The 124,438-nt window shown below is 39.9% G+C and overlaps 1 protein-coding gene across 25 annotated transcripts; it reads left to right on the top strand.

Annotated features, from left to right (window-relative positions):
• The first annotated feature begins 12,229 nt into the window (after positions 1-12,229).
• epb41l3a (erythrocyte membrane protein band 4.1-like 3a) lies at positions 12,230-120,122 on the top strand. 25 transcript variants are annotated; one of them, XM_015353551.2, is made up of 27 exons: positions 12,230-12,315; positions 69,065-69,207; positions 72,015-72,206; positions 80,069-80,173; positions 81,092-81,134; positions 82,634-82,709; positions 83,382-83,600; positions 85,943-86,030; positions 88,328-88,480; positions 89,796-89,893; positions 91,576-91,751; positions 93,150-93,415; positions 95,361-95,927; positions 97,875-97,928; positions 102,290-102,325; positions 102,881-102,946; positions 103,507-103,698; positions 109,665-109,739; positions 110,644-110,742; positions 111,161-111,826; positions 113,013-113,129; positions 113,989-114,090; positions 114,809-114,937; positions 115,386-115,484; positions 115,942-116,022; positions 116,314-116,430; positions 119,003-120,122. In XM_015353551.2, exons 3-26 carry the CDS (start codon positions 72,153-72,155, stop codon positions 116,422-116,424), a joined length of 3,672 nt encoding a protein of 1,223 aa, XP_015209037.2. In that variant the 5' UTR covers positions 12,230-12,315; positions 69,065-69,207; positions 72,015-72,152; the 3' UTR covers positions 116,425-116,430; positions 119,003-120,122. The 25 variants fall into 25 exon arrangements, with proteins under 25 accessions (XP_015209037.2, XP_069047695.1, XP_015209035.2 ...); XM_015353544.2 differs by lacking the exon at positions 12,230-12,315 and adding an exon at positions 45,145-45,262 and having other exon boundaries at positions 69,032-69,207; XM_015353547.2 differs by lacking the exon at positions 12,230-12,315 and adding an exon at positions 45,147-45,262 and having other exon boundaries at positions 69,032-69,207; positions 93,204-93,415.
• The last annotated feature ends 4,316 nt before the right edge of the window (positions 120,123-124,438 follow it).

The raw sequence follows: 124,438 nt of genomic DNA, 5'->3' as shown, positions 1-124,438 counted from the left end.
TTCATGTGTTACTACAATTCATAATGTTGTGTTTTTTCTCACTGTCAAGATGTGTAAAATTATGTATTGAAATAAACACATACGTCTTTTTCATAGCTAGCCTTTTCAAAGTCAGTGTTTCCCTCACTTGTAGATGCTACTTGCACATAATCTATACTTAACAGGTCTTGAATGCTGAAGAATACATTTCATAACAAAAGACCAACATTTACGTAAATTCTTACCTTACATCGTGTTTACAATATTTTCTCAAGCACTTAATAGTTTGGATTCATCTGGGAAGTTTTTTATGGACTTAGGTCAAAACACACATCTGAGACATATGAGCACAAGGCCTCAAAATAGTCAGCACTCTGTTTTGCATTGAATTCCTGCTTTGTCTCAAGTATTCTCTCAACGCTAAGACAGAACATCTCTAAAATAATCAAGTATCCAGGATTACACTCTAATTGTGTTTCAGTTGTTTTTCTAATTGTGTTTCAGTGGTCATTGTGTTTTACCTTTTGTGTGACTTCACACAAAAGTCATTGGAAGAAGAGAAGAGACATCTCTGCTAAATGTTTTAATACTCTAAAGTCAAATTACACTTAACACTTCAGTTATGTCGTTAAGGTAGACCACATAATGAACACTTTTCAGTGTACAAATATTCATAAGGCTACTTGTCCTGATAATATAAGTGCATTTATTTTGAAGTTCTTTGCCAGAGAATTACTGCAGCTCCAATGTGGCTAGCAATTTTCCAGATGTCTGTAGACACGCATTCTATTCTTATAGTATGGAAAACCTCCAAATACTGTATTTGGTCCACGTTGAGACCAAATGTGCCCAGGAAAGCACAATGAGTTTGGTCCCATTTGTCACGATTGTAGTCCCTCCCCCTCTGGCGCTCTGGCTCGTTCACTTTTGAGTTGATTTTGTGCACCTGCCCCCTGTTCCTGCCTCCCTATAAGAGCCAGACACTCACTCTGTTCCCGTCTCTGCACTGGTTCCCGTACCAAGCGAGTACGGGACCTGTAGCGTCTGGTCCCGTTCCCCCCTTGTTCCCCCCGACCCTCCACCGGATCCCGCTTCGGTCTTTAATCCTGTTTGTCTTCGTCTCGGATGGACCGCCCGACTCTGGACATTTGCCTCATCTTGGATTTCCCTTTGGACTTCCTTTTGGACAGTTTGCCTTGGATTCATCCCCAGAACACCTGCGCACCATGGACACACCCCCTGTTTTTCATTCCCGACTCCTGCATGCTTTTTTCCCTGTCTTTTCCTCACTCATCCCCAGATTGTGTCGTCTGCATAGGGTCCGGAAAGAGTGCTTCGATTACACAATTGCTCTCGTGTCAATATTGATTCAATTGTTGGAGAGGATCTTGGTTCAGAACCCCAGTCGGTCAGAAAGTGGGAAACCTGATCCATATAATTTTGCTTATAAACAAGGGCAAAGCACAGAAGATGCAGACATTATCCTCACTCACCTTATTTCAGAGCATCTGCACAAATGCAAAACCTACTGTATGCTAGGGTACCTTTCCCAGTTTGTAAAACAATCTGACTTCTGTTATAAAAAAAAAGATTCAATTTAAAATCAATCCATATCTGAAATTTTAGTTCAATTGATTTCTTACAAGCAGATTGCAGCAGGTTAAAGATAATAATACACTTCAGTTCAAGGAAATAATAAACTGTGCAGCACCCTGGGGACGTGTGAGTTCACCACTGCTCTTAACTCTTTATACGAATAATCGTGTTGCCAATGGTCCAAACCAATTCCTAATCACATTTTCCGACGATTCCACTTTACTTTCTCTGATGAATGATAATGACGACCCCAAATTGTACCAGAACACTGTATTCAGTGTGGTTGCATGGTGTGACGAGAATATCTTTGATTTTAAAAGGTAGAAAAACAGAAGAGATTGTTTTTTTTTGTCTTTTTACCAAAGTCCTTGCCCAGTCATAACTTATAATGAGTCCACTAAACAAGTTACATCTTAGTAATATCTGGGAATATAGTTAGATGCTAATCTGTCTTGGAAGGCGCATGTTAACTTTATTTGAGCTAGTAGTCAGATTCTGTTCATGTTTTGTTCAGTTCTGTGGTACAAAGTGTCATGCAGTATGGAATAACCGTCTGGTGTAACAGTCTAACAGTGCAACAAAAGCCAAGATGTCCAGACTCCTGAGAAATGTGTTTTAAGATAGCGGGCAGCATCCTGGGCAGAACCTTCAATCTGCTTACATTAAGAGTGTGGAGACCAGCCGTTAAAACCTCCACTGATCCTCTGCTTGTTCTGCATGAAGAATAGGAATGCATGCCTTCAAACAGATGTTTTAGAAACCCCCCAGTGCAGATTTACAAAATGAGGATTTTTTTCATAGAGCACTCTATCAAATTACTCAATCAACAATTGAGTATTGATTATGGGCAATAATGTACAATAGGACATAGTGGTTACATGCAAAATGAGGTTTATTGTGCAATTATAGGGTCTAGGGCTGACTGTGGGGGCGTTAACAGGTTCTGGTGTAGGTCTGTGGATTGCTGCAGGAAGGATCTATAATTACTATTGTAGATGTATTGTACTGTATGATGTATGGGTTGATGTCTTTTATGTAATGTTATATTTATTTTTAATGTAATGCTTATTCGCATTGTTTATATATTTTATAAGACTTTCTGTGTGTAAAAAATTTCTGCTTGGATGCAAATTTCGTTCCAACAAATCAGACAATATCGTATCATATTGTAAAGGTTCCACAATTTGTCAGCAAATACTTAGAATTTTGAAACATTTTAATAACCTCTAGAGAAACAGTATATTGCCGTCTTTAACAATGACATAACCGAGTTTTATTTTGATGAAGAAACCAGAATTTCTATGCTTGCTCTCTTTGAGTCACTGTAATGTTACTGTGGAAAAGCCAAAGAAGGCTGAGTTGTGTCTATACTTACACGGGGCACAGTAGAACTCCCATTTCAAGAGAACTGCTACTGGGGTCGAACAATCAATAAAAATAATAGTTGCCTTTAATATAGTTAGTTATACTAATCTGTCCTAGATTATTTTTAGGTTGGAAAAAATGTGTTTAACTCACCTCTGAGATTAATTCACACATAAGGTAAAAGCAGTGATAAAATAGTAGCCTACAGTATCTTTAGGTAGACCAGAATGAGTGTTCGTGACATATTATGATGATGAGGATTATATTAATAATAATAATAATAATAATAATAATAATATTATTATTAATACTACTACTACTAATAATAATAATAATACCAGTTTAAAGCACATAGCATGCTTTTTATTAAAAAAAAAACTTCAAATTAATTCAGTTTCGGTTTATGAAAATAATTGTAACATTAAAATATCCAATTTTTAATATCCCAATTCATTTCAATCCGGGGCCCAGTTCACCTCATATTTTTCAGCTTTGTGTTTGTGCTAGCACCATGTTAATTTAAAGGATGAGCAATTTATATTATCACACATTTTATAATTAAAAGATGCTTTAAACTGAATAGGAAAAGATGTTTTAATCTTCACGGCAGAAGTGCATAATAGACACATTCGATAAAGTCCTAATTAGGGAAGTCTTGTCTAAGCTCTTGTGTAGTTTTTAATGCTGAACCCCTTTGAAATACATTTTGCTGAAACACCACAATGGAATTTGCTGAGAAAAACAGTTCTAATCAGAAACTGTAGCATCCTAATTCCTTGCTCGGTTTTGTATCGCATTCACAGGCTGGCATGGGCTGTAGCCTAGGGGCCCTGATTGGCCAGAATAATTGTTTTGATTATTTTTGTAGCGGACCAGTGGGCCCCCACCGGTCCATACAAACGTTGAATAATCTGCGAATCGATGATCAGTTAGATGCAACGGGCTCGCAGTTCAGATTTATTTTAGATCACTATTGTGTCACTCCGTTGGGTCACCTCTGGTGCACGTTTACGGCGGCTCGCATCAACACGTGTGATAGAAAATATCGTAGTGAGTTCGGGTTCTCGCGCTTGTGCCCTCGCCCCACTTCGTCCCTCACCGCTTGGGCTCGAACCCGGGTCTCCGGCATTGCTCAACAGGGCGTCTTGCTGGCTGAGCTACAGAAGACCTTCCTCAGCCTGGCCGGCCAACATCCCTGTTATGCGCAAGGGAGTAGAGGGCGGTGCCATCACCGCGCTCCAACCGGCTCGTACAACCGGTTTGTCCGCCGCATTCGTTACGATATGACAGCGGGGCGCGAAAACGAAAAGCACAGCAGTTAAAAGAGCAGCGTGAGCAGGATCTACTGAAGAAATCCCCAGACCGAGTGGTTGTTTCAAGCCTGCTGGATCGTCACCCAGTCAGCCTGAGCCAGACCCCGACCCCGAGTTAACGGCTAACGTTGCTGCCAGCGCCACAACAACCGCGGTGGATGGGTTAGCCGCAGCCAGCTCCAGCTTGGGCGCAGACCGTATCGACGCCGATCACGATGACGAGCCAGCTCGCAGACTGGCTGTGAATCTGGTTTATTGGTTGCATTGCTCTACTAGCATTACAGGCTACAGTACTGTGTGTGTATCTGGGCTCCCTGTGTACGTGTGTGTTCCCTGCTGGTGCTGCGTTACATTCTGTTTGAATCGGCGGTCGCAGCTCTTACTCCGAAGGCATCACTGAATTATTACAGTATTTTCTCTCGCTTTTTCTGGTAATGGGCTGGGTGGGGGATGGGGTGGGGGGCCTACACAATGTGTAGCCTAGGGGCCTCTGATCACCTTTATCCGCCACTGTTTGGATGTTTTTATACTATACTGTACATACTGTATATTGAGAAAAATCTTACAAGGCAACTGTTGACAATTTGCTATATATTTTGGACTTGTCATTGTTATTCAGCTTTTTATCTTTTACAAAACTGAACAGAAATCATTATGTTGTTGTTGTCCGTACAAGTGAGAGAGGAAGACATCACATATATCCAATTATCCATAGCAATCTGCTGTAAGTGAAGATGACATTTGTGTTTGAATTCTCACAGATTATGAATGTTTTAAAACATACTTGGACCTAACCATACAAAACGGAACAAAATCATCCGAGTTTTTGTGAGTAAAAAACCCAAAATGTCATTGTGTCATTGGCAAAGTAAACCAAATGAGCGATTGGAAACTATGCGGAGCTGCATTTAAATCTGAGAAAAGATGGCAGAGGATTGTGGGAGTTTGGAACTGTTACGCTGGTAAACAGCCAATAGCAAAGGGATGGACCCTATGTGGGTGACGAGATCTCGAGGAACCCGAAAACAATATAACCAAAGAAATCCGAAGTCGAGGTCTGTAGACTAGCAAAAGGTCAAAAGGCCAAAAAGGAGACAGAGCATTAGATATCAAGACGAAATCCAGAAAACAAGGTCAATTGAAACAAGCCAAAAGTCCAAAAACCAAGAACTCCAGGGAGAGTATCTCGGATGAGTACACACGAAGCTCACAAGGTAAACACACAATACTGAGCAAAGTTGGAACACAGAGCAGGGTTTACGTAGGCTGGGGAGGGGAGGAGTGGTGATGTAAGAGGATAGCAATTGGTTAACAAAGTCTGGTAGATCTACGCCTCCCCTGAGTAGTTGAGGTAGTCATGAAATTGAGATTCTGTAATTGCTTATGAAATGTTGTATTTCACATATGTCTCAGTGTCTGTTAATTTTGACAAAACGTACGAACGTCGTTATTTTCAGAGTATTACAAGGCATTCTGCAAGATACACTCAAAAAATTATAGTGTTTTAAAAGTATTCACCCCCTTCCAATGAGGTCCCATTGTGTTGGATTACAAATGATGTACACACATTATTTAAAGTTAATGTGTTTAAACAAAGCTTCAGTACTTAAACTGAACACTTTTCTCCTGTAGATGGAAGAAGTTAAATTTCAGTGAAACTGCATAGAAAACTGCACAAGATGTTAATTGCATCATTATTCACCCTTTGAGTCAATCCCTTTTGGAAGCATCTGTGGCAGCAGTTACAGCCGTGAATCTTTTTGGAAATGTCTGGACACTTCCTGCACTGCGATGGGCAATATCTGCCCGTTAGTCTTTGCAAACTTGCTTAAGCTCAAGGTGGTTGTAGATGGTTCACAAACAGCAGTTTTCAAGTCTTGCCACCGATGTTCTATGGGACTCCAGTCAGGGCTTTGACTGCGCCAGTCAAGAATATCACCAACAAAAAGCAAGTTCATGAACATATTGATTCTGTGTAACTTTGAAAAAACAATTTGTTCAATTGAAATATCGTTTCATGGCTATAGCTTACAAATAACAGGCGCATAGACCTGTTACAGGGTGGAGAAAAACGAAGTGGAACCATAATGGTATTAAAATGTTTAGCAATTTGAATTGATTTAAGTTTTAAAGAGCGTCATTTATAACCTCCCATATTCTTCAATCTTCTTTTACATTTTGCCCCAGAAGTCTTCTTCCCCTTCATGTAACTCACTTTTGTGAGACTTAGTCCACTTTTCTAAGATAGGGGACATTTTAACTTCAAATTAAACTTTGAGCCTGGTCAGTACCTGGATGGGAGACCTTCTGGGAAAAACTCAGGTTGCTGCTGGAAGAGGTATTAGTGGGACCAGCAGTCTGTGTGGGTCCTAATGCCCCAGTATAGTGGAGGGGACATTATACTGTAGTGGGCGTTGTCTTTCACATCAGACATTAAACCGTGGTCATTAAAGATCCCCGGGCATTTCTCGAGAAGAGTAGGGAGTTATCCCGGTGTCCGGGCCAAATGTCCCCCCTCTGCCTTTACCGTGACCTCCAGTTTGTCCCCATGCATGATAGGCTTGCACTGGCCCTGCAAAAGACTGGTGCCCCATCCAGGGTGTGCCCTGCCTTGCGCTCGCTGCTCGCCAGGTAGGCTCCGGCTTCCCGCGACACCGTGTGGTATAAAGCGGTTTGGTAAATGACAACTGAAACTGTATAAATACATTGCTGAACAAGGAATATTTTTGGTGAAAGATTCAGCATTTTTTTCCAGCCTACCTATCCACAAACCTTTAAGTGAAAGTCTAACATGGCCTACAAATGGTGTGAATCTGTATATCTGGATATATACAGATGGAGATTTTCTTTTTGGCTTTTATATTGGTAGGCTAGGCTCCAAGCCTTATTATTCTGACCAAGAATTCAGTTGATAGTGCTGTAGCACAAATGCATTTTGTCCCAAGCTATGATGTGTTTTATTTGAGCCATAAAGCTGGGGAATTATGCTGCTGCATGAATTTTGCAAACCATCATTCCATTATGGCTTTTCTTCTTTTTTGCAAGACATTATTATTTCACCTTCTTTACTGGAATGAAGTACTCCTTTAAAGATAAAAAAGGGTGCGGGTCCGTTTACTGATTTTGCTTTTGTACTATTGTCTGTTGAAAAGAAATTATACATGATCACTGACTAGCTTACTTGTACAAAAGAAAAAAATCCATTGCTTGAACAGGGAACCTGAGCCCTTATATTTGTTCCATGCAAAACGTTATGTTTCTCCCCATTTCATCCTCATTTCATCATGTTTAAATGATATTTCACAGCACAGGGTCAATAAAGTAAATACAACTCTGGTTGAATCAAAGTCAGAATTGCCTATCCCTGTCTAGTGAAAAATAGGGTACAATCAATGGGGTACAATCAAATTGTTCCTTTTATTGAATTTAGTTCATACCCAAGCAGCTTAAAAAAATCTGTATTTTGTATTCTTAAATTTTAACTGCATTTTAAGAAAGAAACATTGTTGTATACATTTCATCTGACAGAAGGTATACTGTAGCTAACTACATGTGAAGCTGTTCTTGGATGCCTCAATCCACCTTACTTAATATCACTTGTCGATATCAAAATAGGATGGTGGTACATGCATAGAAAAAGGAATAGAGCACTATTAAATCTTCTGGTGGAACAATAAATTCTCGGAAATTCCTTGATGAACATATTTTTATAGCACTAACGAATGTGTTCACCAATGAAGCCTCATTTCAGGAGTAGGAGCCACATATTGTCCACACAGAAGTGTTATTATACAGTATATTGACTAGTCCGTCTGCAATGAATTCAGAAGACTGTATATTTGACCTGCTTAACTGCAAGGAAGCCATCATTTTCTGCATTGTTTTTCTGGAGACTTTCAATCTTACTTAGCTGTTGTTACTTACGCTGATCAAATCTGACAGCTTGGCAGCCTAACTAGATGCTGTTTCACGCATTCCTTGCTCAATTGTTAACGAAAGATCACTTTACAATTGATCTAAGGCAGATACAAAAGAAAAGATGAACGATTGCATGACTTAATATCTTAAAATAAAAATGGGATTTTCCATTTTGACTTTATTTTTCCATTCAGTGTGCATTACTTAGCATGTTAGATTCCTTTGCACACTATGTTTTTCTTGTTTACAAAATAATGAGCAGTGTTATAAATGATGTTTGGTTGATCCCAGAAATTAAGTGAATGAAGAAGTGATGCAGGAGCAATTTATATTTAAAAAGTAAGGAAGCATGCAACAACAACAAAAACAAATCTGTTTTTTATTACCTTAAAAAGATGTTTGTGTTATATGACAGTTTTTCTAAATTTTTTCAAAGTGACATGCTGCAATTACATAAATTATCTAAATTAATAAATTATTATAATATAATCATCATTAACAGAGTGGATATGTTTAACATGATGTATAATGTTTGAATGTTACAGTTCAGCAAACTGAAAATGGAAATGACAAAATGCCATTTGAACAAAAAGATAGTGTTGAAATATGAAAATGCTTTGACTGCAACATTTGATCCCCTAAAAGGACTAATCTCAATGCAACTTATTTCTCATGACTTCTTACAGAATGTACTTTCTATAGCAAAGTAAGTTGCATGATGATCACTTTTCACTGTTTTTAATTCCAATCATTCATCTATTTTCTAACCACTTTATCTAATACTTGGGGGAAGTTGTAGCCTGTCCCAGACAGCAATGGGCACAAGGTGGGATACACCCTGGATTAGACACGAGTCCATCACGGGGCACACACACTCGCACCAGGGATAATTTTCCCAGATCCCCATTAACCTACATGCATGCCTTTGGACTGTGGGTGGAAACCAGAGCACCCCAAGGAAGCCCACACAAACAGTGAGAGCATGCAAACTCCACACAGACAGCACCCCAGGAATTGAACCCAGGGCCCCAGTGCTGTGAGGCATCAATGCTAATCACTGTGCCACTGTGCTGTCTCGTTCAAATCATATTCATGATAATATTTTAGCAGCACTGAATCTACAGTAGGAAACTTCAAACAAAATCTCTCTCACCACCAGTGGGAGCTCAGCCAATTAATTCAGAGGGCATAATTAGTCTTAAATTAGATTCGATCAGTCTTCCTTCACTGACACATTTCTCATTTCTGTCTTATTAGTTCCCTGAATTATACCCAGGTCTAATATCAGAAAAAAGGGTCCCCTTTTACAACTGAAGGTTAATATATTATCCCAGTAGTTCCCACCCTTGGTCCTGGAAAACCAGAGTGTCTTCTGGTTTCTGTTCCAGTCAAATTCTTCATAACAGGCTGGCTGATTTTACTTTTCTCTTTGGGGTAAATCTGTAAGTTTGCTTTCATCTCATAAAAGGACAAATGAGTTTCACAACTGCCCTCATTCAGCTGTGGTGCCTGAAATGTGATCAACTGAACCTCTGCTTTAGGAATAAACACTCATTGTAGGACTGTCTGATACAGTGTCATTCCCACCTGTCTGTACATCATCGACTGAGCTGTTTTGTTCGTCAGACATAACAGCAAAGACGTTGAGGTGAAAAGTATGGATAAAGTTCTGTGTGCTGAAGTTGTTGGAAACAGTACTGTTGAAGCAGGGTATTTTCTACCCTACGCAAAGAACAAATTCGATCAAAATCTAAACAAGTGGGCGGATCAATGAAGTCATCAATTAGCGCTGGAGATGTAGAGCTCAGATGGAATGGAAGCCTGCAGAGAGTGTTTCCCCCAGGACGAGAACTGGGCATCACTGAGTTTTTTGTCACATATTGTCAGTATAGCAACAGACAGAATTATTATAATTGCTACATTGTTATTGGTTTTATCCAATATGTGGTTTTATCCACAAAGCAGTAATACCACAATGTATTAAATTCTGCATAGAAAAAGTACATATTTGGGATTTTGTTTTGCAATCGGGAAGGGGCCAGTGGCACGAAGCTACCATCTGTGGGATTATGACTGAACGCCTCTAAGTCAGAATCCCCCCTGACAGACACAATCATTTATTTGATATAGTACGTTTCAAAACACAGTACACACAGGCAGCCATACCACCACTGGCAGCCCCCTGAAGCTCAGCAGGTGTGAGCCTGTCAGTACCCAGATGAGAGACCTCCTAGGAAAAACTAAGGTTGCTGCTGGAAGAGGTGTTAGTGGGGCCAGCAGGGGGTGCTCACCCTGCGGTCCGTGTGGGTCCTAATGCCACAGTATAGAGACGGGGACACTATATTGTAAATTCTGATGAGAAGTAAAACCGAGGTCTTGACTCCCGGTTATTAAAAATCCCTGGGTGTTTCTCGAAAAGAGTAGGGGTGTAACCCTGGTGTCCTGGCTAAATTTCCCCCTGGCCTTTTCCAATCCTAATAATCCCCATCTCTGAACTGGCCTCATCACTCTGTTCTCCTCCCCACTGAGAGCTGGTGTGTGGGGAGTGTACTGCCACACTCTGGCTGCTGTTGCATCATCCAGGTGGGGCTGCACACTGGTGGTGGTGGAGGGGATCCCCATGACCTGTGAAGCATTATATGCTTTATTATAGTTCTTTGTGCAAAGAACTGTGGGAGTCTGGAACAAGCTACAGCTACCCAGCAATGTTTGGAAGCCCCAGGCCTCGACTTCCTTCAGGACATGGCTGGGAGAGACCCTTGGATCAATTCGCTACCGACTACAATTTGCTACCGGAGATGGGCCTCCTGTTTGTAACCTTACTCATGTTCTAAAACAACTTACAGTTTACTGGCTGCAGGCTAACGCCCTTCACTCACAGAATTCCTCCAAGAAACTAGGGAGGAGAGAAAAGTGAGGCTGTTCGGCAGAAAGGGTCATCTTTAAAACCTGATCTGCACTGACTGCAAGGTGATGGCAGGGACCTACAGCACCATACAACCCTGGCAGACATAATTACTGACAGCTGCCCCTGGGTTCCGTTTGGAATCACCCCCAAGGCAACATATTAAAGTCTACCCTTTTCATGCAGTATTTAATTAAACAGGATAATGTCTACGGCTGCAACAGATGGCGACTTGCGGTTTTGCTTAAACACTATTTGTGCCACTTTCACGGTGGTGTGTTTTAACCCTCTCTGTGTAGCACAGGGGGCTGTGTGTGCCCCGATCGGGTGGCGCACAGAAATAAACCCTCTTGTAGCAGCAAGGTTTCAGTTTCCGGGGGGACACAACTACTTTGGCGGGAAGATGAGTTCAAGATTTATACAGACTAAATCGCAAACTCATGTTCAGCCATTAATCGTGCACACTGCTGTGATGCATTATGGAAAGTGTTATTCCAACAAAGTGTTGATTGTACTGATTTAATGTAAAGTAACAAATGTATCGCTTAACGTCCATTGAAAATTACACCTTAATTTCCCTATTAACTTGAAACTTAAGGCTAGTTGTTTTAAAAAAGAGCGATAAAATCCCGTCGAACACTTCTATTAAAGTCCGCGCGTAACCTTTTAATCAGTCAATTAGTCACGTATAATGTGACATGGAGCGTTTTCTGTCACCGTGCTGACCTAAGCGTTTTTGCCGGCCAAGGTTGAGGAAGAAATCCGATCGTATGCGCGAATAATTCAGCTCGGGGAAAAAAAGCAGGGCTCTCAACACGAGCAAACCTTGCGCAATTCTCCGGCCCAGATTCTGCACAGGGTCTTGTTACTGACAGCTCCGGGGCCCTATAAGGTGGGACCTACCCAGTTATGGAAGCGGATCTGGGCCTTTGGGGGGCGGCTGGGTGTGCCTCGCAGAGCCTGGGGATGGGTTGTAACCAATTGCGTGAGGCGAGAGGCGGAGAGCTCGTCTCTCGGGCAGGTTGGGTTGCGGCGCGCCGTGTTTTCCCGGAATGAAGGTGGACTGTGCTGCAGGTGTGAAGTTCTTTTCACTTCTTTCCCTGCAAGGCAGTCGGCTGTCGCTGCTTGCTGGACTCGGCGGTTGCTGAAGCAATGCTTCCCAGCTGCTGACATTATCTGGTGGACTGTTACAGGGGGCTTTCCTCCCCGATACCGCAAAGAAGAGTCCAGTCCAGTCAGGTAGGAGACAAACTATTCATTGTGTGCAACAATGTATTTTTGTCGGGAAGTGGGGAGAGAGAAATTGACAGCTGCGTGATTTTATTTTGTAACTGGTGTGTAGAGGTGCGGGATCAAGACTTTAACTGTACTGTCCCGGCGTTGTTTTGCAGTCGGTCCCCGTAGTTAACCACGCAACACAAAATTGAACCATTTTAAATTTACGACTTCTTGCACTTTTACTGGAATTTTTGCCACGAGGGAGTGACGATCACTTCTGTGGTGAAACTGTAGTTTCAGGAGACTCATGAAAAATAAAACACCCGGCTTAAAAAGAAATGTAATCTATTCGTGTCGTGTTATTGAAATTAAAAAAATAAATAAATAAACGCAGATAACGAAGACATTGGGAACGAAACTAACGAACTCAATTTTCCATATTTAAGGCATCAAACGCTTTTGTTTCAAATCAGAAACAAAGTAAAAAAGGCACTTGCAGCTGTGCTTGTTTCCTGTAACAACCTGGACGACTTCGGTTCATCCACAGAAGCCGCACAGGAATTTTGACCCGTGACTGATAGTGCTTTCTTTAATCCTGTTGTACTTGCTTCCTGCGTTGTCATGCAAAAACAGGCTTTCTGCAACAGCATAGTATTACTAGTATTGTGGTGAATGTATCAGCGTCGGGGAAGAGGATTAACGCGGTGAGGAAAGGTTTAAACACGTAGGTATGGCGAAAATAATTGGTTTCGAGGGAGGTGCTAGTGAATCGGAACGTAAAAATCTCGGACGAATAGCCTTTTCAATCTTGAATGAATCTCTAGTTTTTGTCAAAAGAGAGATCAGTCGCGGCAGAACATTTCACGTCAGGCTGTCCTCCCTTCTCTCTGTGGTGGCAGCTGAGTGTGTCCGGTCCACTGCAGCGGTGCTGCCATTAACAATATAGGCACGTTCCCGAGTTCAGTGCACTTCATTTGAACGTAAATTCACAGAGATGATACCAGCCCTTAGTCAATACCCGGCAATTTCATTGCGTGCAGTCCAGGCTGCGTTTAAGGCGGAATGCGTCTTTTCTTTTTAGAAAAACCTGGAATGAGAGGATAGGTCTGATCAACTGAAATCGACCGATATCAGAAAGCCTCAAGGGAATTAATATGCACTGTTTGTGGGAAGTTATCATTTGGTAACAAAAAAAAATGACTGAAAGCAAATAATCTCTTTACACGTATGCAGTTCTGTGAAAAATTAACTCTGAAAAGTGCCTGTGCGTTGAATAGGAGGTATCGGCTGCAGTGTTTGTGAATAGTTTTCCTACAGGAAAACGATAAACTCTCTAATTGTCCAAACCTTATCACGCTAAAGTGCTTACAGTGCGGCTGGGAACGATTTCAGATTTTTGTGAAGTGTGTTTTTATAGGTTTTATCAGCATCGACACGTTTTCCCAGCTAATTGCGCATTAAGCCACTTTCTAAGTGAAAGAAACAATACTGTATTTCCTGATTGCATTTTATTATTCCCCATCGACTGCTGTCAGTATATTGTTACTAAATGAATTTCATCTCCTAACGGTTCTTTCAATGTCAGTGTTTCAATTTGTATGGCACCCGAAACAATATGAAACATAAAGAAAACAATTTGCTGATTAGAGCTAAGCTAGAGCATTTTTGGTGTTCGGCGTCCGTGAATTTAAATATGAACACTATGTATTTTAGAACAAAGGTTCCTCAGAGATGCATATCTTTGCAGTACATTGATATTAAATGTTTAAACCACGTTATGGAGATGCAGAAATGGCAGATGGCAAAAAACAGATTTTACAATTTGATAGTTATCGATCATCGCACAGTCAATGATTGAACAATTATTGGTTCAGAAGATGCACCTCTCATTCTTCCTGAAGCCCATTCTGCCTTGATGACAAAATTAACCAATTTTGGTTACTTTTGACACAAACAGGACTGGAAAAAATCTATTTAACTGTGGTGTATGGTGTTTCTGATGCTTGGCTGGAGTAAACCATCTACAGTACAAGTCATATTGATCCAAGATCCTAATGGCATTGTAATGGAAACTGAGGTATTTTCAGGTTTCAATGGGGGTATCACTTACATTCAAACCCAGAAGTCAATGCCACTGGGTTTGAAGCCCTAATGAAGGGTTTATGAAATACAATACTACATTTCTTATAATCAAAATTACTGGCTGTTAACAAAACAGCACATTGTTCAGATCGGGTGAGAATAGCTTAGTTTGATAATATTTGTGAAGGTCTTCCAAGTTGCAGACATTGGTACTGTCAGGCAGCACTTCATGCACATTTTGTCTGAATCTTATTTCCGGAATGAGAAAATCTGGATTTATACAAAACCCACTTTAAGAACTGTTTGCACTAGGGTAGGCTTTTCATCCAGGGGTAACTTTTCACCTTCGATTACAGTAAGTAGTAGTAGTTCTACACTTTTTCTTTTCATTTTCCAAAAAGTCATAGTATCCTTATCTGGAGCAGTCATGGACCGAGGTCGGGCTTCATGTTTACTGCTGTGATTGTTCTAGAGAGAGTTTAATGGCAAGGATTACCACTGGCAGGCAAGGTGGGAAACACCAGGATTAGACAGCCTCTAAAACCGGGAAAAGTAATACAAGCCCTTTATGTGCAAACAAGTCATTGTGAGTTCATTGTCTATTGTCAGTTGGTCTTGTTTGATGTTTACATGTGTTCCTTAAATGAGCAAAAAAACAAAACGAGCATTTGATCATTATGCTTCACCGGTTTAACTGCAGTGTTTGCTTTGTCTTGTTTTCTCATTTCGTCTTGTTTTTATGCCACGATGGAATGGCTTTCCTTATTCTCAACGACCCGAAAATCCCCCTACACGTGGCATTTGGGAATCCCTTGGTGAGTACACTGTTTCCTAAAACTTCAGGCTTTATTTACTGCATGTTGGGGGGCGGGGCGGGGGAGCTAATTGCTTTCCTAAAGGAGTTGGAGTGCTGTCACACTGATCCAGAAGTAGTCTGGGGCTTTTAGATGTCACTTAACTGTTTGGAGTGGACATGGTGTGCTTTGCAAGACATAATTAGAAATCTGAATGATTTTAGCGGCAAAGTTACTAAACTAGAGCTTGCGACACTTGTCAGAATTAAAGTGGTTTATATAATATACTTAAAGTGATTATATCTGTTTTTGAAGAATAAAGTTAATTAATAAAGACGGTTTATGTTTGGGAAGTACAAGTACAATACATTTGTGCTCTCCGTATGTTTTTAGAGGACTTCAGGTTTCGAAAAACAAAAAGTGAAAGAAAAACAAAAGGGAAAACACTGCTTTTGTTGTTTACACCAGTCCTGAAGGTTCCTTGTCACTCCTTACTTCTCTGGTTTCGTGCTGCTGTGCTTTTCCGAGGCTGACGCTGCTGTCATCGAAAGTTATTTTTCTATAATCTTCGTACAATACTCCAGATTGTTCCAATACTTAAACGAGATTTGGTGTGTACAGTAGATACAGTAACGAATAATTGCAGAAATTGGTCATTTTATAAGTTGTCTTGAAAATTAAGGCCATTATTTGGAGTGTATTATCTTAGGCTTTGACAGACTAGTGTAACTGTATATTTTAATTGAAATGTTAAATATACCAGTGGCAAAAAAATAAAAACCTCATTCACGGCCTAGTAAGCACATTTGTCAAGGGCCATCTGTACATTAGAGATTGAGGTCATGTTTGTTTTGCTCCACTTCCCAATTTCTTTGAATAGGTTTGTTACCCGGTTTCCAAAGTATTGTTGCTTAGCCTCAGACTTGTCTGCTGTACTTCATCTTTTAGGTTTCTGTAGGTGGTTGTGTGTGTTTTGTTTTCTTGGATACAGGCACTGTTAAGAACACCTGCAAAAGCAAGTGCAATCTGTTGGAACTGCTTTGGACTGTATAGTCTCAGGCCTCAAGAGGAAAATATTTTTAACTAAATGCATTTGGTATAAGTGCAATTTCATGAAGCATTCTTTTTGCATTTTTCTTGTGGCTTAAATGGTGATGAATACAATTTGCATATTTATTAAATATGTAGAATGACTGTTTCGATAATTTAGTTTGTTGTTAAAGTATTTTGTTCCATAACAGAAGTGCCTTTTCTGAGACGCCTTCTGGATTGGGAAATCGGTAAATCAGAAGACATGCCTTACCTGAAATCGGCTAAACGCTTCTTGTTTATCAGTAATTCCTGTGTGGTGTGTCAGTGCAGTCATGCTGGGGAGCTGTGCTGTGATCGTGGTGCTGTTTCATAAAGGATCAAGCCCATCTGGCGTGGCACCATCTGTTCTGCAGTCACGGTTAAATATCACCCAGCACTTATTCAGAATGAGCTGTGCTCTGGTCAAGCTGCCCTCGGTGATCTCCCATGAGACACCCTGCTCCCTTGCCTGGGCATTAAAGGTGGCCCTTTTTGCAGAGTAGTGGTAGCCTGCCTAATGGCTTGTCTGGGAATGTACTGTGCTGTTGCAGTTTTTAAGGATGAGTACCCTGGCAGTTGCTCCAGTGAAGAGTCCAGTTTGCATTAACTCCATAGTCCCATTAACCTCTACCAATGCAGGAGTGAGGGCTGATTTTTTTAAGCTCTTAAAATGTCTCAGTTAGCGTTTCAGAGAGCGAAAATAGGATCACAAAATAAAACCGTTAAGAATATGGTTCAGTGGGAATTAATGGCATTGATGGGAATTAATGGCATTTGTACTGTTGAAACGAGTATTTTGTTTATTTTATTCAAGTGTGCTGTTCGTGCCATTGTCTTTTGTTACTTTAAAAGTATATTGATTTTCCTGTAAGCTGAAGCTCCAGACTTAACGCACAGGTCAGAGGCAGTATTTACAGTATTTGTAAGGGCTGAAGAGCTACATTATGCTCCTCCAGATGGGTTTGGATTTAAAAGCCTTCTGTCTGGTTTTGAGCTTGCGAATTCTGCAGCTGTTGATGAATTACAGAATGTGTCTTCTTGGTCTTACCTGAACTAAAATTATCTATGGGTTGTAAAATACAGGTGATTAAACTATCGTGCTGCTATTTTAGAGCCACCCAGCATCTAGGCTTTACTGTACATGGTCATATGGGAATATTAAAGGCTAGTGGATAGATAGACATTGTTTTGCTATGGTTTGTTGAATTAAACAGGGCATTAGTGTGTCATTTTTTGCAATTTGCAACACATTTTCCAGCAACTCATCTCACAATTGATACGACTAAGTACGTTTTGACTAAAGATTAATCATGGTCTCTTTTTACATCCATCAAACCTCATTATTTACCTTAGTGATCAAACGAGGAATAAAACTTGAAACAGGGGTCAAAATGAAATGGTATTTACGTTGTAAAAAAAATGTTTACAGTGTAAACATTGGTTGAAATAGACCATTTATTATCCGTCTTTGGCTTAGCCTCATTATTGGCTAAAACACTAAAGCAAAAAGGGAAATTAGATCAGTCCTTTCAAATGCAGTTTCTTTAAAGTTTTGAGCCACTTAAAAGCATTTAATCAGATCCATAATAACGATTTTGGGAAAAAAAAAGAAATTTTTCTGCATGGTAAAAAGGAGTTGTCTGATATGAAGCTGAGATTTAGTCTTACTGAGGCTTTTAGCTTTATGCTTTTATTTCTTCAAGTACTAATTTTCTAGTAAAATTAATCTGTGCTAATGTGCTCTATCACATTACATTATGTATTATGGAAAAAAATATGTATGGTAATATTTCATTAAACGTGGTGTACTACACATGAAAAAGTGTGTTCCACTTGCATATATTTTTTTCAGTGGCATATATATATATACTGTATAATGAAGTACATTTTATCACTAACACTTACAGAATTCCAGGAAAAAGTTACTGTATGTCCATTACAATTGATTGAAGTAAAACATTTAAAATTAACATCTATCTCATTAAGAGACCTTGAACATGCAGCTAACAGGGTGCATATACTGTACAGTAGGTTTAAGGAAAATACTTATTTTATCTCATTTCCCTTGGGTTCTACTGGTAAAGGTAATACAGAAACTTAATAAAACCTCTAATACACTACTTTGGAAAGGGTTAGTGATATCCTAATGCTCAGTGCTGTTTAGGTGATTTTATTTTGTTGAGAGTGCTTTATTTGAGGTGTGTATCAGTTTATAGGTTGCTTGAAGTTCTGCTGTGTGGTTTAATGTATCTAATGAAAGCCTTTCCTTTTCCAGGTTCCAGTTGTCCTAGTCCAGAACTGTTATTGGAGAAAATAATTTGGAACAGTTCGGAAGGGTTACATTCTTGTTTTTGTAAAGGCAGCTCTGGAACATGAGCTCAGCAAAGGAAAAAAAAAATGGTTATTGATCCATGAACATCAATAGTGTACTCCTCATTCCAGTAAGCTATAAACTCTTCCACTGCTGGGATGATTTATGATTGCTGTCTGCGATCTTTTCTCCTGCTGATTAGCCTTAAGTTAGTGTAATGGAGGCGGTCGGTTTGTAGTGCTGTGGCTGGGCAGGAATGAATGTTCGAGCCCAAAATAAAACCACACCTCATGTAATAAATGTATTTCTGCACAGAGTTTCATGTACAGTACTTGTTTTATCCCATCAAGCCTGCATCAGGTGTAAGATGGCTCAGGCAGTACAGTGTTTAAGTGAAACGCACGTGTGCTGCACACTGATCAGATTTTACACTGTATGTATCCAAAGAGCTCATTAAATGCATTAGAAAGATGCCAGTCTCAATGCTTCTGAATCCAACAAGAAAGTAGTCAAACATCTTTTAACATTTAATATTAATGCAAAATTGTCCTAATCTTCAAAAACATATAAAATACCAGCCCACACTGATAGGAATACCTTTCAGTCAGTATGCGGTACTGTACTATTATTTGTTACTTGTGGTATTTTATTATACTCCATTTAATCTAACATTTTAAGTTATGGGGGAATTCATCTTCCTTAATGTTACTTAAGTCCTATGGCAAAGGGAAAACTGTGTACAGTATGTACAGTAATTGACTTAAGCAGAAGTTTATTATCCATTTGCATGGAATATTTAACAGTATCTATTTAATCCAAACTTGCTCCCAGAAAATTGTTGTTCCCTGTGATAGAGTATACCTTCTCTTATCAGTCAGAAGGCAACAAACAGATTTCAAACCCAGAGCTACCTCACAACCATGTAACAACTTGGATGGAGATAACCGTCAATTTCTTTGAAGTGGGAAGCTGGAAGGAGGGTATACAGGTGGAGTATTGAAAGAAGACAAGTACACAGTTGCTGAATCGCTGAGGCTACTAGGAAGGATGTCAAATCTAGTTATCTTTATATCCATAATTACCTTCCATATAGGAGACTGCTTTGTGGGGCACTTTTAAAAAGAGTCAATGTTTTACATAATGGAGAGCAAATCAAAACTGATAGTCAAAAAAGACCTATTGTAGATATGCAAAACAAAATCTGGAATAAATCAAACTGACTCAAAGAGAAAGAAGTCTGTCTATTCAGATACTGTAATTTTCTCTCTCCAAACAGGAAAGACATTGTCAAGACTGGTGCATGAAGGACAGAGCTTTGATAGTGTCAAATAAGGATACTACCATTTAATACCTGACGCAGACATCGAGCATAAAGAAAAACTAGATCAAGGATCAATAGTGTCTGCTTGAACAAATCTATGATGGAAACCTTTAGAATACCTTTCCAGTGCTAAATTAAAGGAGATAATGGTTTGCAAAAAAAAACAACTCTTAAGCCTAAATTAAAGTTCACTCCTTAGCTGTTACATCAGGCTGTTAAATACAGTAAGATGTGTATAGAAAGAGATCTCCTGCATCCTGAATTTGGTTAAACTGTGGTCGGTCACCAGCTGATTTGTAAACGGTATAAATTGTAAATGCATGCTCTCTCAGTTCAGTTATGTAGATATTCATTTCTGTGATGTACTGTATATCTAATTTACATTTTCATGAGAGAACAACGCAGATTGATCTCTCTCTGCTTCCTGCTGCTAGCACAGGGTTTAGGCATCAACATTAATCCTAACGTATATGTAAAACGTGTGGGTGTTTTAAGATCTGAAAGAGTTTGATGTTAACAAAGGCTTATCTAATCTAAATCGATGCAAACCTAAACAATCTAATGCTGTATCTTTGGATTTTACATTTGAAAATCTTCTAAATTATACTGTATGTGAAAACAATCTCTTGGGAGATTTTTTAATTTAAATATGCAACAGAGGAAATCTTATCCTCAGAAAAGCTGTCATAACATACGCTTCTCATGAAACTCGGGAACATCCCATTCTGTTATAGTGGCTAAAGAAATTCAAAGATGTTCGATTTTTGTGTGAATTCCTCATATCCAGTAAGATGATAGGGTTTACTTTTCTCCTCTGTGACTAAGGTTTTCATGGCTAGCCTGCTGAACTGTAAATGTTTATAAGTTGCTTTGGACTGGCCTAAAAACACAGAGCACATTTCTAAAAGAATATCAGTCAATTCTCGCCATGATGCCTGAGTAATATGTCCTGAGTATTCTGTGGTGATGATTTTGTGGAGTCACAGTGATGACTCTAAATCTGCAGAGGCCAACCTTAAATAATTCAAGTCAGGAAAAAGGACATAATATTGCTGTGATCCCTTTCTCATTACCTGACTAACCCTCTTGAAGTGTTGCTAGATGAACATGACTGGAGAGTGTAATGCTGACACTAGTTTAAATACATTCTTGGAAAGGTCTAGGACAAAACACACAAAAATAGACCATGATACTGCTTAAGTTGCCTGATAAAATACCTTTGATCTCTAATGGAGAGGGTATTGAAAGTACATGAAATGTATTCTGTCATACATTCCTTTGAGAAGGTTAAATTTTAAAGGAAACCAATAGTTTATGCGCATTTCTCCGTCTTTAAATATTTTTTGAATGGTATCCTGATTTCCCTGTAGTTTTGGTAAGTGTTTATTCTGTATGCATTGGAGCTCATAGTGGTCCATAGATGACAGGGTTGTGGTACTTCCTTTTAAAATGGCATGAATAGAACTGGTAGACAATTGTGGAATGATAATACAGATATTTACTTTACAGGTTTTCTTTACACTGTAAATATGAAAGCTTTCAGCCATCAAAACTTGTCTTGCATACAGTATAGCCATTCTGCTATGACTGATATGCAAGTATAGCATGTAAAAAGATCATGAGTGTATTTTTTTAAAGAATGGGTGTGTGGTATGCATGATGCTAATGTTGGTCAAGAAACCATATCGCATCCAAAATGAAGAGAGGAGACACTAGAGCACTTCAGATTGGATTGGCATATCTATGGAAGGATCCGCTGTACAGCCACACAGCGAAATATCTGACAATCGGTCCAAACAACACCGGGAGTGTCTGATTGACCTCCTTCTGGATATCCGAGATGTGTCATCTGCCATCAGGATTGAGTACACACTGAAGCTGCGTGACAGGTTGCGGAGTTTCTCATCCTTGTGCTGCGTTCTGCAACAAGCTGCAGTAGTTCAGGTCCCACAGAAACCGTGAGCAATCGACTGCACACCTTGAGTCTGAGAGCAAGGTCATGTACGAGCTACCCTCTGCGCACCTTTCTTTTGTTGCTTTGGATGTGGCGTGAATGGCAGATACTGCTTCAAATTAAAAGCTTTAGGAATGTCCCAGGTGCTGTGGATGGTGACTGCAGAACTCTACAGGATGTGGGTGTGTGCTTGTAAGAGGTTCATCTGCGGGTTTCGGCACTGCTAGGCTGATTTATTGGTAGGATGAGATGTGGCTACCGAAGCTCTCCTGCTGTGAGCAGAGAACTGCCCGTTATTGATTGAGTGGGGATAAATGACTTGTTACCTAATGTGAAAAACTGATACTTGTGATGTTTCCAGTCCCTATAACTACAGTACATGATTTGATATGATTTGTAGCTGGATTTTGCAGTCTTAACTCGAAATCACCAGTTTTGGTTAGCAGTGCATTAAGTGGTGATGAAGTGAACAGAAGTTCATTTTTGTGTGCACTGTGTTTGAAGCTGCTGTGTGGAAAGTCTGCTTGACTTCCTGTCTTTTATGTTCATACAGTGGTCAGTAATAATCTATATACAGTATGTCCAGTTTAAAGCTCAATTTGATTTTTTTCATTTATTAAAAAGATTAATTACTGTTTTAATATTACATGCAGAATTTCAAAAATATTTTTTTATTAATTTTCAATGCATATAACAATTTCTTAATTAAGACTCAAGCTGCAGATGACAAAAATCAAATGGCTACCCGATATATAGATGTTATTTATAAAGCATTTTTAACACATGCATTTACTGTATAAGAGTGAATCCAAGTTTGATGTCTGTTTTCCTGGTGTGGTGTTGCGTTGTGCGACTTCTTGCTTGCTTAGAAAACATAAAAACGGTTAAAAATGTAAGGGAGGCATTCAGAACCCTTAGCTCATTTTGGTTTTTCAAGTAGCTAATTGATTCAAGGATCTCATCCAACTGTTTCATGAAAGAAACCAGAGTATCTGCTTCAACAGCACGGCTGGACCCAGGGTCCCAGGGTCTTTCAGGATATCCATTTATACTGGGTCTCCTTGTAGTCTTCTCTGTTCAGGAAAAGTGAGGTTCGCTTTTTTCTGTCTGGTCAGGACCATTATTTGAGCCCATAAATGTTTGTACTAATCGCAGAGCTTCCATAACCTTTTTCTACCTTAGTCATAAAAAAACATGCATTGAATTGTACCTGAGGCCTGACTTAAGGGATTTCATGTCTATAAGATAACAATAAGGTCTGTATATAGACCTACTGTGTATACAGCCTTTTTCATACAGTAAGTAGGCTCTTAAAGGTCAGTTGTTCCCATTTTGTATTTGTGGTTTTTGCACATTCTTTTTCACTTCTTAATTGAGTTATTTTTGTTTGGGCCATTGCTGGCCTTGATTATGGAATGAATCTACTTGGAGTTATACGCAGAATACATTTTAAGTTGTTGCTGTCCGTTTTCTTCTGATGCTTTATCCCATCCCATTCCATTCTACTTCTGTGAAATGTGGTCTCATTCCTCCAGTTTTGGCTTTCCTGAACTTGTAAAAGAGGAGAAAAGTACTATTTCTGGGGTATACTCGATACAAATTTTGTTGGTTATTTTAATATCTCTGCGAGTACTGCTTCCATTATGGATTTCATGACACTGAGTGAAGCACAGAGGTTTTCCAGATGCAGCAGATTGTTATGATGAGGGTTTATTAATTAGAGACCGAATTAAAGATCATTCAGTCTTTTCTGAGACAAGTGTCGCGGTGTGGCAGACCCTGTTTAATACGCGTTTTTTGTGACACTGAAGAAGAGGCAGGAACTGCCATGCTTATTTTATCTGACAGGAAAAGATGGCTTATAATGAGTAAAATCTTTAGCATGCTGTCCTTTGAAACTGAGGTCAGAAGTGAACCAGATAGGTGTGTTTTGTTCTGCTGGCAGGAATTACTCAAGACCTAACACTCTGTAGCTCAAAGGTTAAAGCAACACTCAACATTTCAATGATGTCAGCAGGACTGATGATTTTTTTTTCCGGAACGCATTGTAAAATCTGTTGGAGGTTTATTGCTGAATGACTTGGTGGTGGTGATTAAAAGGTTCGTCAGCAGAAAAATATAAGACTGGAGCATGGTTCTGAGCATGGCATTTTGCCCTGTACGTCTCCTGTGCGGTCAGGTTTTAAAGACATGTGAAGGTAGTGCTTTGGTAGCAAAATGTCTGAGCAGTGTGAGATAAGACTCTAGTTTCATCTGGTACTGCAGAGTGATAGCCATGCTGTGTGTTGCACATTATCACTTTGGAGGGGGTCTGGGAGTTTTAAACTTTCCTTTTAAAGAGGTGGTGCTTGTATTCTCACTGTGTTATCTGAAGCTATTTATAGTTGAAACGAAGCCGTTGACCCTCTTTGACTATGATTTCGTGAAAAAGCTTTCCAGAAGTGCATTGTTGAAATTATTAGATTTTCCCAGTAAGGCCTAGTTTCTTCCCCCCTAGACTTTTAGCATTTGATGTGCAGTGGATATCAAAAGTCTCTGCGCCCTTAAATTAAAATGTTGGCTGAAATGATGACAAATAATGCCTGGTCTTTTTTTCCCCACCTTTAATAAGATCTTGTTACCAACGATATTTAAGTGAAAAACAAATGGATTGTTTTTAGGAAAAATGATTTAAAAATAAAAAAACTATTAACGCCTTGGTTGCACAAGTGTGAACACCCTTTATAATGGGGGTTGTAACTGTGTTCAGATTTGTAATTTTCCTTCACTTGACAGCAGTAAGTATGAATGAGTATGAGTACTTCAGCGTAAGAATGTTTAAAGCTGGGAAGGAAAACTGAAGATAAATCTGTTTGCTGTGACCAGTGCATTTGTTTTGTAAAACATTTATACTGTACCTTAACATGAGAGTAGATGTTCAGATTATTTGGATTTATTAATGTACAGTAGATCTTGTTTTGGATAGATATGTAGAAACTTAAACCTTTCTTGTGGATAAGCTCAAATTATTGGTCACAAGCAGTAGGAATGCATGTATTATGTAGGGAGGAGCTTTTCTGGCAGTAATTGCTTTTATTGATGCTGCTATTTTCTTTTAGGATGATTTCAGCAAAACTAAATATGAGCATTTATACACAACTAGGACAAACATTTAGGTTTTTCACAGCAGGCAACTGAATGAGGAATGAAACAGACATTTAATACACAAAAGGTTTCCTTTTGGTAATTTGATGGTTGGTGTTTTCATCATCTCTGCTTCACTTTTAAACATAATCAATAGTTATTAAATGTTTTATTCAAGAGAAACCATTTCAGTAATGATGGTGTTGTTGTTGTTTTTTTGTGTGTTCTTACAAATCCTGTAGGTTTGAAATAATGACTTCTAATTAAAGTCCCCGTACTAGGCTGTATTCTGTGTTCGGTTTAACTGTAATGAAAATCCGGAAGGGTAACGCACTAGAAACTGAATTGGGGAAGTACACGGCTAAAATACAAGTTTCAGTACCAGCAGGGATGAAAAATCAAAGCTGTTTGTCAGCTCTTTTTTTGATTTAAAGCAGAGACATGGGGTCAGTAAGTCGCCAGCTGTCTTGTTTTGTATTTACTAGCTTATTAATGAGCAGTTTCTGTCCTGAATAGGACACAGTATGCGATATCTACAAAAAACAAGTCCAAGTTAAACCGTTTTTAAATTCCATGTTAAACATTGTAATTCTATTATTACAGGGGATACAAATAAATTTGCTAATTGTTTAAAAGTCTTATGCTCCCCAACCCCCAAAACTAAATTTCATTTCTTTCCTTCCATATTGTTTCTGTGATTTACAGCTTCACTTTGATAGATACACAGCCATGCAAGGTTTTTGCCTTAACTGTAACCTGTTTGTGTCCGCCAAAGATAGGTGGGTCATTCTGCTTCTTCTCATTGGTCACCTTTGCAATTGCTCTGGTACCTTTGCAATTTTTTCTGGTTTTCTGCCATGTTCTCTCAGTTGTTCTGTATTTTGTCATGCATACAGTATTTCGGACAGATCTATAAATTACTCAAAGCACGAGCTGTGGATACAATAGTGAAAAAAACAACATTAATCCTTGTGAATTGCTAAAGAAATTCAGATCTACTGAATGTATGGCCTTACAGCGTCTCCTATTAAATAAGAAAAGCCTAGAGTAATATCGCAGGACTAGGAGGAGCGAATTATAAGCATATTATATAGCTGACAAACAGTTACAACTTCAGTTACAATTCAGGATTATCAGTGGAAACGGGGAGCATGTCTAAAATCGCTTTAATCTGAAAACGATATTGTTTGGTAGAGTAAATAGGAGAGTCACTGTTTCTTAAATCCTAATTTACTGATACATTGACAGAAGCCTGGATTTGTCGGGAGAATATTGTCGACTGCGTTGAGGCTTATAAGAGTAAACCTAGATAGAGCGTTAACGTGTCAAGGCAAGATAGTCCAGCAGTTTCACAGTGTGGAACAATTCTAAGTGACCTTAAAGTGACCTTGAAAAGCTCCCATACATTTTCAATCCTGTGCCTTCCATAAAGAGATATCACCGACTCTGCAGAAGGTCTGCTAAAGTCCAGCTGCGCGTTTGTACAGAGTCATGGGGATCAGAGCTCTGCCTACGCATGTCTTCAAGGTTAAACTCCTACAGCAGGTTTTACTGCATGTCCTTGGTGATTAAGTGAGGGTGAAGGTCAAACCGTACATGTTCAGTTTCAGCATGTACTGTACAGTATGTTTTTGTACAGCTATACTTCTAGAGAGGTAAATACTGTTTCTTTTTCAAAACTGACCTGAAATAATAAACAACTCAAATACACAGAAATAAGGATTATTAAAAAAAAAAGATCTTGCGGAAGCATTGGTATATGTACGTCTTGGAAACCTAAAAGTAACTTCTGCCTTTATGGGCCACAATATTAAGTGGTCTTGCACCTTGTGCTTTTGAAGGAAGTTGTGCACACTGGAAATGTCTGGAATGAGGCATTCTAAAACGGGTTGGCCCAGTCAATTTGATGTGCCTCCATTGCTAACATATCAGGTGTTTTGAAATGTGGCATTATGATATGTGAGATATCATGAGCAGCGTCTGTTTGACATTCAGATGTACTGCCCCCTGGTGGCTAAAGGATCAAAAGGCACTCAGGCACTTACTGTACAGGTAATATAGAAGTCATTTTAGAATAGCATCTTGTCTTCTTAAGACATAGTTTTCTACATCTGCCTGTACTTAAAGTTTTAGTTGGCATGAAACTTGTCTATTTATTGCTGTCTAAGGTTCAGAAGAACTGTTTTTTGGCAGTGCACCTGGATCAGTTCTGCAATATTTTGAAAATGACCTAAAAAAGCTCTAAGATAAGGCTTTCTGCTGTAGTACACACGGTTAATTTCTTTGACATTTTAGCTTTTTTACAAAACAGGGCATAGATGTAGATGAAAGCAGAATAGGAAAAAATGATGTATAATGTGTAAAGATTTCTTTTGGTTAAACAAATCCATATCAGAAAATGGTAATAGCTGTGAAACGAGTCTGTTCTGAAAGTCTTTTAGCATTCCTATCATGAAACACACAAAGTGTCAGATTAGTATATATAGAAATTAGACTGTATTATTTAATTTGTTATTTCACCTAACTGTCCTTTATCATTAGTATATTTTAACAAATAATCCTGAAGTAATACATTTTGTGGCCGCGTTCCAGTTTGGTCAGACCACAAAACATTTTGGCAGAATCCCTTTAGTGATTAATTGTTGCTGTTTTTTTCGCAATGGCTTCCATCATGTCCAGCTACCACACAGGCCAGGTCTCACCAGCACATGCACACCTTGACCAGCCTTGACCATAAAGTTCAAAGTTGCTGTTGCCCTCTGATCAGTCTCCTTCTTGCTTGGTCACCCGGTTCAGATCTAGGCAGGGTCCTGTTGGTGCCGTAAACCGAGAGGTTTTGTAATACCTCTTTTTCGCCAATCGTTGACATATTCATTGAGATGCACTAGCCAGAAGAGGAGACCTACAGTAGCAGCTGATTTTACTCTGAAGTAATCAGAATCACTACAGTACAGCAGAGGTGGGGAGTAATTGTGTGATTTAGAAGGCGTCTGGTCATACCAGAGCTAATTTACAGTTGCTGGTACAGAGAGGTGTATACTCTTATCCAGCTGATTTACCTGGTTGTCCTTGAGCATTTGTTTTTCACTTGCAGCTTGTGTGCTAAAATGGGTAAATAAAGATCAAATAAATTCTGATTTAACATGTCTGGATTTCAGGCTGTTAGACCATAAAATGTGTTACTCTGCAAAGGGTGTGTAGACTTTCTATTGGCCCTGTGTGTTACTACTGTTGAGGTGAATCGTTTTTCACTCTGTATATGTTCGCGAGTCTAACTTGTTTGTTCATCCAGCGTCAATACACCGTGCAGTGCTATACTGAAAATGATTAATAAGGTAATACTTTATTATAATGAAAGACATGCTTCATTAATTTTCATTAAGCAACAAGTAAGCAAAGTTCAAAGAGTTGACAGTCTCTGAATTTGGGATGTGCAGCATTAGAGATGCAAAGAACAGCACCAGGCCACATTTTAATTATACTTATTATATTAGAGTGGAAGAACTCGCTAATCCTGAGCTGCAGCTCCTGCTTTCCTTTTTTAGCCTGAGACTAATGTAATTTAGATGACATGATAACGGTGCTCTACATTCTCTGGAGGAAGACAACAGGGGAAGCCGCCCTCAAGGCAGACGGCTTCAACAGCTGTTTGCCAGCCAGATTTTTCTCTTCCACATTCGTACGTTAAAGAATAGTAGCAAGATACTTAAATTCTGTGATTAATGGTTTGATATTTATTGATTGGAATGAAGTTTTCCAAGTAATAACCATTACATTGACATCCTGTACAAAACTGCATAATCCCAAAACATCGATTAATTCAAGACATTTTGAAAATGCTTTTTTCCAGATCATTGTTTTCTCCTAATTTACCATGCTTTTATGGCAGATGTTGCAAGACAGCTTTAATCTTAGACTTTGAAATACATCCCCTTCCTATTCTTAAAATTACCTCAGTGTTCCTACTAAACTGCTTTTCCTTTCAGCTCATCTGGTGCTTTATTTTCTCTTTCACTTCTTTAAAAGAAGACCGTTTTAAACACGAATAGGCAGTTACACTAATAATCATAGTGAAACGAAGCTGTTTTTTCTGAAGGCTATTTTGCGACACAGTTCATTTCTCATTTTGCAAATTATAGTTTTTGTGTCATAAAGGAAGGGAAATCTAATCAACAGTAATTGTTTATCATGTACTAAAATGACTTTATTTCAAATTCCTTCTGAAGATGACTAAGAAAATACAACCACTGTGGGCTTTTTATTCAGCACTGGATCAGGACTACAAAGGGAAATCATCATATAAACGCAGCCGTTTTGTTTTCTGTGACTGTATTGGGTGAAACTCACAAAATGCTATTATGACATTTACTTCATGATTGTAGAGAATCTGTCAATTTTATACTATAAAACATGTGCTATGCACTATTACACAAGCTCTAACATAACGGACAGCTTGAGTATTTTATTTTGTGAGCCAAAGGCGATATGGAGTCGGAATGATGTGTAAATTAAAAGGTGTAGGGTATTTAATTGAATGGTATTCCAAGGCTTACACATACAAATTAACATGAGGGTTGTTGATTCATAAGTCACTTGCCTACTGTTGAGGCAGCATGAGTATTGTAATCTGTTTTCCTTCTCTAATATCACCCCAGGCTATGTCTGCACAACATTAGGAGCACACCACATGTGATTCATTACTAGAAAAATCAATGTCCTCTTACTTGTTGGCGTATAGTTTTCTTGGTGTTGGGATCATACAAACTGTGAAAGATGCAGTGCTCTGTCCAGATTATTTTGTCAAGTCAAGAAACAATATTTTATTTTTGAGTATTTCCGTGCATGCATTTAATCATATTAGAACAAAAACTTCTGGGATATTTACTTTAAGAAAACTAAGCCTCTATGCGTTGGTAACTCAGAATGCATTCACTTAAAAAAAAAAAATTGTAAAGGTTAGTATGTGAAGTCTGCGACCCATTGAGTTCACCAAATTCTTTTGATGGGCTCTGACCATCCTGTTCTGTATCCACTTCGTCTATTCTTGTGTTACTCAGGCTTGAGCTTTTCTTCATCAGTTTCTTCATCTGTCAAATCCATTTGTCAGTTGTTCGAGATCTGGGCTTGGCCAGTCACAGTTTTTTCCTGTTCCTCTCCTGATGAACTCCTCAAGTGCATTGACTGCGAGCTTTGGGTCATCGTCCAGCTGCAAGGTGAAGCCCTGCCTTATACAGGAAGTATGGCGGCATTTTCTTCTCCATAAGCAGGCCAAATGTTTCTGTGAACTTCAGAATTCTTTCTGCTGCTGCTGCTGTCTGTTACATCTTCAATGAAGAGCAGTGAAGCAGTTCCAGAGTCAGCCAGGCCTGCCCAGGCCTGCCCAGGCCATGATGTTACCTCAAGCACGCTTGACACATGAGGTGTGATCTTGGGAGCATCTGCAGGTTTTTTCTTTCTCCCCACTTTAACCTTTCCTTCACTTTGGGGGAAATGCATCTCTTGGTCTCATCTGTCTATGAAACTTTATTGTGAAACTTTCCCGGCTCATCCTAGTCCTTCGGAGCCTATTTTGAAAAACTTGGTGGAGTTAAAATCGGGGTGTGGGCATCCAAGAAATACTTTTCCTTGCAATCAGATGACTTTTTTTTCCATCAGTAAATTGAGAATCTTAAATGCATAGGAATACATTTGAGTTTCTGGTACACTGTAGATTTTTTTTCTCCCGTTTCTGAAAGCTGAAAGAATATAGTTTCTTTTCTTGATGGACGTTATTGACGTAACTGCTGAAGTTTGTCGTGCAATTCAAAGCTAAGTAACAGAGGCCAAAAAACTTTTATGTTGATAAAAAATGTTTTATTTTGCTGATAAAAACAACAGGCAGTTTTGAAAAATATCAGCACCTGTAAATGTAAATTTTATTGTTTAAGGTGTCTAGTAATGACTTGAGCTTGGTTCACAGACCTATGAGTTAATGATGTGTAACTTAAAGGGCAAGAGGAACTTCTGCTGTTCAGTGCGTCTCATTAATATAAAAAAATCTTTGTGTTTGGAGTATTTTGAAGAATAAGTCACATGATAAAACATCCTAACTGACCTGTGGATAATCATAACATTCTTGCTCCCCAAACCATGTACTGCTGGCAGTAGTTTTCTTTCCTCATTTATCACTGAACCTGGGTAACCAATGAGTATAAGAAGTTCACAGTAACTTTATAGTTTGCTTCATTTTAGGTAAACATCCCCCCATTCTCTAACCATCTGACACATCTGACACAGGGTCACAGTGGAGCTGGAGCCTATCCCAGCAGTCAGTGAGCATAAGGCAAGGTACACTGGACGGGACGCCAGCCCATCACAGGGCAAACACACAGACACACACTCGCACCAGGAGCAGTTTTCTCAGAAGCCAGTTAAACTACCAGCATGTTTTTGGAGGTCCAGAGTTGAGCCCAGGATCCCAGTGCTGTAAGGCAGCAATGCTAACTACTGTACCACCATACCACCCTAATGTAAAATAAACATTTAAACTGTAAACACTTTTTTTGTTTTATGGGAAACACTTCTTGGTTATATCTCATCCTTGTTAACTCATACAGGAGCTTTAACTCCACTGGAAAGAACAAAAACTGCTTCTAAATTGTGACTGGTACAGGTTTTTACAGGCTGACACATTTCTTTCTCCTCTTACAAATAATGGATTTAGAATCACCCAGACCAATTATTATTCTGATGATGATGATGATTATTATTATTCAAAACTTTTTAAATTTAAAGAAGGATAGATACTATTACCGCAATATAGATTTTCCTCGTCGGTTCACATTTGTTCAATGTCTTTTGAACTTCTTACTCAAAATGGTCCTTAGTAAATAATTAAAAAGAACTGTTTTAATGGGAACCTCGGGGGCTCTCTGTGACCAAACCAGCTTCGATTCCCTGTGTTTTACATGGGCTAAGCTGCACTGCAGCAGGAGCAGCAATATCAAACCCTTTGCACACAGACCTGTTCTCATTGAATGTTGGGATTCACAGTGATTTATTAGGGGTGTTCTTATGAAATAAGACTCTTGACATCGGCTTGATGGGGAAAATGCAATATGTTATGCAGCAGCACGGAGTTTCTGTTAAAATATTTATGCTGAGGACAAAGGAGGGATTTTAAAGAGCCAAATCTTGGATGCTTGGTTATGGACTTCATTGTCATTAAATAGTCTATTTATGATTCTCTGTGTTACTAGCGTTACAGTGTGCTAGAAAAAGATGCTACTGATATCCGCGCTGGAGCCAGTGGGGAAGACTCGCATCACACCTCTGGGGAATATGCTCGGGTGATGTTGGAGACCGGGGTTATCAGCTGAGGCATAGAGGCTAAAAAAATAAGTAGAATGTCATTTTAATTTGCTACACTGTCATCTTGTCGTTTTCTTGGAGCATGCATCTTTAAGAGATGTGCATCTCTTGGACCCTATTCACTCTTTTGTCTTTTAGCAAAATGAGTTTTAATTCTAGGCAGTACATGTGAACACCTTCCTTAACGCAAGAATTAAAATCTCACATCAATACATCAATTCTGACCATCGCTACTTGAAGACTGTTATCACATTTGTAGCGGAAGGTTATTGCGAGTAATGATTTAGAAGAGTCGCAGACATGAGCTTGCACATCCCATACAGAACAAGAGGCATGCAAGATTATTTTGTAAAATTAACAAATGAAAACAGACGTGTGATGTGAGTTAATTTTGTGTACATAAGTATTTCTATTGATATTCATTGAACTGCATTCCCTTGATTGGTATTGTATGTAAAACAACGTCTTCATTTGATTACTTGTAAAACAAGTATCTTGTAAAATCTTGTATGACATCTTGTAAAACAACGTCTACTGTATTTACTGTATTTTTTTGCATTATTGCAGTGACTATAAAACTATTAGCCCATGGATGTATGGAAACAGTAGGCCACATGATTTGTTGTTACCATAGTTGCCTTTGAAAGTTTTAGCACGTGTGTGTGTATATATATACAGTATATATCCGTGACCCTCTTTTTGTATCATTCTAATAATCCGTTATGATAAAACAAGCTGGGCGTGTCATTAACCTTTCAACTTGTGTGGCTTTTGGGGATATAAGAACTGCTCAATTGACCTTGGAGAAGTATATTTCCTACATTTCTTTTCCAGTGACTTAACTTTGATTTAAATAAAAAAAAACCTATACATACCACATGTGCAAAATAAGACTATAAACCTTGTCAAAATGTTGCTTTCTTGTTCAAGATCTGTATATTAAGTTTGTAAGCCTAGGGTATTACTGTAACTACTGGTTTTGTTGTGTTCCCCTAGTAAATTTTAATATTTAATGAAGTATTATAATATTACAGAAATGATATCAAATAAGTTTAATAGTTTGACTTTATGGTTTAATGTTTGAAAGGCCACAGTAAATAAGCATCCAAACTGTGAAAGCAATCAGTGACATACAGTACTGACAAACCCATCGCTCTCATATAAAGGTGTGTCCTATGTCATCAGTTCTGAATTGCAGCTCTGCCATGACCTCTGGTACACTTTTGCCCAGAAGTCAAGGTTCTGTTTAGGATTTGAAGGCCTTAGTAGTTTTCCCAAGACCTTATTTTTTCTCCATTAGGAAATGCAGTTTCTTTAAATTTGTTGGTACAGAAGAAAATAAGCTGTGTTATGGAACTATAAATCAACTAGGGAGTCATGAAATGTAAGCTTAAGAGCATGTAAATAGATGTTTACGACGGGGTAAATTGCAAAACAAGTCTTCTTCAAAGTATCTCAATATTGACGTATTGAGCTGCCAAGAGTCTGCACTGAGAAACTAGAAATATGAGATGACTGGTTCTTTCTTATTAAACTAGCAGAATCCATTGGAATGAAATGTATGTGACGTTTATGAATTGATTGAAATGCTGTATTTGTGTGTTCTGTGTGTTAAAGGTTTGCAGTTTGTCCTCATTTATTAGATAACCTTGTTTTTCCTCTTGTTTTGAGAGGTTTTTAAATTGACTGCCTTAAATGCCTCTCTCATGCCTGGTTTTATATACTCCTGGAAATATATTCTAAAGTGTTCTGCACCATTTTTTTATTCTTCCACAAATCCAGTATTTCTCTCACTGGTATCACTTTTGAAAATTATATACTGTAGGGGTTTGGAAAAAGTGCAATTTAGATCTTATGTTGTACACGTAAATTCTTGTGTGGCTTGAGCTTTGTCCTGAATTCATGTCCTGCCATTAATCATGCGTGTTTGGACTTGGTACTAATTAAAAAAGGACAAGTACAATTCTGAATGCTGTGTTAAAACAAAATAGCTTTATTCAGCTTCCATCTCACAAGTTGATAATATAAATTACAATAATAATTTTACAAACCACTTTCCTAACAAGGAGTAACATTTGCTGCTCTTGTTATTTTTAATTGATTTAATATTCTTATGCAGTAGTTGATTTGAGTTACAGTACATATCACAAGAGGAAGCAAGGACAAGACGGTCTTTTCATTCAAATCCGGTGCTGTCACAGTTCTGTTCCAGATGATGGATTAGAGTGCCACCTGTGTTTTAACATGGTCAGCTTTGGATCACACTGTTTTTTTATGAGACAGGGGACAGGTGTTCTGTGAGGTTTGCTACAATCCCGTCTGTCAGTTTCCATTCTATACAGTCCTCTTTAAATGGGGTCAAATAATCAGAAGTGGAATTTAAAAAAACAAACGATCCTCTCTAGTACTTGACAACTGGTAATGAAGTCCAAATCATTTGAAGACAATATTTGAGTGCTGGGGTTTTCAACCCATGGCCGCAGGAATTCAATTACTGTTTCTTATACATGAAATTGTGCGCTTCAAGGTATTCACAAAATCTAACATGGTGGACCATAATATTTTACCCCTAAAGCAAATATCATACTAGCCTTTTCAGGTATGGTAATTGTATGTGTCACTTCTTGTGGTAATGCACAGGATTTTAGATGAGAGGTGCATAAGCTTATAAATGTCTCTGTTACTTGGCTCATATTGTATGCAGCAAGAGAAAAAATCAATAATGGCCTGGGAGAGACGAAGAATCCATCCTTCGTGATGTCCTTGCTTGTCTCAAATAGTACAGTAGCTCTGGAAAGCGAACAACAGAGCTGTGGTGCCGACTGGAGGAAGACCACTGCCCTAATTACTAGGAGCCCCACGGGCAGCTGATCAGAAAGGGGTAGTACTTGTGCATGACTGGGTAAAGATTCCTCAGACAAACCTATCCTGGAAATCCTGGCAACAATTAGCCAGTTATATTATGCAGCTGGAAAGTCCCGGCAGCTGATGGTAAATGGGAGTGAATTGGGCCAGTCCCCTCCCCCAAGCTATAGGCTCATTCTCTCCAAGCAAGGCCCAGTGGGGAATACTTTAGGAAAATTAATAAAAAAATACATCTATTTTAGTACACAGTATTTAGCAAGTGGAAAACACCATTTCGAATCATCATCAGTTTTAATAGTCCCCTGGGTTGTATATTGTAATTTCCCTTGTATTTGTGCTGTGAGGAACTGTTAAAAGACAAAATGCAGTAAGAAGACGCAAAAAGTCACAAAAGTCATGAATTTAATGTTCCTTTGTTCATATTAAAATGGTCAAAAGATTTATGTTCAGGGGTGTCTTGGAGATTAATTGGTCAGAGTATTTGATACATAATGTGTTTCATCGGCGAGCTGCTGGATGATGAGATTGTATTAAAAGCGGTACAGTAGGGTCTCACCATTTGTCCATTCTCAGCACGGCATTCGTCCCCTTATTTACCTATAGGAAAAATAATTAAATGCCTAACTAGCGTGAAATTTGAAATTTGTGAATGACCTCATAGCTTATAATGACCCCTTATTTAGTCTTCTAATGAGTAAACTTATTATTACACTTAAAATGTTTAAAACATTTCGAGAAGCCCCATTCTGTCCATCTCATCAAGTTGACGGGGAGGAGGTATCGGCGGATCACATTGCCGCAGAAGAGTTTCCCAGGAAGCCGACGGGGCTTGGCAGATGGAAAGGAGACAGGCTGGACCAGGTCCTCAACGCAGGTGAAACAGCCTTGTTCTGGAAGGAAGTGCCCAGGCAGACGTGCATCTTGAAGGCGGAGAGGCAAGCGCCAAGATCATGATGCGGCCGAAGACCAGGTGACTCTGCGCGCGCGTGCGTCCGGTCAGGTGGTCAAGACATACTGGCTGCACCCGTCTGTGAATCCCGGGCTTGACGTGTCAAGAATGAGAAGCTCTAGCCTGTCTGTTGGCAGCCGGGTAGGAAGGTCTGGTTTCAGAAGTGAGTTGTACTCGTGGGTAGGATGAGGCCTGCTCACCAGCCCGAAGACTCAGTTAACGTGGTGTGTGGAATTTGAAATTCGCCTCCCAGTCCGGCAAAAGTTCTTGCTCACATCGCAACCCAACAATGTCCAAATGTGACCCTCACTCGCCACTAATCCCCGTGATAAGAAAACGTTTGTGAACCTCTTAGGATTTTCTCACATTTCATATTTTTTAAATAGAATAGATTAAGATCTAATAATAACTACTAACAGTGGATAAAGTTAATTTGAGGAAACAAATGGAACAAAACAGGATACTCTCTCAAAATGTATTTATCCTCAAACGATGCACCATTCAATATGAACCTTTAGATTCAGTAACTGGTGGCACCCCCTTGAGCTGCAATGACTGCAGCTAGATGTTTTCTGTAGTAGTTTCTGGCTTCCTATGCTTCCACGAACACCACTCTTTCTCGGTTGTTTTCTGATGGTTGAGTCATGAACAGTCACCTCAGCCAAGGCGAGAGTGGGGTGCAGTTCCCTGGATGTTACTCTGGAGTTCTTTGTTACTTCCTTGATGATTTTCTGGCTTGAGATTTGGGTAGGAAGACCGTTTCTGGGTAGAGTGATGGTTGTCTTGAACATTCTGCATTTGTAGACTGGCAGTAAATAAGTGGAGCCCCAAATCCTTAAAAGAAATGCTTTTATAACCCTTTCTGGACTGATGAGCTCCAGTAGCTTTTTCCGAAGCCCTCGGGGATTTGGTGAGATTGTGGTGTGACTTGCGTCTAAACACCATACTCACAACGTCTCGGGTATTTACATAGGGTTCAGAAATTCAGCTCCAAGATCTACCTCATTATTTATAATCACATCACTTTATTAACCTATTACAATTTCTTGCATTAGGAATGATCTTTTCGCAAACCCCAGCTTGCTCTCCATGAGACACACAGATGGGGAGAGAAGCTGGGGGTCAGAGTGCAGGGTCAGCCATTTATACAGCACCCCTGGAGCAGTTGGGGTTAAGGGCCTTGCTCAGGGGCCCAACGGAGTAGGATTCCTCTGCCGGCTGCGGGATTTGAACCGGCAACCTTCCAGCCACAGGCGCAGATCCTCAGCCCCAGAGCCACTGCTCTGCCCCCCAGTTAAACACCTGTTTCTGATATTTCTTTGACTTGGAAAATGAAATGAGAGATTCACTTGCTTTTTTACATCCCCTGCACCTTAATTACACATTGTTTGTCTAATCCATACATGAATGCGTTTCAAGAAACAAGGAATTGGTTACTTTAATTCCTATTGGATATTGACATAATGTCTGGTTTTAATTCTAAAAGGCTATCTATGTAAGGCTATGACATTTTCATATTTATCTTTGGAGCTCACAAGCTTTTTTGTCTGCACTGTGTATGCTTTTACTTTAAGTTAAAAAAAACAATGCAAGTGATTAAATGATCTTTAGAGAGAAGTCCTTAGAGAAGGCTCTGAATCAGGAGCTCTGACTTATCGGTTGCAGGGATGTGTTAAATACTGTACAACTGTTCTGTCTGATTTTTTGCTGAATGAGTTGCACACTGAGTTTTGGAGTATACAAAAAAACTTAAATCAATATAAGCAGAGCTCATTGTGTGTCTGTGGGATATGTCTCCTGTGATGGATATTTTAGGAATCTGGTGTTCTAAATTTTTTTCAGAATTGCACTGCCAAGCCCTGCATATGTTAGAAAAATGTTTTCTTACGGAATGCCACAGCCATGAAACTCCTGCTGATTTAATGCTCAGTGCTCTATTTTGAACATGGAGTATTTAAATGGCTGTACTGCTCTCTTTAAAAGGCAAGAGGTCTGTTAACATATCAGGATATTAAAAGGCCTTCAATAATTAATAAGGAAGGGAATGTGACCTAGTTTCATTAACAGTATTTGTACAATACTCAGGCCCCTAATTAGATGAGTGGTGGAATTTACCTGTTGTGCAATTCGGTTGGTTTCTTCCAGTTTGTTTTTGCTCGTTTCACTTATTGGCCAGTAACTGATCTAAATGTGATAGCATTTCAATGTATTCAGCATCTCTTAATAAGAAAACTAGAATAGTCTAGAAGGAATGTAAGAGGGATCGCAGTGTAGCAGTGTTTCACAGTGAACAGGAGCCACTCCTTTGCACAAAGTGTCAGAGTCTGTGATAAGCTACCTCGCCATATTGTTGAAGCCAATAACTTGACTTCTTTCAAGAAAGAGGTATTAGATTGATAAAGCAATTGATCTATTAGATCAATGACTAGGAACCAAAAACTAAATGAGTTAGATTGCCCAGATGGCTTCATTTTTTTTTTTTCATGTATGACTTATGGCAAACTATTCCAAGCACCAAGCATTGATCACTCTAAAAATATTCTTTTACATGGGCTAAAGCTTCTCCAAATAAGTTTCCATTCATTTCCAGGGTCAAGTCCTAATTGGAGGTTAGTCGAATTCTACTGCACTGTAACTTCCTTCCCCTGATTCTTGCACATACTGTACTACCACGCGTGTGCAACTGTGAAAAAGAAACGTGATGTTTCACAATCAGAAAGAAAACTAGACACAACCTTAAATACATTTAGTGCTGCCTCTTGGTTCTCCTGCCTTAAGGTGGCAGATTCAGAGAGCATATTTCCCTAACTTTGTCACTTTGAGCATTCCATGACAGTCACATTAAACTTTTTTCCATCAACATGTATGCATTGCCAAGAGATGGAACAGGCAGAATGAGTTTTTCCGTTACATTGCGACTGTTGTTCTCATATGGATGTTTCTTGTTTTCTACTTATCTTGTCCATGTATTGCAGCTGTGATCATGTTGTAAATGAACCCTTCAATGTAGTTCGTTACTATGGTGTTTTCCTGCAGCACTCCGTCAAAAGATTGCTTCAGCTCGCAAAGTCAGTTTTAAGTGTAAACTCATTTTGTTGGTTGTCTCTTTGTTTGTATTTTCCTGGAAGAATAATTGGATTTGACATTATGTCAATGGAGCTGTCATGACAATTAGTAGTAGTTTGAAAGATTTTACAGGAGTTAACGGTGAGCTGAAATCCTTTTGAGTTGTTGTTTTTTTTTAATTGATAGAACGAAGAAAACATAAGACCTCAACAATTTCATTGATAAATTAAATCTGTAACATTCACGTTTCCCAATATGGGAATGCGTTATGAGATGTAAAGATGAAAAGATTCCTGAGGAAGTTTATTATTTCTTTTTTATTTTATTTACATCCAGGTACTAAGTCAGGAATTTATTAAAGACAAGCCACCAGGCTGGATGGGTCAGAAACACTGCAATATCACTTTATTTCAGCAAACGACCTACACGTATATTAAGACATATGAGATTCACTGAAAAGAGTTCAGATTAATAAATGGATTTGGATTTAACTTTAGTCTAATTTAGTTGAGCACTCATTTTTAAAAAAGCCTCAATTAAAAATTGTAAATGCAAACGTTATAATCTTCGTTTGTTTATGTGATGTACTGTAGATCTTTGTTTACTTTACAGCAGATCGTTGTTAACACGAGGAGAATTTTCCATACAAAAGTCAGCTTTTAGATGTGCACAAAGGCCTTACAGTCATTACAATATCAAAGCGTAATGGTACTCCAGACGCCGTCTTAATTTTATGTTAAAACAGCATCCGTCTAATTAAGGTACAGTATTCTTAATAGCAAGTGATACCTATACTGTATAGTTGACTATTTTATCTGTATTTATTTTGAAACAAATATTGTATACTATTTAAATACATTAGAATTACAAGTATAGATAAAATAAGTATCAGATTTCAGTCATTTATTAGTCTGATAAAGCTTTAAATATACAATCCATGTGTGTTAACGTGTGTTTCAGTAGAACATTGTATTATATGCTGTATTGTGTATACTTTGTGGTGTTGTAAAACTTTTGTAAAATACTGTGAAGGTTTCATTTCTGTTGTTTCGTCGGTCATGGCAGTTTGTTCTCATTGATCCTTTCTGATCGCACAAGTGCTTGATGACAGCCTTTGTGCTGCTCAGACAGTCTTAATGTCTCTAAAGAGGACTGTCTGGTGACACTTGAAAAGCGTGGTAGACGACCTCTGGATCATTAAGTCTGCTCCAAAGAAAATTAAAAAAAAAACATATGGGGTGCTTATAAATTCTGTCAACTGAAGCAAACAAATTTCTTATGCAGACAAATGGACCTCTGTGTGTCATATTCACATAGATAATGAGAGCAGACTGATATCACCCTTTTTCATCCAAAGGATGTGCAGTGCCTTCCTAAAGTTGAAACATCTCCAGTACATGGTGATACTAATGCTGACAGTGGGGAAAATGTTACTCATATGCTCATTTTTCAATATAGCATTTGACAGCTATACATAGTTGTTAGTTTTTAAAGTACTTTTGAGAACACTTAAGGTTGCAGTTGTATACTAATTCTGAATTAACTTTTGATTTTCCTTTTCTTCCATTGATTATTTTTTGTCTGCCTTGCTTTCCGTGCTAAACATTGCGAAATTCACTCAGATGTGTTCTTTTTCTTATAAGAAAGGGTGTAAATGGATGCAAATCCTACAAATGTACACAAGCTGGTAAAATTAGAAAACTGGTACGAAAATATGTTTTCTGATATGTACAGTTGTATAATAATAGTCAAAATGATCCTTACAATTTGATTTTTTACACTTTTCTGGATAATCCCCTCAAAATCGCTTTACAGATAATGAGGACTCTCCTCCACCACCTGGAAGATGTGACGGCAGTCAAAGTGCACCAGTACACTCATCACACACCAGCTCTCGGTGGGGAGGAGAACAGAGTGATGAAGTTTATTGATCAAAGGGGATTATTAGGAGGGCATGATTGGTATAGGCTGGGGGGCAATTTGGGCTGGACAGGGGGGTAACACCCCTAATCTTTTTGAGAAATGTCCTGGTTTTCAATGACCACGGAGAGTCAGGACCTCGGTTTTACATCTCATCCGAAGGACGGTACCTTTTTACAGTAACACCTCTTCAAGCAGCAGCCTTAGTTTCTCCCAGGAGGTCTCCCCTCCAGGTACTGACCAGGCTCACACCTGCTGAGCTCCTGTGGGCTGCCAGCTGTGAGTTGCAGGGTGATTATAGCTGTTCGAAAAACAATTGAACATTTTATGTTAACACATTTTTTAACCCTTATTTTGACAACTTTTAAACAAATGTTTTCCAGCCTTTCCCCTAATTTGTAGAGAATGTTTTTAATATGGCATAAATGATACTAGTGCCGAAATTGTCACGTTGTCACCATCTTACTGTAATTGCCTATGAGAGGAACAAACCTACTTTTCTGAATTGCACCAACTTAGAGCAAATGAATCTCTTATACTGAAGTATGCTCCAAGCATTAAGAATGTTGGGACCTTCCAAACCAGATGGATTTTGCTAAGACCTCGATTTGTAATGTGGTGATTTTTTTGTGGGTCTTTTTAGGGACCGCAGCAGCTGACTCATAGCTTTAACATCTGAAAGAGCAGGTCAGCTCTTTGAGCTCCAAACCAAATATTTTAATGTTTTTCTGTTTTTTTGAGAAATTAAAAAAGAAAATCAATTAACGTCCTCCATTTCATTTCTTCACTTCAGGATCCCAGTGACATTTGCTACATTGTGGCAGTAACGGCTTGTTTCGTTGGTGCTGGTTTTGAATCGTTTAAAAACATGAAGCTTCATTACACTTTTTCTGCATGACTTAAATAAACACTCAATAAGAATTTTAATGATCATTTTCCCTAGATGATTCCAATGTGGGCAGCTATTGAAATGATCTGACTACCCCTGAAAGCTGTGTATTAGTCATTTTCAAAGTCACTTTATTTCCAGAGTGAGTTATTTGTCCTAGATTTGATTCCAGACCAGGGCACTATCTGTACTGCGTTTTCCACGTGCCTGTGTGATTTTTATTTTTTTTTAGGTGCTCTGGTTTCTTTGCTCTTTCCTAAAACATGCTGCCTTACTGTAAGTGTTGTCTCTACACTTTCCCTGTGCACACGCAAGTTTGCCCTGCTGTGGGCTGGTGCTCTGTCCTGGAGCAGTCCTGCCTTATGCCACCTCTGAGAAGTTCCCCTCCTCCAGACACCATGGTGTTTCTGCTGGGCAGCTTGTTTTATTTTTCCTTACCAAGGGATAGGCACTTTTCTGGTATGGAATGGGTGTGAACTGATCTAAAGAGTATGATGGGGGGGCAAAACAAGCAAGTTTGGTAAACCTATAGCAGTTTTTCAGATTGCTTAACGTGCATCTTAAACTGAGCATGGATCTTTATAGCTTACACCCCTGTGTAAGGAAAAGTGCCCCTGTTCTGTTGTAAACGCACTTCCCTTCAGTTGTCACTTTTCGCCCCCGGTTCATGATTCAGTGTTGATTCTGAAGATGTCCAGCTGGTTGACTTTGTCATCGACTTCAATTACTTTAATCATTTTCAGTACTTGAATTGGACCCCTTGTGATCTTTGTTCAAGACTAAAAAGGTTCAGTTCTTATAGCCCGAGGAAGACATTCTTTTGTGATCAGAAATGTACATGTACTGTATGGGGCATCACTCCTCTGGACTGATTTCAGAATAGCAGTGTGTTGCAGAGTTTCTGGTGTAAAATAAAATTATCGTGGTGATTTCAGTCTTCTGCTTCCTCCAGAATGTTCCAGCCCCCTGAAGGAGAGGAGCAGTATTTTATTGTAATACAATGGCACTTGTCTGGGCTGTGTGGGTCAGGACCTCAGAGGTCCGCCTAAGAATGTGGTTTGAATCCAGAAGTATATGGTGTTATCCATAGAGATAATGTGTGCATTTTTCTTGCTATTAAATTACCCATACTTCCCCTTGGTTTAAAAAAATGTTTAGTTTAGGAGATACACAAGTCTTTCTTATAGTGCTTTAACATAGAAACCTTCAAGAGCAACTTTTTTTCTTCCTTAAAAAGTCATTTAAGGATATTTCTGTTTTGCACTGTAGTTTACAGAGTGCTACAGAACATGATTTGTACTTGCATAGGGAGTAATTACTGGTTTTAAGTGACCGCACAAGAGTAAGAAGGATACCAGCACTGAGTGCAACACTGAAGTCCATAATGCAGGCTTTCTTGATGAACACCATCCACCCAATATCACTGTAAAAGCTTTGCTGGGAAGGCAGGATGGCTGTGAATGACTTACTGTACAGTATATATTGAAGTGCATTTTATTTTGCCTCCAACACATGCTCAGACTTAACCTTGAAGTTACCCTCTTGTTGAGGGTCACAGTAGCGAACACCAGGTCTGAAAAAGCATAGCAATCTGTCGTCGTGTGGCGTGTGTGATCTGGACCACAGCTGGCAGCTTGTGTAGCACCTGTAATGTCTCACCAGTAAATAAAAGTTCTCAGGTGCCTTCTAACCCCTATCGCCATGGTCATGGTTCTGGAAGATGGTACCTCAGCAGGTGTGGTTGTGTGGTGTGCTTGAGCACTCGATGCATAAAATATCACAGTACATGTGCTTCTCAAGACGGGGCCATAAAGACGTGTTCTACCTGGAATGGACTGCTGGCTTTCGGACTGGGATTTGGTCATCTTGTCCTCATGATGGCCTGTCCACACTGTGTGACTGTAGCAGGTGCTGCAGTGGAAGACGAGGGTGTCACTTTCATGTCATTCCCTAGCTTTCTCGAGTATTTGAATGATCTCCACTGTAGGGGTGTAGGCCTTTTGGTACTGGATGTAGCATTTATCTTGGCTGTGTAGGTCAGGCACTTGAAAGTACGTGAGACAGCAGCTAGGATTTGGGATTCAACCCCACACACTACATTAATGCCATGCCTTGGACCTGTGGATAGGCAAGAGCCTATCAGTTTCTAAGCTTGCTGCGGGTTTTGGCGAGAGGGAGTTTGACAGGTCCTGCTGTGTAAGATGAGGCTGTCATAGTGATGTCGCAGTCATGGTGTTCACATAATTTCACTGTAACAGGCCCCCTGTACTCTATGAACCCTGTTATACACACAAAAAAATCTCACATTATATTTAATGAATTCTTAATGATGCCTAATTATTTATAAATTGAATACAATGTAATGCATGCAGGATAATGGAAAAAATGCAAGTAGAATGTACTGTATGCTGCGATACTGAATACATGGTATGGTTCGTCAAGACTCAGAACCCAGAAAGGAATTTTTGTCAGTTAAGCAGCTCTTTGCCTTTGCCAGGGTTCATTTAGAATTTGTGAAGACTAAATGTGTGCAATTAGTTACAAGAGTTTAATTATACATGAATGAACACTGCAGCTGGCGGGTGCTGTTAAAATAACATATGTCCTTTTAACCCATCGTGGCCAGGAACACAGTGCAGGAAACTGACCCAGGGACACTTTTTTCAAAAGCTGTTAAAGCTTATTAAGCGAATTTAAATTCAAACGTTCAGCGTGTTCCAAAATATATACCTTTGCTGCCCTGAATTACAAAAAAAGGACTCCGAAAATCTGTTCAAGAACATCTTTATTTTTGAAAGAAGATCATGTCCAATTTCAGACGTTCAGTTCTCGGAAATTTCACCAAAAAAAAAAACCCGAGTTAAACTGCTTATTTGGCCCAGCAAGATAATTCTGCTCGGGAGAAGTGGGCATCCCAAGTTCCACTCGAGACCGTCTACGTGTATTTTCAGTCGAACGGGGTTTGCTCTGCTTCGGCGCCGTGTTCGTTTTGGGGTGACTTCGGTGGCCATCCCTCGCCCCGCTAGGTCCTGCAACACGCGTGTGGGTCGCCCGTACCGGCCGTGACTCATCCCGGAGGTGGGCTCTCATTCGCTCCCGCATCTTCTGCTAGAATAAGCGGAGGGTGCGCTGGCTGTCCTCGTGTATCCCAGAATGCCGCGCTGTCCCGTATCTCCTGCTCAGCCCGCTGGCGCTGGCGGTGACACAGCTGGCGAGCAGAGAGCGGACTGAGCTGCAGCCTCATCAGCCGAGCGGGGGGACACGGGATACCCGGTAAAAAGCTAGCAACTTATCGTATGCAAAAAAAAAAGGGGGATCTGCGGGCTCACGTTGTGTTGCATCGAAAGTGTCAAAGCGAAAACGAGAATTTTTGTAGCTGTGTTTGCAGGAATGAGGTAGGGAAGGGGGCACACTGTACATTTCCTGGGCATGCATCGCCCTGATACTGTATACAGTATGCGCGTCCTGTTTTTTTTTCTCCCCACAAAATAAATCTCTTCGGGCAAATCAGTGCGATTCCTTTTAGATGTGCCAGATTGTGTGTGTGTGTGTTTGCGTGTGCGTTTTTTTTTGTGTGTGCCTGCGTTAACGTCTACGGTGGCTATTTAAATACATCCGTGCACTCGAGGTTGTCGCCGCAGGAAGAAAAATCTGTGGTTGATACTTTGATACATTTAGAAGCTGTGAAGTAGCTGCAGGGAATTCATTTTGCGGAAAAAAGAGACTCCGGTCACTGAGTTTATTTCAATGCGGAGCACTTGAAAAAGTTTTTCTTGTATCCGTTAGGAAAAAAAAATGAAGACGATGTTTTAGCTAATAACGGCAAGGGTTTATAGCTCGTTTGCTCGCTTCAGTATTTTAGTGGCTGAAGTACGCGAGTCGCCGCCTCGGATGTCCAGTGCGACTCTCCTGCTTTCGGTCACTTCAGACCTGACACGACACCCCAGCGGTGCTCTGTGTGTTAGTTCTGCAATGCGGTGGGTGTGGTTTGGATGTAGTAACCGGGAGATGTGAACCTCTGCAGTCACAGCACACTCCACCGCCCCCCCGTCTGACTTGGCATTTTTTGCATCAAACAGAAATACACACCTATATTCTCTGTACGTGTGTGAAAAACGCTCAGTCGTGACAGCCCGTGACCCCCCCACGGCCACTAATACTCCATGCTACCAGTGTACGGTGAAAAAACAAGGGAGCAGTCTGGACGAAATAGCCGGTTATTGGTAAGTCTCCGGGAAACCAGATGGTTTTCATCAAATGAGGGGAAAATCGGCGGAGAGACGGGCGATATTGTAAGTCGCGCTTTGATTAATTTTCCAGCCTCGGCAATACAGTATACTCGTTTGCTTTGATGGAAATGGTTTTTCTGTGTGTTACTCAGCGTTTCACGTAACTAACCTTGGTGTTGCGATTTTATACGGACTTTTTTGTGACTTTTTAACATGCACATTCAAAATCCCTACTGGTTGCTTTGGAAGAATTTTTATTAATTGTATTGCATCGATAACTATTTCATCCTCTTAATTTTTCTAACGCTGGAGTGGATTGCTTGGAAACTAGCGATCAATTACCCGAGATGTGTTTTTTTTTTTAATGAAGGGGAGACTAGAAAAGTGTTAACCTTCAACTGCTAAGTACAGAATATATACAGTGCATTCTGATTTTACTGCAATGATGAGCCTGGCTTCAGGTTAAGAAGGTGAAGTACCTCCTACAACGCAAACCAGAGCGAATAGAGGTCTTCTTTCTGCGAAGTCATTCACAAAACATTTAAATTTTTTGGTTAATGTTTTGTGCAAAAAAAAAAATCGACACGCTTGAACCCAGAAGTTATCTTTACGCCGGAAGCAATGCTGCATTCGATAAAGGAGATGAAATATTTTAAAGTGTTTCTTGTTGTGGATGTCTCTCTTATCTAAGCAGCAAGGGTCTCTTGATCCTGAGGGTCTGGCTAATATTTGTCCTCCTGACAGCTTGCCATTTTGACTTATGGTTTTCCTCCTTTCTTCTCGGGCCCACCCTGAGGCTCGGCAGAAACAACGTGAACTCGCACGTCTGCTCACTAATGACCGTAGACTGTGCCACTGGGCACGGTGGCTGTTCTCCCATGTACTGTCAATTATAAAACATTTCAACTCATCTGAAGTAAGTGGCCATCATAACTACATACGGTGTTGCTAGTGGTCCTCCTCCCGAGAAATGAAGCTATGCCTGTTATATTTATCACAGAGAGAAAGGTCTGAGTGTATTCATCAAATGTACTTTTACAGCACCTAAGCAGGCTGACAGAATGCCCCTGACAAATGTGTTCACAAGGGAGACAAAAACGGCATTAAAAATTAACGGGGCCAGTCTGTGTTGCTGTGGAATTAGATCAAAGACCTTATCTGATTTTTTTTTTCCAGGTATACAGGAAAGAAAAAAATCCAATATCCGGATGGACTTTTATCTTTATAGAAAAAGCCGTAGCGTACTATTAACATGTAATATTAATATCCCATTTTTTTTCCTTTTACTTCGGTTCGTCTAAAAAAAAAATAATTTCCATATCAAGTCCTGCTAAATTGACTATTCTGTAGACCTGCCTATAAATAAATAGGTATTTCAGATCTGTAAGAAATGTTCTACTCATTTACTTAGTATTTCAGGTCTCACCTATTTTTAAGTGCTGCTGTGTTTATTTTCCGTTATAATACGTTTCATTTTGACCTAAATGCTGATGTCACATGGCGGGTATTTCCACAGTCCTTGAACGCTGTGGCAACACAGATGAGAGTAAGTAGTCGAAGGGATAGGGAGAAAAAAAATGAAAAGGCTGAGATCATTAACGAAGAGGGGAATTGCACGGTCAGTTTATTTTTTGGTTTCTTAATCGTTTGCCTTGAACAGATGAAAATGTAAAATGTTCTAAGAATGGGGAAGCTGGAATTTCTGGTGCTTCCCATAGTGCAAAGCTTATAATACAGACTGTAGCACACAGCAAGTCTGGCAAGTCACCGTCACAGACAAGCTTACCGTAGGTGTCAACAAGAATGGGGAAGGTACCTGACTTAATGGACTATTCTGGAATCAGCTCTTAAAAAGGTTCAAATCATCTGCTTTAGATTAAATCAAGATTAAAACATTGTAATTTTAGATCTTATTAGCTAAAGAACACAATTATTTCTAACCAAATATAAGCTAGCACAGCTCTGTTTTTAATTATATTTGTGGCGTATTACAGGATGCTCTCAATAAATCCTGATATAAGAAGGCTGAGTTCTTATATTTAGAATTTAATAAGTAGTTAGAGATGCACGCTGCATCCTGTCAGTTAAGGTTTAGGTTAAAATGTTGCAATCCGACTGGTCGACCATACCAGTGCTGGCCGGGCCCAGCCTTGCTCAGCCTCCGAGATCTAATGAGATCAGGTTACAGAGCGGTAAGGCTGCTGTCTGTCTTCTTTCTTTTGATGATATCATAAATGGAGAAGTTTTAAAACAGCTTTATTGGTTACAATTTAGATTCTCAAAAGCTTAATTAAAGGTGCAGAATGTTTCCACTATTCGTATAATTTTATAGCGTACTGTACATCGGTGTTACATCCTGCATGCTTCTCTGTGTGTGCTCCTAGCAGGTAAAGCAGAAGCAGGAGACTGCAAATTGAGCTGATTGTATTTTAGGAATACTGATGTCGTTCAAACCCTTTAGTTACGGAGCAAGGCTGCATAATAACAAAATTGATGAATAATTACTGTAGGTAAGCTGTAGATCAGAGAGATTTGTCTACAATGTTGTGCTCAGTGTTAATACTGCTAGCTAACTACTTCAGGAAATAGAATTTAATTCCTTGAAAAGGTTTAGTTTACCTTTTCCACCAGGAAGGCATATCTGTGGACAGCATGTGTATGAGAATATGTCTCTTTTAATGTCATCCATTGGCTTCCAAGTGACATTTTAACATTTGGTCGAGTAAACAGAGAACAGGGCTGTTTAATGACTTAAAACCTGCATGCGCATCCATCGTTTTTGTAGTTTGAACAAAAATTGCATGATTTGGTATTAAATTGAATTTTCGTTCGTAACAATTAATGCTTTAAAAGCTTTCTGACAAGACATTTTCTGGCCTGTGTCTCTCACGGCTCTGCATTTTCTCAGGATTTTCTATCAGTGGGTTAAAAGGTTTCAAAATTGAGTGGTGGCAGTTATTTGACATTTTTAATAGTCCTTCTTTTCATATTTATCTGCCAGTTCAAATGCATGTATTTTTAGATGAACGTCTGTCATCGTAATGGGAACTTAATGAAACATTTATTGCCTTACATGTATTTTAACATCCTCCTGACCTTATTTGCCTACTCAGTTATTAATGTTAACGTTGATAAAACTACATAACGTTCCTTTGAATTCGCGTGCGCAGATGGGTTAATGCTCTCGTCCTGCCTCTTAGTTTCACTAAAATAAATGTGACTGTTTCTCTTTTGCATAAAGTTGACTGCATCAGTAACTTCTCAAGAGGTGTTTAAAGAGTTAACCCGGTGAACCCTGTAAAAGCAATGGTAAAACAGTGATAGCCCGGTGAATAATAAACCATTGAAGGTAAACCTCATCCATCATGAAAATGCAAAAGTTGCACAGGAAAAAGACAATTCTGAAGACAAACTTCACATCCACAAATCTGGGTCTGGGACCTCCGATTGGAAAGTTAAACTTGCTACACGAGGACGCATTCTGGGGTTGTAGATTGCACTAGACAGAACCTTTCACTCGGGGTTTCAGGGATTTCTTAAAGGGACAGAGCATATGAAAAGGACAGGTAAGAAAAAAGAGAAATATGGATACAAATAAATTAAACAGGACTCGGTTATTTTTAACAAACTTTGTGGGATTGCCTCCTAGTGTAACAGGAAATACATTTAGCAATTTTTATTAAATGTATCTTTTTTTTTTTTTTAATCCTGTACAAATGATTCAGTGAAGAATCATGCAGGCAAGAAATCGGAAATTAGCTGTTAGGGTTCTTTGAACAAGCAAGGTCAGTAATGGACACACACAAAGCATTCACTATGGAGAACTTTTTCAGACGTCTTTTAAAAGACTTGATTCTCATTACAGGTGGAAAACATTCAGAGGAATGTGTGTAATAAGATTAAGAACTGGCTTATGATGTTAAAGAGTACTTATAAGAGGTATATACGCAAATTATTTCAAGTAGGTAGCTGCCTCAGCATGACTTTCCTCTCTTTCTCAGACCCGAAGAAGGCTCTACAGCCGAAATGTTTCTTTTCTTCTCTTTTCAGCATGGAGTAAACCTTTACTAATATGCAAATTAGGGTGCCATAATTAGCGGTGTACCACAGGGATCTATACTAGGACCGCTGCTGTTCATAATTGATATGAATCATTAAGATTTGGGTATAGGTACTGTAGTAACCTTGTCAAGTGATGCCAAATTAGGAGGATTCAATACTTTTTAAATGAAATTAAAAAATGTTTAGATAAAATTCAAGAGTTGGCAAACACCTGGCGAATGCCCTTTAATACAGGCAGGGTTTTGCAGAAAGTAGTTAAAACGTAAAATGCGAATCGCTCAGCTAGAAGAAGCCCCTTATGAAAAACATTTGGGTGCTTATGATGAGAAGTGTTTAATGTACATCTTTCAGGTGATGTGGGGAAGAGATAGAGACAAAATGTTAAAATGTGTAGTCAAAAGTGTAGAATTCAAATCAAGGGATGTTGCGTGAAAATTGTATAATATACTAGTAAGACTTTATTTCGAATGTTTTGTATGTTTTTGGCCATCATGTTATGTAAAAAAGATGCTGCTCTGGGATCAGTCTGGACAAGAGCAACCAGATGGAGTCAAGGAAGAGATAAGATAAGATAACTTTATTAGCCATATAGCTGAGATGGTTGCATGGGAACACTCCTGGTTTTTGTTACTGAAGATACTACAGCCTTGGATCTCCACACGTGGCTCAGAGATGTTTGAAGGTAGCACAGGAACAACTAACTAACCTCAGTGAGGTAAAATAAGATCACTTCATTGGCCAAATACAGTTCCTTGCATTAGGAATTTGTCTTTTCACAGACCCCAGATTGCTCTCCATGAGACACAGACACACATACAGGTCAGAGCGCAGGGTCAGCCATTGTACAGCGCCCCTGGAGCAGTTGGGGTTAAGGGCCTTGCTCAGGGGCCCAACGGAGTAGGATTCCTCTGCCAGCCGTGGGATTTGAACCAGCAACCTTCCAGCCACAGGCGCAGATCCTGAGCCACAGAGCCACCGCTCTGCCTGCAGATACAGATGTCTGTGCCATCAGTATGTTGATGCTAAACTTAAGGTAGACTCATGGTTTGTGTAGACCTCTCTGACAGATGTGCGTGTAGAGCAGAGTAATGCAGTGTACAACAGAGCAAACAGCAAGGAGATTCAGTGGGTGGGAATGTGCCGTTGCTACGTACTTCGTTTATAGTGATGCATGGCAGTTAGGTTGCGTGGCCCTGCAATTACCTCACCTCCTTCCATACCTGTGAGCACATCCTGATGTGGCAGCATTCTACATAGTGCCATTCTTGTGATAATGAGAGAGAGAGAGATGTCATCTCTATCTGCGAGTTCAGAATGTGACAGCTATGCTATTCATGCTTTATTCACCTGATTTGAGTCCTGTGGAACATTTGTTGGGTGAACTGGGATGAGGTGTGGCAGCTGGAGCTCATGCTTGTTCAGGCTCTACAAGAGAAAGGAGACAGATTCCCAACAGAGAGTATCTGCCGTCTACTGTAAAGCATGCCTCACACAAATTGCTTCCAGAGGTGGCTAATCATGCTACTAACCAGGGAACCATGCATAAATGGTTCTTTGCTTCATGGGGAGCGTGTGGGTTTTCTCAACTCTCTGTGGACCAGTAGTTCTGGTCACATATCATGCATCGGGGGGTTTATTGTCTTGTTGCTGAAAGGTGTACTGTATCTTCACCTCTATTGCGAACAAGGGGAAAGAAGATTAAAAAGTGAAGAATATTATAATTTCTTACACAGTGATATTTAGTAGAGGGTGTAATGTTTCATTGTTGTATTTCAGTGAGGTCCATCTGGTTTATTGCAAGTGAAATAGGAATTTTTCAAGTATTCAAGGACCACACAATTAAGGAACTTTTCAATCCTTTTAAAAAAACCATAGTAACATGTTTCAAACTCTTCTGAAATGCAGCTGTTTGTTGAACTTTGTGTTCAGGGAATCATGGAGTTCTCTGGGAAGTCTTCAGTTCAGTGAGGCATGTGCAGGGTCTTACTTGTATACTGTAAACTCCATGTTCAGCACAGTGGACTCCTGCAACTGAGGCCCTCTAATACAGGCACGTAATGGAGATGGATGATTTTCCAGGGGAGTACTGTACCTCTGATTGAATTATGAATTTTTGCTACAGCAAAGCCAGTAAATGTATACCTAATTTAATCACCCTATAAACAGCATTTTTCGCTACAGAGAATGATACTTCTTCATAGGCAGCAAAGTTACCATATGTGAGGAATTTGTGCAGAGGCTGGGATTCTAGGGAGGTGAATCCAACTTTGTAGGCCTTTGTCCCACTGTTTTTGACCTGTTTACATGGGTCTCGCTGTGTTGTGGAGTGCACCTGTTCTCTTCATAGTTTATTTTATTGTGCATTGCCTGTGAAATCGGTCTCTACTGTGGGTCCGAAATGGGAGAGAATATCTCAGGTGGTGCTGAGAAAACAAAGAATTCACAAAAAGCAATAACCATGGCCCAGAAAATTGAAAATGATTAAGCGGTTTGATGAGGGTCAGCTTCAACAGTTCATACAATTTTTCTGCAAGCTCAAGATAAAGAGGATTGTATGATCTAGAAAATTCACAGAGATAGAAAAGTGAGATAATTGTTCTTTCTTTTAAACAGTCTTAGTCATTAGACTGTTGATGTCTGAGGTTGTTAACTGGTTGTTGAAGACCTGATTGGTTTGATAAAATGTTAGAGTATTCTGTGGTTACAAATTGAAGAGTAAGTTATAATTATTGAAATATTTTGTTTTTCAAACTTTTTACTAATCTGCAAGCAAGTTTAATGACCTAAATAGGATCCCTTTGTTGAATTTAGGGGATGTTTGAGGATATTCACAGATTAACTTCTATTTTCATTAAGTTACCCTTCAGCATAAAGTGAATGCTTAAGGTGTCTACATCCAGTTTGTGGCAGAACATTTTCTTGATACAGTGTGCATTTTGCTGTTCATCTGGATCAATCATTTTACAACTCAGTTCTTGACAAAATCATCAGGCCATTTCAGTTCATTGTGTACATTGTTTTTTCAGGGGCGGTTTTAAGATGATGCAAGTGGGATTTGTTAACTGGAGATATGAAATCAGCTCTATTAAGTGCATTAAAGATCTAGTATGGAGGTTTAGGGTGTGCATTTTTCACTGATTCAGGCCGAGGCCCATGTGAGATGGGTTTTACTACTCCTCTCGGTCCCCTGGGGATGTGGTACCACTCTCTCTCCTGGCCTCTGGTCCGTGAGTCTTCATTAAAGTCTGAGTTTAAAGAGGCTCAGCTGTGTTCTTGGGAAGGGTAATTGGCTTGCATGCTAATGGAAGTATCCTGTGTCCTGTCTTTTGTAACTCTCCAATATAACAACAGGGAAAGTGAGGTAGAAGGATGTGAAATTCAGATTAATGAGCAGGCTTTGCTATTTTTTAGAGCACTGGTGCTTTAAGACAGGAGATTCAGACATCAGTCACCCTGGGTGGTGTCCTTTTAGCTCTGTTTTCAGGGGCTGAGGTGCAGGATTTATTTTTTTAAATAATAGATTGGCTTCTTTCTGGGGAATTAACAGAAATGTCAGCTGTATGGGACAGCTGTATGCACTTAGGCATTGCAAAGGACATTTTATTGGGTTGTCCTGGAAGATTTGCAGCCTGAGAAAATGGCTGTGAAGCTCCCTGTTCTGTGATAGATGACGTATGTGTAGTTTCATAAGGCTGCCGCCTGTTTCATAGAGGGTGGATGGGCATTTTTGTACTTAATTTTCCACATTTCTAGTTTAGAGGGATTCCCTGGTTTAATAGCTCAAACTATTATGGGACATGGCTATGTCAAGTTTTAAAGTATGATTGCTGTAGCAGGTACTCATGACTGTATACATATGTGCTGCTAACAAATCCTTTCCATTAACACAATATGCACTTCCCAGTGCAGCCAAGGAAAAGGATACTTTCTTTGCAGGCAGGTAAAAGACATACAGTAACTCAAGCCATGACACATGACACATAGCACATGGCAACATGGATGCATTAAGCAATAAAAAACATACATGTTCACGGTGAAGGAAATAAAAAAAAACAGCTTGGAAACTTTACGTAATCCTCACAGTGTAGAGATTGGGTCGCCCTGTGAGATAGGTACAAGCCACTGTTGTTGGCGTTTTGTGCAGTTCGTTCTGTGTCTCTGTCGGATGTGTCATTTAGTCAAATCGTTGGTATTTGTAGACGGTTAGAGCAGGAGAAAGACAGCAGCTTCAGTGTATTGCCCAGTAATGTGTGATGTCCTGATGCTAGGCAAGATCAGCATTAATTCATGCTGGAAGGTCTCCGAGCAAACCTCGGGTGCTACTGGAAGTGGTGGATGGGTCAGTAGGTTGAACGCTCTTCCCAGTAGGCCTGGCCAGCGCCCCGATGTGGAGACTGAGGACATCCTTCTGATGACACATTGCTCTAGGTTCTGATTGCCTGGCCATTAGAATTCTCATGGCATTGCTTGGAAGAGTCAGGATGGTAATCCTAGTGTCCAGGCTAAAATCTACTTTGGGTTTGCACAATCTGTTTATCTTCAAATTACTAGTTATTTAATTTAAGTAATTTCTCACTTTTTCTCCACATCATAGAGCTTTTGGCGCAAAATGGCTTTTGTGCATTACCCAAGTACAGTTGTGAGAAAGTGAACCCTTAGGAATTATCTGGATTTCTGCATGAATGGCTGCTAAAATGTGATCTGATCTTCATCTAAGTCATATTAATAAATAAAGACAGTCTTATTTAATGAACAATCAAGGTCATTGATGGAAAATGTATGTGAACCCTTATGTTTAGTAACTAGTGGAACCTCCGTTATTGGCAATAACCTCAATCAAACACTTTCTGTAGCTGCTGATCAGACCTGTGCAGTGGTTAGGAGGTATTTTGGCCCATTCCTCTACACAAAACTGTTTCAGTTTATGAATATTTTTGGGATGTCTTGTTTGAACGGCCTGCTTCAGATCACGCCACAGCATTTCAATGGGATTGAGGTCAGGGCTCTGACTTGGCCATTCTAAAATACAGAATTTCTCTGTTTGAGCCACTCTTGTTGATTTACTGCATGACCCAACTTCTTTTGAGTTTTAGATCACAGACAGACTCCCTGACATCCTGCTGTAGAATTTCCTGATATAACTTGGAATTCATTGGTCCCTCAATGATTGCAAGCCACCCAGGCCCTGAGGCAGCAAAGCAGGCCCACACCATTATACTGTACTCCCTCCACCATGCCTCATAGTTGGGATGAGGTCTTGGTGTTGGTATGCAGTGTTTCGTTTTCTCCAAACATAACACTGTGTACATTTACCAAAAAGTTCAACTTTTGTCTCATCAGTCCACAGAACATCGTTCCAGTAGTGCTGTGGAACACCCAGGTGGTCTTGAGCAAACTTGAGACGGGCAGGAATGATGTTTTTTTTGGAGAGCAGTGGTTTCCTCCGTGGTAACCTCCCATGAACACCACTCTTGCTCAGTGTTTTTCATATGGTAGACTCATGAACACAGACGTTATCAAGTGCAAGAGATGCCTGCAGATCCTTAGCTGTTACCCTAGGGTTCTTTGTCACCTGTTTGAGGACTGTACAGCGTGTCCTTGCACTGATCTTTGTAGGACACCCACTCCTAGGGAGAGTAGCAATGGTGCTGAATGTCTTCCATCTGTAAACTATCTGCCTGACTGTGGACTGAAGGAGGCCCAAGTCTTTAGAAATCCTTTTGTAACCCTTTCCAGTCTTATGAGCTTCAACTACATTTTTTCAGAGGTCCTCTGAAATCTCTTTTGATCGGGCCATATTGCGCTTCAACAGAATTCTGCTGTGAAGAGCAGGTAACCAGAATTGTGTGATTTTTTATACGGCAGGGTAGGTCAGACCCACACCTGACTCCAGTTACCCTCTTTTCAAGATGTCATTATCCCAGAGGTTCACATACTTTTTCCATCAATGACCTTGATTGTTTAAGCCATTTGTTCAATAAAGATATGGCAATGTAAAATGTTATGAGTGTTGTTTGTTAATAAAGACTGTCTTTATTTATTATTAGATGAAGATCAGATCACATTTTATGGGCCATTCATGCAGAAATCCAGATAATTCCAAACTTCTTCTCACAACTGTAGGTGCTGCTTTTCAGTGGTTTAAGTGAGGCTTCTCCTATACTTAAATCCCTTTAGAATTTAGGATGAAAACTACAATACAAATGCAAACATTTTTGTTATGTACTGTCATCACTACTGCTGCTACTACTACCGATTGTAAGACTCTAAGAAAATAATCAAGTATTTCATAGTTGCCTCTGCCTTGTGTGTTACGTTTAATTTGCCTTTCCTTGTTTTGTAATTTTCTTTTGTAATACTGTATTTTTTGGGGGGCATCACTTCCTAGCCAGAGCAATATGCCTAAATGTTTAGATGTTAGGCATATTGGAGTTTTACAAGCAGCCTTAACTTAAAAGGCTGATTTTTTTTTTGGAACATCCTATTGTTTAATGGAAAAATAGACAATGCTGATTTAGGCAGGGTGTGACTAGCTTAACAAAAAAGCGCTTAAAACCACATAAGACAGATTAAATTTTCTTGAATATTGATGTATGCGTTTGGCGAAGTACTTTTCACGTGTCGTCGTGGCACTCAGTGTATTGAAGTCCAGATACACAAAAAATGAGTCATTTCTTACTGTGTTTATTTCTGGTGGCGTTTCTAGCAGCCCTAGTTTTTTTGTAAGTACAGTTACAGACACTAGGTTTGACACCCCCCACAGACCTCCTTATAGTTACAGAAATAGGCATGCACACTGTGTCTCAAATTAGTTACGTCACTCGGAAATCTTATCTGCCATTTGAATGTTAAACTTAGTAGTGGTATTGCTGTCCAATAAGTATAGCTTCACAAGCAATATTTAGGAAAAAATAGTGTTTTTTGGGGACTGCAGAGTGCTGATATTTGTGTTTTGTAACTGTTTGGTCTTTCTTTGTTTCTAGAGCTAAGATTCCAGGGCGTTTTGAAAGTAGGGTGTGAAAAACATGAGTGCCTATTATTCGTGTTTTTAAGAGGAAATATTTATCAAATAGGTTTTCATTCCACAAAAACGTAAAGCTCTCATGAAGATCTCATGGCTTTTTTCCGATTACCACTTCAAATAGTACAAAATGCTTTTTAATTTTTTTTAATATACATGAACTGTCATTATGATAGGTGTCATTAACCAGTTGAGCTTATTTTTGTCAAACTAGGTGATTAATGTGTTTGACATTTGATTTCAGTCATTCACTGATTAGAGCAAACATTTGTACATCCATTGTCTTTTTCTTGGCTTTCAATCATTAAGTTGTCTTTGTTACTAATTTTAACCATGACTTGCATTCTGTGGCTTATGGTTTTGGGTTGTAAAATTCTTCAGCATAAAATTTTATAAACCTCAGAATAGTTTGTTTTAGCATTTATTTGTACATATTTTGTACATTGTTAGTTGAATAAGGATTTCCATGTGTATATATAGACCAGAGAATGTGCCAATATGTATGAACCAAAGTAACCTTTGTGTTGTGTTCATCCTAAAGAGTGTACTCTACACCGTGTGTGCAACATGCTGCTCTTGTCACTGTTCCTGTCTCCGAAGTGGTCATGTGTGCGTTAGTCATGTTTCACAGCACTGCCTTGGTTGTCATTTACAGAACTGAATCAGAGTGGAGAGGAAGTGCTCGCCTGCTCCTGCCAGTCCAGACGCATGTGGTTTTCATTTTTCATAAAAGTTGATGACTATTTTGAATATGGAAATATGCTGCATTGAGGTGTTTGTGAAAGCTGATGATTAATTTGGAAAACTGACTGCCGATCTTTATTTTTGAGGGCAGTAAATTGCTAGTTTTTTACTTATTTCTTGTATAATCGCGACCTCATGTTTTGTCATTTACAGCAGGTGGTACCCACTAAATATAAACACCCCTTTGTGACAGTTTATATTCAATTTATATGTCACTAAGTTATGCCAATATTAATCACTGAGTCTGTTCCACAGAAGGCTTCGATGGACACTGCATTTGTTAGTCTGGTGCTCCTGCTGTTCTTTGTAGTTGTGTGTTAGTGCAGCTGGTTATCTTAAGACTAGGTTTAAGTGGATAAAGCCATGATTTCCTCAGAAAGTCCCAGCAGTTACCCCAGTGTGTAGTGTGTTTGATTCATTCGTGTCTTTCTTTTGTAAATGAGCATTTGTAAACGGTGGTGTGAGTCAGTTGTACAAGACTAGGTCATATGGTGTCAGATAGCATTTGTAAGTAATTCAGATCCTAACTCACGGTATAAAAAACGACTGAAAGTGTAAAGATTAATGTTATCCACAGTAGTGAGGTATTATTGAAGAAAGCACGTGTGTCTTTTATTTAATTATTATCTAGGCACAGTTGGATGATAATAGAGTAAGAAAGATTTATTTGTCTGATTTAGGAGGAGTTAAATTTCTCAAGGGCAGTTCTTGTGAGGAAGGTGATGGTGATGATGTTCCTTCTCCCTGTCCTTGGTCTAAAGTCTGAGTTTCTGTATTTATCCTGTGGTCCTGTGGCTTAAATGTCTTCACTAGGAATGCAAAGGAACAAGTAAAGGTTTATTCCATGCTGAAAGAAAGGAAACAACGTTTTGGCTGTGGAGCCTTCTTCAGATATCATGCCTGAAGATGCTCTACAGTCGAAACGTTGTTTCCCCTTTCTTCTCTTTCCAGCATGGAATAAACCTTTACTTGTTCCTTTGCAGCCTACGCATGCTGAAGCAGCTGCCTGCTTGAACAACTCACCAGGAATGGCCTTAACTAAGAACTAAGAGACAGATTTGTGGTTCAGCTTCCTATAAACGTTGGTTTTAATTATTTGTTCAAGATGTTTTTTGTTACTGCTGCAACCAATATTTCTGGTATTATTCCTGGTGTTTGTATTATTTAGATGTCCTTACAATGTAGATAACTTTGATAGTACAAGCATGGCTATCTTTTCTTAATTGGAAGGTAGATTACAAGAATCATACATTGGGTAAGACATCAGTTTGCTTATGTTACTCTGTTATTCTGACTGTGAGTACTTTGTAAAATGCTATGCATCTATGAATCTTCATTGTGTAACCATGTAAAATGTAAAACAATGTCATACTTTTCTGGGCAAGGTCTTAATATTGAATATTGAAACTCTTTTTACAAGATTACCCTGTTTGACATGGCAGACCTTATTCACACTGTGCTCTGACATATTAGTTGTTTCAGGAAGTTATACCATCAGATAATTCAGGATTTTCCTAGTTTTAAATTTCAACTGTGAAAGCCTTCATTTACTGTAGTAAGCCAACATTACTGACTATCATCCTTCCTTGCAAAATAAATAATCAGGTACAGGGAATGAGGTTAGTGGATGTAATACGAGACTGCAGTTCATAGCTGTAAAGCCACATCTTAGAAAGTGTTGTAGATTTTGGAGACTTTAGGACATGTCTCACTTTGTTGCCTAGCAACTGTTAGATTCTTATATGCACTGTTTTCTTTGCCTTGGGACAATCATCTCCACATCTAAAATTGCTTCTTCCTTTGTGCCTGTGAGAGGTGACCTTCTTTGTATCTTAAATTGCCTTTTCTCACATATATTCTGTTGGTCTATATAGTATCCGTTTGGCTATGGTGTTTTTTTTTAACATCTGTCAGAAGACACCCCAGTAACTGCCTGGTGGGATAAATCTTTGCTAAGGTACTGGGTTGAAAAAGGGGGTTTGCTTTTCTCCTTTTAATGTCAAAATTGAGTCCCTTTTCGGATTCTGCACAATGTTAGTTTAGCAGCGTGGTCTGTGGGGTTTCACTAGGGTTCAATACGTGCCTTTGAGTTTTTGTGTTTATTATAAATGGAGCCTAGATGGCCCAGTTTTGATGTTTCTGATGCAATAAACTGAAACATTTGTAAAAGATTGATTTTATAACCGTTTGCCTAGATTTAATAAAGTTCACCGTGGCAGGACATAGAGGAACAGCTTAGGTATGTTTGTGGGTAATATCGACACTGGCCATATTCATGCATTGTCAGTCCAAGAACTGAGTCATTACTGATACTGAAATGTTTTTTTTTAAGCTTTAAGATTCTCTCAAGTGGGTCAGCAAACAGAAGACATTTCAGAACTTGCTTTGAGCCCTGGCAGGGCCAGTGCCAGGGGAAAAATCTGTAGGAGGGCATCTCACAATTCTGGGGGGGGCGGTGATATTTCAATTAAAACGGAGCCGTTCCAACTACCCAAGTGAAATCTCGTAACCATGCCACTGATTAGTGCTTCATGATAGAAGATACTGATGAGCAATCGGGTATTTAGCGATGAAGTACAATAAGCACTCTCGCGATTATTATTGCCTGGAGCGACAAAGTACCACACGCGTTAATTTTTGCAGCTACATCAACAGTAACGAGGTTCTGAATCATTAAGAAAAAATAGGTGTAAAACCAACAGAAAGCACAACCTTCTACAACTCCAGTCCTAGTTATATAACGATTGTAAATATAAGGATAAACTACTGCAAGGAACCGGTCCGCCTGAGCAAACATGACTGTAATAATGTTGACACCCAGTAACGCAGACACTGTTATATGTGCCGGTCCTGGGCGGATAGCCCTCCTGCACATCAAACAGTCCGATGTAGTAACTGGGAATTCGGGGTTAGTGTAGTTATCTGACCATTGACAAAGTACAACTAATTTTTAGGGTGCAGGTTAAGGAAGCGAAAGTGTTCAAAAATCCTTTTGTCCAAAACTGAGGGGGGCGGGACAGTTCGGTTGAGGGGGCGATGCCCCCTTTAGCCCCCCACAATGCCACTGTGCATTGTGCTTCACGTGCCATTGAAGTGAGTTGGGCTTGATCTGCCCAGACCCGCGGTGTGTCTGTGGCCTATTAATAAATGTAACATTGATGTAACATACAAGCTTGTAGTAATGCTGATGGCAAGACCTGCACAGCTTGAGCAGTTGCCTCTGACAGTTTGCATTTTGGAGAATTAAGTTTCTCAGCCTTCCTCCCTCCTGTCTTGCCAGGAGAGGCGGGATTGTTTGACAATTGGCAATTCCACACTCAGTGGGGATGGAGGAGTTAGGGATAATGACAAGTGATTCCGAACTTGGGGGGGAATTTAGCGTGTGTAGATATTGGTAGTTTCCCGGCTGATGAAGAGGTATGCAGTTATATTTGCTGGGGCTTGTTTGTGGAATATCATGTGTAAGACCTGCATAAACATTAATCAAGGCTGCTTCTGGTCCGTCACTTAATTCTTGTGTTTGAGTCAACAGTATGTGAGGGGAGATAACGATTGGACAGCTTTCATTGATCTGTAAACAAATATTAGAATTTCCATATCCAAACACCAGCGGAGAGCTTCAGGGAGTGAAGTATTCAAAATTAAGAGAGGCAGTTCTGACATTTTTTGTTTGACAGCAGCAGGAAGCCCATCACAACCCATCATCTCCTTTGCTCTAGCCAGGGAGTCGCCCACACATGTTTGTCCCTCTGTGCTTGGAGTGACTGAAGCGCTTGGATGTGGCTTGTGAGATGTGCTGGAAATCAGCCTTGATTGGCCCATTAATGAAGACTAGGCAAGGATCCGTTCACTGTGTGTTCTCTGGCACCTGGTAGGGCATTAGGTGAGGATATTGTTTGCTGCATCTGTTAGTTCTATGAAAATCTGTTATTTTCTATTTTGAATTTAATTTGTGAATTGTATGAGATGTGTTACTGTGCTAAATATTAACTTACAGCAGCACCGATTTGGTTTGTGATTGTTCTTGGTATCTGAAGCATTTTTGTTGTTTTTTGAGGCCACTGCAGGTGGTGTGGCAATTAAAGTATGGTGCAGCACTTTTGCCTTTGGCAGACTGGTCTGAAGCAAGATACGGATTTATTCTGCCACTTCATAAAAAATGAAATAAAGGACAGACTGGTTTCCTATGTGTTTTTTGAGAACGTGTGTGAATATTATGCCAAATGTTTGCTTGTTTTTTTTAAGAACAGAATATGGCCAAATCAAATCAGTGCTATATCAACAATACAGGACATGTCAGTTCTTTATTGCATGAAATCACTTCACAGTTTGCTCATTGTAATTCTTAAAAGTCAGAAAAAAGACAAAAGAGAAGTTCATTTGAGTTAAGTCACTGGAGGATTTAATAGCACTAAATAAAGAAGACAAAATTAAATTCTGCAGTGTGTTAACATAAGAAAGGTTACCACGGAGTAAAATATACACATATCTCAGTTCTGATTGAACGTTCGTTGTGTAACCTTTCATCTTTATCCAGACACTGTGTGTGTGTTGGTGGGATGACCGAGAGGACAGCAGAGGTGCCATCTGACTGCGGTCGGGACAATGGCATGTTACTGGGTAGGACACTGAGGATGACAGCGGACTGGGGTCAAGGCACATGTAGGGCGCCTGCGAATGTTTGAAAAATTGTGGCCTGAATTGTGCTTCACGTTAGACAAGAGCAGAGCACGCGAGTGGCGGAAGCAGGAGCTTCACACTTTCTCACACTGCCTCTTAAAGACCAGCGGTGACGGCGACCAGTGTCCAGCTCAGCCTGAGGAGGAGTACCTTCATCAAATCAAAGATGCATCACTTCCCTGATCGTGATTAGAAAGAACCTCGAAATGTAGTGCCTTTGCCAGAAGGCGTTTCAAGAAATAAAGTGTCAGATGAGGATTGCTGTGTTAAAATCAGGAAACCCCGAATTATGTTTAGCAGTCACTTGTTTACAGGATGTAACGCTATCATTAAATTATAGATCTTGTAAAGTTATGATTCCGTTCCTATCTAAGAAAGCTTTTAGGCTTCAGATTTGATTCCGCTCTAAGGTAGTAACCAGTGTCAGAGGTGTTGTGGGCTGGCCTCGTCTTTTTTTTTCCAATTCAGTTCTCGGCTCCTATTCTTAGCTGCCAGTAATTCTTAGCTAGCATGCATGTTGAAATCTATGATTTACTCTCGAGAGGCGAATGGGGGACTTGCGAAGCTTTGCCAAGCTCCAATGAATGATATACATTTCATACTCTGTATTCCCCCCATATTTGTGCTTCTGCAGTAGACTAAAAGGTGTGCTTGTCATTATCCTCACTCAATCGTTTTCCGTGTGGGTCACTTGAGGTGTTCATGGGTGTGCAGGCTGCACTTTCACTGAAAGGCAGTATTTGCCAGTTGGCAGCAGGGAACAATTCTGTACTTGCAAGAGGATTAAGAGGACATTTTAAAAGACCAGATGTTTTACGATAAAGATTTTTGGTTTTAATTCTAACATGTTTTGGATGTCTGGAGGGATGTTTGTGTTTTTATAAGCTGCTGTACATCACATTTTACCAAACGTTATCAGTGTACATTAGATAGCAACATACCTAATGGGTATGTGGGGGGGGAAGGAATTTACTCTGCAGGACAATGCTGTACCTTTTAAATATGAAAAACTGTCCAAGGTGATTATTTATAATATGATAATGTACATTGTCACATCAGTATACGATTCTTATTTCACACATGACACCAATTTATTGTAATCTGTACTTTTTATTGTTGTAGTACCCAAATGTCCAAGGGAATGTGCCCTAGAATAATGTGCTACATAGCAAATCGGTAGAGAACCATACCCCTGAGGAGTAATGTTAAAGAGCCTGGGACTCAGAAATAGTCTACACACTTATGTAAGAAGTATTTTGGTACATTTATTCTTTTCCTTCATACAGTTACAGTACAACAGCTGAATGAAAATAGTTCTTAAATAAATTCATCCAGTATAAGAATACAAAATGATGTACATACTAATCTTTTTTTTGTTACTTTAGATTTATTTTAATGGTGGGGTTTCTGTCGATTTTATCTTTGATGCTTCATGCAAAATATTAATAGCATTGTACTATAAATAAATTCGGTATTTACTGTACATTGCATGTTTGAAATTGTAGCGCATAGCACTACATAGTGCATTAGAGTATTGGGTAAAATGCTGTGTTTACAATGCAAAGTCAAGTAGTTCCATGATCATCTGCTGTCTTGATAACTTGGCTGAAGTTTCAGGAAACGGAAAGTAAATTTTGGTATATAGCATCAGCTTATTTGTGAAAAACTTTTACCACAGAATAATCAATGTATAGTGGAGTGTACCTGTGCTTTATCTCCTGCCTTTTAACTTACTTTCAGGCTTTGCTACATATCTTGTAATCCTACAGTATGACATGATAAAGTGCAGTCCGCGCTATAGTCTCTCATTTCCAATCAAGCTCATAGGTTTCACACTGATGGTTAATGTGCGTGGGATATTCGTGAATTTCTTTCTTAGTAACTGCAGAAAGAAAGCGTGGATGTTATAAAGCTTTCTTCACTATTTGACTGTGGCAGTGTATTTGTGACCAGTTGGTTTTCTGCCAGTTAGACACCCCTCCCCTCCTTTCAGTTAGACATCTGCTTTCCGGCAGGAATCGCACAGCTTCCCCTCAGATTAAGCCAGGAAACAGTGGACAAAGGAGTAGTCAATGAATCCAGGTGAATTGATGATTATGAACTATCTTGTAGTAGTGATTCTGAGCCTAGTGTGCAGTGGAGCACTGCAGGATTGTAGTGAGTCCAGAGGGCTCCCGACCCACTCAGCTGTCAGTATATTAATCAGCAGGCAGGCAGTTAGACACTGCACTGCAAAAACTGAAGTACACTCTCTTGAGCAGAGGTGCTCAAGAGAGTTTGCATCCGAAAACAGTTTCTTTTTCCACTCTGTATAGTAGACACTGTACACATAGACACAACACTCCAGTTCTGTATAGCAGGCTACTGCTTGTTATTACGATTTTGTTTCTTTCAGATAATCAGAGTCTAAATTTAAAGGGAAGCTTGCAGGCTGCAATGAGCAACGCATACATTTGTGGGTAAAAGGTTGATTTTGCCCAAGGAGACTGGGCTGTTGCTGTGGAGCGTCACGCAGTATTCGGGATGAATGAGCGTTGAAAAGTCATGAGGGACTGGGAACGATGTTCTGTGCAGCAAGGAAGTACTGTTGCATTTGATTGCTACATATCTGGGCCACACGAAGCATAGCATACGTAAAATGTAAGGAACTGAAACTTGCTTTTTCATGGACATGTAATGAGAGGGGCTGAAACTCAGCTGACCTTTTGTCAGTGCCTTACCATCACTTTTGTCAAATTCACCTTTTTTTTGCCAGCCCTGGCATTTTGTTGTAATTGCGGTGGTTAAGTGACGTTTTCCATTCTGTAGCTGTGTAGGAAGTGAAGTCAACTGTTCAGCAGAAGACTGACTGTTACTTCCTAAGCAAACATAATGTGATAATATGAACCACAGCACCTTCATGAGGTGGGCTCACAGACTTATCTCTGGGGCGTTGGTGGATTGAAACGCTTCAGAGAAACGTTGCCGTGGCATGATTGGCAAGACGCTGGAGGTATAAGACGTGTTGTGATACAGGTGATGAAATTCACCAACCTGTTTCCCCCTGGAAAGGTTTCTAACGCAAACACCCATTTTTGTTGTTGTGTTGAGCTCTGTTTTCCATCCTCTTTCCGCTAATCGTGTAACATGATTCGTTTCATTTTTGTGGATCCTTGCTGGGGACTTTATGGTCTTGGCCTCATACACAGTGCACATACTCAGTGATCAAGTTCGGCCAGGCAGTAGAAATCTCTCGATAGTTTGACTGTCTGAAAGGAGCAAAAAAGATATAGAGGTTGTCTAGGAAGTTTGCTCTTGTTGGAGTCTGCGGTACTTTGTGACCTATATGAGATAGTCTGGAAACTGCTCCCTGGTTAATCTAAAACTGTTACACTGTTTTCTTGAGTGAAGACATATTGCAGTGCATTGTTAGCTGAAATACTCCAGTGTGCATTGACATTTACTGCAGCAGCGATGATAAAACATTATTTATAAAAGGCGATTTCTCGAAGAAGTCCACCTATCCGTGATAGAAATGTAAAAAAACAGATTTTCGTAATTTCAGTTTCTTGCCAATATAGAAAATGGTGCAATAGCATCACTTTGAAAAGTAAAAAAACTTTCTCGTTTTATCATAATGTAGACAGCATGTTGATTGGAGTATTTAAGTTTTGAGTATTTCTTTGAGATTTCTTTATCTGTTTATTTGTTCTCAATTTCTCTGATTTTCTCTTACAACAAGTCAGGATCAATGTGCTTATAGTGAATTGCTATTAATCTTAGTCTCAATGGTCATGTGCCATTACTTTTAATGGACAAAAGCTTCTAAGGAAGTATTTTATATCGTATCTATTTATATTTTACTGGCTCCTCTGTCCGATCAACCCCTGCCAATATCCCTAACACTGGAGAGCCAAGTAATTCTGTTCTCATATTCACTGTGTGTCGCAGCTCAGACTCTGGCTGCTCCGTTTATATGAAAAAAAGAAATTAATGATCATAATAATGACAAGACCACCGCCCACTGTTTTGTGAGTGCCTTGGGCTAATTTTTTAATATGTGGCGTGAAGTGCACTGTAATTCTTTGCCTAAGCTGCTTGACATGAATAAACTTAATTAAAGCGGCTGATTTCAGCTGTGGACCCCCTTTGTTTCGCTTGTCAGACCTCTGGGATTTATAGCCAGTAGTCTTTCCGGCTGGGACTCTGCCCGGCACCACAAACAGATTCTCCGCGCCACCTCAGAGGTTGTTGTAGCTCAGAGCGTGGATATTGGATTAATGGCTGTGTTGGATCAGCAGGGAAGCATCAGTGACAGATAGGTGTGGCCCTCCTTTTGCGCCACAGACGCTTATGCTCTCGCAGTGGTTGACCTCATCGCTGTGTGGCCGCTTCGTGTTTACAAGTTTTGTCATTTCGCATCTCTGCATTCTGCTTTTTGGATATTCTAATGGAGAAGCTGTTGCCGTAGCCTCAGCTCCTAGGCGATTTTGTTCAAATCCCACCATCTTCCAAAATCAGTAACCCACGGAAGGAAATCATGTTTGTGCGGAAGCTTGAATATTTTAGCATTTGTTTTAAATTGCGGCCCCATGCCGTTTCAGCAGTGCGGTATCGTGATTCGAACGCTTTGCTTACATCTCTTCATCTGTGTCTACACAGCGTCTTCAGCGTTCTTCAGGGTCCTTCATCTTACAATAATACTTCAGCAAAATTGCAGCCAGAGCCTTATCGTAAACCAGAGTGAGAGCGCCTGGTTTGAACTCTGTTTGCAGAGTCCAGGGTAAACAGATTGCTAAAAATAGTCAACAGCGATCCAAAGGGCAGAGTGGGGATAGACAGCTGTCTTGAAAAAACTCCTAATTACATGTCAGTGTGGTACACATAGTTTAGCTACACGAAAATAAGGCTGAAGACGGAAAGATCCTCTTGTCCTATCTCAAATATGCACTCGGGAAATGTTGAGGTAACCATGGTTATCCTGTTGAAAAGCCCATTGTTTTCCTGTACGGACTGAGTCTTTTCTGAAAAGATGGGTCATTGATTGGAAGTATGAAAAATGGGTTGTTCTCGGCAACTGCTCAGACATTTAGTGCTTTTCGGGTGCGTGCAATGCAGCAAGTGAATAATTGCTATTTTGAAATAGCACGCTTAATGTCTAGTACATTACCACAGAAGTATTAAGAATTTTTAAATATTTCCTTGTGTTCAGCTATAAATTCATCTTTGGCAAGCTTCGATAAAAGCATAATGGATTGTAAATAGGTCAAACCTATATTCACTTCTTCAAATTACTGTATGTTATGTTTTTTTCCTGAGCTGGGTGATCTTGCTCCGTGTTGGAATATTAATACCTTGATTTTTTGGGGAGATTTTCTCACTCTGTCCTCATGTGAAACCATATTTTGTCACTGATTAAGAAACGTTTTTTTTCTGAGCTAATAACAGTTGATTTGTCTCTATGTTCTTACTACAAGAAGAACTGAAAATGATGCTTTACAGAAAAATGTGCTTTTCTAATATATGTTGCACAAGTGTGAAATTGTCACTGTATAGATTCCTGGCCTTGCCTCATTAAGGAGAATTGTTCAGTTTGCCTAACAGTTCTGTTCTCCCCATTTCATTCAGGGTTTGCAATGATATGATTTCACTTTCAGCCTCGTCACCATGAGGCAGATTAATCAGGCATAGTCTCGTTATCTAAATCTTTGAGTAGTTCATCTATTATTTCCAAGTACTGTACGGCATCATGAAGCCTTACTCAGCCATAATGTTCTAATCGGGGGTGGGGTTGGGGGGCTTTTTTTCCCCACTTTAATGCTTTTTACAATGTGGATTTGTGTCTGATACATAAAAGAAACGTCAAGGGGCCTCCCGATTGGCTCAGTCAGTAAAGACGCTCGGGTTCATGCCCGAGTCATTTGAGTAGCTGATGTGACCAGATTTCCCTCAGGTGGTGTCAGACTAGTGGCGGAGTGAAACCCAGGTTAGGACGGGACTAGTTATCCAGGGTTCTGCAACACGGTGACCCCTGCAGGCTCCTGTTAAAAGATGTGGCTCAGAGGCGGGCGGGTGGGTGGAGTCTGCCCCCACTTCCTCCCTCTCCCGTGTGCGATTGCGTGGTTCATCCCCGCGAGCCAAGGCGTGAAAAAAGTGTGTGTGTGTTTGTGGGGGGGGGGAAACGCACAACTGGCTGTTCCCAGTTGGGTGTCTTTAACAGTTAAGAATTGGCAAGTCGCATTTTTAAAAAGGCCCACAGACAAGGAAGGGATTCTGTGACGGTGTCTTCAGAGCGTTGGTTAAATGCGGCCCGTTTTTCTCTTGCAGAATAATACGCCATGACAACCGAATCGGGATCAGACTCGGAGTCCAAGCAGGATCGGGAGCAGGAGCCGCAGGAAGGCGCCGGAGCAGGCCAGCCGCCCCCAGCCCAGAACCAGCAGCCCGACGGAGAGCCCTTCCCGGCCGCCGCGGCACACAGCACTCCTGTCAGGAAGGAGCAGGCGAGTCCCCGGCACGAGCCTTAGACCCGTCTAGGACGAGAGCGCAGCTTCTGTATCCAAGAGACACGCTTGGGTTTCTTCCACCTCGCAGCACGCAGATGTGCTGATTGAGCTGTTGGAGCCGCATCTTGGCGTTCAGTGCGAAGCGCGATGGCACGGCACCAGAAAGAGGAGATAGCTGGTGCCACTGGCTGCTCTCCTGCTTCCTTCTCAGTGCCTGCTTCCTCTTTGCCATCAGAATCGCTTGCACATCCTTGCAGCTTCGGTTACTTCGCGTTTAATTATTATTTTTTCCAGTTTAAGTTTTTTAGTATTGATTTTATACACTATGAATTATTATTTACACCCTCTTAATCTTAATATTAAGATTTTGGGCACTCTGCAGTGCATGTGGCAAAGGCTTGAATTAAATATTCTTTGCAAGTCAAATATAAGGCTATAAATGTTATGAAAGCTGTAAAATGTAGTCTTTGATTTAAAACATTCCAGATGCTGTCCATGCCTTACTTTTTTACTTTAATATATATATTGTGATGAACCTGGTAAAGATTCTACTCTTAGATGTGAAATTTGCATATGCAGAATTAATCCATGTGGTGGGAGTATTCCTTTTAAACACTTTACATTTTTTTCAGTTTTATTTTTTCCAACATGTAAAATCTTCTACATTACAGTTGTTCTACATTCGATTTTCTGTGCAGTTGCTTAGATGGCATATTATGATTATGCATTGCATTGAGAATTTTGAGAACACCTCTTAAAGTTACTAGGAAGGCGGTTTAAAAGGAAGAATGAAAGCTATGATTCGGACCTTCAGAAAACTTTTTGGTTTCTCTTGTTTTACAACGGATGCGCGTCTCATGCCATTTCCTCTCTTTCAGTCTCCGATTACTGCTTTACAGTAAATTAGGTTTATAAGTGATTTCTTTGCAAACTAGAAGAATGCAGACGGTGCAGACAACTCCTATGAAGATCACAAATGTGTCTGGCAGTAACGTCTCTTTTCTGCCAGCGATCTCATGTTCAACCAGTTGGCAAACCAGGAATAGTCTGAAAATGGAATGGAATGAGTTGATTCCTAAGAATAATTTAGGGCAATGAGATGGTAAACATCAGTTGTTTTTAATCTCTACTGGTTTTAACTAGGACGCTAAAGAACTCAGACACATAGACACATTTCATGGCTTTTTTCATGTGGTCATAGATTACACTGGCCCTCTGTCTGATTTCTTTTGAATGTCTGTTTCTTTTAAGGCATGGAAACCTCTGCACTATACTGTGGCATTTGCCCTAAGGATCACAAGGGCATTTCATAGCAACTGCTTTTCTTTAAGCGCTTGCCAAGACTGTCTGCGCTTGCTATACACAGTTTATTCATAATCACGAGGCAAAGCTATTACGACAGCAGTTCAGTGTTTTGTGTTTTAACTGCTGTGGTAATGATTTAGTTCCCAAATCCAATTACGGCGCTCTGGTTTGTGGGAGACATCTGCCTCATGTTCAGAAAGATTAGAATATAAGAGAGAAACGAAACCACACAAAAAACTGATGCACTTCTTTAGATGCATGGAAGGCACAGGCAGAAAATCATTTTAGAAAAAAAAACAACTGGCCTTTACAGATGGTTTCCTTCAGTTTAGTGTTATGAGACTGGTATAGTCTTTTCATCAGCATTAGCAAAGCTATGTGGATCAAGTATGATTTTTTAAATATAAAACTCATTACAATAAATTACTGTTCACATTAACAATCCTATCAGTTTACATTTCTTTTAAATGTATCGCTACATACAGTGCCTATTTTTGCTTTACCATCAAGTTGTTTGTGTATGCAATCAGGAGAGTATGAATAATAGGAGCAATAGGTTTTATTTTTTTATCATCTGTGGTGTTCCAGTTCTTTTGCGAGTGTGCAGTATAGTCAGGTAGCTTTATAAAATGTAAGAAAGGAAGAAGTGTAATTGTTTCTGTAAAAACAGGTGAGATGCCACAATTTTATTTTAAAATGACCTTTTCGTGAAATTTCATTCATAGTGTGATGAATTCCCTGCAATTCCTGCATGAGTTATTCAGCGTTTAAAAATATTTCTCATTGGCAGGATATAGATGTCATTTTGCCTGCCTTCCCTGAGTCATGATGAAAACAAATCTAAGCTGTAACAGGCAGGGTAATTCACATGAAATTACAGTGAAAGCACCTTCAGCTAGTTCTTTTCAGGACATTTTACATTTCAAGATAGGTCCCATGCATCCTAAGGCGTAAAGATGGTTAACTTACAGGTATACCTCTTAGAGCAAAGCTCTGCATTTCTGAAGGGTGAAGAATTCTTAATCTGGAAATGCTTTTCAAAACCTTTTTAAATTATTCCTCTCCCCTGGCTGGGTTTACCATCTTGACATTTAATTGTGCCAAAACAGATTGTAAAATAAGCAGATAATTTGCTGGATTTATGTTAGCTTTGCTGCTGGTGTTTTAGTTAGAGCTGGTGACCTTTTTTGATCCTTGCTTGAGTGTCTGGGATTTGAAGGCTTTTCTAGTGCTAAACCTTCACTATCATTAGAGGTCATGAAAATGGTGATATTTAAATTTCATCAGAGAAAAGCCAACTCTGTCCCAAATTCCTTTTGATTCTCTTGAGCATCACCAAATCAAGCCTTTAAGATTTAATGAAATGGGCAAGTAGGTATTTTTACATCTAATGGTGTATTTCAGTTCCTGAGCATGACATCCGACTCGGCGCTCGGCGTACGTTTCCCTGCTCCGTTCACAATGTCCGCATCTGATCGCGGGAATGTGTCTGCCCCCAGAACGGAGACGGAGACGCAGAGGCAGCTCCACTGGGGAAGCACGAGTACCAACAATTCGAGGACGACAAGGCGTCTCAGAAGTCGTCGTCGAGCAAGCTCTCCAAGTCCCCGCTGAAATCCGTGAAGAAACCGAAGAACATGCAGTGCAAAGTCACCCTCCTCGACGGGTCCGACTACACCTGTGTTGTGGAGGTAGGTTGTGCTGTTTATCCAGCAGCTGGTTGTCTGACCCAGAGGCAGTACAGGGGGTGATCAGGCCGGCCCAGTTCCACATTAAAGTACTGCTCCCCTGGATTGTGGACATTTTCACAACTCGCTGTGTTAGGAAGGCCAGGAGTATTGTTAAGAATAACAGTCATCCTGCTTTCCCACTTTTCTCTTCTCTGGCTTCTGGTAAGCGTCAGGAGCGTAAAGGCACATACCTTTAGATCCAGAGACTGCTTCTTCCCTCAAGCTGTCAGATTACTGAACTCTACCGCTACCACTGGCTCACACTGATGTTTTTTTTTGCACACTGCTTGTGTTGCTGACTTGTATTTAAGTTGTGTGTTATTTAGCTTTGTTCTTGTTGGTGCTACTGTTTTGTGTTTCTTTTTGTGATTCCTTAAAGTCTTCGCATTGGAGCATACATGCAAATAAGCATTTCATTGCACTTGTGCACATGACAAATGAACTGAACTGATTCACATGATGATGATTTTTTTCTTGGTTTAAATCGTGAGGGGAAAAATTAACCTCTTCATAGAACAGAAAAAAAGTGTGGATTACAAACTAAATTTTGATGCAAATGCATTTATTGCTCCAGGCAAAACATTTTTGTGCCAAGAGCACCACAGTAAGGCCTACTGCAGTTGAAGCTATGTGGTTTGAATTTTTAGCACTGATTTTTTTTTCTAAACTGATTTAATACCCATTTAAAAAGGAAAGTCTGGTTATAATATAACTAGCAAAATGCATCGTCTTACCATCAATAAGCTGTATGTAATACTAGTGCAAAACATTGTGTGCAGAATAGATTGCAAGGAGATGAGGTGATTCATGATGGATAAAACAGTGTTTTATGATACAATAAATCCTCATGGATTGACATTGTAATAAGTACTGCTTCAAATAACTGACATTCGGAGACTGAGGGAACTTCAATAGCACAGACACTTAGGGCCAGACCCAGACATTTTTAGAAGCACAGCATCCTGTTCTGTAGCATTAATTTATGCTGTTTTGTATTCAATAACTTATTGTAATGTTACAGTATTATATATCATTGTTAAGGTACAGTTACATACAGCATTGTATAATAATGCAGTCTGTCAAAGGCCTGAGACGCAACAAGTAAAGCTTAATTCCACGATGTAGTGTAGAAAGAAAAACTGCAGTGTTTCGACTGTGCATGTTCAGGTGTGCCATCTTAAGTTACAGGGCTAATAGCTATTTAAAAAAGCGCAGTATTTGACAGAATGTGAAATGTTGCTGCACTAGTTTGCCTCAAGAGCAGTATTGTGGTCTTAAATGAAGAAGACGTCGAATTCTCATCAGACAGCTGCTGTCATTTGTTCAGTCATTGTTTTGTTTTGGTAACCATGTTGCATAATGGCTCAGTTGTAATTAAGCACCTTTTCTAATTTATAATGTCAGCCCATGAACTGTGAAAAACGCCCCAGTCATAGAGTGGAGAGAAGCCCTTAGCTTCTCTGACTGAATTAGTGTAATTATATATATATAACTAAGTTTAATTTTTCTCTCTTGATGTCAGCTTGGGTGACATAAGAAGACCAAAAAATGCATTCTGATCACCCTGCCAAGGACTTGAAACCAATCTGCTTAAAAGGGTTTAGCTTTTGCAGTGGATTTAGGTAGATTAGTCCTGGCTTTAAATTGGAAGATCAGAAAGCATTTATGCTCCGTTATCCTGAAAATAGTAGTTGATGATGTCATTGAATTTGTGACATATTTTCCACTAATGTTACAGGGGTAAAGGCAACACTCGGTGCAGGACAGCAGTTCATTGGTTGCTGACCTCTGACTTAAAAATAATAGGAAGAATGGAAACTTTCGCTTTGGAGCAGTGATGTGATAGCAACATTGGAGGAATGAAATAATAAAGTACAGAGTTATTAGTAACTGTTGTCTCTGGACCGTGCTAAATGCACTGAAGTCTCCTAATCTGGTGCCGCGCATACTGCCGAGCTGGTACAGGCTAGGGGAACATTTAATTGCTTTTGGATTAGTGGAGATCTTAGAAGCCACCTAACACTTTAAATGCACAATGCACTTCAAATCACAATACTGCATTGGTCATACTCTCAAACTCCAAGAGAGGCAGAGATCACATCAAAAGGAGATTGCCTGAGAGCATGGCTAACCCTCAGTGTGCCAGAATGTTTTCCCTTGTTCCCCTGTCCATGACTTTTGTTTATTGGAAGTTGTTTCCAGTATTTATCAGAAAATGCATCCAGCAGCAAAAAAAAAAACAGTCCTCCTTTTAATTTAAAGTAAACAGGTTTTGTTTAATGAATAATAAGTGTCTTAACTTCAGTTTGTCGAGCCATTAAGTGAAGTGCCCAATATATTTACAAGATGTTTGTTGTGTTTAAATTAATTGATGGTATCGCAAAATTGAACAAATTCTGAATGAAGAACAGAATTGTAAACTTTGTGAAAGTGCTGTGTTGTCTCCATGTCGCAAACCGCTGTTGAGAGCGAGAGTTCACATGAATTGCAATGTGAAGTGGCCCTTCCTGCTCACTAGTCACTGTAATGATGATAATAATAATGATAATGATAATGTTTCTTTATTAGCCCTATACAATTTCTTGCATTAGGAATTCGTCTTTTCGCATACCCCAGCTTTTCTCCATGGAGACACAGACACACAGACAGGGAGAGAAGCTTGGGGTCAGAGCGCAGGGTCTGCCATTGTACGGCGCCCCTGGAGCAGCTTGGGTTAAGGGCCTTGCTCAGGGGCCCAACGGAGTAGGATTCCTCTGCCGGCCGCAGGATTTGAACCGGCAACCTTCCAGTCACAGGCGCAGATCCTTAACCACAGAGCCACATTAATGTGATGTATGAGAGAATAAGTGCAGGTTGTGCAGTAGACATTTCACAGCAAAAATGTTCCAACACGATCTGCATGCAGAGATAACAAGTAAGTAGCATAACCGCCTCAATATTTCTATTGGATTAGAAGAGATGTACTCACAAGCCTGCTGGTTTACAATGTAGTAGGGCCACTTCACCTCACCGCAGGATCATCACAGACGATGGTGCTGCATAGACCTGGACATTTCGTCTGATTTGTAATGTAAATTGGAGGTTTTACAAGTTACTATCTATATTTTATTTCTATCGTGGTTTGAAATGCACTCATCAGTGCCAATTCTTTCTAACCCTGAAATATAAAAATAGCATTACAGTTACCCTTGCAAACCTTTATCCCTCATCTTTCCTTTACTGTAAGGTGGTGTAGGAATGGTATTGTACAATGAACAATAGAGCAGTTTTAGATAGGAAAAAAATCTCAACTGATTTCATTAATTCCATTTTTTAAACCAAGAGTGCAGGTTATTTGACAAAATAGAAATGATAACATATTTTATATCTAACCTGTAAATTAGCATCTTGATTTCAGTTAGATTGTACATTCCTTGTCCCTTGTTTTTAACACATTTGGTAGGGTGCATAGAGTTATAATGGAACTAGGATTCTTTTCTCTGTGAAGTTTAAAACACATCTGCTGTATGCAGGAAAACAACATTATTCATAGTGTCAACATTTGTCACCCTTTTTGGCTGGCTCTCATACTTGATTTTGAGAGAGGTTGACAGTGCAAGTAACTTCTTAGCACATAGTAAACTTGTGAGGTATTACAGGGGAATGTTTATTTTTAAACACCTGTGTTTTACACTTGAATTACAAGTGGGACGCAGTCCAAGAAATTTAATTTAAGCCCGTGTGTGTTTGTGGATTGCATGTGCATCGCAGTGAAGGGAATTTGCTTCTCAAATGAGACATGCTTCTCATAACTCTGCAACAACTGAGGCTGTGATTATTGGCTTGAAAGGAATCTAGTGTGTGATTTGAGACATGTCCTCCCTGCAGTCATTTATGTTGCTGCCAAAAAAACAAAGTGCATTTCCTTTAGCTCTATTTCTGCTAAAATGCTTTGATTTTTTTTTTATGGCTGTCAGTTCTGATTTAAAATAAATGCATTTCTACAGCTGTAATTATTCCTTTGAAACTTTTTTCTTGATTCTTCAAGCTTTTGGGAGGTGTTTTTAAGGAGATATATAATGCATTTGCATGGAGGCTGTTTCACTAAGATGACTGGCAAGATTTTCTTTCTAATCTAACAATAAACTTATTCAGTGTTTATAGGCAATACAGTATGACCTCCAATGGGTTGCCTTTATTTTTAAAGGAGGTGTGTTGATGATCTTGATAAATGGCAGAGGATAATACTGGCTCAGATGTCTGCTTGACTAGGTCTCTGCTTTGAAACTCACATGTGACAGCTTGATTTCACATACGAGTGAGCTTTGAACTGATGCGAAGGATGGGCTTTGAATCCGAGGGAAGAAGGCTCTTCTCTGTGTGCCTGATGCGCGGGCTCCTCCAGCTGTCTCTCTGCAGGATGCAGAGACATACAACATAGGATTAAAAATATCCGTGCAGCTAGCATGTTGCTTTGAGGGGCTTACAGAAGGAAGCATGGTTAAACACTGGATGACTCTAGTGAGCAAGCGTCTTGCATCTCTCTGCACAGACTAGTCAGAGCCCTGTGAGCCTCACTGGCATTGCTCGTGGCAACCTCCCATCGAGTCCAAGCAAGGCCTCCAACTCACAGGAGGAAGCAGTTCTTTTATCAGAATTAACGGGTCTGAAATGATTATCTGATGTTGGATTTTAAAACCATCTTAGAACTTGCAGTGCCCTCCAGAATATCTCACCCCTGTGATGAATTATCAACAAAAAACATCATATAGCAGAATGAGTTACAGATTGGATAATTACGTTGTTTCACTCAAGAGGGGCACATTTATTCACGCCTTTGTGTATTCCTTTAAGTAAATAAAGTCTCAGAAGGCTTTCTGTTTCCCTGGGGTGAACTGTATATGGAGGAGATAAACAGGAAATGTTCAACAGGAGCAATAACCATCATGGTTAAGGTAAGACAGCTATCAGGCAAATAATTATTAACCCCTAGAATTGTGGAAATGGCTATAAAAAATGAATCTTTCAACACTGTTAACCATGATATCTTACTTTCTTGTCTTGAGACTGCGTTTGGAGTTTCTGACACTGCCCTCAAATGATTGATGTCTTACCTCACTGATCGCTGTCACTTTGTCTCTCTTGGTGGATTTAGGTCAGAAATTGGACTCATTACATGTTCCTCAGGGCTCAATACTGTGGCCCTTACATATTTCCACTTGGTCAGCTTTTAAGATCACCTGACCCTGATGCTTTCTAGACTTAATTAGTTTTGTCAAATATTACTTGTGGATCAATCTAATAAGATGTGCTAAGATCACTGTAATATTTTCTTGATTTTTTAAGCAGAAAACATTTTTTAAACTGTACATTTGTCAGTTATTTTAAGTTTGTTCCTATTGAATCAATTTGAAGGGAACTATGTACACCTACAGTATTTCTTTTCAGCATTAAAATCTTACACGTGGGACACAATAACGTGTTTTGTGCACCGTATGAAGCTGAGAGTTCCTTTGTGTTCTTTGTGATCTGTATGCCTATAGCTTCATACGGCTCACAAAACAAATGCCAAATATTATCTCCCACAGTGTGCAAGCCTTAAAGTTCGCATCAGCTGCATTGTTCAACACCCGTTATTTATCTTGTTTTTATTGTAGTCTGCATTTAATTTCATTAACATCACCACTATCACCAGTCGCAACCTGGTTGCCCGCAGGGAATCGAACAATTTAACAATTCCGTTTGTGTTAGACTTGCCATTCAAGGCATTATTTTACAAAAGTACACCAAGGCGTTTTACAGTGCAGCACAATGCAAGACGTTTTGACAATTTGAATTTGTACTTGAATGTTTTTTTTCCCTTGTGCTTTCCAAGTTTTATCATTCAGAGAAAGTAAGAAAATAACATGACCCTGCTGTAGGTACATGATTCGACCCCTCCCCCACTCCCAAACACACGCTCCTCTTTCAGCACAGCACTTTTCCCTTAGTGCCTTTCTGTGCTTTTTATTTCTAGTGTTCTTAAAGCAGAAATGATTATCTGCTGCCTTTTTGCGCAGCCATAAGTACTGGCCCTCAAGTCAGACATTTCTGTTTCCTGTTCAAAGGAGTATAATCTGGTCACAAAAAGGTTTCCAGGTTTTTATTCACTATTCTGTTGTCAACAGCTTTGGTATGATGCAATAACCAGCCTTTCCTTAGTATCTTGTGCTGAATCAAAGCAAGACTGAGCAGCAGACTGTCATCTACCATGGTAACATGTTTGCTCTCCAAACAAGTGGTTACCTTGTTTCAGGGAGATTGCTCACTTAACCCAGGGAAACATCCTGTCTCATGACCTCTTTGCTAGTGCTGAAAGTATGTTTGCTTGTGGGTTTTTTAATGGGTCATTAAACACCACACTGACTTTCCTTAGAAATATCAGTTGTGTTCTGTGCGTTTTGGTATTAAGTGTTTCTGAATATGAAGAAAAAACTTAACACCCAACCTGAATTCACCATTTTACTACCCCCATCCACACTTGCCTTAAAGGTTATTAAATAAATATGCAGCTGTAGCCTTGAAGCACTTTTAAAATGGTAAGATGAGGATAGTAATGTGCTTGTGTTCATTCTGCATTAATAATACAGCATGTATATATTTACAAAAGACCACAGGTAGGATTTGCATTTTGGTGTTGGGGATGTTCCCATCTTTGGAAGAACTGGATGTAATGACTGAACAGTACAGTCCTATTCCCCACTCCTTCTGTGCTTGCCATGTTTCCTGGATATAGGGAAAAGGCTTTCTCTTGTGTGTTTCTACAGACGGAGCAAATACCGTTTGCATGTCACTGTCTTCATGTCTCCTTGGGTGTCATGCTGCCCACCTCCCACACAGGGTGGTGATGAACAGTTTTGTGTAATAGGACGCTTTCTCCAGACCTACAGTAATTAAGAATGCTCAAGCCCCACTGTTCCCCATGCTTTATTGTAAGTGGGCTTTTGCAATAGGAAATAGGGAACTGGGCTGTTCCTTTTGTGCTGTGGCTCCCTATATAATTGGAATTTGCATTATTCTCATTCTTTTTATGTTCCTCGCCCTCAGATTGCCCACTGTTAATCAGCCAGACTGACTCTAGAACTGTTTTTTTTTTAACTGGGGAAGACTACTGAGCCACTGTCACAGGTCTAAGTATTGGTGCCCCTCCTCAGCAGATAATTATTTTATGAGCAAGTAACAGGTTTATTCCATGCTGGAAAAAAAGAAGAAAGAAAACACAATGTTTCAGGTGTCATATTATTTTATGAAACTGTGCTAAATTGACAGTTATGTACCTTCTAAATTTATTAACTGATATTTGTCCTAGAATATGGTAGTTGAGTTGAGAAACCGTCTGGCAAGGCTGCTTGTTCTGGGTTTGTAGTCTGCATGTCGGTGTGGTGGTTAATTGGCTTGGTGCCTTGTCTAGCTTTAAGAAAACCTCCTGTCTTTTATTTGCCCGGTTTCAGCCAAGGTTAGAGAGCAAGAGGACACGGGGATGAGGGGAGGGTGTGCTGCCAGGAACCTTTCTTGGGGATTTTTGCATCTTGTGATGATGGGTTTCGAAGACAAAACGTGGCTGGATCGTTTCATATAAAAAATGCTCTCCCCATACACTGCGTGAATACAGTGAGTGAGGGTTTGTATGCAGAGCTGCGATTAGTCGTAGTATTGTACAGTGTTGATTGAGTGGAGGAATTGGGAGAGGTTCAGTTCCACTGTTGTCCTTCTGGCTTAGCCAAGATAAAAGCGTTCTGTGTTGGTTTGGTTTTGCTTTATGTACATATTGGTGCTGAAGTATTTTTTTTCCCCCGACTTTACAGAAGCGCTCCAGGGGCCAGATGCTTTTTGACAAAGTATGTGAACAGCTCAACCTCCTGGAAAAGGACTACTTTGGTATGACGTTCCGAGACATGGAGAACCAGAAGGTGTGTAACGCACATTTCACCAGCTGCTGGAAATTACTCTTGCAAAGCGAGAACGGAGATGAGAAACCAGTTGGATATTTTTCATTTTTGCTACCTTAATCAGCTAAGCTTTCTGCTAATTCTCAAAACAGCTGTGTGTATTGACATTCATGCGATAGAGGAATGAATTAAAGCTTTAAGAGGTCTTTTGTGGACTCTAGTTTTGATTTATGTGGGTTCTACAAGATAAAAGTTATTTAAAAAAAAAATTCATAGCATGTGTTTATCTGTTCCTACATTCAGATAACATCTCTAGTCAAAATAAACAAGATAGCAGGGGCGTTTGCTAGAATGTTTTATTATGGACATAGCTTAGACTGGAATTTTACACTAATTACTAAGTTATATACAAATAATAATTATACTAGTTGCAGGTGTAGTATACAAGTATACTTGTTGGTAGTAGCTATGGGGAATGCACATTTACTGAATTAAAAAAAGTTATACAATTCCAAGCTTGAAAACTGCTTTTTTATATTGACTGTTCTTCGTAACTCGTGCTTAAAAGTATAGATTATCAAGGATGTTCCATTAACATACTACTAACCCGCTGATATTCCGAAGAAACAAGACTGCACATTTACTGTTCAGTTTACTAATACCTGCTTTTCAACAGCAGTAAGAAGCTGTCATGCTGGGCAGAACAGTATTAGTGCACCCTCTTTTTTGCTTTATATTTTTGTGTACATTTTATGGAGAATGTAATCTCCTGTTTTATCATTGAATTTTAGCAGTTTTTTCCCCCTGTAATGCTTATAATGTTAAATTTTGTATTAGAGGTGCTCACTCAACACTTGACAAAATTAACATTCAGCAAAAGACTGCTTTGTTCGATACCTGTATATTTTGAAATGATTTGTTTTTTAATTTTTGTCTTAGAATTGGTTGGACCCTGCCAAGGAAATTAAAAAGCAAATAAGAAGTAAGTTTTTACACTTTTGTTTTAACACCTTCTTCCCTAACATAATGTAAATATTTTCCAGACCTCCCCCTCCAGTGCTGTTGATTTAGCACTGCTCCGAGTTTGGTACCTTGTTTAGTATAACTAGTCCAACTGTGACCAATTTATGTTGTTTGTATATTTATACATTAATATGGTATGTACGTTTTAGATTTTTTAGATCGTTTTTCTCAAAGATGATTTTCCAACTTAAAACACCTTTCAGTCTCTTTTCCTCATGTATGGTTACAGGTTTGCTTGATTGGTAGCACAGGACATGAACAAGGTTAAGACCAGGCTGAGTCCGTTATCTGGCTCCTTTCTATTTTTGTTTAGCTGTCATTACACTTTGAAACTTCTCTTTAAACTTTAAATGATGCAATCCAATAATACTTTGTTGATCTGATTTGTTTTAAATTTGTGTTGGATCCAACAGCTGTTTTACATGAAGTTTATCATAAAATTACAGGCTGTACAAATAAACAATAAACAGATATGAGTATTAAATTTTATGTATTAAAAACAGATATTACATTAAACAACAGACATTAACCTATACATAGTCCTTACACAACAATGCTACAGGAATCCATACAGCTGCACAGGAACCTGAGTATCCTTCACACACGGTTATCCTAAGCACCTGTAAATAATTGCACATCACCCCTTCATTCGTGCACGTAACCACTGATTGTACTTTGCCATAAACCAATACTTCTTGCTTGTTAACTCTTTTATTGATTGAGTAGTTTCACTGAATGTGGGAAACGGAATTCGCCATTTTGTTAAGTCTGCACTGAGAGTTGACAAAATGAGAAAAACAGATTGGATGTTGCTGATACCAGCTTTTAGTAAATTAGACAATGGACTTTTGGCTATTTTAAGAAAGGAAAACAACTCCTTATTAGTCATCATTTGTAACTTTCTTAAAGATTTTTATCAAGGGCATGAACATGAAAAATACAGTGCAATTTACCTCTCATTATTTAACACCATCGTTAAAGTACAGACATAGATGTAGATTTAGCTGCAGAGCAAAATTTCTACTGATTTTTTTCAAAAGACAATTGGATATTTTAGCACAAAATACAATTGCTGTTCATATTTCTCTTCTTTTTTTAATGTAAAAAAATCAAGGATTTGCAGATTCTTCTAGATAATTTTCAGAGCTATATATTTAAATCGCCTCTAGCAAAATTGTTTGATGTAGGTTTCAGTTCTCAAAGAAAAGATCAAGAGTTCATTTTATTTTGTGAAAGATGCTGCTTAAAACTATAGCTCCAGTTTTATGAATGGTCCAGAGAAATGTAGAAATGAAAGTGAAGCAGCCTTTGACATCCACAATGATCATTTCAAACTTGGAGGCTTCGGATTTTCTTTCGACTGTAGTCCCGAGGGATGGTTTTTATGCGAATTGTTTTCAGCTTGATCTTTCCCTGACCGCAGAATTCCTGGGGGCTGAGAGCTGTCTTGTCTTACAGGTGGTCCTTGGAACTTTGCCTTCAACGTCAAGTTTTACCCCCCAGATCCCTCACAGCTTTCTGAGGACATCACAAGGTAAGACAGTGCAAAAAAAAACACCTCTTCAGCAATGTACAAAACTACCGGCACTCTAAGCAAAAACATATTGGATTTTACATGAAAGACAAATGTAATGTTTTCTATTACCATTATTTTTTAACTATGTCAGCAGGACAGATGATTGTATATAGTCCTTGACTAACATGAGGGTTTTGTTTCGATCTATAAGTTGGATTTCATTCTTGAATCATATGCATGTTTACTATTTTATACTTTGATAGTGGGGGATTCCTGCTTTATTCTGTTCTATGAACTTCTTAGCTCGCATGAACCTATTTCGTAATGTAATGATTAGACCGCATTCTGCAATAACATGAAACAAGTCATTCTTGGATTAAACTGCAGATTAGGCTGGGGGAATAAAAATAAAAACGTGTAGGTTAAATTAATTTGATGAAGCATTGCACCGCTGTATTTCTCACTTACACATGCACAGTATCTAAAAATAAACTCGGATTGGATGATTTAAATTAACTCGCAGTGGTTTTGCTTTCATTCCGCTTTGTTTACGCTGTGTGTTCTGTAACCCAGGCAGTGCCTGTATGCCGTTTTTTTTTAACGCGTGCTGCTGACAGATGCTTTTTTTTAAGATAACCGTGTCTGAGCGGGAGTCTCCATTTAATGCGCAGAACATGTCCTGCCTTTCAGATATTACCTGTGCCTGCAGCTGCGGGACGACGTGGTGTCGGGGCGCCTGCCCTGCTCCTTCGCCACGCACACCCTGCTGGGCTCGTACACCGTGCAGTCGGAGCTGGGCGACTACGACCCGGAGGAGTACGGCACCGAGTACGTGAGCGAGTTCCGCTTCGCCCCCAACCAGACCAAGGAGCTCGAGGAGAAAGTCATGGATCTGCACAAAAACTACAAGTGAGTCCTACCCCCCCCCCCCCCCGATGCCTCTTCAAGCTCTGCGGGATATCTGAGGCTTGGTATTAATATCGAGAGAGTGGTTTACAGGTCGTGAGCTGTACCCGCTCAGGTGTACTTTATTGGTCCAGCTCTGTCAGGTCCAGGAAAGGCAAACTCACGATACCTTTTCTAATACTCTGAGGAAAAGCTAAAAAGGGTTGGATTTCTATATTTTTTTTTAAACATGAGTACCACTATTGCATTTTATACGCCATACTTATAAAAAAGGAGGAGTTTACCACTACTGCTTCTTCCTGCCACTGCTATCTCCATGTGTTTTCATGGGAATATTAGAAGCTTAAGTTTCCTTTAATTTCCTTCCTGTTTCTGTGACCTACATCATGTGGAGGGCTCAGTGTCCATTTTGGTGCTCTTCAACACACGTTTGTGCACCTTTTTGTTATTGTTTCAAATCCGTTCGTTAGTATAATTCTTTAACTTTTTTGTCACATTGTATTATTCCCTGGGAATAGGAAACCGTACAGCAAGTGTTAAGATAGCACTAGTATTGCTTGCCTCCTGCTGCATGGACTCGTACACACAGAAATGGTTTGTAATTGTATGAAAGCTTTTGTTTATTTTAACTGAATAAATTTAGGTGACTTGCTGAAGGACCTCCTTTCTGCTGCCCTTAGACTGAGAACAAAGCTCTATGCAGCCAGAATGGATCCTTTTCAAAGTGCATCTAAGTGTCTAGCTGGAGACAGTGCTACTTTGTGTAGACACTCTATAACCCGGTCCAAATATCAGACTTGAGAGTGGAGAATTGTGTAAAAGATGGCTTTATTATTGACTCTGAGATGATGGGAAAAGGCTGTAGCTCACAGCATTGCCTGCAAAACGGCTGGTGTAAGTGGGAAGAACTCTGTACTGTATATAATAATAATTGCTTACACTTATATAGCGCTTTTCTGGACACTCCACACAAAGCGCTTTACAGGTAATGGGGACTCCCCTCTACCACCACCAGTGTGCAGCATCCACCTGGATGATGCGACGGCAGCCATAGTGCACCAGAACGCTCCCCACACACCAGCTATCAGTGGGGAGGAGAGCAGAGTAATGAAGCCAATTCATAGATGGGGATTATTAGAAGGCCATGACTGGTAAGGGCCAATGGGAAATTTGGCCAGGATGCCGGGGTTACACCCCTACTCTTTTCAAGAAACAGGATTTTTAATGACCACAGAGAGTCAGGACCTCGGTTTTACGTCTCATCCGAAGTATGGCGCCTGTCCCCGTCACTATACTGGGGCATTAGGACCCACATGGACTGCAGGGTGAGCGCCCCCTGCTGGCCCCACTAACACCTCTTCCAGCAGCAACCTTAGTTTTTCCCAGGAGGTCTCCCATCCAGGTACTGACCAGGCTCACACCTTTAGCTTCAGTGGGCTGCCAGTTGTGAGTTGCAGGGTGATATGGCTGCTGGCAACCCACTGTATATACTCACTTTACAAACAGAAATCCCATTGCGAGATGTTGTTTTTTCTGAATGTTTTGGCTGCAACATCAGAAAGCTCTTCTGACTGACAAGAGGGAAAGCCATGTGTGCCCTCGGGTCAGATGGTGCATCAGTAATGAATTTCTAGCCTCCTTTGTTAGCTGAACACAAGCATGCGAGTGGCTGTGGATGGGCAGAGAGACTGACTCATGTAACCACAGGAATACCTTTCTGTTGAATTCATACAGCATCTGTTAGATCAGAGATGTTGTTATTTGGCCAAGGTTGCCTTCTTAAGTATCGGCCCAGCTGTGCTCACAGGGTGGATGTCTGCCGATACTTTAGGCCGGTGCATAGCATAGATTCTATTTTAATGCATATTTGAGTGACATTTCCCCGGTAGGGAATGAGTGTTGCTGAACTGAAAGTTGAGAGGATTGCATTGATTTTGGTGTTCTTGCAACACAGGTCACCGTGGAGTTATCCCAATAAAAAATGTTATTGTCGCAAAAGTTCTTTGAGATCTCTTACTCCTGTGATGTCACACTATTTGTCATTTGATGCTGAAGAATTGAAGGCACAAAGATGGGACTTAAATTCTTCATTTCAGTGTGCAAGCATAAGTTTTTATTTTAGCTCTTCAACTGTGAAGTGTTTGGGGTTCAGTTTTTGCTTAAAGAAAACGTGATGTAGAGAGTAGTAATCATCTTTTTGTTCTCCTTTCAGACACAAACACTGTTTTTCACAGGTTTGGCCATAACACAAACCCCAGATATTTTGTTGTTTTTTCCATGGTATATACTGTAGGTGTGAGATAAACACTAATGAGAGCTTATTTATTTTCTTCTAATCCTGCCAGAGGAATGACTCCTGCTGAAGCAGAGATGCATTTTTTGGAGAACGCCAAAAAGCTGTCTATGTATGGAGTGGATCTCCATCATGCCAAGGTAACTGACACTAGTGTTTCAGGACTTAATGCACTCAGATGTAGGCAGGGATTCAGTATATCAAAGGTCAAAGGTTAAAGCTGACATGACCTCATTTGACTTGCTTCCTTCTGCCAGCAAATAGCACCTGTGGGGAGAATTTATCAAGCATTTTTCCTAGTTGCCAGTTAATGTTGGGAAAACTGTAGTTTCACATATGTTCTGAATACATCAGATATCGGTTTTCCAAACAAATCAGAGTTCTACGGTATATGTTTGACTCATTAGATTTAAAAAATCTGTTTTGGTTCACTGCTTCAGATTGTGGATTGAAATTTGGCATTAGGCCCTTACGTCATACATTCAACAGGTGCTATTTGGATGCACAAGGCATTTATTATTTATGTGATTAAGCTGCTGAGCTGTTGTACATCAAAGCTGCATATTACTGATTTAAACGTATGCAGGCTGAGTTTTAAGTGAAGATGCCCATTCACACAAAAAAACCACACCAACACCATGGTATTATAAATTGAGAATGAAAAGGGCCTTACTCTGACAGAGAAAATGTTTTGCATCCATACTAAGAATTTAAAAGAATTATCCAACAGTTTGGTTAGATGAGCATGTATCTTCTCTTTTTGTTAAATGGCCTAGTTAATAGGGAGCATCTTTGAGTGTCTGACTCCAACTGTGGAGGTAAGACTACATTATATACTATATCTATACCTTCTGCATGACCTTAGATCTAGACCTCATCATTAGCCCTGTGGCTGGGTAGCTGCAAAATGGCATTAGGAATTGTGGCTTGCTGTTAGAAAATCATCACTGCTTCACTGGAAATGGATGGTTTGAGGGTGAGTGTGCTCCCATACAAACCATACAGGCTGCTTTTGCCTGTTTCAAAGAGCTTGAGCCAGACTCCCCTTGCCCTGGTCTGCCCAGGGCAGACTTTAATGTGCATTTCTGGGTCATGCCAGGAATGGTTATTGTCTGCTGCTTTTCATTTGCAACGTCGCTGCAGGTAAGAAGACAGAAATGATCAGATTCTGATCAAAATGAGATGCAGCAAGGACTGTCAGCTTAACTGAGTTGTGTTCTGTTTGTCACATCCAGTGGCTGTCAGAAGTATTCACTCTCCCTGGACGTTTTCTCATGCGATTATATTACAGTATGGAATCATAATGTATCCAATTGGTATTTTTCTGCCATTGATCGATACAAACCACGCTATAATGTCAAAGTGAAAACAAAATTCTGCAGACCATTCTAAATGAATTATAAATATTAAACAGAAAACGGATGATTCCATAAGTATTCACCCCCTTTGCTGTAACACATCTGACGCCGGGGTTACACCCCTACTCTTTTTGGGAAACACCCTGGGATTTTTAGTGACCACAGAGAGTCAGGACCTCGGTTTTTACGTCTCATCCAAAAGACAGCGCCTGTTTACAGTATAGTGTCCCCGTCACTATACTGGGGCAGTAGGACCCACACAGACTGCAGGGTGAGCGCCCCCTGCTGGCCCCACTAACACCTCTTCCAGCAGCAGCCTTAGCTTTCCCAGGAGGTCTCCCCTCCAGGTACTGACCAGGCTCACACTGCTGAGCTTCAGTGGGTTGCCAGTTGTGAGTTGCAGAGTGATGCGGCTGCTGGCCAGTTTATTTCTACAGCCTCCAGCAAAAACTACACTATGAAGGCAAAGGAACATTTCAACAAGAATGTTCTCTCTTACAAAGTGAAACTGTGAGGTACCAAGGTGTCAGCGACAAGGTGTAGGCTGAAAACGTTGTCAAATTAAATTTAAGGTAGTAGCAGAGCATCCCTGAAGATTGCATAAGCTGCTAGAAATAATTTTCCACTGACATGCATTAGTTTCCTGCTCTGCACACGTTCTACATTCATCCTTGACAGAAGTTGCAATTTAAAATGAAGTGAAACAGCTGCAGAGAACCTGTGAATTAATTGCACAGTGAGGACTATTTGATCTTTGTGCATTCAGATGAGCTCAGTTTGTCCACGGTTTTATGTTTCTTTTCTGCTGTAAACCTTGATTTATACAATATTAAGAAAATATTACCTAAGCCTGATATTATTTACACCATATTAGAAAAATAAAGGCAGAAGACATTCCTGGTTTCTTGTTTTAATGTCTGCGTAGATAATTTGCTCTTTGATTATTGGGAACTTTATTGTTACCGTGCTCAAAAAGACACCTGGTGCCGAGCACTTGTTTTTTTTCCCCTTTCTGTGCCTTCGGTTGCTGATGAGAAATGAGTGCCACGCTCAGTGCTAATGGTACATTAATTGCGCAGGATTCTGAAGGAGTGGACATCATGCTTGGAGTTTGTGCCAGTGGTCTTCTGATCTACCGAGACAGGCTGAGAATAAATCGGTTCGCTTGGCCCAAGGTCCTCAAGATTTCTTACAAAAGGAACAACTTTTACATTAAAATCCGGCCTGGGGAGGTAAGGAATGGTGTTGGAATTTGGGGAGAAAATTAATCCTTGTGGGTTATCTGATGTGTTGCATTACTTTATAATGTGCTAAAGCACAAAATGGTTTCACAGTTCTATGCACGGACTTATTACTTCACCCTGTAGGAACCACCACCTTTAAGGAGCAGCACAAGGCAAAATTAAAGATGTATGCCATTAATTTTTTCATTAATTTGCTCTAGTTTTACAGATCACAAGACAAATATAAATTTATTGATAAAATATAAATTTTATCAACAGAGAAATGTGTCAATTTTTGCCTTGATGATGATAACAGATCAATGATTGTTATATGACAAGCATTAAGTTCTTAGTAAATTAAAATACCTGTCTTGAGTAAATATGAGTAATATTATTTTATATTATTAATTTAATAGTAATTTAAGCATCGTGGCGACTGTGATGTTGAGAATTGTTTTTGCTAATCTACGTGTTATAACTAAGTACATAATTGTGAATAATCACTTTACACTGTTATGAAATCGCAGAAGGGGAAATGGGTTTGGAAATTGCTTCCTGGCACTATAATTATGCGACCTACATTAACTGGGATTACGCTAGGGATTCAAGAAAAACTTCTCTGAATTTTTTACTTCCGCATCACATAACAGAATATATTTATAATGCTATGAGTAGCCCTCCATTTTTCAGTCCATGATTCAGGTTAAAGCCTTGCCCTTTCACCAGTTTAAAGAAATGCAGTCAAAATAAATCTTGACTCTTGAGGCGGCACAGCCTTTGGTGTGTATGCCATCTTGCCTTCTCAAGCGTATTTGATCTCCCTGCACTCTACAAAACGGCTAGGAAGAGAATTGACTAGCTCTTTAGAGGTACCTGTGTGCTGTGGGATTATTGATGTTTCATTACCTTTGTTTTCAATAATATCTTTAATTTTAAATATAAAATAAATGGGCCCCTTCTCCTTCATTTTGGGCGCTTACACTGACCTGAAACTAACGGGTTTCACCACTCTCTCCAGCAGTGAACCCTCCTCATTTTGTCATGCTCCTACAGCCAGACTCTTCAAGGCCCTGTTAAAACACACTCCGTTATCATTCAAACATGGGGAGACTCATTTTGTTCCCTTTTGAGATCTGACAAGCAGGAAAGGTCAGCGGAAGTGAAAACTGGAAACTGGAAAACTGAGACATCCTGTATTTATAATTCAAAGCCGAAATTGGGACAATGGCTTAAAATCGAGAGTCCTCCTAACCTAGCATGTTTTGCAAATGAGAGCTGGACCTTTTTTTAATGAGGAAAAACCTTGTTCTTGCTTCTTCTCCAGTTTGAGCAATTTGAAAGCACTATTGGCTTTAAATTACCGAACCATCGGGCTGCTAAGAGGCTGTGGAAGGTGTGTGTGGAGCATCATACATTCTTCAGGTAGGGGCACATTGAGGTGCGCTGGTACACATAAAGACACAGAGTAGCTCTAATGGTTATGAGGCATTAAACTGTTAAAATGTGTACTAAAATTATCCATGTTTTACCTGTACTTAATACTATATTTTACTAATGCTTTCAGAAAGGTAAAATGTACAGTTCTCTGAATATACTGTACAACATTAAGGGACACTACCTACTGTTAGATCAAAGTAATATTATCAGCCTGCTGTTCTATAATAGTTGCACTACAGTGATCAGAATTAATTAATAATCAGGCTTGTCCTCCAACAAGGCATCTTTTTTAAAATAACTAATTAGTAAGACAGCAGCCTAGATGCATAGCAACAGTTCCTAAAGGATTATGAAAAATATGCCTGACGTAATCACTGCTATCTTGGAATCAGATGGCGTTTTTTCTTAATATTGAGCAGACATCTGTTATCCTTGAGCATAAGGCAAATTAAGTATAAGACAAACCATTATTTTTAATGTCTAGCCCAAGAATAAGCAGGGGTTGAAGTTATCCTTGATAGAGCACAACGCTACAGTGATAGCGTTATTGCAAACTGATTAGTCTTACATGAAAGATAAATCAATGAATGGATGTACATATGTCTGCGTGTGACAGCTGCTTTGAAAAGGGGATATCTGTGCAAAACAAAATGAAACATACTCTACCAAACTGCCTATCGGAACGTAACAGAGTATTGCATAATAACTGTGTGCTCCTCACTATTGTTGCAGTGCCTCAGTGCCAAAAATCAAGTCTTTGCTGTGTTGTCTCCTGGGCCAGATTAATATTTTTTGTGTGTAACAACCTGTTTTTTTAATTCATCCGACTTATTCTTCCACCCGTTTTTTAAGTGCTTCATCTAGTACAGGGTCACAGTGGAGCCAGAGCCTGTCCCTGCAAGCACGGGTGCAAGGCAGGGTACAGCCTGGACAGGACGCCAGTCCGTTACAGGGCACACACACACCCTGGACAGGACGCCAGTCCGTCACAGGGCACACACACACCCTGGACAGGACGCCAGTCCGTCACAGGGCACACACACACCCTGGACAGGACGCCGGTCCGTCACAGGGCACACACTGGCAATAAACAAAGGCATGCACACATGCACTCCAGGGCCAGAGTTCCCACAAACCAATTAACCTACTGTGGGAGGAAACCCATCCATCTAATTAACTCTGCAAATGCACAGTTCGATATACATACAGCCAAGTGCCGTAGTTCAAGGTAGCCATACAGTATTTAGCAATCCAGGATAGAGAATCCAAGATTTCAGGATCAATTTAGATTGGCATTCGGAATGTGGACTAATGCCACCGCTGCTTTTCCATGTGCTGTGTGTGGCCCAGAGATGTTTCCCCAGGGACCTTCCAGCGTCTCTGAGAGCGTGGATGGGACAGGTTATGTCAGTGGTGTCGGTACACGCGATGGCACACTGGAAGGTGACTACTCAGCTGACTGCAGTGTGGCACTGCGAGGATGTTTCTGAGCACACGGTTCAGATGGGCCCGAGTGGCCCAATACCCTCACGAACTGCCGTGTGGTATAGTTTGCGTTTCATTTTTGCTTTTGTTTTTTTTTTATCGTTGCCACCCCGCCCCTCTGAGCGTTTTGAGCGGCTTTGCGTCGCCGGGGCTTTAAACCCGCCTCCGTCTCCCTCCCAAAGGCTGGTGTCTCCCGAGGCTCCGCCGAAGAAGTTCCTCACGCTGGGCTCCAAGTTCCGCTACAGCGGGAGGACGCAGGCCCAGACGCGGAGAGCCAGCTCCCAGATCGTCCGGCCCGCTCCCTACTTCGAGCGCTCTTCCAGCAAGCGCTACACCATGTCGCGCAGCCTGGACGGGGGTAAGTGGGACTGACCTTAAACAGGAAAATAACGGCTTTAATCCCCGGCCGCTGCAGCTGCTGCCAGAGGACACTGCGCTCCTGGTGACCTCTCTCTCTCTCGGCCGCTTAAGAAAGCTGTGGTTTTGTCATCCGTCTTTATTACCTTTTTCATCATGGGCAGGGCACACTTCCATTTAGAGCAGGACAAGCGTGTTTTATCAGCGCCTCCCAGACCCCTGTCTGTAACCAGGCTAGATTCTTCATGAAGAGCCACAGGTTTTCTGGAAGCTGTTTTATCTCACAACGTCTAGGGAAAGACGGGAAACATCCACTGGAAACATTTTCGGTTTTATTCCTTTCTGTATGCTTATGAAGCATCAGGGATCTTTAATTTATTTTTAGGTACTGTTTTTGCCCTCTGGATATTTCAGCATCTTAGTAAAATCTCTCCCACATAGAATTGTTACTGTCAAAACACTGTTGTTCCAGGGTTCACTATAGTTTTCTTTGAATAAAACTGGCCATTTATATACCAATTAACGGGAATGCATTCTGTGCAATTGGCAGTTTTAATTGCTGTTATTGTGTGCAGCTTCCATAAAAAAATGAAAAGGATGAAGCTGTTTTCTCGGAACGTAATCAAATTCCAGTGAGGATTCAATAACTTTATTCTGTCAGGGAAACAAATGGGAAACTTCTGTTAACCTGACAGTGTTTAACATATTAAAATGTTGGATCCTTCATGTAGTATTTAATTTCTGTTAATCTTCCTAGCTCAGTAGATTACAAAATGCAGTCTAGTGCCTGAATTTAAACAGGTAGCTACTGTATATTATGTGACTATTATAACATCCAGTTACTCTGACTACTTGTCCATTATTGCAAAATAATTGAGATCTTTTGAGTCCTATCAATGCAAGTGCACAGACAGCTTTCTTTCTGTAAATGTGCTTCAGTCTTTTTGGCATTGATTTTTGTGTTGTCTGTAGTATTCATCATGTTGCTAAATATCTCTATTTTATACTGAACATGGAGCCTTGCTTGACTTGGTTTTGCTCCTAAATAATGCAGGGATTGTGTCAATTTAGAATCTTTTAAAATCTGTAGTGAATATTAAGAGTCTAATCAGGAAACCACGGACAATCAACCGAAAATAACATCCAGTTAGACCTTTGTTACAACAAGCACAGCAAATGGTATATTGTATGAATTCAGAATATAACTTTGATTTCATATTCTGGATTGAAAGGGTATAGTTAAAAAAACTTGAAGCCTTGACCTTTTTATTTGCATGATATGAATGCAACTTGATTTTTCTCTTCCTGTCTTTAATGCTTAATATTTACAATTTAATCTCAGGGGGGGGAAAAATCCTCCTGATTAGTCTCAGTGTTTGAATATCTCCCTGCAATCTAGCCTCTGTGAGTGAAACCCACGAAATATTCATGAAGAATTCCATGTCCGCTTCAGAGGTGGGCACTGCCCAGTACGGGACGGCTAAGGGCATCGCCACTGGCGACCTCATCACCACCGTCACCCCCGAGAAGAAGGCGGAGGAGGAGAAGGCCGAGGAAGAGCAGGAGCAGCAGCAGCAGCAGGAGGAGGAGGAGGAGGAGGAGCATGAGGCCAAGGAGACGCCGGCAGAGCCCACTCCTGTCACTCCCATCAGACATGATGCGAAGGTACATTCTGAGAGACAGTCGAGCTGCTGAAGTCAGTCATGTCCAGCGGCTGGTTAAATAATACTGCGTGGACTTCCTGTTCCGGATGGGAACTCTGGGTCTGTGTTCCTTGTTGTGCGTTCTTGTGCAGGTTTGCCCGCTTAATCTCGGGAGCTGATCTAAGTCTCTGAAAGCAGTGTGGGTTGCATGCTAATTCTTTTCTCAGTACAACGTGGTATCAGGACTTACATAGGGTTTATGTTCTTACAAGTTTTGGGCTTGTTTTGAACTCTCTATTCCTCTGTTTTTCATGGGTGTGGTTGCTGGGAATGTCTTTCGCTTGAGTGTGACATCGTTTTTGATTTTTAACAAGTTACACTTCTCTAGGAAGTGGCAGGCTTCTTAATTCTGCCCCGATAAAACCTTCTTAGCGGGTGGCAAGGACCCATGGAAAGCTGAGAGCTGTGAGAAGAGAAGTCTGCAGTGCTCTCACACCTTTGCCTGGACCAGTGAGTCTTACCCCTTACTGCAGCCTGGTCCCCTTCGCGTCTCGAAATAGGTCTTCGCACCCCTGATCAAAAACTGTTGAAGTAAATTGTTTTATTCTAGAGTGAACTGAAGGATATAAAAATAGTGACCTTCACCTCCGCCTGGCTGAGATGTAAACATTTTTTACATTTCCCAGTTAATAGATGAGAGAGGTGATTAAATAGAGTTCAAACAGCATACTATCATTACCTAGTTTCTCCCTATGTTTTTACTGAAACCAGGGCACTTTTGAATTGGATTGTTAATTAAGGTTTAGAAACAATGAATTAGGTCTCTAAAGGGTATTTGAACCTTTTAACTGAACCCATAGTGTTCATCCAGGTCTTTTTGTCTGCAAAAACAAGGCAAATGCTAGACTGTTAAGGCAATATTTCTCTATTACAATGTGCGTAACTAACTTTACCTGATATACATGTTGAGACAGCTGATATTTAGAAGTATTAAAGTGGCCATAAAGCAGGTGTACAAAACAAAACACTGATTGCTGACATTCTTTTAATGGCTGCATTTTTTATTACATTAGTGTGAATGATCCTTTGAAACACAGAAGATAACATAATAAGCTTTGGTCAACCCAGTTAAACATTGGTGTTATACTTAATGTAACAGAAGGGCCTCTTCTGAACAACTTGCTGGTAGGAATAAGAATTTATTCAAATACAGCTGTCACACAATGGTTTACATAGGCTAATTTACATTCATGTGATCTGCACAGTGACGTACAGTAACTGATGTAGCTGAAGAATTAAAGTGCAGCGTACATCAAAAGCAATAGCATTTGAAAAGATGGAAAAACTCTAGTAATGATTATCATGTTTTGGTAAGGAAAAAATGTATTGTTAAGAAATGTGGACTTTATTGTATTGGACTTTTGCTTTTTCTCTGATAATCTGATTTCAGGATTGATTTACAGCTATGCCTCTAGGAAAAAAAAGGTTTAAATTGGGAAAGTGTTTAAGTAATTAATAGGGCCTTAATGCTCTTACATTACCTCCAAAGATTAAACCCTTTGGCTGCTGTTGCTGACCTTAGTTACTAATCTGCTTCTACTTAACAGAACACATCTTACCTCAAGTTCGCACTTGATGCCTGTTGTAGTCTTGCAGTCAGAGCTTTGTCATATCAGAGGAATCGAACTGCTAAATTAAAAAAGAATGTCAGATCAAACACACATTTCAAAATTGCCACATTTAAAAAAAAAATATATAAACCAATGAGCTTCTTAAGTCTAAGAGCAAACAAGTGCATTGTGAAAAAACAACAACATCCTTTTGCTCTTCTACGACAGAAACATAAGGGGAAAATAGTGTAAATGGTAACTGAGATATCTGTCTTGTTTCCATTTAACTAATTAGTTTTTTCTTGTCCTTTCTTTGATCCTGTACTGTACTTGTATGTGCGTGCGCCCCCACCTCAGCTGTCGCCTTCATTCCATTCCCCCGACCCTTTCCGCATCCACTCCTCGCTCCCCGCCTCCCCTGTCCTGCCCGCAAAGCTCCGCCGGAGACGCAAGGAGCGCGCTCGCCCGAGAGCGGCGTCCGCCAGCCCCGCAAAAACGGGCGCCTGGAGCCCACCGGGGCCGCCGGAGCTCGAAAGGAAACCCGGCGTTTTGGAGGAGCCGGCCCTGGTGGTTTCGGGCTACACGCAGAAAAGGGCTGGCCAGGGGGGGACCCTGTTTTCATTCTCCTTGCATCTCCCTACTCTCCCCTCCTTCTTGGATGACGATGGCTACCTTTCCTTCCCCGACCTCTCAGAAATGAACTTCCTTCCTGAAAGCGTTCAACACTTCCTGCCTATCCAGTCCCCCTCCCTCATCCCCTGCTTCTTGTTCATCTTTTTCTTCCTGCTGTCGGCCTCCTTCTCTGTTCCATACGCTCTCACCCTCTCCTTTCCTCTGGCTATGTGCCTCTGCTTCCTGGAGCCCAAGGCGGCCTCATTGAGTGCCTCACTTGACAATGACCTGAATGACAGTTCAGAGGAAGAGGTGTGTACCTCGGCCTAGAACACACTCCTTTTTCACGTGTTCAGTGCTTCAGTCCTAATCTGTGTTAGATTGCTGCCATAGTGGTCCTACTTTCAGAACCTCATTTCTGCCTATTGCTCATTAGAGGGATAGCTTAGAAGCAGCATTTAAGTTGCTCCATATGTGAATAACTAGCTCTCTTCATGTCAAGGGTTAGGCACGAAGATAAACAGAATTTGAAGGGCAGAAACATGAGAGTTTTGTATTTTGAGCAAAACCTGTATGTAAGGTTTTTTAGATTGCTCAGTGCTTCTTTTGACACATTGAACTCCTGAAATCCAAATTTTCCAAACTAAATAAGGTTTTGAAGGAAGATGGTAAAGCACACATTTGTTGTATAACCTTAGTCAGGATTGTGTGCTTTTAATGTGTAGCACGCATTCAGTCTTAACACTTGCACTTTACACTTGTAAAATATAACTTGCTTTCCATGAATTACATGCTTTTTAGCAGAGCACAAGGCTGCTTAGAAAAGTGACATATGGTTGTACATCATTTTTATAAACCATCTTTAGAGTGGAAGAATTTATATTCACATAATATTGGAGGTGTTACAAGACAAACCTAGATTGTGATTGTTTTTTCTTGATTTTTGTAATGCACAGTAAAGAAATAAAATGCTCACAAATAACCCCATAATTGGTGTTATTTAATAATATTGTAGGTATTTAGCCTTTGGCAATGTACAGTAGGTATTAACCTCTGTATTTCAGTAATATTCTACACTTTCATATTTTGAAAACATAATGAAAAGAGACATACTGTTTCAATTTAAGATTTATTTTGTGCCTAACCCATTTTAATTTAATATTAGAACTGTAAGGCTTAGTGGCATTGACTGTTTTAAAAAAACAGCATAAGTGCATGAAAAGGAATTCAGAGACCATTGTATAACTTATGTAGGAGTTTCTCTGCATTGAGTTTTGCCAGAAGCACTATAATACAAATAAACTAAGAATTATGTTTGGCTAGCTATCACATTGGCTGGTGATTCAAAAAGACAAAAAAGGCCAAGCACAAATCCCTTGCAACAACTTCTGCCAGAGCTCACCAAAGACACAGATGGTCCTTTCAATGAAATAGAAGAACTGTACAAATCCTCTTTCTGCAGATAAACTGTCCTCATTTCATACAGTGCATTATCAGCTGAATGGACTGAAAGATGCCTGTGATTTCTTTTATTTAAGCTTTCAATAGCAATCTTCCTTCCCAAGAACAAACTGAGATCAGTGTGCAATCTGCATGCACTTGCTTTTTAGAAAAGAGAAAAATGTAGAATCAGACATTCTAATGCAGAAAGACTGCTACACTTGTAGCTAATACCGTTTATGGGTGGGACAGAGGAGGACCTGAAAGTCAGGTGACTGTTATAGTAGCTTAAAGTTGTCAACTTCCATTAATTCTTAACAGTGGTTTAGCAGCAACTGTATTTTGTATAACTGAAGTAAGGTTAAAACTGGGGTTGGACCACTGTTTTCGGCTGCTTTTTAAGACACCAAATTTGTAATTGCTCAAGAATTGGACATGGGATTTAAAAAAAAAATTGACGTGGACACCTGGCTTTCCAAATTAAAGTCCAGAGAAGAAATTGTTTATGGTTTGGCTTTTAGATCGAATCTTTGAGATAAACGTGATTTGTGTGTGTTAATTAAAACAATGTGTGTTTGCCATGAGGTTTAAACTTCCTCTGAGTCTGTTCCAATGACAAAATCTAGCTTGCTTGTTTTTTTTTGTTACTGCTTAAAAGAGCACTTCTTGCTTAAACCAAATGCATAACCACAGTCCCATCTATGTACGTAAGTGCATATAATTGTACTCCATGGGGAAAAAAATATCGGAACCACTGATGAGATGGGTCTTTCTCTTCCTGCTTTCCGTTTGGACCCTGGATACGTGTGTAACAAATAGACCGACAGCGAGCAGACGGACACTGCTGCTGACGGGGAAACAACGGCCACAGAGGTTTGTACAGTCATCAGCTTGAGGCTGCCGTGAGACCTTAAGAGATGTGAAGTTCATGTAGGAGACGAGACGTTGAGTGTAGAGAAGGGTTCAGATCTACTTTTTTTTTAATTGTAGTATGTCGCATAAATGGCTGTATTATTATCTACAGACATCTTAAAGAAAAATACATTAACGTTAACTAAGAAAATAAGATCACTTTATTGGCCCTATACAATTGCTTGCATTAGGAATTTGTCTTTTCACATACCCCAGCTTGCTCTCCATGAGACACACAGACAGAGAGAGAAGCTGGGGGTCAGAGCGCAGGGTCAGCTATTTATACAGCACCCCTGGAGCAGCTGGGGTGAAGGGCCTTGCTCAGGGGCCCGACGGAGTAGGGTTATTCTGCCGGCCGCGGGATTTGAACCAGTAAACTTCCAGCCACAGACGCAGATCCTGAGTCACAGAGCCGCCGCACAACCCCAAATGCTTAAGATCAAATCGCGTGTGGCCTGAAAAGTGTGCGAGTCTTCAGTAGATGGAAAAATTATGTGCAGTACTTTCTGTAGCTGAGCTGTCTGCAGCTTACAAGATGCTTCTCCATTGAGCAGTCCTGTGTGGAGAACTCCTGTGTTCAAATTGTGGTCATAAAGTCTTGAGAATTATGACATTTTTCAATATTAACAGATGAAAAAAAATACAAAAAATAACCTTCAGTTCCTTTTCCTCATTGCCTTCCCCATTTCTGTTTCTTTCAACAACACCTAGATTTCCGTCTTGAGTGGGATCGCAAAATTAAAAACAGTCCTGAATGGTTATATCTTGTTAAATACATGAATCCATTCTAGATTGTTTTTCTTTTATCGTGAAACTTTACATTAGTGCAGTGCTTTGGTAAAAAAAAAAACTACTTCCAAGAAGGATATGGTACTTTCTATGCTCATGCAAACATTTTTTCTAATTATATAAATATATCAGTGCCCTCTCTCTCTGTATCCTAAAAGCATTCAATGGCTGGCTGTCTAACCAGTGTCATACCTCTGAGTTCACAAAGACTGAATGTTGCGACATTAACGATGTGATATGTTTAGTGTTGTTAACATTGTTCTACAGTAATACATCTCTTTGCCTGTGCCTTGTGGCTGAGCATGATTGTCTTCTATGTACCCATAGGTGACTGATAAACCATGTGCGCATCACATACTGCTTTGGTAGGTTGAGCACATGTTGTTTCTGGAGATATTTGAGCATGTACAGGTCATTTTAGTCATGATGAGATCTCTTCAATGCTCTCACTTTGTTAATCTCACACCTTTGGGTGTCAAAATGCTGGGTTCCTTCCTAGATATTCTTCTTCCATTTGGTTCGGTCAAATGCCAAAACCTGTAGAAGCTGATATCGATTTTCACATTTCATCAAGCTTGCTTTTACCATCTTTGGTATGCTTCTTCTGTCCTTCTCTGGTGCGATTACCTGATCTGGGAGGCTGAAATCTTACATCTGTACAACATGATCAACCCGGAGGAGGTGGTGGTGGAGAATCACAACTTAAATGCTCATGGTACCAGGTTGGAAAACGACATCAGTGTTGATGCATCCGTTGTGCACTTCATACGTTAAATGGTCTGAAAACGGCACTGATGACATTTCTCCTGTTCTTTTAAATGTCTTCTGCTGGTGGTTCACGTCTCAGCCCTGTTACAGTAAGGTAGGAGTGATGTCAGTACAGAAGACCCATTAGTTTGGGTTCGGTTCTAAATTTTATGATCTTCAAACTCCTGCTTCCTGGTGTTGCTGGGGCTGGTGGTGGTGAACGGGTGAAGCTTGAAGATTTGAAGACTTTGGTCTTCTGAATGTGAAGTGTAAGGCCCATCTTCTCCTTTGCCTCAGTAAATATATGAGCAATGACAGTCCTTTCTGGTCTTCAAAGGCATCTGTAATTCCTTAATGAGGATAATTACATGGTGTAACAAGCAGGTAAAGGATGCTAATGAATTTTGTAGGACACTCATACAGTACTTCAGGAGGATATTCCAGTATTCACATTACCAGAGACAAGGTTTCACAGTCGTAATTGAACACTAAGACAGTTCAGTCAGCCTAGCAGTTGTGCATTCCTGACATTGCTCTGGTAATGAGGACATCTTTGGGATTCTGGTCATGGACAGTGATACTCTGTGAGTTGCCAGTGTTTGGACTATGGATATTTTGTGCCTGATTTTCTAGTCGTTGTAGTTGATATTTACAACTCCGTCCTTGCCAATGGTAAGGGCTACCATCTCTACTAACTCAGGCTCTAAAGTCTTCTGCTTCAAGAATTTGGTAAAGCAAAGCATAAGAAATCTTGTAGTTTTGTCATCTATTCTGGATTCTAGAAATCATCTTGGTGTGTTTGCTCCCTGCTGCTTTGAAACGGAGAGTCATGGATTGCTTTATTGATGCTTACAAAGAATTGTTGATTTCAAACTGGCAAATCCATCTCCATGAAGTTGATGTTCTTCCTCTGATTTTTCCCTCCCGGAAGAAAGAATGGACAACTCAGTTTTACGAGCTACTCTTCTCCAGCTCATCAGGTGTCACTCATTACAGTAATCTCACTGTCATGTCTCTGGAGTTCTCAGGTCACAAATGCAATGTTGCATTCTGACTGGTCATTGCTTGGACAGTATTAAGAACTTGATCCTGAACTTCAATGCTCCTTTGTGATCTTCCTTCTTAATACAGATGCAGAGGCAGACTGTGTTGAGGTCACTTTTCCTAGCTTGGGGAAAAGTTGGTTAAGACACAGTTCGAATTTCTGAGAAGTACTTCTGCTTCAACTCTTAATTGAGGATGTCCTTGTAACAGCTGTGTCCATGTCAAATAGGAGCCTCACAACATCACTGTGCAACTCCTATGAGCTGAAGAAGACAATAAAAACCATCGATAAAACCGTTGCACACAAGCTTCTAGATATCTTCACAAGAAATGTCTTTGAGCCGGTGGTACGTACATCGATAGAATAAGAGGTCATACTCTGGTATTTCCTTCATCTGCACGAATATCCATTGAGATATTCCAGGGGGATTCGTCTTCTTCTGCCTTTCCTGCTGTTGAGGATGTAAGAGAGAGAGAGATAAGATCACTTTATTAGCCACGTACAATTTCTTGCATTTGGAATTTGTCTTTTCGCATACCCCAGCTTGCTCTCCATGAGACACACAGGCACACAGACAGGGAGAGAAGCTTGCTGTGATCCCCATTTGTTGAGAATGGACGGTACAGGGATACTGGCAGGCATTCACAGTTACCAAAGTGGCTTCAGGATTCAGGATTCAGGAGTCCTCCTGAACTTCATGTCAGCAATGACCCTACATTATTCATTACCCAAGTTCCATAATGTGGAACACAATGTTGATTGAATATTTATCAGACCATGTATGATGTATAGGTCACGTCTAAATTAAGTTTAATATTAGGCTTACTACACACAAGTAACTTAAAAGGATAAATCAGGTGTCGGCCAGTGCAGCTTTATTAAATTCTATTAATTAAATACGAACGGTTGAGCTTCTCTGTAGGACTTAATAATATAATTTAACCACGAGTTACCCTTTAAGTAGCAAGAAATGTCTGATTGGAACAGTGCTTTTGTGCTTATTCACTATCCATGCATATTCAGTAGCATCTCTTGCTTTTCAGCACTGTGATAAATTGCCCGTTGACCAGTATTTTCAGTACATATTTAAACTATGTAAAATATTTCACAATTTTATACAGTACAATATCAAAATTCAAGGTATTTTTTGTATATGAAGGTGTAATTGGAAACTGCATGCTGCAGTCTTAGAATCGAGGAACATTTTCTGTTGCGGTCCTGTCATCTGTTTTTATAGATGCATGTTCAACGCAAAAGCCCTCCAATGACAGGATGTTAAAGTTGTCTTTGTTGGTATCATTAATGTTTATTTTTTACTTGAGTATCAATTTTTTTAACATCAGGATTGTTGCCTAGCAGAAAAATAATTAGGAAGAGCCAAAATAAGTGTTCCTTTTGCTCATGACTGAGACAAGAGCCTGGCGTTTTTAAAATAGTCAGATTTCAGATACACCTACTGTATAACAGTGTCATTCAGTGTCATTAAATAGCTTGCTTTATTTCTAATATGATGTGATGGGCTGGAAATCAAATATGCTTTGGAGTTTTATGACTGACAAGTTGAGGATTAGTACTTGGGTGTTACCGTCCTGACATTTGCAGATGTGCTCATTTAACCCCACCTTCCAACAGGAATTCATATGTTTTTCTGCAGAGTCTTACATTTCTGCTAATGGCGCATTAACCTTGACTGTGATTTAATAAAGCTTTTTCCTTTTTCAATCCTCCTTATTGCTGCCAGTCGGACCAAGAGGAAGAATCTGAAATAAAGCCGCAGGTACCCAAGGTCAAATCTCACTTCGGCAGGGCTCTAAGCCGATTGTCAAAAACACTTCAACTGAGAAGCAGTTGACGGAGTCTAAAGGGCTAATACAGTAAATTGGTCAAGCGCACCTTTAATGCAGTGCTTTTCATTCAGGTAGTCTGTTCAAAAGAAAATAAAACGATTGCACTTCTTTATATATTATTTTTTTCAAGGTAAGGTGTACAGTATGTGTTTCCACAATATAAAATAAGGATGCTACATTTGGTGGCATTACCAAAAAAATAGTGCTGTTCTGTCGTATTTTGCCTGTTTCTGGAAGATCGTGACCTAAAATCTTGGTTAAAACGGAAGTGAAGAGCACTTGATAACCGCCTCCGGCTCTGTTCAAGAGCTGTTTAACCGATCTGTCGATCATGGCGTTTCTCAGGGGGATGTGCCAAGCACTTCAGTAAAGGTGCTGCTTCCCAGACGCTAAAAGGTCAATGTGGTAAAATGCACAGCTAGGAGTTAGAGAACCAAACTGTCCTCTGGATTCTTTCAAATTAATATCTCTTTGTTTTTTTCCAGAATAGTTTCATAGGACGAATAAAAGGGGAAAATGTATTTGTCAAACATAGTAATCTGATGTTGGAGGTTGGTATGTGGTGAAAGGAAAATGCATGCAGGCTTTCGTAGGAGTTGAAATACAGACTTAAAACTGTGATGCTTGGAGGGCACTCTTTTTTTTTGCAGTTGGGCTCAGGCTGGATATCCCCCTTACTAACAAAGTTAAGACTTTCCCCTGTCCCTTCACTGTGTTCATTTGACTGCACAGAGTATAGTCCTGTCACTGTTGATTTACTGACACTTTAAAATTTGTTTTGAGACACTTAACTGTTAGCAGCTTCGGTCTGGGTATTGTGTTGGGGTGAATGTTTTAGCACGTGTGTTCAGCTTGGTGTGTGGCACTCAAGAGTGGACTGCTAATGCAGAGCTTCAGTGAATTGGGACTGTGTCCAGAGTAGGAACCCGAAAAATACTTACAGAAGCACTATTTGGTCAATTTATCATGTAATAAACTGGCATACGATGAGCAATTTGTTGTTCTTCTTGAAGAAGCTCAGCATTGGCTGTTTAAATTCAAGGTTTATCTTTAAAATGCAGGTTAGGGAAATTTTTCATCTTCACCTTCCTGCAATTTTATAATTTATCAGGAAACAATTACGGCTCAAGAAGAGCTTGTGAAACATCAAACTAACATCAGTGAATTGAAACGCACCTTTTTGGAAACGACTTCGGACAGTGCAGGACTTACTGAGTGGGAGAAGAGGCTGTCAACATCTCCAGTCCGGACTTCCCCAAGGCTGGAAGATGCTCCAATGATTGAACCCCTTGTGCCTGAGGAAGTAAGTCTCAGTCCTGTTTGGTTATGCAGCGCAGAGCAAAAATTCCCATTGAAAAGCAGCAAAGTTACCACCTTGTAGCCCGCTCTCGTCACATCTCATAAAAAAGCAAGGCTAAGCAGCTCAGTATTGGGAAGGGAAGTCATCCAAAGAAAACCAGGTTGTTGCTGTAAGTGGGTGTGGTGGACCAGTAGACGGCGCTCTTCCCTGCTGAACCAGACCTTAAAAACCAGTAACTCAGTATGGTGACCAGAGACTCTTCTTATCGTGCTTCGGATGAGGCGTAGATCCGAGGTCTTGCATACTTGGTTGATAAAGAGCAGGGGTGTTGACCCATCAGCTTTGGATGTGCACAGTCTGTCCTGCCTGTAGCTCCCCAGTAAGTCAGCTGGTGAGGCAGCTTCTCTCTTGTCTGCATCAACTGCTGTGTAATGGGGTTGCCTGCAGCTCTTCACACGGCAGCATGTCAGTAGTGAATTGTGCTACTCCTTTGGCTTGAAAGTACTCTATACAGTAAATGCAAGTCATTATTATTGTTGTTGTTAAATAATAGTTCCCACTACCACATAATAAAAGCATGTTTCTGTGACAGAGCATTCCAGGTATCAAGGAGTGCAGTTATCAAGGGGGTATGAGAGATCAAAATCCCTGTGTTTTCTCGCCAAATGAAGGACCTCTATTTGAACACATTGTCAGCTGTATTTCCCAGGAGAGACTTCCTGAACTATAAAGCAGTCTGTTGGAATTGGCTGCGGAGAGTATCTTTTCAGATGTAGTTACTGTATATGACTGCAAATACTTCTTGAGTGGTCCTGTTTTTTGTTCAGTGTAAAACCATTACAGTGTTAAAACTGCTTTGCACAAATAAACTCATCAGAACATGTAATGATGAGAGTTTAGATCTAAATTCTGGCAGTGTGAAAAAGAATCTGATTTTGTGACCCCTAATATCTGTGTGTAGACTGTTTTTCACAGCTTGCACAGACTTGTTCTTTTGAGAATACAGATAGTCAAACACCAGATCTCAGCCCTGGTCCTGGAGGATGCCTGTGTCTTCTAGTGTTTTCTCTAGCTGAGCCCAAGCTAATTTGTCATTTTTCTATTTAAAGCCTGTTTTTAAAATGTGCTCTCAGCTCTTTAGATCACCTAATTGATCAATTGTTAACATTGACACATGTTTATCCAGAAATAAGTAATCAATACTTTAATTGGCTATTTATGAGCGGAACGCATAACATTTTGTATGTTAAAGGTTTGGAAATGCACTTTAACTTGGTCTCACAAAGTACTAAGTGCATAAGAAAACTGCAAGCAGACCACTACAGACTCCAGTTACAGCACTGGTGTTTAAGGGTCCAGTTGCAACAAAATATAGCAGAGATGGACCAGTGATTTAGAACCACTTCTGTTGAGAAGAAGTTTAATCAAAGCTTAAACATGTCAGGGAATTAACCTTTAAACAGTCTCAAATGGTTAACATAAGACATGTTGTGCATATTGTAATTCACCTTTGTTAGAGTTGAATCTTCACTGGGAGTCTCCTAAATTGCAAGTTCCCCAAGCATTGTGAGACTCCTGTGCTTCTGTTTTGCAAATTGTACAGTTTTGTTATACAGTACAAACATTTCTCTTAACTTAAAATGACTTGAACCTGTTTTTCTTTTCTCTGTTCAAGTATCTTGGTGATTTTTTGTAAAAAGCAAGACGATTATAGTGCCTTGTTGATGATGAACAGAAATGTGTGCTACCAATTTAATGATGACAAATCCAATTTACTGATGAAATATTTGGGGAAACTTTAGGTTACGCAATGGAATTTCTATTGGCCCATGTGTATTGGAACCTTTTGACAGGGGGAGACGCATGCACAAGCAACATAAAACATTCTGGTTGCTAGATTACATTCTGGCATTTTTCATTCATTATCAGTAAGACTTCAGTACATATCTATGGGTGTATGTACTGTATGTGTATAAGAACCTCTGAATCCATCACTTTGGCAGTTGTAGAAACTCAAGGAATTCAATCACAGAAAAGTACTAGCAGAGTAAACATGCACTTTTTTTTTGCTCCCCTGCAGACCAGCCACAGCACCTGTGAACTTCCTTATCAAAATCTTGACCTAGAAATAACAGTGCTGCAAAGGGTCATTCAGTACTCCAGTATCCTGAACAGAAATGGTCAAAACTGTTCTGGGGTTCATAACATGTGGTGATTTGGTGTTAAACACTTAAAGTCCCAGAAATGGAAAAACGTACAATTTGAGCCAACACAAGAAACACAAGAAACAGGGGTACCAGGAGCAACAGTGCAGTGTATGTTCTCTGAATGTTGAGGAAAAAGTCTAAACATTTTTTAAGGCTAGAATTAATACTTTCTGAGATTAAATGTATTAGACAGATTGGAAGATATTCCAGCAACATCTTGGTTGAACAGACTGATAGGGTGGAATGGGTATCCATTATTTTCAGCCAAAAATTATATGAGAAATATATATATAGACAAAGTATGTGCTCTCTGGATCTTTTACTTTGTTAACAATTACAATCAACACAGCCAAGGAAAAGTGTTCCTGTGCCTTTTTTGGTCATAATTAGACATGTTTTTTCACGTTGCAAATATACTGTATAGACTTTGCTGAAGCATATGGAACAGAATCAGCACCCATCGTAAGCAGGTGATCTGTCCCTTTGCTAATCCTGAATTTAAACATGTGTAGTATTTATTTTTTATTTGTTTTATTATTTTTGCATTACCCCCATCATAGAGGAGGAAACTCCAGTATTTCTGATGTTATAGACAGCATTGCTGAGCAGGTTTTTGTCTGTTAAATCTGAAGTCCATTAAAGCAAAGTCTGTTACATAGAGGGGTTACTATTGTATTAATTTAATGAGTACTATATACTACAGTTTTGTGCAAAAGTTTAGGCAAATTGTTTCAGTGAATCTCTAAGTGAAAAGAAGTTGACATACCTCTGTGTGGTACAAACGTAAACATGACATCAATTTGCAAATTTTGCAAACCTGCAGTTAGTATTTATTTGCTGATTTTAACAGATTTAACAAAATAAATGAATGTGTACAAAAGTCTTGGCACGCTTCCAGTTAATTTGTTACTACTTTTTAATTTGTTTTCAGACACCCAAACTCAGTTGACTCAAAAGGTCTTAATTGAACGTATACTCTGAGCTTTCTAAACTCTCAGGTTGGGATGGTTGTTTTGCCTGCTTTCAAAAACCATGGGCTCCTCTAAGCAGCTGACTGAGGACTTGAAAGTAAAGATAATTCACTCTTACAAAGCAGGGGAAGGGCTATAAAAAGGTCTCAATGCTTCCATTTTGCAATTTCAACTATCAGAAAAATCATTAAGAAGGGAACTGTTGAGTTCAAGGCAAGATCTGGAAGACCCAGAAAAATGTCTGACAGAACCGCTCTAAAACTGGTCAGATTTGCAAAGTGGAGCCCACAGATCACTGCAGAAGACTCAGAGAAACGTTTAGCTGTCACTGGTCTATTGTACGGAGTTGATTACACAAAAATGATCTGCGTGGGAGAGTTGTCAGAAGGAGACCTTTCCTAAGATCTTATCACAAAACTCCATTTCTGAAGTGTGCAACACAAAACCCCGATGAGCCAGAAACTCTTTGGGACAGAGTGCCGTGGACTGATGAAACTAACATTGAACTTTTTGGCCAGAACCATAGCAGATACATTTGGAGAAAAACAAGTGAAGCATTTGAAGAAAAGAAGACCTCATCGGCCGTTAAGCAGTTTTGCTCTGGGGTTGTGTGGCAGCCAGTGGCACAAGAACTATTGTGCAGGTGGAAAGAAGAATGGATTCAACTAAATCTCAACAAATCCTAGAAGCTCATCTCCCAGAGTCAGTGAAGAAATTGAAGCTGGATATTTCAGCAAGACATTGATCTGAAGCATACATCAAAATCAACCATAAAGTACTTACCAGAACAAAAGATGAAGGTTTTGGAAGTGGGCTTCACAGTCCCCAGACTCGAATATTATTGAGAATCTGTGGGGAGATCTCAAACATACAATGCATGCAAGAAGACAAGATTATTGAGCTAGAAAATGTCTGCATGGAAGAGTGTGGAAAAGTATAAACAGCCTACAGGAAACATTTGGAATCTGTGATTCCTGCCAGTGGGGGCATTACTAAGTACTGACTGGGGGGCCAAACATTTGCATGTGCCATATTCATTATTTTATTATTTATATCTACATAACTGTAAATAAATATTAATTGTGCATTAACAAATGTCATGTTTAAGTTTGTACCACTTAAAGATTTACTGAAATATACAATTTGACCAGGGGTGCCTTTACTTTTCACACAACTGTACATAATATTCACCTATCTCAAGTGACAAATCTTAAATTACCAGTTATTTTGCAGGAAATGTTGTGAGATCATTCAGTATCAATCTGATAATTGTGAAGTTTCAATCAATGTTTATATAGACTTTATTGTTTTTTGTCATGTTTTTCAATTTGCTTTTAGTATTTTTTAGTATTCCAAACTAATGTGGTTTTTAGCATATGGCACTTCATGTAAACTTCATAAGCACTATTCTGTTGTTTAAGTAATGTATTATGGGCTTTTAAATGTGTAAATAGCAAATCTGAAACAAAAACATGCAATCCTATAAGAAGAAACTAAACAATTATATTGTTAAATAATATTAATTGGTTTATCAGCAGTTATATATTGTTAAATTTAGCAATTTCAGTGTAATGTTGCAATACACAAAACTGTCCGTGTATGTGTGCTCAGTTCACATCATTTTTCCATGAGCTCTTTAAATGTGTTGCTCATACTTATACTCATAAATGTGTTGCTCATACTGATAGTTACAGCATTTCAAGATTTAATTATTTTCTGTTTTGAGCGTTTTTATTCATTTCTACTGTAAATGTCATACAAGTGTATATTTTGTTTACTTTTTTTAACTGCAAGTAATAAAAGTCCTTGGCATTAATTATTAATCAACAGAATCCTTTTAACCAGCCTCTTCAGAATTGAACTTTTATCATCCTAGATTTAACAAAAAATACTGCCAAATCCTGAAGATCCCATGTGCTGTGTGTGTTCTCTGTGGCATTAAACCGATCCAGTGAATACTCTCTCAGTGCTGTGGTTGACTTGAGCACCTTTACAGCATATTTCCTTCAAATTCCCTTACCAAACACTGCCCACATCACAGCCATGAGAGCAGGAGAAGGTTTACAGTATGTGCAAAACGAGGCCATTCAGTCGATTTTGTTCATACGGTAGTTGAGTAGCTCGGGGAATCAGTTTTTTTCCCAGCCATTTCTTAAAAGAGCCCACAGTTTGGGCTTCAGTCGTTGACTGGAAAGCCTGTTCCAAAGCACCCAGAACTCTTTTTGTAAAGAAGCATTTCCTGTTCCTGTGCTGCATAAGTTCCCTTTTAGTTTCTAATGGTGATCCCGTGTCCTTGTTTCACTGATGTTTTGTCCTTTCATTTCCTGATGATCGTCCTCTATTAAAAACTTGCGGAGTGGGTTAAGCCATATACACTGATATTGAGCTCACGCTCAAGGGAAGGTAAGGATTGGGATGAAATTGGGCTGTGAGCATTTTGAAAACCATGTGGGGTACAGTATGAGCCTCCTCTTACTATTCATATTACTAACAGTAAGCCCAGCACTGTGTTCATATTTTTCTCAGTGTTCATATACTGTATATATGCAATATATTTGGACCAGATAGTTTCCTTAGATTTGTAACCTTTTACATTTGAGTGAAAAATAGAGTATGGGTTGAACATCACATCACATCACATCCATGATATTCCACATCACATAGACTGCATTTGTTTCTGCAATTTTGGATGGGGATTATAAAACTATATATTTGAACCTTAATTTTTGGAAGGCCCGGTTGGTAGATTGTAACAGAATGTCGTTTTTTATGTTTCCTTTTTCTTCCATAGACCAAAGAAGAAGTCAAATCAAAGGTGGGCGAACTCCATGCCGTCCAGTACAGTCACTTGGAAAGCTCGTCCAAGGTACAGTAGGATGTTTTTATGTGCCTTGTTATAGTAAACATCTATTTTAATGACTAAGATACACTTCACAAGCACGGGGCATACGAAAGTGGACTAAAAGGACATTTCTTTAATAATATTTGTCGTCTGCTTGGTTTGTTTCATACGTGTTTCTTCAAATGGGTTGTCCGCTGGTGCATAATGGATGTAGTATTCCTGCTACTTTCACATGGTCTGCTGTATTCAGCACCTCAAGGGACAGAAATTGAGACAGAGATCTGTTAAAAGTGCTTTAGAGCGGACTAGGAGACAGGGCAAAACAACTGCTGAAAGTGTAATAGTTTTCCGAAGATCAATTTTATGACATCATGTAAAAAAAAATCTCTGCGAACATTTCTACTTTGTTTTATTGGAGACTTGAAATGGCAAAGTGAGCAGCTAAAAGTATTTTATTACCAAGTAGGAAAACATCCCCCAATTATTGTCTTGTTATGCAAGTAACAAATTAAAGGTGAGTTCAAGACAGATTAGTACAATTGTTTCATAAATGGATTAGTTCAGATTAATACTTAATATCTTAAGCATCAGTATGGCTGCAGAAAAATTGACTGCCAGAGAAAACTATTAACAAGCTTATATCTCTGGTCTTTTTTTGGAAAGAAAGCCAAAAGAGAAGGTATCAACAAATGCAATGCAAAATTCACAGTGGACTCCATAGTGACACCTTTTAACTATACCAGTGAGCTTTCAGAGGTCTTAGTGTTCATTAGGTCTCCTGCAATCGGAAATTAAATCGGTTAGGGTGAATACCTAATTGGTTACATAATGCATACATTGGTCAGTTAGTTTTGCATCCACTGGTCAAGGAGCATAACTAACCTCTCTGAGTTTCGGCTGTACTGACCCTGCTATTTTCACACACCAGCCAGAGGACAAGACTGTCCGAGAGGCCTTGACTTCTGGCTCTGTCGTCTCCTCTTCTCGCCATATTAAGATGCTGAAAACTATTCCATCATCCCTTGAGGTTTCTTTTCCTTTCCTTCATATTAGAGCAAATATATTGATACTGATAGCTCAACCAAATGCTAGAAAAATGTAATTTATTATTTATTATTGTTACCAAGTTTACTTGGTAAGGGGATTAAATACACATTTCTTACTGTAGTTTTGAGACAGACAGTGTGACTGCCTGCTGTACTGTCTTCAGAAACCTTTAATGTAGGATGTCTGTAAACAAAAACAAAGAGGTAATTTTGGCCTGCAGGATGTCATGCACAAAAAAGCTTAAAACAGTCTGATCACAAGCAGCTGCATGTTTTTCCTTGAACAAATTCTGTTGCAGCATTTTTCCATGGAATTTTCTTTTTGATGTTGTGCCTGCATCAGAAATACTGCTCAGATTAGGGTAACTGGCTAATGCAATGTTTATGTCCCACATGTAGGATTCTGATGAGTGGGTTATTGTAGACAAAATGCCTCCTAAAGTAGCTGCAGGTGAAAAGAAAAACATTGTGACCTATAAAGTAATGGCAGTGACCAGTACGTTGCCTGGGGAAAAGAGCGCTGGCGAGTTCAAAACACTCGAGGACCTCCGGAGTGACATGAGGTCTAAGGAAGAAGAGATGAAACAGAAAACGTACACCTTGGGAAAATCCTATGACACCACGTCTGGGAAAATTGTGACAATGACAACTCGGGCCAAAGACGGTGACAAATCCGTTCAGTTCACCTCCCAGGACCCGAAGAGAAAGGCGGAGCGCTCTTCCCCCGCGGTTAAGATCATTCCCGTGTCGGCAGAGTATGAGATTCTGGACCCCTCTGCCGAGGACAAGCCTTTGACAGGAGACAAGGGGACGCTTATCGTAATCCAGGAAGCGGAGATGGCCTTGGGCTCAGATGCCTTTAAAGTGAGTGGGAGGAAAGGCGGGTTCGAGGGGCGGAGTCACGAGATGGGAGGTGGCCAGCAGCCCGAAGGAACGGTCCTCGTGATGGAGGGCGTTATGCCGACCGACAAAACCCTGGGGCGGTGGAAGGCTCCGGGGGAAAAACAGTTTACTGTCGCTACTGCTCGCTATGTCACAGAGTCTTCGTCTGCTTCAAGAACGGTGGTAACTGCTGGCTTGACTGCTGATACGATGCGCCGTCTTACCCACCTTGCCCCCGAGCCTCCCCCATTTAAGATCTGCAGCATGAGTCTTAAGCCAACACTTTGCATTTGGCGACCAGTTCCGATTGCTTGAGGTGCCCCACGGCAGCTTTGCTTTTGTATTTTGACAGAACCCACTCACCTTTGGTATCTGGCATCATTTGGCCGCTTTAAAGCTGAACATGATCTCCCAAGGCACAAGCCATCTCCCCCCTTCATGTCGATCTTTCCGATGTTTCTGCGGGTGCAGGGGTCCCCTGCCGCACAGGCTGCTATGCATACGAAACTCGTTTGTTTGCTCTCCAGAAGTGACACGCCCCCCTGACAACCTGGCACTGCTTCAGACTTGTTTTTTTTTTTACCCTACATTGTGCTTCCTAATTTCTCTTGCTGCTTTTCCTTGCTCTGAATTCCGTGGGCCATATTCATAAGAGACAGTGTTCTAGCTTTTTTGTAAATGAGCAATAAACCGTGAGGATGGACTTGACTAAAAAATCTCCACATTGCCTGTAGATCATGTGAAATAGAGGACAGTGAGAGGCAATGCTGACAATAATGTTCATCAAGTAAGGTACTGCTGATGCCAAGAAAGAATAACCAGTTAAATTTTCTGATCGTTAAAAGGTGGCTGTTTTATATGTGTACTGGTAGAATTACCCTAATTGGGAACAAAAACCATGATACCTAAAATTCCCTCATAATCCTTTCAGTCTACTTGGAATACAAAAATGTGCTATACGGATTTAAAGAAAATAGGACTAAAAGCACTTCAGAGGACCCACTTTCATTTGAAAGCTCTTTGTATTTGTGAAATGTGAACTCTTGTAACCTGTAGCAGGTGTCGCATACATTTGACACGGCTTTTAAAGGAGCACAAATACGAGATAAAAGAGAGCAGCATTCCTTTAGTGACCTCTCAGCATTCACTGGCTGCATTTCATTTTCAAGAGTAAGTGTGGATGATGAAACAGCCAGTTTAACAGCTTATTTTTATCCAAGTTGCTATGTGAACCTCCTTTTATGAATAAGGCTCAAAACACCTTTACTGTATCTGGTCTTAACCTTGTGTGGATGGGAGGAACTCTTTGTCCTACTGTGTATGTCTTCATTCTTGTATGTGTTGACTGTCCATTTCTTTGTCCACTTAGACTAAACAGACTGGTGAAATGCCCTTGGATAAAGACATCTCCACTTTAATAGAGTCAGCAAGAGATCAAATCAGCAGTATGGGATGGGCCACTTCTGCTTCACATAGTTGGGCTCAGGTGGTTAATTCTGCATTCAGCTTATAGTATCACACTGTATGGCTACACTCTGAAGCCCACTGTTGTCACGTTTGTTTTTTTATATATCGCACATGTATTTATATGAGCATGCATCATTTTGCCTTGAAGAGGAGTTCTCTTTTTTTTCTCCTTTTTGAATTCCAGCAAGTATTTAAGGGACTTCATCTTTAATCTGAAAAACTAATCACTATATTTGTTGGAATAAATACAAGACTCCTTTATTTGTATTTTTGTGGAGAACATGCAGAAATATCTTACATTGGTTATTTAGGGTGACAGTGATGAGTGATAATATACAGTATTTATACTAAAAAAATACAGCTTGATCTGCAGTCTTATCTGAGTTTGTTGTGGCAGTGGTTTCCCTTAATTTGGAAAATACCTGGGTTATGTCAGCAGTATGAAAACAAAATGGCAATTTAACAAATTCAGACATTTATGTTTGGGACAGTATATTTCAACACATGAATCGGTTACAAATGAAATACATGGCTAGAAGGTAAGTGTGTCACATCAATACTCTTAAATACGCAGTGCGTTGTTCATGAGGATAGTGCCTATCTTTAAAATTTACTCAGACTGATGAACAGGACAGAGTGAATCTGGAATTGTTCATCAGAAGCTGCACAGAATGTCTTTAGAAGATTACAGCTTTCTTCCCGATTCCATGGGATTGAGGATTACCTTCCCCCGTCTCGCAAATCTCCTTAGTCTTGCCAGCCTTCAAGTTGAACACCTTTAGAGTGATGCCCTTCCAGCCGTCCCGGATTTCCCCGGCCGTAGTAGCTGTGCAGGCCTCTGTGTGTGACTCGTGCGTTCGCTTGCCTGTGTCTTCCAGTCGTCGGAAACGAAGGTGGAAAGGGAAAGCTTCGCCAGCACGCTGAAGCAAGATTTCCTCCAGCAGGAGCAGGCCGTGACGAAGACGCTGACAGAGGAGAAGGTGCTCGTGCTCGTGCTCCACCAATCTTGAAACCTTACTGTACCTTAAAGAGAATAGAATAATGATCACGTAATAGGAGCCGGTAAAGCGTAATTCAGGACCCTATGCAGACAGTATAATCTGGAAGAAAGTGGAGAAGGACAACAGGGAAGAGACATAGAGGATCAGGACGGGTTGACAGACAGGGGGGCGTGACGGTGGTGATCTGGTGCTCGGGGAGCGTGGTGCAGGCAAACAAGTGTAAGAATAGCTATGGTAATGGTACTCCTTATCCAAGTCATCAAATTTCCAGGTCCTCTAGGATTTCAGTTCGCTTTTGGGTTTTTTAGGAAATGTTCCTAAAGACTTACCCAGACTTTTGGCAAACGCAACAGTCCTGCATTAAGAACTGTCTCACGCAGTGCTTGGTTTCTGCATTTTTAAACGCCTTGTGTCATTTTGATTAGGCTACTGCGCTAGTATTAATCGCACAGGATTGCCTACATTTGAACATTATCCTTAGAGTCTTGTGCCTACGACTGCAGTAATCTGCATTATCGTTTTGTACAATGCAGCTCTGCTGTATGTTCATCGCAAATGAGCAGACAGGAACATCCGTAGAGGTCCCGTCAGTGTAGTCTGACCACAGATCATAGGGATCCGTGTGGTTAGGTTTGCGAAGGTCTATAAATCCGAATTCTCAGAGAAATTTGACGGTTGTCTTTGTCGATTCCAACAGCCACTGGTTGTGAAAACGGAACCTGTAAGCTTTATCACTTCAACACTGGAGGAGAGAGGAGAAATAGCGACCAAGGATGTGCCCGTAATTCACACAGAAACTAAAACAATTACATACGAATCCTCCCAGGTGGGTATTGGTTGGACAGAGGACTGTCAGTCGAGTGGTATTGTTCAGGTATTTGAAGTCATGCAGCCGGCATTAGCAGTTGTACTTCTGATTTCTGCTGTTAAGTTATAGAATGGAGTGTTTGTTGTTTTAACAGTAAAATCATCTAGAATTTTTGTGCGAAAATTATATTCTTATAGGATAGGTTCTTCTATCTAAATAACCAGTAAAAAAAAAAAGGACCTTTTGGTATTATTTTATCAGGCTCAGAGCAGTGACCGGAGAAAAGCTGCAGTGGTGTTGTGTGGAACATCGTGCACTGTTGCAGTCTGATTAGAGCTGTGTCTTGCAGCAGGGTGAGGGTGAAGGGTGAAGTCTAGAGCTGCAGCCGGTTTTGTTGGATATCTTGGAAAAGGTTTGAAAAGCCACTGGTCTGGTGACAGTCTGTGTGTTGCCTTGGTCTGTTCAGGGAGACACCGCGGGCGATGCTGAGCCTGGGGTGTTGATGAGTGCCCAGACCATCACTTCAGAGACCACAAGCACTACCACTACTACACATATCACAAAGGTGAGAAAGAGCTCCAGTTAGAAAATGGGTTTGAGCTGGAAAATCTAAACGCTAAAAGCCCTGCAGTATCGGTTATAATTGAAGAGTTTAAAGGAATTTCAGTCCACAAATCTCTGTCATCATTTCCAGAAAGAAATAGTGCATTAAGTTATCACTTAATAAGTTTTTCCTTGCTGGTATTAAAATGATTTAATAGAAAATATCTTTACAATTATTGTGAAAGACTTTATTAAAAACTGAAGGAATTGTGTAATTACCATTGCAATAGCACCAGCATTGACACAGTTATTTCTAAGAAAGCAAAGCCATTTCAGTTATGGCCAGCTGAAGCCAACAGGAAGATGAGTATCCATGGCGCCACACTGCTGTGGCTGACTCCAGCAGTATTGTGTGGAATCTAAAACCACAGTGATTCCCCGGTTGAGAAGTGTGTCCTATCTATTGCAAACCCCTGCAGACTGTGAAGGGCGGCATCTCGGAAACAAGGATCGAGAAGAGGATTGTCATCACTGGCGACGCCGATATTGACCACGACCAGGTAGGGGTTAACAGTCACAGCGCTGTTGTGTTTCAGTATCCCGAACCATCCGAATCATTCGTGTTTTGAGAAAATCCTTACAAAAGGAAGGTACGAGAAAGACCCTTGTTACAATGCGCATGCTCCTTGAGGTGGTGATTCTTTCCTTTTTTTTGTGGGTTTTTGAGATGCTAATTGTCTTAATTTCACTCATGTGTAAATGATGTAAATGACCATGAATCTCCACCCTGCTTCTGATCATGCACGTTCCACCTCCTCTTTGTTTCCCCACCAATGGTCTCCTTGAGCTAGGCCCTGGCTCAGGCAATTAAAGAAGCCAAAGAGCAACACCCTGACATGTCAGTGACCAAAGTAGTGGTTCATAAAGAGACAGAGATCACGCCAGAGGATGGGGAGGAGTGATGGCAGGTAAGAGGAATGCAGCACTGGTCAGCATGCAGCAGGGCCACATCCCATCCATTGACTTGGGCCTCAGCACCTCTTCCTGGCAAAAACCGAGCAGAATCCAAGAACGTTTCTTCTTTTGCATTTTTTTCTTCTAAATGACCGCAGTTGGAAGTGGTCAGTCATTGATTGGTGAAAGAAAAAAACAGACCCTTTTAGCATTGCTCCAAAATTCAAATACTATACATTTAATTTATTTTACTTTTCTTTGCTGAGCTTTATGCCAGTTAGAGGTGTTCAGGGGGCAGCTTTTGTTTCATTATGTTTGTGCTCCAAACCTTTGCCAGTCGTCTTTGCTTGTATTAATCAACCCTTTATTTGATTTCTCTACAGCTTTCTTGTGATAAAGGCTTTGTTCACATTGACTTGAACGTGCACTAACCAACTTTGTTTAAGAAAGCATCTCATTTTTGCTTCAAATGTGAAGTCAGAGCAGAACATTTTGAAGCCTTGAATCGTTCTAATTTGGTTTTAACTGCATGATGTCTCTTGAAGGAACAAATGCAAACATTTTGCTGAAAGTAATAAGGAAGGTGTCACTCTGCCTTCTGCTTTTGCAAAATTGTGCTTTGTGTTGGTTTGAAAGTGATTTTGTACATAAGTGCTACTGTAATTCAGTTCAGCTCATTAGAGGCATGCTCAGAAGAGGGGCAAATACTGTGTGCTGGTCAAGTTGCTTTTTATTTTCTGCAAGTGTATTATGCATGCTTTTTTAATTAGCTTATATGTGTTAAAAAATTGGCTGTTTGAAAAAAGTAAGATCTTAAAATGTTAAGCTTTTGAGTATTTAAACAGTCGTACAGGGTATGTAGCTGATTCTCATCATTTGTGAAAGAATATACCTAACCCCATCAGAGGACCACTGAGGATCAGGCCTGAATAATTACAGAAGAGCGATCACAACTGTGACTGCAAATCAATCATTTTTATTTTTAGAAAGTACCTTTCAATCCAGAGAATTTTCGAGTTGCACTTTATTACATTTTATTGATAACCAAACAAATACAATAAAAAAGGTGAAAATGAAGAAAACAGAAAGCAGAAACTGCTTTCTTTTAAACCCCTAAAACATTTGGGTAGTTTTGTTATACAGTTAATAGCACATTTATAATTTGACATTGTGTTGTTATTTAAAGAACCTAAATTGTGTTTATGCTTCAGACAGTTTCCAAATTCTATAACTGTGCGTGTCAGAGATTTTATCCCAGAACATTTTCAGATCCATAAATCAGTTGGTTAGTTTCCTTGGCTGTGTGAGAAATGTGTAGTGTGAGATCATTTTTTGTAAAAACTAATACTTGTTAGCATTCTCTATGCATATTAGTCCAAAAACAGGACAGGTCAGCAGAGGTGTTAAAGGACAGCTATTACAGTTTGTAACCCTATTATGTACCCACATGTTGCTAGGATTGTATAACTAAAGTACCTGTAATTCTGCTAAATGAGTATAATGAGAAACCGTAGCAAGAACACCTTTATGATGATAAATATAGTAATTATCTTGAAAGACCATGAAATAAGAATGCAAGAAAGATTACAAATGTGAGGCTATTTGACCCATCTATCTTATTTCATAGTAACTAGTTGAACCAAAGCATCTCATTCAGACATTTCTTGAGAGGCCAATCTTCACCCTTTGGGTAAAGGATCTCCTGTTCTGTACTGTATTTCCTATAAAATGCACTTCCATGTAGTCGCCTTTTGAGTGTTTTGGTTCAGTTTTTACTTTTCATTTTGAAAACAAATCTGCTGGATTTAAATTTTCAGTGCCTATGAGGATATCAGGTTCCCTTGCAATTCTTGAATTGGGTCCCCTTCTCTGTTTACATCTAAAAGGGTTTCAGTTCATTCAGTTTTAGCGTAGGGCGTGTCCTTAAGCCCTGGAATATACTTGATCGCTCTTTTCTGGACTGATGCAACAGCAGCAATATCTTTTCTATAATGTGGCGACCAAGAGTCTACACTAGGTACTGAGGTACTCCACTTATCTCATCACCCGACGTTAATACTATTGATCTAGTAACAGTAGTGATGACTCAAGATGATATACTGGGGCCAAAACTCAGGCTCTTTTGTATTGTATTGTTTCTTCTCTGTGCTGCTTTCCCTTAACTGAACAAATGACTTTTCCCAAAATCTGGCCCTAGCCTTTATACAGACTTTGGTGAGGGTTAGGCATAGTGACCAAAGCTGCTAATATGATTAAAAAGAAAAGCAAAATTCCAGATACTTGACTTTTTTATACTCCTTTAAACATGTGGCATTGTATGAAGCCAAGTTTTGAGAAACTGTGACAGCTGTCCTTAAATGTGTTGCACTGTAATTTAATAGCACCCCGATATTAATTAATAAAATTATTACATCATGCAAATAATGATACTGACAGGTCTGTAACTAATACGTACTTAATTGATTTCTAATGCGTGACATTAGATGTTTTGATTCCCACAAGACATTTGCCACTGGTTTGGATTGAACGCTATTAGTTCCTCTTGTATTTACTTGTATTTACTTGTTCCTTTCTCTTCGTTTTTAGGATTAAAGCCTACACTTCAGAGGAAATGTTTTCACATCATTAGGAATAAAGGATGCCTGTGTGGAGTCGGCTTTGACTTCACAAGCCAATACTCACTCTCGTTGCATTGGAGCACATTATAGAACTAATCACCTTCCACAGTCATGTTATGGACACTGGCTTAAGTAACTCAATCAATCAAATTAAGTATTGGAAAATGCATATTGCATGGAAATGAAGCAATGCTGCATTGGTTTTTTTTTAAAAAAATGTAGAAAATTAAAAGAATAATTATCCAGGTTCTTAATATACTGTACCTGCACGGTCATGCAAAAGGCAGTGGAATTAAATAATTAAAATTTTTACTCACTGCCTTAGAAAGTAATGAGAGAGAAAAAAAAAATAATTTAAGTAGCTACATTTTATTTATGAAACAAAATCACCCCAAAAATACTATAGGCTATACGTGTTAAGTGCATAATATTTAACCATGCATTAGATGTGCCAACAACATTACTGAGCTCATATCTGTTTACTCTCAACACCTTGAACCTTGTAACTGGATTCTATCTGATTTTCCTAATATTGCCTGCTAAACAACAGTGAACCTTAACATTGTAAAGGACATAATATGGTACATACATGTGCTTCTTAGGCAGAAAGATACTGTTCTTAGATCATGAGTTAGTCATTTTTACTTAAATCATTGAATTTTTTTCCACTAAATTCCATTCTAAGCTGTGAAGGCTCAATATAGAATATTTCTGTATTAGAGAAAGAAAGATAATCTCTGAATAAGATTGTGCTGCAGGAAGAACAGACTGTGTAACATAGCTTACATTACGAGTATGTTTACTTGAGACTGTATATCGATTTTGTTTATCATCACCTGTCTAGTCAAAGACAATAGCTGTGGAGTCCCAGAATTCACTTGACATTCACTTCGTAGTGACACAGCCAAGCCTTAAACTGTACAGACGGGACCTTCCAGCCAGTTCTGAATCTGCATTAGTGTTCATGGTATCTAATGATCTACATGAAGGATATTCTGTCCCCATCCTGTCATCAGCTGCAATATGATACATGTTGAATGTGTGTTTCCGCATTAGTGAAATAAAAGTGGTAAATACATTTAAAAGAATGTGTGTTTTCTTCTTAATAAAATATACTGAGAAACACCGTACATGGTTTTGCTTTATGTCTCACTACAGACAATATTTAGAGTGCATCACGTCTTTTTTCTTTCAAACTATGCTGATCTAAAGCTTTAAAGTGATGCGGACAAATGAGTCCGATTTTAGAACATGCCAAAAGTTATTTTCGAGTATCCTCTTCAAAAGTGGTAACAAAAAAACGGTCTCAGTTGAGATCCTTCTTATGTTCTCATGTAAACATTAGGGTTCTTTAGATTGGTATTCAAGTCCTCTGTTGTTAAAATCACATTAAAGATTTCAGTTGTTTCATAAAGTGTTTTGTACAATATCATAGAAATAAAGGTGTGGATTTGTGTTTCTCCTACAATGCTCAATATGTCTCCAGTAAGTTGTTCCATAGCTTACAAAACTAGAGTAAAGGCCAACATTTTCTAAAAAAAAACACAAAGAAAGGTATACGGAGGTCATTCAGATGAATTTTGCTAAATGAAATGTAAAGGCCAGACAGACTGGAGGGTAAGGTATCATGCTCTGGGCTGCCTCTGCTCGGGGAGAGGAGCTGCACTCGCCGGCTCACACTCTGTACAGGAGCTGCTGAGGCCGTGTTGCCATGGAGCCCCGGTACCGCCGCAGACTCCCCGGGGACTGGCGGACTGAGCGCCGGAAACCCCAGTGTTTGGGAAGTGAAAAGGGGTTGAGAAGCAGTCATTGGCAACGGCTGGAGGCGTTCAGTGCATCATCTTCGCCGTGTCGCAGAAGGACTCGCTGTTTTTGCATTGATCCATTTTGCTTATGCATCCACTGCTGGAAACATTTCCAGAAATAGTCTGCACGTTCACGTCACAGTAATGAAGTAATGAGAGATTTAAAAATAATAATTTAAGTAGCTACATTTTATTTATGAAATAAAATCACCCCAAAAATACTATAGGCTATCCGTGTTAAGTGCATAATATTTAACCATGCATTAGATGTGCCAACAACATTACTTGACATTACAGAACTGACAGTTGCTTCAGTTATCCTGTTATCACGTCACATGTTTTTCCCTAAATGCTTTGAACTTAATTAGCATCCATGTGACTCTCGAAAGCAGAGGTTCCCAGTCCTGGTCCTGGTCATCCACACACCTGCTGGATTTCATTCCAGCACACCTTCGTCAGATCATTGAGGCCTGACTTGATCTAAGAAGTTGCCTCGGTTGAACATTTGCATTTTGTTTCTAGTCCCAAGCTTGGGCTTTTATTTCACTTACAAAATGGCAGTTAAGTCCCCCAACATGTTGAAGACCCGGCAACAAGCAGTTCAAATGAATATTTTTCTTCTTATTATTATTGAGCCAATGAAGGCTCAGATTGTGTAACTGAGGGCTCGGCTGGAACAGCAACCAACAGGTGTGGGTCACCGGGACTGGGAACCCCTGTTCTAAAGCCTTAATAATGACCGTTATCAGTCTGGAGGGGCCAGGGAGGATTGTCGCTTTGAAAAGCATCTCCGATTTCCACAGCATTATACTGTGTATCGGAACCTGCCTCTTCCTGGCTGCTGGGCTGTGGTAGCAGCACCCTCGCACTGACCCTCACTCAGACTTCACTGAAGCAGCTAGGCTTCAGGCAACCAGCCAGGACTGACCTGTAGACAACACCCTCTTCCAGACATGGCGGTCTCACTCTTCTGGTTCAGCTGTCCAGCTGAACACACAGCTCTTGAGATCACTTCATAAAGATGTACTGCATATCTCACCATCAGAGAAGCAGCAACACCCTGCTTTTAACATTCAGTTCCAGGCTCCGAGACGTACTGCTCCTTTTCAACTGCTGCTATTACAAAAGGGTATCAGTTTTGCACTTAGAAATTGTGTCATGTGACAGGTATAGAAAAAAAAACATTACTAGCTAAGACTTTAATTTCTGCTCACTTGAGATATTTCTTTGCAAAAAGCCAAAGCAATCCGTGTGCATTCACCACTTTAATGTGGCTTCTTTAGAGGGACAATGTCTGAATACGTCCATGTTTGTTCTATAGTGCACTTCATTTTTAAACCTGATGACTAGAAAATAAGGGGAACAACAGAGTGGGACAGAGAAAACAAGTAAGGGACTGAACAGGAGCTGGTGGCACGATTGGAAACTGAAAAGGTGATGGGTTGGGCACATGAATGGATGTACATCGGAGACTAAGGAAATTCTCGACTTGGTCCCAGTAGAAAAGGATCAGACCACTAGAGAAGCTTCGTGAAAGATATAGAACCAGCCAGGCAATATGCGGCTGGCTTGAGTGACACAAGTTCCCCATCACCTTTTCCCTCAGGAGAACGGTGCAGAGTACAGTTATAAAATGCTTTGCACTCCCACACACCATTATGCTTATCTCCAGCTCAGCAGAAGGTAATCATGACAGAACAACAGGATAGGATTAGGCTCTTAATATTTCAAAGCCATGTAGAACTCATTCCATACCCTGCTCAGCTAGTGTTTTGGTGCTGTACTGTATGTAAATACACTGTATGTCTCTGGCCCATTTGTAAATTGAATGGATCGCTGTTAGTATATCACTGTGAACTTGCACTAAGTTGGATTTGCTCACTTTTATTTGCATTAGATCTCTCAACCTTGACTATAGTGTATATAAAGGAACAAGTAATAGGTTTATTCCTGGTGCTTCACAGCCGAAACATTGTGTTTTCTCTCTTCTCTTTTCAGCATGGAATAAACCTGTTACTTGTTCCCTTGCAGCCTACGCACGCTGATGCAGCTCCCCACCTGAACTATAGTGTATATGGTTCTCTCTTCTACATTGTTGAATTCAGTATGCATAAAACACGAATTCACACTTAATGAACTAGATGTCTTAACTCCCCGTTGCTGGGATGCCTGTTCAATAAATGTAGCAGGTGGCTCCCTTTGTCAAATAAGTATAGTTTCACAAAACAACATTTATGATGCAATTAATTAATGAGTAGCATTGGTGAACAAGAGATTTGCATATTTATAAGTCTCTGAAAGGCAACCTGAAAAAAAGAAGTTCACACCAGCCATCCATCCTTCTGTTTTCTGTTTCTTCTGATTCAGGGTCACTGGGAGTCGGAGCCTATCCCAGCAATCAACAGGTGCAAGGCAGGCTACACCCTGGACAGGACACCAGTCCATCGCAGAGACGTTTAAACATGAAATGATATTAGAGCAATAAACCAGACATAAATAATTGTACCTTCATGGCATTTAACTAAGATTTGCCATGGATACGTTATAGGCATTTATGTTCAGGCACTGTTAATTTTGGGACCTCTCACAATGGCAGGGAGAGGGTTAAGCATGAGCCTACAGGCAACTGCTGTGGTGCAGGCAGGGCTGTACAGTTCTGGTCCCGGGGGCCTGGTGTGTGGGTGCAAGGTTCTCTTGTTCTCTTTAAAGCTGAAGCACTTGAAGAGCTGGGAAATGCTTTTAAACAGGTGCAATTATGCCACTAACAAGGTAATTTATCTTATTAAGAGCCGAGTTGCAATGAAAACCTACAGACACACTGGCCCTCCAGGTCCAGGAATGGCAGCCCTGGGTTATCACTATACTTAAGAGCAGGGTTAGGGGTACATATTAAACACTTCTCAGGGGCTCTTATCTACTACACTTAACAGTTGGTTATAATATAAACTTCATCCAAATCCTATACACACTGAATAAATGCCACATCAATTAGCAAGCAGTCATTTCTTACAAACCTGTAAACTAGAGCAGTTGTATCTGTTCTTTTCTTTATGACGTGTTCAATCACCAGGAATTTAAAATCCATACACATCAGAGAGCATTAAGAAATGAAATTTACATTTTCTTAATTTAGATGGGTTGTAACACAAAAGAATGTGCTTCTATGGAAAATTAAAGATTACTTCAGGAAATCAAAAATAAGATTTTTTTTCTTTATTTTGGAATTATTAAAAGACCACATTTCCTGGGATTAATATATGTGTGTTATGGCAAGTATGGTCATAACTGTGAATCCATTCATTTTCAGAATATAAATTGGAAGGAATTTAAGTACCACAATTCGGACAGACCAATATAATTCCTCATATATGCCAGCAGCCATATCACTCTGCAACTCACAACTGGCAGCCCACTGAAGCTCAGCAGGTGTGAGCCTGGTCAGTACCTGGATGGGAGACCTCCTGGGAAAAACTAAGGTTGATGCTGGAAGAGGTGTTAGTGGGGCCAGCAGGGGGCGCTCACCCTGCAGTCTGTGTGGGTCCTAATGCCTCTGTGGTCATTAAAAATCCCATGGTGTTTCTCAAAAAGAGTAGGGGTGT

The sequence above is a fragment of the Lepisosteus oculatus genome, chromosome 6, assembly GCF_040954835.1.
Source record: "Lepisosteus oculatus isolate fLepOcu1 chromosome 6, fLepOcu1.hap2, whole genome shotgun sequence".
NCBI classification, from domain to species: Eukaryota; Metazoa; Chordata; class Actinopteri; order Semionotiformes; family Lepisosteidae; genus Lepisosteus; species Lepisosteus oculatus.
The sequence above is the reverse complement of the archived record's forward strand: the minus strand, read 5'-3'. Positions and strand labels throughout refer to the sequence as shown.

Coding starts and splice junctions, on each gene's coding strand:
- epb41l3a (XM_015353544.2), top strand. CDS start 69,043: ATGACAACCGAATCGGGATCAGACTCGGAGTCCAAGCAGGATCGGGAG. Junction 82,710..83,381: donor CTTTCTGAGGACATCACAAG/GTAAGACAGTGC, acceptor CCTGCCTTTCAG/ATATTACCTGTGCCTGCAGC. Junction 115,485..115,941: donor CTACTACACATATCACAAAG/GTGAGAAAGAGC, acceptor AAACCCCTGCAG/ACTGTGAAGGGCGGCATCTC.